Source organism: Mustela erminea, chromosome X, assembly GCF_009829155.1.
Source record: "Mustela erminea isolate mMusErm1 chromosome X, mMusErm1.Pri, whole genome shotgun sequence".
Taxonomy (NCBI): domain Eukaryota; kingdom Metazoa; phylum Chordata; class Mammalia; order Carnivora; family Mustelidae; genus Mustela; species Mustela erminea.
The window spans coordinates 45,940,162-46,084,014 of NC_045635.1; the positions used below are offsets into that span (position 1 = coordinate 45,940,162).

At 43.5% G+C, this 143,853-nt stretch overlaps 3 protein-coding genes and 2 pseudogenes across 7 annotated transcripts; 1 reads left to right on the top strand and 4 right to left on the bottom strand.

Annotated features, from left to right (window-relative positions):
* Positions 1–25,054: 25,054 nt before the first annotated feature.
* Positions 25,055–74,021, bottom strand: SMC1A (structural maintenance of chromosomes 1A). Of its 5 annotated transcripts, none has more exons than XR_004282822.1 (25): positions 73,817–74,021; positions 68,574–68,762; positions 68,355–68,467; positions 67,173–67,376; positions 66,842–67,080; positions 65,927–66,185; positions 65,705–65,845; positions 64,811–64,893; positions 64,453–64,660; positions 63,519–63,704; positions 63,247–63,426; positions 62,986–63,132; positions 62,753–62,890; positions 61,806–61,922; positions 61,594–61,700; positions 58,050–58,191; positions 55,829–55,974; positions 55,585–55,738; positions 54,427–54,537; positions 43,903–44,059; positions 43,264–43,418; positions 42,992–43,143; positions 29,139–29,695; positions 27,457–27,553; positions 25,055–25,267 (listed from the first exon to the last, which is right to left on the bottom strand). XR_004282822.1 is itself a non-coding variant. In XM_032331748.1 (25 exons), the coding sequence occupies exons 1-25, from the start codon at positions 73,923–73,925 to the stop codon at positions 40,879–40,881; spliced, it is 3,702 nt and encodes a 1,233-aa protein (XP_032187639.1). In that variant the 5' UTR covers positions 73,926–74,021; the 3' UTR covers positions 37,163–40,878. The 5 variants fall into 5 exon arrangements, 3 of the variants coding, with proteins under 3 accessions (XP_032187640.1, XP_032187639.1, XP_032187641.1); XR_004282821.1 differs by having other exon boundaries at positions 29,134–29,695; XM_032331748.1 differs by lacking the exons at positions 25,055–25,267; positions 27,457–27,553; positions 29,139–29,695 and adding exons at positions 37,163–40,962; positions 41,398–41,508; positions 41,794–41,863.
* A 76-nt stretch (positions 74,022–74,097) lies between these two features.
* On the top strand, positions 74,098–88,206 carry RIBC1 (RIB43A domain with coiled-coils 1). Its single transcript, XM_032331751.1, has 8 exons — positions 74,098–74,331; positions 74,677–74,768; positions 81,251–81,367; positions 82,702–82,783; positions 82,988–83,332; positions 86,704–86,822; positions 87,475–87,869; positions 87,985–88,206. Exons 3-8 carry the CDS (start codon positions 81,251–81,253, stop codon positions 88,064–88,066), a joined length of 1,140 nt encoding a protein of 379 aa, XP_032187642.1. The 5' UTR covers positions 74,098–74,331; positions 74,677–74,768; the 3' UTR covers positions 88,067–88,206.
* Positions 88,207–88,359: 153 nt separating this feature from the next.
* HSD17B10 (hydroxysteroid 17-beta dehydrogenase 10) lies at positions 88,360–90,711 on the bottom strand. The gene is made up of 6 exons (XM_032331752.1): positions 90,633–90,711; positions 90,099–90,263; positions 89,306–89,470; positions 89,066–89,194; positions 88,876–88,984; positions 88,360–88,689 (listed from the first exon to the last, which is right to left on the bottom strand). Exons 1-6 carry the CDS (start codon positions 90,657–90,659, stop codon positions 88,499–88,501), a joined length of 786 nt encoding a protein of 261 aa, XP_032187643.1. The 5' UTR covers positions 90,660–90,711; the 3' UTR covers positions 88,360–88,498.
* Positions 90,712–103,376: 12,665 nt separating this feature from the next.
* Positions 103,377–104,981, bottom strand: LOC116582260 (annotated as a pseudogene).
* Positions 104,982–106,434: 1,453 nt separating this feature from the next.
* Positions 106,435–111,456, bottom strand: LOC116582261 (annotated as a pseudogene).
* Positions 111,457–143,853: the final 32,397 nt, after the last annotated feature.

Consider the following 143,853-nt stretch of genomic DNA (forward strand, 5'->3'; position numbering starts at 1 on the left):
AAACTACAGTACATAAGGTAGTGGTATTAAAAGAAAGAACAGACACTTAGGTCAATGGAAAAAATGAAATATATATATAAAATGGAGCCCAAAAACTTGTTGATGGAGGTAGAGGATGAAGAAAAGTAGGGAATCAAGAAGGACTATCTGCATGAGATGAGAGGAAGATCAGGTTAGATCCTTTTAAAATTATCTTCCAAACTTTAAGTTTTATTTTTTTATTTTTTAAAGATTTAATTTATTTATCTGACAGAGAGAGATCACAAGTAGGCAGAGAGGCAAGCAGAGAGAGAGAGAGAGGAGGAAGCAGGCTCCCCACCGAGCAAAGAGCCTGATGCAGGACTTGATCCCAGGACCCTGAGATCATGACCTGAGCCAAAGACAGAGGCCCAACCCACTGAGCCACCCAGGTGCCCCCAAACTTTAAGTTTTAATAAAAAATTATAAGGTCCATGATTCCTTGGCCTGACCACATATTTCTCCTAAGCTACTACAGCTGTACTTGGGGCTGGTGTCTCACTACTTACAGACATCATACCTCAAGCTCAGTCTCCTTTCCTCTTCTTTGGAGGGGTTGCTGGGGGTTCTCTGCAAGTGGGAACCAACGAATAAGGTGAAGCCACCCAGGGGCTCCGATGCTTCACTTTCTGTCAAGTCACAGACCTCTATGAGAGTGTGATGAAAGCTATGGTCTGCACACTTTCCCAGAAAAATGTTAATATACATAATCATATCAAGTTTTGCTTACAACTCAGCATGTTCGTGTATTTTCTAAAACCCTCCAGAGCCTATGAACCTCTGTGTAGAATCTCTGAATAAGAGAATATTCAGGGGATGCCTGGGTGGCTCAGTGCCTTTGGCTCAGGTCATGGTCCCAGGGTCCTGGGATCGAGCCCCACATTGGGCTCTCTGCTGGGCAGGGAGCCTGCTTCCCTCTCTCTCTCTCTCCTGCCTGTTTCTCTGCCTACTTGTGATCTCTGTCTGTCAAATAAATAAATAAACTCTTTAAATAAAAGAGAATATTTAGGAGGTGAAAATCAGCACTATTAGTGAATGGATTGCATGTGATAGTTAACAGAGTGAGTCAAAGAAGCAGCCTAGATTTATGGCTGACATGACTGGAAGGATAGTGGAACAAATCACTGAGACAGAGAACAACCAAATAAGGACAGGTTTCAGAGAGAAAATACTGAATTCGATTTTGGTGTCTGGGGGATATCCAAGGAGAGATATTCAGGAGACAGTTTGATTTATGGATCTGGAGTTCAGGAAAGAAATGTAGTCAGGAGCTGGATAATTGGGAGCCATCAGCATGTAGATGGTTATTAGGGCCTTAGGAATGAATGAGATCACCCACCATGGTTGTACAGACTGAAGAAAGAAAAGGGTCTTGGACATAACCCTATCAGACACCAACATTTGAGGAAAGGAAGATGGAAAGGGGCCCACAAAAGAGAACAAGAAGTAGTGGCCAAAGAGTAAAGAATAGAAGCAAGAATGGGGTGTCACAGAAACCAAGGGCAAATTATCTTCCAAATGGAGGGAACAGGTCAACATTACAAATAGTACATGAAACAGTCTGAAAACCAGCCACTAGATTTACCAGCAAGGTCACTGGTTGTCTTGCAGAGAACAGGGAGTGATGGTGGTGGATGGCAAATTACAATCAGTTAAGAGGAAGGAGTGGAAGGCAAAATGCAATGGGTTAAGGGGAGATTGGAGGAATAAAAGATTAAAAGAGGAAAAAAGTGAACAGGAGGTGAGGAAATATGTACACGAGTACAAACATTTTCAAGCTTTTTGCCCATGCAGAGAAGTAGGGTAGGAGCTAGAGAAACTGTGTTGTTGTTGTTGTTGTTTATTTAATTTAATTTATTTATTACTTTTGGTGAGAACACTTAAGTTCTAATTTCTTAACTAATTTCAATTATACAGTACAGTGTTATCAACTCTAATCACCATGTTATACATTAGATCCTCAGACTTATTCTTCTTATAGCTGAACGTTCTTACCCTTTTACCAACCTCTCCCCATCTTCCCCACTCCCCTGCCCTTGGCAACCACTTTTCCCCTGTCTGTTTCTCTGGGTTTGATTGTTTTTTTCCTTTTAGATTCCACACATTGCATGGTACAATGTAATATTTATTTTTCTCTGTCTGACTTATTTCATTTAGCATAATGTCCTCTAGGTCCATTCATGTTGTTGAAAATGGCAGGATTTCCTTCTTTGGTGCAGCTGAATAATAGCCTGAGTATATATCTGAATATATAATATAATATAATATAATATAATATAATATAATATAATAATATATAATGGATGCATATCACATATATCACATATACTGTTAGGTTCTTTCCATATCTTAGCTATTGTGAATAATGCTGTAATGAACATGTGAATGCAGATATCTCTTTGAGGCTCTGTTTTTATTTCCTTTGGATATATAACCAGAAGTGGGATTGCTGGATCATATGGTAGTTCAAGTTTTTATTTTTTGAGGAACCTGCATGCTGTTTTCCGTAGTGGCTGCACCAATTTGCATTCCCACCAACAGTGCACAAGAGTTCCCTTTTCTCCATGTCTTTACCAACACTTATCTTTTGTCTTTTTAATAATAGCCATTCTAACAAGCGTGAAGCGATATTGTGATTTTGAGGTGCATTTCCCTGATGATTAGTGATGCTGAGCACCTTTCATGTACCTGTTGGTCATTTGTGTATCTTCTTTGGAAAAATGTCTATTCAGTTCCTCTGCCCATTTTTAATCTTATTGGGGTTTTTTGTTATTGAATTGTATGAGTTCTTTATATATTATGAATATTAACCCTTATCAGATATATGATTTGCAAATATCTTCACCCATTCCATAGGTTGCCTTTCCATTTCAAAAAGGTGTGCAGAATAACGACTTTCCTTTGCTGTGCAGATGCTTTTTAGTTTGATGTAGTTATACTTATTCATTTTTGCTTTTGCTGCCTTTGTTTTTGGTGTCAAATCCGAAAAATCATTGCTAAGACTACTGTCAAGGAGCTTACCCTGTATGTTTTCTACTACAATTTCAGGTCTTATATTCATGGTTTTAATCTATTTTGAGCTGATTTGGGGGTATGTTGTAAGATGGAGGTCCAGTTCATTATTTCGCATGTGTCTGTCCAGTTTTCCCAATACCATTTATTGAGGAGATTATCCTTTCCCCAAGTGTATGCCTGGCTCCTTTGTTGTAAGTTAATTGACTGTATATGCCTGGGTTTACTTCTGGGCTCTCTATTCTTTCCACTGATCAATGTGTCTCTTTTCATGCCAATGTCATACTGGTTTTTTTCCAGTTTTATTGAGATGTAATTGATATGCAGCACTGCATAAGTTTAAGGTGTATAGAATAGTGGCTTGACATACATATATTGCAAGATGATTAAGTTTAGTTAACATAAGTTTAGCTAACATCTATCTCTCATATAGTTATAGGTTTTTTTCCTTGTGATGAGAACTTTTAGGATTATGAGCGCATACTGCTTAGATGACTATAGTTTTGTAATATAGATCAAAATCAGGAAATATGATGCTTCCAGCTTTGTTCTTTCTCAAGATTGCTTTGGCTATTCAGGATCTTTCATGGTTCCAACAAATTTTAGGATTGTTTGTTCTATTTCTATGAAAAAATGCCATTGGAATTTTGGTAAGGATTTCACTGAATCTGTGGATTGCTTTGGGTAGTACAAACAGTTTAATAACAGTAATTCTTTCAATCCACAAGCATAGAATATCTTTCCAATTATCTGTGTCTTCTTTCATCAATGTATTATAGTTTTCAGTGTACAGATCTTTCACCACCTTGGTTGAATTTATTCCTAAGTATCTTACTCCTTTCAATGCCATTGTAAATGGATTGTTTTTTCTTTTCTTTTTAAGATTTTACCCACTTATTTGACAGAGAAAGACAGCGGGAGAGGGAACACAAACAGGGGGAGTGGAAGAAGGAGAAGCAGGTTTCTCACCGAGAAGGGAGCCCGATGCAGGGCTCAATCCCAGCACCCCAGGATGATGACGTGGGTCCAAGGCAGATGCTTAACCTCGGAGCCACCCAGGCACCCCCAGGATTGTTTTCTTAATTTCTCTAATAGTTCACTGTCAGCATTTATATCTTACATATAGAAAACATCTTATTTTTTTGCAACTTTTTTTTTGAAGATTTTATTTATTTATTTGACAGACAGAGATCACAAGTAGGCAGAGAGTCAGGCAGAGAGAGAGGAGGAAGCAGGCTCCCTGCTGAGCAGAGAACCCTATGCAGGGCTCGATCCCAGGACCCTGGGATCATGACCTGAGCCGAAGGCAGAGGCTTTAACCCACTGAGCCACCCAGGCACCCCTGCAACTTATTTTTTAAGATTGATTTTGTACTCTGCAAATATGCTGAATTAATTGTTTCTTTCCAACAGTTTTTTTGTGAATCCTTAGGGTTTTATATATATAATATTATATCATCTACAAATAGAAACAGTTTTACTTTTTCCTTTCTGATATGGCTGTCTTTTATTTCTCTTTCTTACCTAATTTCCCTGGCTAGGACTTGCAGTACTACGTTGAACAAGAGTGGCAAGAGTAGGCATCCTTTTCTTACTCCTGATCTTAGAGGAAAAATTTTCAGGTTCTCACCACTGAGTGGGGTATTGGCTGTAAGCTTGTTGTATATGGCCTTTATTATGTTGAAGTATCTTCCCTCTAAACCAGTTTGTTTAATTTTGTCAAATTTTTTTTCTGCATCCATTAGGAAAATCATATGATTTTTTTAAAATCATATGATTTTTATACTTCATTTTGTTAATGTGGTGTATCACATTGTTTGGTCAGTGGATGTTGAACCATCCTTGCATCCCCGGAATATATTCCACTCGATCATGGGCATGATTCTTTTAATGTATTTTCGAATTCAGGATCGGACATTGGCCTGTAATTTTTTTCTTGTAGTCTTCTTATCTGGTTTTGTTATTGGGGTAATGCCGGCCTCATAAAATGAGATTGAAAGTGTTTCCTTCTCCTATTTTTTTTGAAAATTTGAGAAGAATTGGTATTTATTTTTCTATAAATGTTTGATAGAATTCACCTGCGAAGCCATCTGGTCCTGGGCTTTTCTTTACTGGAGGTTCTTTTTTTTTTTTTTTTTAAGATTTTATTTATTTATTTGACAGACAGATCACAAGTGGGCAGAGAGACAGGCAGAGAGAGAGAGGAGGAAGCAGGTTCCCTGCTGAGCAGAGAGCCCGATGCGGGGCTCGATCCCAGGACCCTGGGATCATGACCTGAGCTGAAGGCAAAGACCTTAACCCACTGAGCCACCCAGGCGCCCCTATTGGAGGTTCTTGATTGCTAAATTAATCTCATTACTGGTAATTGTTCTGTTCAGATTTTCTATCTCTTCATGATTCAGTCTTGATAGGTTGTATGTTTCTAGGAATTTATCCATTCTTTTTAGGTTGTCCAATTTGTTGGCATAGAATTATTCACAGTCTGTTATGATCCTTTGTATTTGTTTGGTTTCAGTTGTAATGACTCCTCCATTTCTAATTTCATTTATTTGAGTTCTCTCTCTCCCTCTCATTCTCTATGTTAAGTCTAGCTAAAGGTTTGTCTACATTTTCAAAGCTTTTTTAAAAAATCTTTTCTATTGTCTTTTTAATCTCTATTTCATTTATTTCACTCTGATCTTTGTTATTTCCTTCCTTCTACTAACCTTGGGCTTGGCTTGTTTTTCTTTTTCTGGTTCCTTTCAGTGTAAAGTTAGGTTTGTTTATTTGAGATCTTTCTTATTTTTTTTAAGATTTTATTTATTTGTCAGAGAGAGAGAGAGAGAGAGGGAAAGAGCATGCACAAGCAAGCAGAGTGGCAGGCAGAGGCAGAGAGAGAAGCAGGTTCCCTGTGGAGCAAGGAGCCCGATGTGGGACTCGATCCCAGGATCCTGGGATCATGGCCTGAGCCGAAGGCAGTGGCTTAACTGACTGAGCCACCCAGGCATCCCAGAGATCTTTCCTTTTTCTTAATGTAGGTGTTTATTGCTATGAACTTGCTTGTTAAAACTGATTTTGCTGTATCCCATAAATTTTGGTATGTTGTATTTCCATTTTCATTGTATCAAAATATTTTTTCTCTTTTGATTTCTTCTTTGACCTGTTGGATATTCAGTAGCATGTTGTTTAATCTCCACATAACTGAATTTTCCAGTTTCCTTCTTATAATTGATTTTTAGTTTCATATCTTTGTGTTTGGAATAGATGCTTGATATTATTTCAATCTTCTTAAAATTATTAAGACTTTTTTTGTGACCTAACACATGATGCATCCAGGAAAATATTCCATGTGCACTTGAGAAGAATGTGTATTCTGCTCTTGATGGATTGCATGATCTGTGTTATTGTTCTTTTGAAAAAAATACAGTTTTATTGAGATATAATTAAATAGCATAAAATTTCCCTGCTTTACATATACAGTTTAATTAGTTGTAGCATATTTATAGTATTGTACATATACCATAACAATCCACTTTTAGAACATTTCCACCTCCCCAGAAAGATCGCTCATGCCCATTTGTAGTCACTCCCCATTCTCAGCCCTTGCCCCCAGCAACCAATAATCTAGTTTCTGTTTCTATAGACTTGTAATTTTTGGAAATTTCCTATAATCGGGCTTATAATATGTGGGTTGTGTGTGTGTGTGTCTGGCTTCTTTCATTGAGCAAAATGCTTTTGAGGTTCTTAGATGGTATGGCATGTATCAACACTCTGTTGCTTTTTATTAACAAACATATATGGATATATCACATTTTGTTTACACATTTACCACTTGGTGAACATTTGGACTGTTTCTACCTTTTAGCTATTATAAATAATGCTGCTATGAACATTCAAGTACAATTTTCTATGCAGACACATTTTCATTTCTCTTAGGTAGATACCTAACAGTGGAAATGCTGGGTCACATGGTAAATTTATGTTTAACATTTGAAGAAATGGAGGCAGTGACTTTTTTGAGGTAAAGTTCACAAAACATAAAAGTAGCTATTTTAAAGTATACAATCTGTGGCATTTAGTAAATATATAGTGTTGTGCAACCATCACTTCTACCTTTACAAAACATTTCAACACCCCCACATGAAATCCTGTACCCATTAACCAGTCATTTCCCATTCTTCCTCTCTTCCCAGCCCCAGGAAACAAACAATGTGCTTTCTGCCTGTATGAATTTACCTTTTCTGGACATTTCATGTAAGTGGGATTATATAATATGTGGTCTATCATGTGTGGCTTCTTTCACTTAGCATCATTTCTTCAAGATTCATCCATGTTGCAGCATGTATCAGTACTTTGCTTCTTTTAATGGCTAAATAATATTCCATAATATGGACACACCACCATTTTGCTTATCCATTCATCAGGTAATGAACACTTGGCTTGTTTATACCTTTTACCTATTGTGAATAGTGTTATTATAAACATTCATGTACAAGCATTTGTTTGAATACTCATTTTCAGTTCTTCTGAGTATATACCTAAGAGTGGGTCATATGGAAAATCTATACTTATCTTTTGGGAAAATCCCAAACTTATTTCCACATTACACAATACCACATTACATTCCCATGAGCAATATACAAAGGTTCCAACTTTTTCATATCCTTGCCAATACTTATTTTCTGTTTTTTAAGTTACAGCCATTCTAGTGGATGTGAAGTATTATCTCACTTGTTTGCATTTCCCTGATGGTGAATAATATTGAGCATTTTTTTCATGTGCTTCATGGTTATTTATATATTTTCTTTGGAGAAATTTCTATTCAACTTCTTTGTCTATTTTCTTTCCTTTTAAGATTTATTTATTTATTTGAGAGAGAGAGAGAGAGCGCATGAGCAGGAGGGGCAGAGGGAGAGAGAATCTCAAGCAGACTCCACACTGAACACAGAGCCTCATGAAGGGTTCAATCTCAGGGCCCTAAGATCACAACCTGAACCAAAACCAAGAGTTGGTTGCTTAACCAACTGTGCCACCTAGGTACCCCACTTTGCCCATTTTCAATTTCGTTGATTGCCTTTTTGTTACTGAGTTATACAAATTCTTGGTATATTCTAGATACAAGTCCCTTATCAGAGGTATGACTGACAAATGTTTTTTCTTTATTCTATAGGCTTTCTTTCCATTATCTTGATGGTGTCCTTTTATATACAAAAAGTTTTTCCTTTTGGGAAACCCTCCTACAATGTTTGTGGGAAGGCAAGCTAGTGCAACCACTCTGGAAAACAGTACGGAGGCTCCTCAAAAAGTTGAAAATAGAGCTACCCTATGACCCAGCAATTGTACTACTGGGTATTTACCCTAAAGATACAAATGTAGTGATCTGAAGGGGCACTATGGAAACTATGGAACGAACCTAGATGTCCATCAACAGATGAATGGATAAAGAAGATGTGGTATATATGTACAATGGAATACTATGCAGCCATCAAAAGAAATTAAATCTTGCCGTTTGCAATGATGTGGATGGAACTAGAGGTTATTATGCTTAATGAAATAAGTCAATTGGAGAAAGGCAACTATCATATGATCTCCCTGTTATGAAGAAGTGGAGATTCAACGTTGGGGGGTTGGGGGGTAGGAAAAGAATAAATGAAACAAGATGGGATCAGGGGGGAGACAAACCATAAGAGACTCTTAATCTCACAAAACAAACTGAGGGCTGCCGGGGGTAGGGGGGTAGGGGAGAGGGTGGTAGGGTTATGAACATTGGGGAGTGTATGTGCTATGGTGAGTGTTGTGAAGTGTGTAAACCTGACGATTCACAGACCTGTACCCTGGGGCTAATAATACATTATATGTTAATAAAAAAATAAAAAATAAAAAAATTTAAAAAGACCAAAAAAAGTTTTTCCTTTTAATTTTGATGATGTCCAATGTATCTGTTTTCTTTCATTGTCTGTGCTTTTGGTGTCATATATAAGAATCCATTGCCAAATCCAAGGTCATGAAGATTTATCCCTAGTTTTCTTCTAAAAGATTTACTGTATTATTTTAACTCTTACATTTAAGTCTTTGATCCATTTAAGTTTATTTTTGTGTATCATGTAAAGAAAAGTGCTCAACTTCATTCTTTTTGCATGTGGCTATCTGCTCATCCCAGCACCATCACTTAAAAAGCTATTCTTTCCCCCATTGAATGATCTTGGTATCTTTATTGAAAATCAATTGACCATAGATGTTTCAGCTTATTTTGGACACCAAGTTTTATTCCACAGATCTGTATGTCTATCATTATGCCAGTACCACATTGTTTGATTACTGTGGCTTTGTAGTAAGTTTTGAAGCTGGGAAGTGTGAGTCTTCCAACTTTCTTTTCTTTTTTCAAAATTGTCTATGTGGGGTCCCTTGCAATTCCATATCAATGATAGGTTTAACTTTTCCTTTTCTGCAAAAAAGATCATTAGGATTATTTTTGAAGCATAGTTGGCATGCAATGCTGTATTAGGATCATTAGGATGTTGATAGGGATTGCATTTTTTGGTAAATGGCTTGGGTGGTATCTCCATCTTAACAAGGTTAAATCTTACAATCCACGAATATGGGACCTTACCATTTATTTAGTTCCTATTTAATTTCATTCTGTAATTTTTTTAGTTTTTAGTGTACAACTCTTGCATATCCTTGGTTAAATTTATTCCTAAGAACGTTATTACTTTTGATGTTATTGTAAATAAGACAACCTTTCTTTAAGATGCAAGAAACTTGAACCTGTTTAACGGCTGACTCAGTAAAGAGGGAGGGACTGAAGATACAGGAGGGAGAGAGAAAACTGATAGATCAAGGTTCCTGAGGAAATAGTGGGGCATGGGGCACAGAACATCAGCAGAAGGATTAGTCAGCCTGAAAAAGGGCATCTCTTCCCTATGACAGAAAGGAAAGAGCAAGGACTGGTCAGATGTGGATGCTCATGAGTTTGCGGGTAGTTTGTGGCAAAAAGTTGAGAGCACTGCTGCCTGGGATATTCTATTTTAAGTTCAGTAGGAAGTGAAGTGAGGGGGAAGAGGAAACTGTAGGAGGGCTAAGGAAGTGGAGATTTGGCAAAGTTGCTATGGAGCCTTGGAGACAAGAGCAGGGAAACAGGATTCCCAGGGTGCAGTAGAGGTCGGGGACCATGACTTTTTATTGGCTTCCATTTAAGCAATTATATGAGCATAAGATTAATATAGAGAGGGTGGAGAGTTGTATTTATCTGGATTTGGGGCTGTGATAGAAGGACAATGAGGCATATGACTTAGGATATTATTGGCTATTACAGCAGATTGGGCAGATTTCCACTTTTCAGGGGAGAGAGGCAAGATTCACTTAAGTCAGGAGGTGAAATATGTGTTAGTGAAGGATATGAAGACTGGAGTGAACATAAGTATTTTGGATGCTTAGCATTCAAACACTCTTACTATTTGGGAGGAATCACATGACAGGTTTGGAAGCAGGGTGCTATCATGCACTACTGAAACCAAGGAGGGGCGCACGTATTTCTTCTCCCCATCCCCTCATGGCTAGTGCATGGGCATGTGACCTCAGGATAGCAAATCACATGATCTTGCCTGGAACCTTGAATGTTGAAGGAGTGACGCAAAAGTGTGCAGTCATTTAATGATTTTTCAACCAGCTACTGCAAAGTCAAAAATCTAATAGTACAGCAATGGTATCAAGAGACAACAGGGTCCAGCTGTAGGGGTAAGTATTAGTTGGCAATGGAGACAACAGCGTCATGCTATCAGACCATTCCTACAATAAAATCTTTGCTGTGTCATGTCATACCACCTTTGGTTCCTGACCTCATCTGGTTCTCCAGGCCTCTTATGGACCCCATGAAATATGTGACACCATTTTCTGTCAGGATGGGATGGTTTATGTTTTGATAATAAATGAATCCCAAATCTCAATAACAACACATACAAGTTTATTTTTTGCTCATGCAAAATCTATAGCAAGTTCAGTGGCTTTTCAAGACAGCTCCTTTCCAAATGGGAACTCAGGAATACAGCTGACATCTTGTGGCTGTCTCATCTAGAACTTGAGGCCTCCATGGTTGCCATAGCAGAACAGAGAGCAGAAGGATTGAGCATCAGTTAGTTCTTCAATGCACTATTGGCCAGAACTCTTCACATGGCCTCATCTAACTCTGAGAAGGCTGGGAAATATGGCGAGGCACATGGTTATCCAACAAACAGTAAATGACTTGAACACACAGGCCAGTAATTTCATTTTCTGCTACAGTTAACCAAAGTCACCAGTGATGCAATATATTATTTACAATCAAGAACCATGACTAATAAAGGATATAGGTGTTTAGAACATTTAAATATATAGAGATAGATCTTTTTTCTGGTTATGAAAGTGATACATGTTTTAAAATTTGAACATTACATAAACATTTGATGTAGAAAGCCTAAAATCCCTCATAATCTCACACCCTTGAGATAACTTAAGCTTGTTATATAGTCTTTATATATCTTTCCGATAGTAATGTTCTATCAAAAATAAGATAATACTATAGTTACTATTTTGCAAGTGCCTTCTTTGATTAACACTATATATTTGACATTGTTCTAACTTATATAGATCTATACTTTCTTGTTAGTTCCCCCCATTTTTAGTTTGTTTTTTTTTTTTTTAAAGATTTTATTTATTTATTTTACAGAGAGAAATCACAAGTAGATGGAGAGGCAGGCAGAGAGAGAGAGAGAGAGGAAAGCAGGCTCCCTGCTGAGCAGAGAGCCCGATGCGGGGCTCGATCCCAGGACCCTGAGATCATGACCTGAGCCGAAGGCAGCGGCTTAACCCACTGAGCCACCCAGGCGCCCCAAGTTTTAATAATTTTTAATTATGCAAGTCATATAGGAGTAAATGATCCTTTAAAAAATTTTAAAGTAGCAATGTAAGGCTAAAGTTATTTTTGACCATCATCCAATTCTAATTTCTTCCTTGACTTTACATGTATTTGAATGATTGCATAGTATTCCATTGTATGAATGCAATATAATTTACTTGAGTAATTCCCTATCAGTGGACAATCAGCTTTTTATTTTTACGTGGAGTACATGCAAATGTTTTCTCAAGGGTGTTGTTTGACTTTATGTAGAGTGTCACTCACTAAATTGAAGAGTACATTAGTATGCAGTTAAATTTACCTAGCCTTATATTGTTACTTGGGGAAAAAAGTGAAAGACATAAAAGTATATATAGTATACTTTTGTGTAAGTATACCATTTGTGTAAGAAAGGATGAAATAGGGATAAATATTCACATTTGCTCATACTGGCATAAAGGAACATTGGATGAATGAACAAGAAATTAATAAAACTAGTTATCTAAAGTTTTCAAGGGTAAACAAGTAGACAGGACAGGGTGCGAACACTGCATATCAGTGTACACCTATTTATATAGTTTTGATTTTTTTAACTATATACATCAGACTTCCTATTGCTGCTGTAACAAATTATCACAAACTTATTGGCTTAAAACAGTGCAAATTTATTATCTTGCAGTTCTGGAGACCAGAAGTCTGAAATGATCCTTTTGGGACTAAAATAAAAAACTGTGGTTTGTTTGTTTTTCTGGAGACTAAGAAAGAATTATTTCCTTGTTTTTTCCCCAGCTTTTACACTTTTATTCTTGGATTCCTTGGCTCATGGCCCCTTCTTCATCTTCAAAGCCAGCACTGAGGTATCTTCAAATCTCTCTTTGTGATCTCTGTATCTTATGTCGCATCTTCTCTGACCCTGGCTCTCCTCCCTCCCTTGTGATTACATTGATCCCCGCCAAATAATCCAGGATAATCTCTCCAAGTCAAGGTGAGTTTTAGTTCATTAATTTTTAGTATTGGCTAATACTCCATTGTATGGCTGTGCCACCATTTTGTTTATCCATTTACCTGTTAGTGGACATTTGGGTTGTTTTCAGTCTTTTTGTGTGGTTATGAATAATGTATTGCCAGGAATGAGGGCTGAATATTTATATTTTTAAGACATCTGAAACTTATTTTGGTGTAAGCAATGAAACAGAGATCTAACTTTATTTTTGTCAAATGACAGTTATCACAGTTTAAGCCAGTTATCCCAAAACCATCTATTGCATAATCTATCTTTTCACCAATGAATTAAAATATTATCTTTTAATATACTAAATTCTCCGCAGACCAAATGACTTTTTCCTGAGCTTTCTTTTTTTTTTTTAAATATTTTATTTATTTATTTGACAGAGATCACAAGTAGGCAGAGAGGCAGGCAGAGAGAGAGTAGGAAGCAGGCTCCCCGCTGAGCAGAGAGCCCATGTGGGGCTCGATCCCAGGACCCTGGGATCATGATCTGAGCTGAAGACAGAGGCTTAACCCACTGAGCCACCCAGGCGCCCCTTTCCTGAGCTTTCTATTGTGTCCCATTGATTGAACTGTTAGTTTTGAATCAGTACCAGTGTGTTTTAATTGCTGTAGCCTTACAATGTGTTTCAATAAGTGGTAACACTGATTGGTAGTCATTACTCTTCTTTTTCAGAATTTCCCTGGTTATTTCTGGATGTTTACTGTATAATTTAGAACTGTATATAATTTAGGACTGTAATGTGAATGAAAAATGATTTCGGTTGCATTCGATTTATAAGCTAACTTGAAGGAAATTCACATCTTTATAATACTGAGTATGCCCATGCAGGAACTAAATATGTCTCTCTGTTTATTCACATAATTCTTAACCTACAAGTTCCCAGAGGGTACAGTAGAAAGGTTTTGGAGGAAGAGAGGCATTTCAAGTTTGGCTAAAGAGAGGGAAAACACAGAGTTGTATGAAATACAGGAGAGAATAGATGATTAGAGCAGCTTATATAAATGATGGTTACTATAATTAGTTATCTATTACTAAGTAACGGATAACTATAAACTTGGTGGCTTAAAAAAACAACATTTATTCATCTCATAGTTTCTGTGGACTTAGTTGGGCCCAGGTTCTCTGCTGAGTTCTCTGTTTTGGGGTCTTTCATAAGGCTACAGTCAAGATGTCTGCCATGGGCGGGGTCTCATCTGAAAGCCTGACAGTGGAAGAATGCTCCTCTAAGATCACCTGATTGTTGGCAGATTTTCAGTTCCTCAAGGACTGCTAGACTGAGAGATTCAGTTCCTGGCTAGATGTTGGCCTTCACTTCCTTGGCACATGGACATCCCCAACAGAGCAACTTGTTTCATCGAAGCCAACAAGAAAGAGAGTCCAATAGCAAGATGGTAGTCACAGTCCTATGTGGCCAAATCCCTAAGTGACATTCCATCACCTTGGCCACATTCTATCAGTTAGAAGTAAGTCCCTATGTCAGCCCACACTCAAGGAAGGGATTGCCCAAGGATGTGAATACCAAGAGTCACAATTTGCCAAGGGACTGTCCTAGAAGTCCCCTGGAGCACGGGGATAAGAAGGAACATGGGTCTTCAAGGTTCTCCTATAACTTAGATCAACTGCATTTCCAAGAGAATTGTGGTCTCTGGTGGAAGAAGAGACTCCAGGCTCATTAGTCCAGGTAAATAACAACCATTTCCATGTGTGTAATGCTTCAGGGTTTACAAGTCTACTTTGGAGCCATCATTTCATTTGATTCTCATAACAATCCTGTCAGGTGGCCAAACAATGAAACTAAGGTTCAAAGAAGCTACAGGGCCACCTCAGATCTTACAAGGAGTGGCAGAGCTGAGATTGGAGTCTCAATCTTCAAATTCTTAGCCTATTACACCAGACTGCCTTCTCCAAAGCACAGAGATAAGCTGTTTTTTTTCTCTTTAATAGCATCTCCCCCCATCTTCCTCCCTCTCTGTGTTCTTATCATGGCTCAGTTATTACTAGCCAGTCAGTCAACTTCACCACATCTTCCATAATTACTGCAGGGGAGCAGAGATAATGTTTGTAAAGCTCCTAACCCACTTTCTGGTACACAGCAAGATCTCACCAAATAGAAGTTATTGGCTGTTATTCTTTCAACTCTTCCAGGCCAGTCTCATTGCTACTCATCTTTGGTTTTACTCCTTCCCATGAATCTCTGTGGTACTACAACCCGTTCTTTCAAAAAACACCAATACCAGGGCACCTGGGTGGCTCAGTGGGTTAAGCCTCTGCCTTCGGTTCAGGTCATGATTTCAGGGTCCTGGGATTGGGCCCCATGTTGGGCTCTCTGCTCAACGGGGAGCCTGCTTCCCCCGCCCCCCGCCTGCCTCTCTGCCTACTTGTGATTTCTTTCTGTGTGTAAAATAAATAAATAAAATCTTAAAAAAAACACCAATACCCAACAACTTCTATAGGCAGACAATGTCCACTTCCCAACACTTCCAACAAAGAGCATTTGGTTGTCAGTGGTGTGGCTTCTGCTTTCTTTTCCCCCAAAATAGAAAACCAAAATTCCAAAAGTGTAGCTATAATACCTAGTGCCCAAATTTGGTTCTAAATGCCATTCTCAACTAAAAAGAACTAGGACTCTTGAAAAATTGCTGATTCCAGGGCTGGGGAAGAGAAAGCACAAGATGGCCCTTGGGCATCTTGTAGTGTCAGAAAACAAAGAAGTTCTCAAAGATGGAGACCTGCCCAAAGGACACGGAAGCCAGCTTGGAGGGCCTCCTGGTGGCCAAATCTGGGGCATTTTGAATATCATAATAAAGAATGATACTAATATGATATTAATATGTTATAACCCATTGAATACAATAGACAACAATGAGTTCATGGAGATATAAACAAATACATGTAGAAGAAGGAAAAGCTCTCCCATATAGGGGAAAGTCAACTAATCCATGTCAAAAGAATGAAGGTCTTTGAAAATCACCATTCAGGGGCACTTGGTTAAGCCTCGGTCTTCAGCTCAGGTCATGATCTCAGGGTCCTGGGATCGAGTCCCCATCGGGTTCCCAGCTTAGCAGGGAGTCTGCTTCTCCCTCTCCCATTCCCCCTGCTTGTATTTCCTTTCTCTCTCCATCAAATAAATAAACAAAATATTTTTTAAAAAAAGAAAGAAAAAGAAAATCACCATTCAACAACCTTAAGAATCATCAGTGAATATTAAAACCTGTGGGTGAAAGTTTGAGGAAAATAGGATATTTACATAATCTCAGTATAGCTCTCCACAAAATACTCATTAATTACAAAGGGGAAAATAGTAACTTTATAGTGGAGAAACACAAATAGTCATTATGTGCCTTCTGATATGATGCACAGCATTACTTCTGTGATATTCCTACCAAAATGCATAGCATGAATTTCATCATAAGGAAATATATCAGACAAACCCAAATTAAGATACAGTCTAAAAATAGCCTGCACTCTTCAAAAATGTCAGTGGGGCGTCTGGGTGGCTCATACTGTTAAGCATCTGCCTTAGGCTCAGGTCATGATTCCAGGGTCCTGGGATGGAGCCCCACATCCTGTTCCTTGTTCCACAGGGAGCCTGCTTCTCCCTTTCCCTCTGCCTGCTGCTCACCCTGCTTGTGCTTTCTCTCTGTCTGATAAGTAAATAAAATCTTTTTTAAAAATGGGGGCGCCTGGGTGGCTCAGTGGGTTAAAGCCTCTGGCTTTGGCTCAGGTCATGATCCCAGGATCCTGGAATCAAGCCCACATCAGACTGTCTGCTCAGCAGGGAGCCTGCTTCCCCCACCCACCGCCTCTCTGCCTACCTGTGATCTCTCTCTCTCTCTGTCAAATAAATAATTTTAAAATCTTTTAAAAAATAAAAAAAATCTTAAAAATGTCAGTGTCAGAAGACACAAAAAAAGACCAAATAACTCTTGCCTATCAAAGGGGACTAAAGAGGTATGATGACTGAATGCACATGATTAAGAGTTTTCTTTTGCTATAAAGGACATTTTTGAGGATACTGGTCAGTTCTAAGTAAGTTCTGTAAATTATATTTATAATAGTATTGTATCACTGTGAATTTCCTGACTGATAATTACTTTGTGATCATGTAAGATAATTCTTTGTTTTAAGAAATACACATTGAGGGGCAACTGGGTGGCTCAGTCAGTTAAGCATCTGCCTTCGGCTCAAGTCATGATCCCAGGGTCCCAGACTGAGCCCCACGTTGGGCTCCCTGCTCAGTGGGAGTCTGCTTCTCCCTCTCCCTCTGCCCCTCTCCCTGCTCATGCTCTCTCACTCCCTCTCTTTCAAATAAATAAATAAAATCTTAAAAAAGAAATACACATTGGATTATTTATGGGTAAAATGGCATCATGTCTGCAACTGACTCTTAATTAGTTCAAAAGAAGAAAGAAATATATATATATATACAAAATATAGAAATTATATATATGAAATATAGAAATATATATATGAGAAATATAACACCAAAACACAATCCATGAAAGAAAAAATAATCAACAATTGGGGTGCCTAGGTGGATCAGTGGGTTAAAGCCTCTGCCTTGGGCTCAGGTCATGATCCCAGGGTCCTGGGATCGAGTCCTGCATCAGGCTCTCTGCTCAACAGGGAGCCTGCTTCCTCCTCTCTCTGCCTGACTCTCTGCCTGACTCTCTGCCTACTTGTGATCTCTGTCTGTCAAATAAATAAATAAAATCTTTAAAAAAAAAAAAGAAAAGAAAAAAAATCAACAAATCAATAGATTGGATTTTGTTATTGGCAGAAGACACTATTAAGAAGACAAAAAGAAAAGCCACAGAATGGTTAAAAGTATTTGCAAAACACATATCTGATAAAAGATTGGTGTCCAGAATATATAAAGAACTCTTAAAACCCCCAAATAAGAAAACAGGCAGTCCAATTTAAAAAAGGGCAAAAGACTCCAGAAGATACCTCACCAAAGAAGAGATGTAGATGGCAAGTAAACCTATGAAAAGATGTTCTAAGTCTACGTCATTAGAAAAATGCAGCTTAAAACATTGAGATACCATCACATGCTTATGAGAAGGGCTAAAATCCAAAACACTGACAACACCAAATGCTAACAAAGAGATGGAGCAACAGGAATTCTCATTCATTGCTGGTGGGAAAGGAATATGGTACAGCCATTTTGGAAAACAGTTTGGCAGTCTCTTACTTGTATACTCTTACAATACAGTCCAAAAATCATGCTTCTTGGTATTTACCCAAATGAGTTGAAAACTTATGTCTGCGCATAAACCTGCACATGAATGTTTAGAGCAGCTTTATTCACATTTGCCAAAACTTTTAAGCAACCAAAATGTCCTTTGGTATATGAGTGAATAAACTGTGGTACATCCAGGTAATGAAATACTACTCGGTGATAAAAAGAAGTGAGCTATCAAGCCATGAAAAGACGCAGAAGGACCTTAAATGCATCTTACTTAAGTGAAGGAAGCTAATGGGAAAAGACTATATACATTGTATGATTCCAACTATATGACATTCTCAAAAAGGCAAAACTATGGAGATAGTAAAAAGATTAGTGGTTACCAGGGGTCAAGGGAGGGAGGGCTGAATAAACAGAGCACAGAGGATTTTTAGGGTAGTGAAATTGCTCTATATGATATTGTTATGGCGGATACATGCCATTATACACTTGTCAAAACCCATAGAATATACAACACAGAGTGAACCCCGATGTAAACTATAGACTTTAGTTAATGTAGAAGTCAATCATATCTCAATAAAGCTGAAAAGAAGAAAAATAACTTTTATCATTATTGGATTATCAATTGTAATAAAGGCACCATACTAATGCACAGTGTTAATAATAGGGAAACTGGGTTTGGTCGGGGAGTATATGGAAAAACTCTGTACTTACCACCCAATTTTCATTTAAACCTAAAGCTGCTAAAAAAAATAAATAAATAAAATAAAGTTTAGGGGCCCCTGGCTGGCTCAGTCAGTATAGCTTGCTACTCTTGATCTCAGGGTTGTGAGTTCAAGCCCCACGTTGGAGATAGAGGTTATTAAAAAAATTTTTTAAATAAAAAATTTAAAAATAAAGTTTATATATAAAAAGCACAATGAAGTATTGATACACACTACAACCTTAAAACATGCTAAGAAGTGAAAGAAGTCATTTGTAGAAGGCTGCATATCATGATTTCATTTATATGAAACATCCAGAATAGGCAGATCTATAGAGACAGAATGGGGAGATGGGGGCTTTGGAGCAAAGGAGCACAGGATTTCTTTGGGGCGTAATAAAAATGTTCTAAAATTTACTGCAGTAATGATTGCATAACTCTGTGAATACACTATAAGCCACTGAATTACACACTCTAAGTGGGTGAATTAGATCTCAATACAGCTGTTAGAAAAATAAAAATACAGCTACACACACACTCGTATAGGCTTAGAATATCCACACACAAAAGACATTCAAAAAAGTGCTACCAGTTTATCCCCAGTAGAAGATGAGAGAACGAAGGTGGGCTGTGAGAAAGAGACATATTTTTCACCAAATATCTTCTTGTATCGTTTCAAAGTTTTATCCTGTGCATGTCTAACATACTCCAAAGTTTCCCTCAAATACTACTGCTTCCAACAAGCCTACCCTGCTTTTCCCAACTTCTTTCAAACAATGATCTGCTACCTCCCAAAATAAGACACAGAGGAAATCAAACCTAAAACCCAGCCTTGTACAGTTCGAAAGAAAGAAAGCCAAGTAACAAAAGGAATGCCAAACCCATGCAGAAAGGAATTCCATAAGCATCTCCACTCAATAGGATATTTTGCTCTATTTAAATAATGTTTATGAAAAATTTTAATGGGAAAATGTTTATGTGAAAAGGGCAGTATATATCTGAACCTAGAGCATGATCTCAAATAGGTTTTTAAGGACAAGAATAAAGCCCAAATACACTGAGATGCTAACATTGATTGTGTTTGGGCAGTAGGGTGTTTTTTCCCCTCAAAATTTTCATCAGTGAACATGTTTTACTTTTGGAAGGAGGGGCAATTACTTTGCTGTTTGGGGACTTCTTGTTAGTGGCTGAGGTTCCTCATGGCCTCAGACCAGGCTCATTATCATCATTGACTCCTTCCTGTCTCCTCTTGATTCCTTTCTTTGTTCTCTTTATTTATTTATTCTCTAGAATTCCTATGCCCCACACTCACTCCCATTCCCCCCTCAAAACAACACTTCGGTGTATTTAGTGAATTTTACTTCTAGCATCAGAAAACTTTCTCTTTAATATATATGAAATAGAAACATGTTTTAGTATATACATAAATAATATATAGATATATATTATAGTGTTCTCGCTCTATAAAGAGGATATGTTTATTTATACATAATATATAGATATTCTCTCTATATAATTATATATTATTACACTAATTACATAATATACATATATGTATACATAGTATACATTCATATACTATATATTTGTTATTACTTTTTAACAGAAAGTGCCCAGTCTGGGCTTTGAATTCTAGCTCTGGGCCTTCCAGAGCCAAACTCTACCCTTCCTTTTCAAAGTACCGTCCCCACCAGTCCCTCCTGTCTTCAGGCTGCTCTCAACCTGGCCACTCTTGTCCCAGTCCCTTGCAAAGCCATGATCTAATTTACTTTGGAGCCTTGCTCGTCCCCTTTCATTGTGGAGCCTGACATACCTATGCAAGTCCTGCGCTTGCTGCTTATTAGGTGGCTAAACTTATGTAAGTCACTTCCTCTCCAGGAGCCTCAGTTTTCCAGAGGTGAATCATGATCTTAATAATTTCCACACAAAGGAGCTACTTCAAGAGTTAAGAGGTTATGTACAGAGAGACCCAAGCAGATAACAAGCTCAAGAAATGTTCGAGCTCCATTTTTCACCCCATCCCCCCACTCTTCTAGATGTTCCCATAGCTTAAGGTCACAGCAGGTGTTTAGGATATGACTTCTTCCTTCTTTTCTGCCTTGCCAATTGTTTCTCTAAGACCCAGGTTGGAGGCACAACTCTACCGTTAACTAGTACAAACCTGTTTTCCAAGGTGAATCATGGGAGAATGGGGACAAGGTGAAAAATGACTTGGAGCTCAACAGAGTTGGAGTCCCAGCATGACCATATTTACCTGTGTGGCTTTGGCCAGTCACCTGAGACTCCATGTGTCTCAGTTTCCTTACCTGCAAGGAAGAGGGAAAATAAAACACCTACCTCAATGGCCACCCTCACTTTCTATCTCCGATCGCACCTCTTCTCTTCCAACATGCCTCACCTTCAGGCTCAGGACTTGGCTGGTTTGGCCTCACTCTGAAACATCTGACCCACTCCACGCCCTCTCCCAGAGAAACCATGCCTTGGAACTCAGAGGAACCTGCCAGGAACTAGTGACATCTCGCAGGCCCTTTGAGGCAAGAGTGTGCAACCACAGGGCTGAACCCAATTTCCATTCCTCATCCGACCATTCATGCACCTGAATGCATGCAATGACTAGTCACTGATACTCCCTAGGGAGCCAGGTGCTGGGCTTTGCTGGAGACAGAGTTCCTGCCTTCAGGGAACTTCTGAACTGCTAGGAGAACACATGGGGGCAGACGGGGTGGAGAGGGGGAGGTTCTGGGGACTGTGAGAGCCCAGAGGACAGGATCCAATTCCACTTGGGAATCAAGGTAGGGTTCTCGGAAGAAGTGACATTTGGGAGTTCATCCGGTTTGGGAATTCAGTATAAAGGCCTTCCATGGAAAGACACCTAGACAAGAGAAAGCCCAGTACCTTGTAGTAACCACTTGTCATTAGTTCAGTAGTCAGAGCAGAGCATGTGAGGCTAAATGTGGCAAAAGATGAGATTGGAGAGGTTTGGTGGGGCGTCAGAACTCTGGACGGCCTTAAGTGCCAAACAAGGAGCTAGAAATTTAATGCTACTTGGACTGGTAGGATGTAAAGGAAGAAAGCAATGTGTTGGTTTCTGCATCACTGCTCTCTCACTGCTGGTGTGCAAAATAGTAGGTTGAAGATGGCCAGTCTGGAAGCAGGAAGCCAGGAAATAGACTTGGGGTCACTCATATGAGGGATATTGAGGCTGAAGCAAGGCAGTGGCTGAAGATGAGAAAAGGTGGGTTTGAGAGACAGAAAGGAGAATCAGCTGGACTTGGTGAGGGGATTGGCTGTGAGGAGAAAAGGGGCGTTGGGATGCACATAGGCAGAGGACACAGGGGAAATGCATTGTGCAAGTGCCAAGGGGATGATTAAGGCAAAGATAATAGCAAGAGGAAGTCTGAGGGCTGAGAAGTTAGTATGGGATAGAAAGGCAGAAACACCTTTTTGGACAAGGAGGGATTCGGGCTAAGACTCACCATGTGACCTTGGGCCAGTCGTTTTATCTTCCTCTGGTTCTTTCGATTTCCATCTGCTGGGGCTGCCTATCTGGCTCAGTCAGTAGAGCATGGGATGCTTAATCTCAGGGTCATGAGTTCAAGCCCCACTTTGGGCATGGAGGAAAGAAAGAGAGAAAGAAAGAGTGAAAGAAAGAGAAAGAGAAAGAAAAGAGAAGAAAAGAAATATGGCTAGATGTCCACCTGCTAACTCAGGAGACAGAGAATAATTGTGAGGAATGAATCACATAAAAGAATGTTCAGGAAGTGCCTAGCCCTGTGGGAGATTTGGAGGGGGAGGTGTGTGGCAGCTGGGTTTGGTCCAGGGAGGGCTGAGGCTGGGCTGCCATTTGTGCAACAGCATTGCCATTGGCAGTGGCCACACTGCATACCTGCAGAAGAAGAAGGTGTGCAGGAAGGGGAAGTGTGATCTCAACACATGCATGTTGGCTTTGAGAGGGTCAAAGGCCAAGGCAGTCAAATGAATCTCACCCTGGGAGGCTGTATCTTGGCAGTCAGCACTGAAGAGCCTCTCTGAATCATGAACCCGAGAGAGCCACTTCCTCAGGAAGTATCCAGGCCTAGGAGGCCTGAGGCCTCTGGGTTCTGATATCAAGTCAGCGCCCAAGTTGCTGTGCGACCCTGAGTCATTTCTAACCCACTCTGGGTCCCAGGTTTCCCATATGAACAACAGTGAAAGCATGTGTGTGTTGGTGGAAAGGTGGATGAAATGTTCCCAAAGGTCCTCTCCAGGTGTGTTATGCTTTAGTTCCATGACCCTGAGTCCTTTTTTAAAAAGGTCAAATCCTGTTTCCATCCCTGACTTACTGTGTGGCATTGAGCCAGCTGCTGGAACTCTCTGGGTCTTTTTTCACATCTGGAATATCAGGAGATTGAGTAGGAGACCCTCCAATGTCCAGTGATTCTCCCTGGAGGACGTTCACCCTCATCTTCAGCAGAATGCTTCAGACAGATCAGAGGAAAGTGAGGCGCTGGTCACAGACGACCCCCCTTCCAAATCTTCCGACTTCTCCCACTGCCCTCCCCTCCCTACTGTCAGGAGCTCGCAGCACTGGCTCTCTTGCCAAACTTGTTGCCATGACAACGGGTTACAAATAACTCAGATGCAGACGAAGATTTTAACCCAAGAGCTGCTGGTCCAAGGGCTTCTAGCTCCCTCCCCACACCAGGCTGAGGAAACAATCTGACATATTCTTTGGGTTCAAGTGACTTCCCTGATCACAAGCCTGCTAGGGCTCCTCAGCGTCACAAAAATAAGTCCTGGTGTTTGAGGCGCTCCTAAAACCTAATTCAAATCTTTCCAATCACATTTCCCACTTTAAAGAGACATCACTCCTATTTTGAACACCTACAGTCTGCCAAGGCCTGTATTGGATGCTTTACACACAGTAGCTAAGAAATCTTCCCAGAACTCTCTCAGATAGGCATTATTATTCCCATTTTTTGTAGAAGAACAAGTTGAGGCCCAAGAATGTGACTTGAGTAAGGAGGTCAGAGAGTCAGAATTCAAACTCAAATGCATCAGATTCCCAAACCCAGACTTTTTCCACCACCAGTGGTTCACAAATGTTGGTCTACACACTTGGGGTATATCCAGATAATCTGGGGCAGCTAAAAATTCAGATTCTAACTTTCATTCAAGAAGGTGGAACACATCTGTCTCCTCTAATTCTTGAGGCCCTATAAAATAAGAGTAAAACAATCGTGTACAAACCCACACCTTAAAAACAAAAAAAAACCAAAAAACCTGGAGAAGGTCCCATTGATGGGGGTGAGATTTCAACTTTCTGACAAGCAGAAAGGGGATGGAGTAGTGGTAACTGAGAAAGCAGGGCCAGGAAGGGTAGAGGCACAGTCCACATGTGAAAGGGGGACCTGCAGAGAGCCCTGGTCTACCCTGCAAAATCCTGGTGAGACTCTGGCACAGGAGAGCTATCCTGATGGCAGGCATGAAATGTAGAGCCCCTGACAGGGGGAGTATTGAATGTATGTGTTGGAACAGTTGACTCCCCCACTCTCCCTCTGCCCTTTCCCGTGTTTGTCGGCAAAAATCAGAAGAGCCAAGCATCTGCACTTAAACAAAATACAGAGGGTTTCTTAAAGAAATCAAACAGTTGCAGAGCACAGCCTCCACTTTCCGGACTTAGGAGCCCTCCAGCAGAATATGCAGGTCCCTACCCAGTGATCTTAAAGGAATGCCTAGTAGTGGCCTTGACCAACCTCTATGTCTTATACAGTCTCCCAACCAACCAACTTTCTATTGGTTTCTTCTTAATTCAATAGGCTGGCAGGTTGGAACATCTGAAAAATATGCTAATAGCATTATGAACAAACTGATCAAGCAAAGGCGAAAAACTAAGGGTGTGCCCATCTCAAGTGAAAAAACAATACCAAGTAATTATTAAACTCAGGAACACAAAAAAAGGCAAAATAAAGCCAGGTCATTAAAGTACATTTCTTGGCTCTGTGGCAACTACTGATTTACTAGAAATTGGGATATAAACATATTGGAAGAGTGAAGGAGGGGGTGGATACAGGGGTATGTGCGTGTAGGGGCATAAAATCTTCTTCTACTATAAGGAGATGTTGAGATAATGTCTCAGATTGCTAAGTTAAGAAACAGTAGTCATATAATATTGCATGTCAACTATACTTCCATTAAAAAAAAGAAATAGTATAGATATATTATATAGAAACATGGTGGTCCTTCAGTAAAAATCCATCCAGCTACAAGCAACACCAAACCAAAATGACAGTGCCTTGAACACATATGGCTTTATTTATTCATTCATTTATTTTTCAGTAAGTTAATTTATTATTAACATCAGTGTGGCATGGGTTCAGCTGCTCAATGATGCCATCAGGGAACCAGGTTCTAACTTTTTCCTCCTTCATATGTTGCATCTTCACCCTCATATTCATCCCCTCTCTGTCACAAGATTGCTGTCACAGCTCTAGGCAGCACGACTCTAATCAAGGGAGAGAGGAGGAAAGGACAGTGTCAGCTCTGCATGTCTCAGAAAGCAAAAACCTTTTCAGAAGTGCCCCCCGCTTCCCAGCAAACCTCTCATGGCCATAACTGGGACACATAACCATCTCTAGCTGCAAGGAAGCTTAAGAAAGTATCTGGCTGTTCACCCTGACAAGGAGATGACAAAGGGGAAGGGGGCTGGGAGTGGTAAATGCCAGAAGAAACAGCCAAAGAACTGGAAAGATCATTCTACATAGTTGCCTCTAGGAAGCAGGGGCTTGCAGTGGGAGGGGACAGGGTATTGCTGGGTTTTCTTGTAAGCTCTTCAGCACTACTGTATTTTTTTTAAACATATGCAAGCATTACTTTGATGAAAAAATAAAATTTAGAAATAAAGTGTTAGGGTTTCTCTGAAAGAAACATTAAAAGAAAGAAAGAAAGAAAGAAAGAAAGAAAGAAAGAAAGAAAGAAAGAAAGAAAGAAAGAAAGAAAACAGAAAAAACCAGAAGCTCATAGCAGTTTTCTGTCTCCAGAGGAAAGGACATCAATTCGCCCTGGAAGCAAACTTACCAGAATGAGTTTGTTACTTAGACTAAGGCATCTCAGGTATCCGCGCCCTGATCTTACAGAGAATTGTGCTATCACCATTAACCGTAACATGACTGGTGGAAACCAGTACAGCACCATGTAGCGCTTACATGGGGTGACTGTGGTTAGATAGTCCTGGTGCAATTTCCTGTCTGCCATTTATTAGTTCTGTGATCCCGGGTGAGCGACACCTGGGAACCTCATTTTCCTTCTTCATGAAATGAAGGTAATTCAAGTGCCAGGTACAGAGTAAGCATTCAGCACATGTTATCCACTCTGATTCAAATGTTGAATGTTCTGAGCAGTGACGTGGTTTGGGTGTCCTTTAACAGCATTATGCTTCCACTGAGTTCATTTTTTGTCCCAAACATGGGTTTGGACTGGACTGTCCCTGAAAATTATTTGTTCCTAGAGATATGTGTGCATATTTTTGCCCAGGCCTTTGCTCACAGAAGATAACTCAGTAGGGACCACATCAAGAGAGATGCCAGCTTGGAGTGCTGTTGGCTCCTGTTGAAGCAAAGACTGTAAAAACAGAACTAGACAGGATTGTCACTTCCACCATACATATTCTTTAATGTCAAAAACAATCCACTCTTTGAGATGTGCTGCTGACTATTGTGACTGCCTCATGTAGGCCTGGGAGTAGGGAACAGAACAATGACTTCCTTTTTCTGGTGACAAGGTGAGAGCTGGAGATCTGAGCCCATGGCCAAAACCATACAGTTGTTGGATGATCATCTTGCCCACACATGGTATCAGTGCTGGGGGCTAAGAAGAGAGAGAGCCAGTAGGCAGCCCCATTCAGAGGGGCATGGGTGCCATTCTCTTGGAGAGGTTAATATTTGATATCCATTTACAATTTTCCTTCCTGGCTTGGTAATGATCATGTAATCTCCAAGACTCCAGTTAAGCTCTATTAAGCACACATACACAGAAGATATTGCATCCATTAAAGAAAAGGATGCTATGAAAAAGGCACCTTTGGAGAATAAGAAAGAGAGCTTAGAAATTTAAAATGACTTCCAAAAGAAAAAAAGTACAATAGAAGATAACTTCAAGAAAATGTCCCAGGTTGCAGAATTAAAAAAAAAAAAACAAAAACAAAACAAAGACATGGAAACTATGAGAGAAAATAAAAAGACAAAGACCATCATTCAGGAGATTCAACACTCAACTACTAAGAGGCCCAGAATGAGAGAACAGAGAAAATAAAGGAAAGAAAATTAAGAAAGAAAGCAAACTGTGATTTCTCAGAGGAGAGGAACGTGAGTCTTCAGATTGGAAAAGTCCAACGACTAGGTGCCCAGCAAAACAGATGGGGGAAAAACACACTCCTGTGCTCATCACTATATTTCAAAACACATGATGGGAGAAAACAGTAAGCTTCCAGAGGTGGGGAAAACAGGTCACCAAGAAAGGAATGAGAATAATATTAGCACACAACTTCTAATCAGCAGCACTACACGCTAAATGCAGTACCTCCAAAATGCATAAGATAAAATATTTTGAACATAGAATTCTAAAGCCAAACTGTCACCCACATATGAAGATAAAATAATGCTACATTTTCAGACATGCAAAGACCCCAAATTTTACCTTTCTTAGGAAGTTACTTGAAGATGTTCTCCAACGACATGCATGACATCTCAGTCAGGATTCTTGGAGGCCAGTAACAGAAACTGACTCTAGTTAACTTAAGCAGAAAAGGGACTTATTACAAGGTTATCATGTAGTTCACAGAAGTGTGGAGACATGGAAGCCATAGCTAAGGCACACTGTGGGAACAGCCAGGTTAGAATGCTGCTACCCCCACTGCTACAACACCCGGAGGTCATCCTACCACCACACACCACGACAGATGAACTCTAGCTATCCTCCTGTCTGGTCCCATTTATTTGTGGTCAACTTCAGCATTGTCTTACTCATGCTCTTCAATCCATGGCACATTATTTTCCTCAGTTCATTCAAGGCTCCTCTTCTGCTTTATTTCATTGAATTATTATTTTCTGCTCTCAGTTCCCATCTCTGCTCCCATTCTACTGCCCACCAGAGTGAGCAACTTGAGTGTATTTCACGTATATACACCTCCAATCCATCTTCCAAATATTTAGATATGTGCACACCCATTAAAATAGACAATGTTGTTTGACAATTACCTAAATGGTGTTATGCTGTCAATCTCATGCTGTTTTTAACTTTTCACTCAACACTGGGCTTTGGAGACCTATCTGTGTGGCTACAGTAAATTTAGCTCCTTTCTTTTTATTTGTATTTTCCATCCTATAAATATACCACAGTTCACTTATCTGGTCCCTTGGTGATGGACACCTAGATTGCTTCCAATTCCTCACTAAACACAAACAACGCTAGAACAAACCTCAATTATATTTCCTTAAGGAACTGTGTGAAAATTCCCCAGGAATATATTTCTCTGGAATATATATTCAGGAGTGCAGTTGCTATGTTGTAGGATCTGCACAGACTGAACCTCAGGAAGTACTGCCAAATTAATCTCTGGAATACCTTTATCACTCCCACCCACGATTTTCCTTTTCTTCACATCTTCACCAGTAATTGATAATATCTGACTTTCTGCATGTTGGTATTCTTATAGTGATTTGTTATTTTAATTTTCATTTTTCTAATTATTAGCAGAGTTGAAAATGTCTTCATATATTCAATTTTCCCCTTGTGTGAATTCAAGATTCTCCTTCTGTTAGTTACACTTCGTATCATTTGCCTATTTTCCTATTAGGTTTACTATCTTCTTTTCTAGTTATTAATCTTTTGCCACTTTTGCACATTGCAAATATATCCTCCTAATCTATCATCCATATGTTAATTTCGTATATTCCTGTCTCCCTTGTACTGCTGACTCTAGATTCAAGGCCATGAACAGAGTATATTCAACCCTTGTGCCCGGTGGGCAGAGAAAGAAAGTTTCTGACCTCCTTCAGTTTCCACTGTAGGAAGTGGAGCCCTGCCTCTCACCAAGACTCATGGGAGTTGGGGCTCTACCAAAAAGGATGAGGATTTAGATGCCAGGCAGCCACTAGAGTTCACTCTTTTGTTTGCCGGACATCCACATACACCCTTCTTCCCAATGTTACTCTACAAAAATGCTTCCACCTAACTTAGTGCCTCATATAACCAAAAACACACTCATTCCTCTCCAAAAGGAGACAGCAAAAAGTGTAAGAACACTTTCAGGTGCAAACAATATAAAACTCAACTCAAGCCGGCTTAAGTAACAAACGTAATTTATTAGCTCACTTAACTGAGAAGTTCGTAGGCAGGGCAGACTTCAGGCATGGTATGATCAGGAATATGGTTCCACTTCTCTGTGATTCTTTTGCCTTCTTCATTTGTCAGCTCCATCCTCAGGTAGGCCTTCTGCATGCTTCTTTGCTACATGCTTCTTTGTTCATATCCAAGGGAAGATAGGCCACCTCTTCCCTCAAAAACTGAAAAGTCCTAAATTTCAGTGTGACTGGATCATCCCTGAACCAATCATCACTGTAGCAAGGGGGCGTGATACTCAGATTGGTTTATACCAATAAAGGACTATACCTAGAGCTGGCAGGGGGGTCGACCCCACTCAAATTGTATAGTTGTCACACAGTGGGGGAGGAGAGGAATGGATGTTGGAAAATAACCACAAAGTCCACTACAAAGGAGTAAACTAAGAAAGAGGAAGATATGGGGTCCAGGAAAGATTGGGTCCAGCCCAGAAGAGTAATGAAGGGACGTCCCAGGATGACAGTTGTGCTGCAGGCCTACAGAGCAATCAGTCCAAATTGGAGCAGGAAGACGGAGGGCTCCAGGAGGAAGGTATCTGGGAAAAAAGGGGATTCAAATGATTTTATACTTTCCTTGAGAATTTGGAACAACTTAAGAAGAAGATAAAGTCAGACAATGCAAGGAAAAAAGAAAGGCAATTAGAAACTACCAGAAAAAAATGCATAAGAAAAGAAATGTAATCCTAGTACACTAATTGGAGCGGCAGGGAACAACATTTACATAATTATAATAACATCAACACTTTATTGACTTTAAACTTTTAGAGTGATCTGTCAGCTAAGTATGGATGACTTAATTATGGTTATAGACCCAGAATGTAAATGCTATTAATCTTATTAACATAAAAGTATAAATGACAGAAGTTGAGAGACTGAAAGGAGTATAAGTCCATTATTTAAAGGTACCAAGGTAAGGAATAGAGGCTTTATAATTAATAATAGAGCTATACTGGGTGCATGGGAGGAGGGTAGTTGGGTGATTTAAATAGCAGGAAGTCAACAGATAATGTCTAAAAGTGATAAATAGAAAAATCTGCATATTATTTAGAGATATTAAGATAATTATCAGAAAAATTAAAAACAAACCGTTATCGACCAGTAGATTCCCAGGTCAAGATGGCAGACTTACCATGTGTTTATCTCCACTCCCACCTGAGACCTTGTTAAAATGACAGTAAAGGAATTTAAAAAAAAGGTATAAAAACACAATGATGAAGAGAATGAGAGCAGGTCCATCAGCAAAAGAAAGATTTCAACACATTTCTGGAAGATAGAAGGTAATGGAGGAATGGTAACTGATGGAGCATGGTGGAGGAAGCCATAGCCTGGAGTATGCATGGAGATGATGCCACCGAGGAAGGAGTTGATCTTTCTCTGCAGAAGCCTGGAATGTCTTGGGTCTTAACAATGCCAGGTATGATATAAAGTGGGAGTGAGATATTGGCTGAAAACAGGGAGATTAATTGGAAGGCTGTATACCAAATCATTAACCCACCCCTTGTGTACAATTCACAGCAGCCAGGTGTCTACCCATTAGACAAAACCCAGAGGGTTCTGAACTAACAAAACTGAACCTCAGAGAAAAGATCTTTGCAGTCTGGCATTTGGGGACTCTGCAGCATAGCAGTCAGTTCTCCTCCAATCATCCTAAAGGGAAGCCACCAGTCACCTAGCACTGTCCCCCATACACAGAGCTTCCAATCAGGTATTTGTTGCTAAATTCCTAAGTATGAGTATACAACCATGGATTACCAGGCATTTGAGAAACGGCCACAAATTAAGAGAGACCAAAATAAGCAAACAGGGTAAAATGAACCACAAAGGAAACACATTTTTTTTAAAAAAGAAAAAAATATATATAAAAATACCTCTACTGTACCCAGAGAGTCAAGATACTAGTGCATCCACTAAACAAGAACTGGATGCTCTAAGAAAGGAAAAGGAACATGAATGGATATTTGGAAATTTTAAAATGTGATTGTCAAAAAGAAATGTGATAGAATAGTTGAAAGATACAAGTTCAATCTATTCCGGAAAGGAAGAGAGAGAAGGGAGGGAGTGAGGGAAAATGAGATTGAGGGAGAGAACAGATAAAAACTACAAAAGATCAATTCAGGAGTTCCCAGAGAGAACAAAGAAACTGGAAGGGAGGAATGTATTCAATAAAAAAGAGAATTCCCCAGAGTTAAAGTACTTCAAAATGAAGGGACCTAACCAGTGACCCAACACTACAAATGACAAATCCCCAAACCTAAACACAAAATTATAAAATTTCAGAACACCAAGAATATAATTTTTAAAAAATAACTAAAGTGGGGGTGGGTAGATGGGCAGAGAAGTACTTTTCCCTGTTTCTCTCCCCAACTACAGCTAAAATCCTGAGGCATTGTATATAAACCTAAGAAGGCTCTGAGAAGTGAAGAGAAGACAAACATGCTAGAGACCCTCGCAGCACAAAAGTGACATGGTGGTGAATTCCCTTGGTTTGCTTTTTGACTCAACACACCCCAGACCTGGTGCTAGAGAAAGTGGCAATGAGATAACTCCACTCCAGCACAACACAACAGAAAACACTGTGGTTCCATCAGCAAATGCCAAGTGTGGAGCTTAGACTTCCACCCTCACTAGCTGTAAAAAGTCACCCCTCTCCCTTCCTACTGGGGTGGTTATCAGAGAAGTTTGAGTAGGGAGCTGCAACTCCCATTTCCCCACCCAAGAACGAGGAAACCCTCCTTCTCGGTTGTCAACAGAAACTAGACTTCCATGCCCACCTGGCAGTAATGAGGCAGTGTCCCCTCTTTCACTGCTGGAACAGTGTCTGAGGAGGCAAGCTGAAACAAAATGCCCAGGTTTCAACAGAAAATTACTCATCATACCAAGAACCAAGAAAATTTCAACCTGAAATGAGAAGACACTCAATAGACTCCAACACTGATATGAGGTGTTAAAAATTATCTGACAAGGGAGGCATCATAAAAATGCCTCAATGTACAATTAGAAACATGCTTAAAGCAAATTAAAAAATAGAAACTATCAGTAAAGAAAAAAGATTAAAAAGAAGAATCAAATGGAAATTTTAAAGTGAAAACTATAATAACCAAAACAAAAACCTCAAAGGATTGGGCTAACATCAAAATGGAGAAAACAGAGTAAAGAATCAGTGAACTTGGAGAACGATAGAATCACCCAAACTGAAAAACAAAAAGACTGGAAAAAATAGTGAACAGAACCTTAGGGACCCGTGAAACTACAACAAAAGATCTAACATTTGTATCATTGAGATCCTGGAAGGAGAAAAAAAAAAAAAGGTGCGCGGAAAGCTACCTATAAAGCCATGAGGCTCAGACTGTTATCAGACTGCTTATCATCAAAATTTGATGCTAGAAGAAAGTTGAGCAATGCCTTCAAAGTTCTGTGGGAAAATGATGTTGAACCTCAAGCTTTATAGCTGAATATAAGGATGGAATAAAGATCTTTTCAGACATGCAAAGACAGGAAATCTAACTCCTACAAACTTTTCTGAGAAAGTTACTTGAGGATGCGCTCCATCAAAATAATGAGAAAAACAAACAAACCAAACCTGAGAACTAACAAATAGTGAATATGAACAAGCAAAGCAGAGAAGGAAGGTTCCAAAATGACAGCCCATGCATCAGACCTAGAGAGCAACTAGTTCAGATTTGAGGAAGAGTATAAGAGGGCTCCAGGAAGATGTCCTGGAGGGGGGGAAAAAGTAGGCTTGATGGAATATTTAATGTAATAGAGATTATTGAGAAGAAAAAAATTAGAATATATGATAAAGTAAAAACAGTGAAAGATAAAAAGAGAATTAGAAACTTGAGGGGAAAAATGAAAAACTATAAGGAAAAATTATAAAAAGTACATTAAATGGCTTCTTCAGTGAACAATATTTACAGTTATATTAATATAATCACTTACCGCTTTTCAACTTTCCAAATCAAATTATCAAGCTACAGACAACACGCATACCAAAAATCTTAATCACGATTACAGAATTCAACGTTATCAATTTTGACAATATAAAAGACCAGATGATATAAGTTAGGGAGGTTGACAGTGGAAGGTGTAAAAAAGAAAAGACATTCTCATCTAACAAAATTCTGGTTGTTAAGAAATACTGTCTCTAAGTCATGGAAAATGAAATAAAGGTGCTTTTTAAATTCAGAAAAGTAGTACAGAAACTAAATTATATGAGAAGCGGGTAAGACAAGAATTGAACTTGGTGTAATCTAAATCATTTGTCATAGCAGAACACCAATGGATTAATGTCTGAAATTGATAAAAGACAAATGCTCACATAACACAATACTTAGAAATGGAGGTCGCAATCAGAAGAAATAACTAAATAAAAGTGGTTGCTAATAACGAAAGGTGGTAGAGTGGGAGTGGGGCTGTAGAACTCACTTTTTGTAACTGATTTAAGTTTATTGATGTCTTCTAAATAATGTGCCTGCATTACTTCTATTTTAAAATGAACACATATTTAATTTTTAAAAACACAGAAAAAGGACACTCCTGCCCACTACTTCCTCCAAATTCCCTTGTTCCTGCAGACCTAATGGCGGCAGAATAGAAAAAAACTTCAACAAACTTGCAGTCTCCCTTCTGTGCAGCTTTCCTGCAGTCAAACTGCAAGCTTTGTTAGCCTGCAGTCATCCCATTTACACCCACCTCCTGGCTTGTTTTCATCTCCCAGGCCTGGAGAGCGCTTACTCCTCATGTCTACAAGTTGGGATCCTCTCTACTTCTTTTTCAAGGCTCAGCTCAAATTCTATCTCCAAAGTCTTCCTTGGTCCCCTGGTAGAACTTTTTCCTCGCTCCTCAGGGACTCCCAAGTCCTCATTTGTGCCTGCAATTTTAACACTTAGATGTTCTCTCTCCCAAGTATATTACTTGGGTCAGTATCTCATGCTTGCAACCATCTTTCACACTGGCTACCAGAGTGATCTTCCTAAAATACCAATCTGACTCCGCCACTCCCCTTCTACAGCTACACTCCGTCAAACCCTTCTACAGCTTCCCATTGCCCACAGGGTCAAACCTAAGCTCGACTACCTGGTTTTTACCACTTTTTCCAATATCCATTCCTCCCAAAATCCATGCACTTCCACACTCTTCATAGAACTTTACTTAGGCAGCTCTTCTGCTCGGAATATTCTACAGCTACCCTTTCTACATGGTAAATACCAACTCTTCCTTCAAGATTCAGTTCAAGCACCCCTTCTCTATAAAGCCTTGCCTGAGTACTCCCGCCATCCTACCCGATCCCAAAGAGGAATGGTCCTATATTCTCACCCTGCCTCATCTAGACTTCTGCTCTATAATCTCTCCCCTTTGGTGCACTCACCTGCGCCCCCAATTAAACTGTGAATTCCTAGACTCTGGGGAGTATATCTCATCCCCAGAACCTAGCACAAGGCCTGACATAATGCAGGAACTCAATGTGTGCTTGCTGACCAAATGGGTGCAAAAGTGATGACAAAGTGGATCCGAGAAAGAACAAAAGAGCCAACAAATGAGTGAATACTTACATCAATGCCTGAGTGCAGAATACGTGAAAATACCACTAATAGGTGAACAGATGAACAAGTGGCTGAACGAATGAGAAAAAGAAGCCAGTATGTAAATGAATGAGAAGTGCCTGTGCCAGTGAGGATGTGAAATAAAGAATGACTTCCCACCTGTGTCTGGTTTCAAACCCACGTGGAAGACCTTCTGCCCTGCTTTCCACCCATCTACAGTGCACACCAGTGTTAACTTCTTTTAGATTACAAGAACAGACACACTCAGGTTAGTGATGGAGATTTATTGAAGCATTCATAGGGAAATAAGGAAGACAAAAACAGCTACACAGGCAGCCTCATGGAGGAACAGAAACTCGAAAATGGTTCACGATCCAAAGCAGCTCTAGAGCCTGGCTTATCTTGTCACCCCCTCAGCTGCAGGCATCTGTTGCTCCCTTCTCTAGTGCTTCCCAAAATGGTGACTCAACTTCTTTCTGGCTGTATTTGTACTCTTCCTACTGCTACTTAGACTACCTTTCTTTCTTTTCTTTTTTTCCTGCTACCCTCCTTGCTAGTGCTTGGCCTTCGGGGGCCTCATTGTTTCTTGGCCTCCTGGCTCCTGCAGCTTCTTGGCTTCCAGGGCTTCGGTTCCAGTTCATCCAGGGCTTCTCTTGTGTTGAAGCTTCTGTTTGCCTGGTCATTCCTGCAGCCTCTTCGATTCCTGTTGCCTTGCTACCTTGTGGCTCTGAGAGTCTCATTGCTTCTGCTACCTCCTGGATCTTGTCATTCAAGCCTTCTGCTGCTTCATGGATCTCACATTCAGGGTTTTGTCTCATGGTTTCTGTTCCTCATGGCTCCTGCTACATTGTGGCTCCTATTGCTTCATGGCTTCTGTGTCCTTTTGGCCCAATGTTGTCTTGCTGCTTCATGGCTTCTGCTACCTTGTGGCCCCATGTTCTCATGATATAAATGTTTCATGGTCCCTGCAGCTTTCTCCATGCTTTTGTTAAGCTTCTAGCACCCCTCATCCATCACCACTTCTGTCTTGCTAAATGCTAATTAATAGTTCACTTCTGAATGCCTCACATTTAGCCTCCCTGGAGGCCATTTGATACAGGCCATCCCTATGAGGTGGAGTTCTTACACCCGTCCACCTAATAGGCTATGGCCTAGAGATTGGCTGTCCTTGAGTCAGATACTATCCCAAACCATTTGTGGCCAGGACTGTGAGGTCACATGGTACAGAGCATGGCAACTCATGCTTAAGAAACCCCTTAGAAGGGACTGTGGGCATGGCAGGTTTGCTGACGGTTTCCAGAAGGGGGCAGTGTAATTGGCAAGCTTCTTGTTTGGCCTGTTCAGTACACCAACCTTCAAGGCCAACCTAAGTCCCACCTTCTCCCTGGCCACCTCTGCCTGTCCTATCTGTGAAGGGAGAGATCAAGGCTCTAGTGGTGATGTGGAAAGGGAACTTAGGTTCCACTTCTGGCTCTGAAACTTTCTAGTAATGGGACCTTGGGCAAGTTCCTTCCCCTCCCAGGGCCTCAGGAGGGGGTTGGACAAAGTCTGTAAGTTCCCTTACAGGTCTGACATCTGGGCATCTCACTTTAGGTTACTGTCTAAGGAATGGGAGTCTTACCTGGGGAAGCCCTCAAAAACATCTCTTGAGGTAGGAAAGAGGGAGTCAGAGTCCTGGCTTGGAAGAGCCTCACTGCATACAGGAGGTGCTTAGCCAAGATTTATTGAACTGGATGAATGAATCAATGGCTTGGGGGAGAGGGGGAGGGAGGGGACCACACAACACACAGAAACTTTTAACTAACTTGAGGGAAGAATTCCAGTGGCTGAGGCTGGAAGGAGATTCTGACTTAGATGGATGAGGAAAGAGAATGACTGGAATAGGGTAGGAATCTAGGCTACTGATGCGCACTCATTCTATACTCTCAGTCACCCTCCACATCCAGTGATCCTCAGTCATCAAGTCTGGCTCACACTTTTATTGCCTCCAATCCATTCCACTGCCCTTGCCCTTGAGTAGGGCTCCTGGGCTTTTCAACAGCTTTCTAGCTGATCTCCCTGTCTCCATTCTCCATCACAAATGCATTCATTCACATTTTCATTCACTCAAAAACTATTTATTGGGTGCCTGTTTTGGGTCAGGCACTGTGCTTTTTGCTGGGGATATGCCAGTAGCAAGATAACCCCAGGCCCATCCCTGTGGTGCTTTCTGCTTACTCAGAGACAAAACAAGCAAACACACAGTGAGAAATTGAGCCAACGGGGAAACTACAGGTGTGGGAGCATATAGTATGCACATTTAACCTAATCCATTTCCAGTGGCTGACCAGAAAGAAGTTTATTAAATTCGCATCTGACCCAGCATCTTGCCTGCTTAAAACCATTCCATGGCTCCCACACTGCCTTCTGGCTACAGTTCCCAAAGCTGGCTATACCCTACAGTCATGTGCTCATTTTTCAAAGCACTCAAGATCTTGAGGCATCACCCCAGTTACAGAAATCAAACTTTTTGAGGATGGAGCCCAGAGTGCTCCACGTGGTTCTGGTGCATAGCCAGTTTGGGAACCACGCTGTCTCATGAAAGAAATCTGAACTCTGTTAAATCTTGTTTCAGTACTTCTCAACTGTTTTTGCTGTTTCTTGTCTTCAGGTTTTTGTGCATACTGTCCCCACTCCCTGAAAATTCCTTCCACTTCAACTAGGTAATTCCGACCAGGCTCTCAAGACTCAGCTCAGGTGTCACCTCCTAGACTAGAGGATGCCTTCCCTGAACCTCTGTATAAGCTACAGGCCCTTCCTTTTCCACACTCCTATCAGAGGGCTATCAGACTGCATGCTTAACGGCTGTTCTAGGAATTGCCTCCCCTAACTAGTGAGCTCCTCAAAGGTGGGGTAAAGATTTGACTCATGTTTATGTCCCTGGTGGGCAACACAGTGATTCCCAGAGTGAAGTGCCCAGTTAAAGGTAAACACGGTCATGGAGCACCCTTCAACTCCCCAGACCAAGGCTACTGGGTCCAGGGTATAAGGGAGTCAACCTAGCATCCTCCAACAAGTCCTAGGGATTCTATTTGGATCCAGCTTACTCCTGGAAACACACTGTGCCATAAGCTCTCACGTGAGCACAGCCTTCACTGAGCACATGCTCCTTTGTGATGATAGAAAGCAGGCGGCACAGTGGGAAAGCACTGGGCAAGCAGAGATCCCTCCTAGTTGAAGCCTAGATTCTACCAATGACCCACTGGGTTCTAGGACAAAGCCTTTCACCTCTCTGATCCTTAGGACCTAAGTGCTCTGCAGCACTTGTGCCCCTGTGGGCCAGGCTTTAGTCCAAGGCATCTCATCTAATCCTTTCTACCATGTGAGGTAAGAATTAGGTATCCAGATTATTATCCACACCTACTGAATTAGATTTCCAGGGGTGGGACCAGAGCAAGGAGCTCCACATCCTTTGGATGTGGGGGTGCAGCAGGGAACAGCTGCTTTGCATTGTAAGCCCTTCTGTACTATTTTACTTCCTACCTGGTGTATATATTGCTTTGATTTTTAAAAAAGAAAAAAGAAAAATCTTCACAAGTGATTCTGGTGCACAGCCAAGGTTGAAAACCACCCTTGTAGTGGAGAAAGCACAAGACTGAATTGGGGGGGGCCTGGGTTCAAATTCTTACTGTTACCTGGTAGCTGGGTCACTTAAACTTCCTGGGCCTCAGTTTCCTCATTTGTAAAGTGGGGCAAATAGCAATTGCTACCCTGAAAGGCCTGGGAGGATCTAGGTATCAGCCAAACTCCTTCCAGCACACTTCATCTTCCCTACATGGCTGCAAATAGGGCACAGATTAAGTCCTTTTCTATGTGAGGAAACTGAGATCCAGGGAGGTGAAGTAATGAGCTCAAGTTTCTACAGCTAGGATTTGAACCAGGGCGACTCCCAAATTGTGCTTTCAGATATGCCAGCATTTCCCAAACTACAGCACATGTACCACTGGTGGTATGTGACTTCTTTGGTTGAACAAAGACAAATTTATTTTGAGTTATGCCTTTCAATATGTATTAGAAAAATACATAATTAGCATATCAAATCCATGGTTTCATGGATATCACTACTTAGGATAAAACTCAAGTAGATAACAATGTTACACCTAAGACAACCTCAAGAAAAAGATTGAGTAAATAGTACAGGAGGGCAATTTGGAAGCCTCTATTTAAAACAAAAATATAAATAGTCTATGACTCTGCAATTCAACTTCTAGGAAGCAACCCTAGATAAACTCATATACACACGCACGCGCACACACACACACACACAAATGTTCCTGTGTTGTATTCTGTAATAGCAAAAAGAGAAAACAGTCTTAACTAGCTATCACAAAAGAAATGGGTACGATGTGATAGAGTCATATGATGGCACTCCATATGGCAATTACAATGGATGAATTGAATCTACATTTAGCAAAAACATGCATAGATCTCAAAAACTGTTAAACAAGGAAAGCAAACTGCAGAACGACTCAATATACCATTTGTATTAAATACACAATATTTTCAATGAGCTCATATATGTCAAAGTCTTAAAACTGTCTAGATGGATGTACAACAAACATAACAGCAGTTTAGAAGGGGACGGGCAATGGTAGTCAAACAAGGCTAGCTCTACTTATAAATCTGACATCTTAGAGAATGGATTCATGAGTCACTTGAGTAATCAGAACAAATTTAACTTTGAAGAAACAAGAATGTGGTATACAATCAGGACAAGGTGATGGTCTGACAGTGTATGAGAACGAGCATAGGCTGACCTCATGGCAGCAGGCTCTGCTGCCTCTGCACGGTCCCTGCAGCTGACACAGGTTAGTTCCCAGAAGGAACTTCACACATATTCGGCCGGGATGTGGCCCAGGCTACCTCTCCCCGACTTCCTCATGACCCGGGTTGGGGCCCAGGCACCTGGTTACCATACATGATTGAAGCTATAGGCTTCCTTAAGCCCTTCACTTACCGGGTAAACCCCATCAGTGCCCTGGAACTTTCTCAGTAACCAAGGCATTTAGCATCTCCCAGATCTGGAGAGTCTTTCCATCCCCAACAACTGGGATCAGACCCCTCAGGGGTCCAGGTATGAGAAGGCTTTTATTCTGAGGGGTTGGCACCTAGTGGGCTCCAAGCAGGGATAAGGCCCCCAGTGAGGAGCTTGACATCATTAAATCCTATGAGGTAGGTAATATTGTTAGCCCCATTTTACAGATGAGGAAACTGAGGCACAGAAAGGTCAAATGACTTGCCCAACATCAAACTAGTGATTTTAAAAAAAAGGACTAGAACCCACAAATGTCTGTCCCCAGAGCCCAGGTTCCACTCCTAGTGCCCAACCAAATCCTACCAATTGTCAAGGTTCAGCTCAAATGTGACCTTCTCCAGGAAGCCTGGAGGTGATCATCCTCTTCTCAAACTCTAAGTACCTATAAATATGATTCAGCTGACCACGAGAAACCATGAACCCACTGCATCTCCTTGGTAGGAGGGTAGAGACCATATCTGATTTAGCTCTGTATTTCTAGAATAGAGCCTGACAAATAGAAGGTGCTCAATATATGTCTGATGAATACACAAATGAACAAAAACACAAATGAGTGAATGAGGGCAATTTCATGTGACTGATTCCTATGAGGTCCTGAATACCTTTGCCCAGCTCTGGGGTGCTGTCATACTAAGCTCTCTTGGAATCAAATTCAGCCTAGGCTCCTTCTAAAATGGATCTCCAATATCTTTTATTATTTTGCAAGCACGCCCATATGCACACATGCGGACACATATATACACACATACATACCCACACACAAGCAAGATGCAAGGGGCCCAACCCATGATTATGGGTGATGGGAGGAGGGAGGAGGGGGGAGGTCTGGGAGAGGGGAAGATAGGGGATGGACAGATGGCCCTGTTCAGCTCAGTTCAGCTCAGCACCTCCTTCCAAAGGCCAGGATGCTCCCTGAAGCTCAGGAATTTTTGCTCCAGACCTAATATCACCTCTGTTCCTCTTCGTGCTTGACAGCAATGCCTAAATCCCATGACTATACCAAACAGGGACGGGAGGTAGGGGGAGGTTGGGAGCCAAATATCCAGAGATTGGGAGAGGGGAAGCTTAGGGATCCAGACAGGGCAGGAGGGCAGAACTACTGCTACTGCTCATTGGGGTTGGGGTTGGCATCTGGGTACTTGGTGAGGTCGAAGGTCAGGACTTTGCTGATCACACAGTCCCCTTGCTGAAGGAGGAGGGAGAAAAAGAAAAATGAAATTGTAAGGAGAGAATTAAGGGGGGGGGGTCTGGCGCCCCAGGACCGGGGGCCTCAAACCCTCCTCCCTACATACCTGCCCAAAGCCCAGGCAATGGTTCTCTCTGGGTGTGAGGATGTGCTCGGTCCCATGTGCCTTTTCTCCCTGCCTACCTCTGCATTCTCCTCCTTTTCTTTGCTGTCTGGCTCCTCTGCCTGGCCTTTCCACCTGTCCCCAGACGCAATAGCCCTGCCCAGCTGGGCCGGCTAAGCCTCTAGGGCAGGGCTCCAACAAGCCCAGATGGCTGTCAAGGTCCTGAGTCCCTATGCTCCCCCGCCCCCATGGCCCTCCACTGCAGCCTTCCCTTCCTGCCCTGGGGAGTCAGGCAGGGAGTGGGGCTGGCTCCTGAGCCAGGCCCGCCCTACCTCGGGGTAGACTCCAATGAGGCTCTCAGCCTTGGTGTAGAACTCCTCCTTGAGAGAGATGACGATGGCCTGGAAGTTGCAAGTCGACTGCTCCTTGATGTAATTTGCCACCTGTGGGAGGGGCCGCCAGGCACTTAGCAGGGCTGAAACCCTAACACTCCCTTGTGTTTTCCAGTCAGAACCAGAGGCAGAGGGTGGGGTAAGGGGTGGAGGGTAGGGGGAAGAGAGCCTGAGAGGCCACTGAATAGCACGGCGTGGATGGATGGCCCTGGGCCCAGCCTCCCGGGCACAGAGAGCAGGCAGCAGGAACGGCTAGAGCACACTCAGGAGTTGCTCCCTGAAACCCAGCCCCAACCTAGGGGCCTCCCTCCCGGGCCCCACTTTCCTTGCACCCACCTTGCCAATGTTGGTGTTATCCAGGGCAGCATCGATCTCATCCAGGACGAAGAAGGGGGCTGGCTTGTAGCTGGGAGGGAACCAGTAGGTGAGCTGACACTGATGGGGGCAGGGGTGAGGCAGGATAGCCCCAGGGCCCATCTCACAGGCCAGCATCACCCTCCACTTCTTCAGAGACTAAAAAACCCAGGTCTTAATGTTGCCTGAGCCCCAGAAGGCCAGTTTACCAACTGAACCCTCTTGTGCAACCAACCTTGTGCTCCAGGATTCTATAGAACCAGGAGAAGACATGGTTCTCTCCAGAGCTTCCAGACCGGCTGGGGAGATAGAGCTGTCCTAGGCTCTGACCACTCTGTCCAAGCTACCTGGAGGTCTACCCCACCCACCTGCACCATGCTGTTGTGGCTTCCTGCCTCTTGGCACATGAGGCACCCAGCTGCCTAGAACACCTCCTGGTGTCTTCAGCTAACTTCCACTCATCCTTTGCATTTCCTGCTCAAGTGTTACCTGCCCTCGAAAGCCTTTCCTGGCCACCCACACCCTCCCCCATGCTGGGTTGGTGTCCCTCCTCTGTGCATCCACAACATACACACTCACCCGGTTACAACACTTAGCTCACTGTTTACACATCTGGCTTTCATTAGACCATGAGCTCCTCAAGGATAGAGACCATGTCTGACACATCTGTGTCCCTAATCCCCCAAGAGTCTGGCACAGAGCAGCCTTCAAGAAATGCTCACTGAATGATGCTGTACAATCAAGTATTAAGTTGTGGGGGTCAGATTCAAGTATTACTGGCATTCAGGAGGGGGAGGTCAGGGTATGCCACAGTTGGTCAAAGCAGGCTTCCTAGAGGAACAGGAGGAGGAAAATGAGATGTGAAGGCATGGTGATGGTCAAGCTAGATTTGCATAGAAAGGGCTAATTAGCCAGCAACCATGTAAGCAAAAGCCTGGTGGTGGGACTGAATACATGCGGGGGCCAGTGAGGGCATGCTGAGTAGATGAGAGTGGATGGGAAAGACAGGTCCAGGAAACCAAGGCCAGATGTGCTGTAGTAGGTAGGGAAACAGGGACGCAATCCAGATTCCACCAGAACATCTTCACCTCTGCAGATCTCTGCATGTCCTTAGGCACCAGAGCCTCTGGTGGCCTCAGTTCAGTCTCTCCGTCAACTGCCCTGGGAAGAGCAGCCTTACCTGTGGATGGCAAAGAGCAAAGCCAGAGCCGCCACTGTTTTCTCCCCCCCTGACAAGTTGTCCATAGGCCGGAAGCGTTTGCCAGGAGCCACACAGTTATAGTTGATGCCATCCAGGTAGGGCTCCTCGGGGTTCTCGGGGCCCAGGAATGCCTAGGGAGAAGGCAGATGGGTCAGAATCTGGGTCTGGTCTAGATGAGGACAGGGACAGGAGGCCTAAAGGGCAGGGCAACGTGATGGTGGGGGCTAGCTGGGTAAGGGACTCCAGCCTACCTGGGCACTGCTGTTGCGGGATAGGGCCTTATAGATCTCATCGATGTTGGTGGCCACAGATTCAAAACAAGCATTGAAGCGGTCAAAGCGCTCCTTCTTGATCTGTTCGAATGCCTGCTTGGCTTTCTTGGCTCGCTTTCGGGCTGCCTCAAACTCTGCCACAAGAGAAAGACAGGTGACTCCTCAGTGCCCAGGCTCTGCCAAGGCTGAGGATCACGCCCTGGCAAGAATGACCTGTAAATGACAATTCACAGAGCAGGGACATCCCAAAGGGAGAGGAATATTTGGGAAGGGCCCCAGGAAAATGGCCCCACGACCACTTGTAACCATTGGGCCGGCCACACAGCACAAAGGAAGAAACATGGGCCCAGAGCCACACAAACATGAATTCTACCCTGGGCTCAACCAGCAACCAGCTGTGTGACCTTGGGTAGGCCAATGACCCTCTCTGAACCTCAGCAGTTTTCTGCTCTGTAAGACAAGTGTGGTAACTAACCCCTACTGTTTAAGGCTCTTGGGAGTTTCCAGAAAGCAGATAAAAATGGGAGCTGCTGTGATGTGTAACAGGCCCTTGCTGTAACTTCAGCCTTCTGTCTTCACCTTAGACAGTAAAAGTAAAAGGGGTAAAAAAAATCTTACCATCTGAGGTCTCCTGGAACTTGTCTCGGACACTTTCCAGCTTCTCCATGGCTTTCATGTTGGGGGCAGCAATACGCTGGAGTACACTTTGCTGCTCATTCAGCTTCTGCTGCAGTGTATTCATCTCCTGTTTGATCTCCTCCTCAGCCTGGGCATCCTGTAAACCCCAGGCCCAATGACATCAAGAGGGGCCAGGTCCCTGAGCTTAGGCCCCCACAAGAGATGCTCCACTAAGCAGGACCTGAGCACTTGCTCCATGCTGAAGGCAGGTTCTTCTTCCCTAGCACATCTCCTCCCACAAGGTCCTACCTACAGCAACCATTCCCACCATCCCTGGAAATTACAGGCTGATGCCACTTTCTCATCTCTAGCCCTTCCCCCAGGCCGTCAACCTCTCTGTCTCTCAGGAGGAGCAGCTGGTGGTGCCCCTTTCTGGCTCTCAGCCCAGGCCATGAGCCAGCACCATCCCAGGGTGACCTAGAGGCTCCCACACAGGCTGGTATGAACTCCACCTACAGCTCCACAATGAATAAGGCAACTCACGCTTTCTGCTCAGATCACCACATCTGAGCAAATTCCATTTGAGTTTGGTTTTAGGTCTTATGGATATTGCAATGCATGTCTGGGCTTGTGCCTTTCTGCCACTTTAAGTCAATAAATATTTACTGAATGCCTTCCAAATGCCAGGCACTGGGGCCCTCATATCCTGTGAGCCATGGTTCCTGTGCTTACAGAGCTCATGGACTAACAGAGGAAGGCATATACGTAAACAATCAAAACACTGCACAGTGAATACCAAAACAATGATAAACAGATGGTGTAGGGTCAGCACATAAGGGCACCTAACTCAGACTCTGGGACTAGGGAAGGCCTCCAGGAGTATGCTTAAGCTCAGGCCAACGGGATGAAAGTGAGGACAGAGAGAAAGAATAGCCTATGCAGACAGGAGCATCACATGCAAAATCAAGGATATGCTCATGGTTCATTCAAGGAAATCAAAGCAATTCAAAAAAGTAATCAGTTTTAATAAATTTCAAAAGCCAAAAAAGGGGCAATTCAGTACGGCAATAATAGCAACTGTGAGTGTGCATGTGCACACTCAGGCAAGGCTGGAGACCTGCAGAAGCCTGATGATAAAGGGCCTTTTAAGTCTTGTAAGAGGTCTCGACTTCATCTAAAGGGAGGTGAGGTACCACTGAATGACTTCAAGCACAGGAAGGACATGAATACACACAAATGTATACATAAATACATATATTTTAGAAAAGCCCTCCTATAGAGCTCTATATACTGTTAAGTAGTCTCTCGCATAGGTTATAATTAAAATATGCAAATATGCAAGGTACACAACAGACTGCTGCTTTTCATCTAAGAGAAGGAATATGAGTATATTTACATACAAATATATTTGTATTTTTAAAATACAACAGGGGCGCCTGGGTGGCTCAGTGGGTTAAGCCGCTGCCTTCGGCTCGGGTCATGATCTCAGGGTCCTGGGATCGAGTCCCACATCGGGCTCTCTGCTCGGCAGGGAGCCTGCTTCCTCCTCTCTCTCTCTGCCTGCCTCTCTTCCTACCTGTGATCTCTCTCTGTCAAATAAATAAATAAAATCTTTAAAAAAATTAAAAAAATAAAAATAAATAAAATAAAATACAACAAAAAAAGGATAATCCAAAAACTAATTAAAATGATTACACATAGCAGAAGGGAGGCAAAGGGGACAAGAAGGAAAGTGAAACTTCTCTTTATGTACCTTGTATTATACTTTCAGCTTTAGACCATAGGAAAATTTTGCAGAATTATGAAAAAAAAATTAAATCAAAATGTGAAAACCACAGGGCCAAAAAACTTTTGGGAACAAGATATTCACAAGATACCAGAGAATCCCCCTAAAGATTACTTACTACTTACAAAGGTATGAAATCTGGCAATCGATACCTTAACAGAGGATCAAGCTTAACATCATGAATAGGGGGACATCCTCACATTACATATCTCCTGGCATGATGCAATATAGAGTACACAGCATCACCAATGAAATATTCTGGCCAAAAAATTACTTAACCCAAATCCATCAAGTCTCCAGACTAGATCAAATTTCCAATTTATAAGAAACACAAGGATAGGTGGAACAAATTAAACAATAATGAAAGGAAACAGAGGCGCCTGGGTGGCTCAGTGGGTTAAGGCTCTTCCTTCGGCTCAGGTCATGATCTCAGGATCCTGGGATGGAGCCCTGCATCCAGCTCTCTGCTCAGCAGGGAGCCTGCTCCCCAACCCCCCAACCCTGCCTGTCCCTCTGCCTACCTGTGATCTCTCACTGTCATAAATAAATAAAATCTTTAAAAAATTTAAAAAAATAATGAAAGGAAACAAACATATCCATAACACAGCCATTCAAGACAACACATAGACTCTTCGAAAGATCAGTGTAACTTCCTTCAAATGGTTCAGCAAAAACAAAAGTGTAGTGTGGAAGGAGGGAATCAAGAGAGATGGAGAGAGAAAAAACCGGAAAAATGTTCATTGGTGAATCTACAGTGAAAGGTATATGGGTGTTCACTGCACTGTACTTTCAATTTTTCTGTAGGTTTGAAAATTTTCAAAATAAATTTGGAAAAAGAGGTCAAAATGCAAAAATGAGCAACCCCCTTAAAAATGAAAAGCTAAACAAAGAAACATGACAATATATTAAGCTGGTTAAACACTCAGAGAATTCTTTCAAATTACTTTAAAATATAGGAACATGGGGGCGCCTGGGTGGCTCAGTGAGTTAAAGCCTCTGCCTTCGGCTCAGGTCATGATCCCAGGGTCCTGGGATCGAGTCCCGCATCGGGCTCTCTGCTCAGTGGGGAGCCTGCTTCCTCCTCTCTCTCTGCCTACCTCTCTGCCTACTTGTGATCTCTGTCTGTCAAATAAAAAAATAAAATCTTTAAAAATATATATATATATAGGAACATGGCTGGCCATATACACCCAATAAGCTATTAGCTTAACGGCAAAAAGGACCTCAAGGAAATCTTCAACAGCATTCATACATAAGTTGTGACTAATAATACCTCATTGTGATTTTCAAACTATTATATACAGAATAGGATAAAGTAAAATATGTTAATTATGTTAATGTTGCTAGGAACCACGATTTTTAGCAAGAATAATTGGGGAGACTCAACCATAAAATCAATGATGTTACACTGTGAAAATTACAATTTCAATTGAAGTATCAACATAAACTCACATTTTTCCTCCAAAATAAAAAATGCACCTTGTAGCCCAGTCTACTGAAACATTCTAGAAGAACTGAGCAACCCAGCAGTCATGAGCACTCTGGTGTTCAGATGGTAGTTGCTAAACAGCATTTCCCACTACAAGAAGTCAGAACTTCTCAGAGAGAAATGGCTAATGCCAGATCTTACGGATGAGCCTGGACATACCAGAAAGCAGTGAAGACATAAAAGCCTGTAAGAGTTGTGTCAAAATGATTCAGAAGCCAATGGTTCCCACCGGCCTAAGATGCAACTTGATCAACAAGAATAAACAACCACAACAGAGTACAATACATCTCACGTGTTTAAATCCATTAAGTTCAAAATGACACAAAAACAATTCAGTGAATAAGGGCGCCTGGGTGGCTCAGTGGGTTAAGCCTCTGCCTTTGCTCAGGTCATGATCTCGGGGTCCTGGGATTGAGCCCCGCATCAGGCTCTCTGCTCAGCAGGGAGCCTGCTTCCCCTCCCCCTCTGCCTGCCTCTCTGACTACTTGGGATCTCTCTCACTCTCAAATAAATAAATAAAATCTTAAAAAACAACTCAATGAACAGATCTTGACAATGTCAGAAAACTAGCTCATTATTTTATAAGCTAGTAAAATAAGAGAATCAAGTGCATATATATCCACCTTTCCTATATAAACTGTACCCCAGGGTAACCTAATGACTAATAAGAGGAAATCTCTCTTCAGAGTATTCCAGTTAATAAAAATAAAGTAAGAAGATCACCATTTTGCAACGACAGACAAATTAATCAATTGAGGCAATAACCACAACTGCAAATCATACAAAAAGAACCATAACCAGACATCACCAACTTCCTGACAGGTGTTAACAACGTCACTTATGAGGCAGTCTTGACCAAAACAAACCCCCAAACTTGAATCTAATCAAACCTCTGGATCTGAGCTGTCTAATACGGTAGCCATAAGCCCACATGTGACTACTGACTTTAATGATTGTTGACTGATTTAAAAACTGATATTCAACTTAGTTTCTAGAAAACTTTTAAGTATATCTGTAACAAACTAGGTAGGGTATGTGGTTCTTTTTTTCTACTGTAAAGTTTAAGATAGCTAAATACATACCACTTCTTGGCTAAGATCAAATGTAAGATAGCTAATTACAGATCAAATGTATCTGAGGAAAATACAGCATCCAAATTGAGATATGCTAGAAGCATAAACAGATACTGTATTTTCTTAGTATCTGTTTCTAAGTTTCTTAGACTTAGTACAGAGAGACTGTCAAATAGCCTATCAATAATTTTTATGTGTTTTACACTGAAATAATTTCTGGATATACTGGGTTAAGCAAAAATACAGCATTAAAATAAATTTTACTTTTAAAAATAGGACACGTGGATCATATTATATCTCTATTTAACAGCACTGATCTAACTACCCATTTATAGGAACTACAGGGGATACCAGAACTACTTTTGTGCTTTGTTCTTGGAGAACATCAAAACAAATCATAGGATACAGGGGCGCCTGTGTGGTTCAGTTGAGTGTCTGACTCTTAGTTTCAGCTCAGGTCACGGACTCAGGGTCATGGGATCAAGCCCCATATCGGGCTCTGCACTCAGCACTGAGTCTGCCTGTCTCTCTCCTGCTCAAGTGCATGCACACTCTCTCTTAAATAAATAAATAATCTTTTTAAAAAAATCACAGGATACACTCAACAAAGTACAGAATGTGGAAAATCCTTCAGGAGAAATGAGCCAATTTCTTTTAAAACAAAAAATACTGCAAAGAAAAATAAAAACTGATGGAGGGGCATCTTATACAGTAGTCCCCCTTATCCACGGGGTACATTCTAAGACACCCCCCCCCAATAGATGTCTAAAACCATGAACAGTGCCAAAGCCTATATACTATGTTTTTTCCTATACATACATAGCTACAATAAAGCTTAATTTACAGATTAGGCACTGTAAAAAACTAACAGCAATAATGCAACAGAACAATTGTAACAATATACTATAATAAAAGTTACACGAATGGACTCTCACTCAAACTCTTACCGTGTAATCACCCTTCTTAGGAAAATGTGAGATGACAAAAAATGCCTACATGAGGAGATGGAAGTAAGCTGAATGACATAGTCACTGTGACATAGCACCAGGTAGGCTACTGACCTTCTGAAATAGGTCAGAAGGAGGATCATCTGCTTCCAGACTGTGGTTGACCATAGTAACTGAAACCATTGAAAGCAACGGCACAGACAAGGGGGATTACCATTCATTAAATGAGACTTAAAGGACATATCAACCAACTACCTCACACCAGTCATAATGGCTAAAATTAAGAAATCAGAAAATGACAGATATTACGAGGATAAGGAGAAAAGGGAACCCTCCTACACTGTTGGTGGGAATGTAGGTTGGTGCAGCCACTCTGAAAAACTGTATGGAGGTTCCTCAAAAAAGTTGACTATAGAGCTATCCTACAACCCAGCAACTGCACTACTGGGTATTTACCCCAAAGATACAAATGTAGTGATTGGAAGGGGCACGTGCACCCCAATGTTTATAGCAGTAATGTCCACAATAGCTAGAAAAACTACGGAAAGAACACAGATGTCTATCCATCAACTGATGAAAGGATAAAGAGAAGGTGGCGTGACACAGAATATTACACAGCCATCAAAAGTATAATCTTGCCACTTGCAATGACGTGGAGAGAACTAGATGGTATTATGCTAAGCGAAATAAGTCAATCAGAGGATGACAATTATACGATCTCTCTGGCATGTGTAATTTAAGAAACAAGGCAGAGGTTCCTAGAAGGGAGGAAAAAATTTTAAAAAACAGGGAGACAAACTGTAAGAGACTCTTCATAAGAAACAGGGGCACCTGGGTGGCTCAGTCAGTTAAGTGTCTGCCTTTGGGTCAGGTCATGATCCCAGGGTCCTGGGATCGAGCCCCACATCGGGCTCTCTGCTCAGCACAGAGCCTGCTTCTCCCTCTGCCTGCTGTTCCCTCTGCTTGCGCAAATAAATAAATAAATTACTTAGAAAAAAAATCATAAGAAACAAACTGAGGGTGGCTGGAGGGGAGGAGGGAGGAGGGATGGGGTAACTAGGTGACGGACTTTAAGGAGGGCACGTGATGTAATAAGCACTCGGTATTATATAAGACTGATGAATCACAGGCCTGTACCTCTGAAACCAATAATACATTATATGTTAATTAAAATTTTATAAATGTTTAAAAAAAGAGACATATCAACCAATCTCTGTATCAATCATCTATCTATCTATATCTGTCATCTTATTTGACTCCCAATTCAAGCAAGCAAACTGTGTGTGTGCATGACAATCAAGGAAATGTGAATATTAATTATAATACTAATAATAAGAAATTATTTTATAATATATAGCTCTAATATGAAGGAATTAATTGGGTTTTCGGTATGATAAAGATTCTAAGTAATTTTCAGAATTATCTCTTTTAGAGATACATGCTGAAATATTTACAAGTGAAATGGCATGATGTCCAGAATTTGTAGCTAACCCTTGAACAAGGGGTTGGGGAACCAGCCCCCCACACATTCAAAAATCTACTTACATATTAACTTATGACTCCCCCAAAACTCAATTACTAATAGCCTCCTATTGACTGGAAGCCTTACCAGTAACATAAACAGTGACTAACACACACTGTAAAGTAAGCTAGAGAAAAGAAAATGTTATTAAGAAAATCCATTTATAGTACTGTGCTATATTTGCCAAAGGAAATCTATGTATAAGTGGACCTATACAGTTCAAACCCATGTTATTCAAGGGTCGACTGTATTTTTAAATACAGGGGTGGGGAGAGAGGAGGAAGTGGATGGGGTGCACATAAAACAAGTTTGTCCATGAGATGATAACTGTTGAAACTAGTGATGACTACACAAGATAGCATTGTGCTATTTTACTTTTGCATGTGACATTTTCCATAATAAAAATCTAAAAATAAGAACAACAAAAAAAAAATCAACCTGAAGTGGCTCCTACTGGACAAGGACGGGACAATATGAACATCAAGAAGAAAAATGACTCTGACAGAGTTACCAAAATACATTTAAACAGTTACGTTTACAATAAATACAAATTAAAACCAGTAATACAAATTAAAACCTTACTGGTCATCTTTAAAGGTTACAAAGCAATTGATTCATTCTGAAAGCTGGTAAATAAAGGAAAAGAATGAAGCATTTATCCTATTTTTTCTGTACTGGCTGTATTTCAAAAGAAACGAATAGTTGATATGGGAAAATTCTTTTTAGAATTCCAATAAACAAATGGAGAAGGAATGGAAGAATTAGAAAATTAACATTTTGTAACCCTTGATAGAGCTAGGCAACGTGATTAAGAGCTGTTAAAACTGGGGTGCCTGTGTGGCTCAGACAGTTAAGTGTCTGACTCTTGATTTCGGCTCAGGTCATGATCTCAGGGTCCTAAGATCAAGCCCGACATGGGGCTCTGTGCTCAAGGAGGAGTCTTCTTGGGATTCTCTTCTCTCCCTGTCCTGCTGACCGTTCCCACCCACCCCCAACTCAGCTCACACATTCATGCCCTCAAAGAAAAAAAAAAAAAAGAACAACTGCTAAAACCAGCCTGTAAAAAAGCTGACAGGGAACTTCATAAAAATTGACGGGCTAGAGGCACCTGGCTGGCTCAGTGGGTTGGGCCTCTGCCTTAGGCTCAGGTCATGATCTCAGGGTCCTGGGATCGAGCCCCGCATCGGGCCCTCTGCTCAGCAGGGAGCCTGCTTCCTCCTCTCTCTCTGCCTACCTCTCTACCTACTTGTGATCTCTATCTGTCAAATAAATAAATTAAATATTTTTTAAAAAACTGACAGGCTAACAACACCTGAACCTGATCATTGATAATTTTTCTCTTAACTTTATATTATGTAAATTTTCAACAAACACAAAAAAGCAGAGAATACAATACCCACCCCATGTATGTACGTATTACCCAGCTTCAAAAATTATCAACTCATGGCCAATACTCTGCCATCTATACTCAATTCCTTTCTATCTTCAATTATCCTAAAGCAAATCTCAGACATACTACTACATCATCCACAAATACTTCAGTATGTATCTCTAAAATGGTTTCTGAATCTCAGCACTACTGACACTTTGGATCAGATGACTCATTGTTATGAGGGCTGTCCTTTGTGCACTATAAGATGTTTAGCAGCATCCCTTCAATCTACCTACGAGACACTGTCAGTTAACCGATTATGACAAGTGGATGTTCCAAGTGTCTACAGACATTACCAAATGTCCCCTGGGGAGGCAAAACCCATGCACCACTGAGAACCACTGTTATAAAAGATAATACTTAAAAAATAAAGCCACAATACCATCATCTCCCCTAAAAATATTAACAGCTATTTCTGAACATCATAAATTCTTTGGTCAGTGTTCAAATTTTCCTGATTGTTTTGTAAAAAAAAAAACCAAAACAAAACTTCACAAGTTTTTCAAAGCACGTTTCAAATAAGGTACACACATCACAACTGGCTGATCTATCTCTTAAGTCTCATTTAATGGATAAATTCCCCTTCCTCTTTGCAATGTATTCACAGAAATGCCACATATTCCAGTTGATTCATTTGGCTCTTACAGTCAATAAAAATTTTCCCTCTGTTTAATTTCTTTCCTCTGATTTATCCATGGAAGAGACCAGGCCCATAGTTTCCGTTTGGATTTAGCTAACTGCATGCATCCCTGTGTTTTAATTTAACACGTTCCTCTGGCACTGGTGTTTCATATAATTGGTGGCTATAAAAGCTTAATCAGATCCTTACTTGAGTTTTTGACAAGAATATTTCACAGGTAATGTTGAACACTGACCAAACTTAGTACAAAGATCATGAAATGATATTCAATGTCAACTTATGCAACACAAAAGAAAGTTCACAAGTAGACAGCACTACTTATGTATTCCTGCCAAGAATAAACAAAAAATGAACCAAATCCAATCACACCCTAGATTTAAGTACCAGTTCACAGGAAATACAGGGAATGGACGAACACGTTAAATAACATCATAGGACATAATCAAGCCAAATTCAGAATGTAGAAAATTATACACGACCAATGACCCAGTTTCTTCCATAAATAGGTATAAAAAAATAAAATGATATAAGAAAATGGTACAGACTAGAAGAAACCACTTTTAATACATGAACCTCCCTTGAATCCTGATTTAGATCCACAGACTATGTTTTTTTTTTTAATAGTATTTATGGGATATTTGTGCAAATCTAAACATTTACTGAGTATTAAGTGATATTGCAGTTAGTCTTCAAATTTTTTTGGTATCATATGGTTATGTTTTTTAAAATGTCCTTCTTTCTAGAGATATATGTGGAGGTAATTATGAATGAAATGTTACCCGGAATTTGATTTAAAATATGCCAATGTGAAAGGGAAGGGTATAGAAAACAAGATACCATGTGTTGCTAATTGTTGAAGCTGTATGATGGGTACTAAGGTCCATTATTCTATTTCTGTGTATGTTTGAAATTTTCCATGATAAAGATTTCTTTAAAAAATCAAGTCCCCCAGCTTTAAGGATGGATGGGAAAGCATCAGGACGTGTTTAGGAGTTCCTGCAGTAGGCTGTGTGAGAGGTGAAATGGCCTGTACTAGAGAGAGGAAACAAATAAAGTAGATGGATATTTCAACAGCTATTTAGGAGGTATAATGGATAGGGCTTGGTAATTCAACGAATATGCCAAGTGAGAGAGGGAGTCAAGGACAAGGCACAGATTTCTGGTTTGAGTATGTGGCTGGCACCAAGGACAAAGGGCAGATTTGCGGAAGGCTGGGGTTTGAGGTACCTGCGTAGCATAGCACACATGGCAGCTGAGGCCAAGGGGGTGAAAAAGATACCCCGGATGCGAGAATGCAAAAAGTGAGAAGGGAGGAGCACCTGGGACAGAGAGTGAGGAGTACCCAAGGCCCATCTGCTCACTGTGAAGGTCTTTTGTGTGTGTACCTGGGCTGAGATGTGTACATGCGTGGAAGGGGAAGACTGGCAGTAGGCAGGAACAGGGGCAACTGATGGTGGTGATGGAAGATGCACCTGTGTTTGTGTGCATAGTCGGGGAGACCCTAAACCACAAGTCCCTCCCTTCCTTGCCAGCCCGCCCTGCATTCCAGCCATGGTCACCACGGGGCACTCGGGTGGACTGACTCTCCCTTTGAATAGCTGGGAGGATGTCGCCGCCCTCATGGCTGATCCTCACCTTCAGATCTTCACACAGGTCACCGTAGTCAATCTCAATCAGGGCCTCTCGTGCATAGATGCTGGAAGTTCGCTGGGAACCACTCACAGAATCCTCTCCCTGGGAGCTACCCTGCAATGGTGAGAGGGAGAGTCCAATGAAGCACACTGGCCACAGAATGCCCCTCTAACGGGGTGGGAGGAGGGGAGGGACCCTTTCCAACCTTCAAAGTCTTTGCAAAACACCTTACTAGAGCACCTGTGGCAGGACAGCAGTTCAGAAGACACAAAGACCTCAGTTCAAAACTGGGCTCTACCACTAAAATTGTGATCCTTGGCAAATCATGCCATCAGATCCTGACACCAGAAGCCTGATTTAAATATATCAACCCTCAACTGTAACATGGGATACTACCTGCCTGGCACGGTTGTGTTTAGGATTAGGAGTAATTATGTCACATGTTACCATGGTGCCTGGCACATTTCTGGTGTTCAAAATATTTTGCTGAATTAAACTGAAATGCTGTTTGGAAAGAGGGAGGGAGAAAGACATGTGGGGCTGAGATACATACCCAGGTCTAAGCCAGATATATGCAAACCTCCCCTCAGTTAATGTTCCCATCGCTTCCTACCAATCTGCACCTTCAATGCATAAAATGCCTTGGTTTCTCCATTGGCTAATGTCCCTCTCTTTCCTGTGACTAAGCCTTGTCACCTCTTCATTGCTGATGTCCCTTATCCAACCCTCTCCTGGCCAACCTCCCTCACTGCAGCTCAGCCATTATCTCTCAGGTCCCCCAGCTTCCATCTCCCTTTGCTCTTTGCTAATGTCCCTCAACTGCCACTCGTAGCAATATCCAACATCTGCTGGAGCTTTTAGCTCAAGTCCCTAAGGTTACAGAATGATTCCATCTTTTCCGGGCTTCCCCCCCACACCACCTACCAATATCCAGCACCACCCCCAAGTCAACTTCCCTTTCATACCAAAGCCACTACCTTTCCCCTACCTGCCTTCATAGCCTCAACCTGCCTAATCACCCCTGCACCCCTCCTTGTGTCCCACCACTCCTGCCTACCATCCTTTTCTCTCCCTCTTTCCCTCCCTGGTTACTTTCACCCCCATCCCTGGTTAATGCTGTTTATTGCCCACTCCCACCACCAGCCCTAATCTGATACTCACCTCCTCCTGACTAATGTCATCCATGGTGCCCTTAGACAGTGGCAACTTGATATCCTGCATCTTGCAAGCCTGCAGCAGGTTGTGGCGGTCACTGCGTTTCTGCTCCAGCTTGGTCTCAATGGCTGTTACCTCCTTCTGTAAATGGGTCATTTCCCTAAAAGGTCCAGGTAGAGAGGTGAGATCCAAATCCAGCAGGCTGCCTGCTCTACCTAGGTCCCCCAAACCCAGGCCTGAACCCACTCACTTGTTGGCGCCCCCCAGTTTCTTACGAATCTCCTCCATCTCATGATTCTTGTCATTCACCTCCGACTTCTTGGCCAGGTGCTGATTCTTCAGGTCTTGTAGCTGGGCCATGGTCTCATCTATGATCTTCATGTGTCTTTGTTCCTCCTGGTCCCAGCAGGGGGAACAGGATAAGAAGTGAACGTTTTCCTCATCTCCTCTAAGGATCTTCTCCCCCTGCCCCCACCCTCTCCACCAGGCAGAAGGAGCCTCCAAGGCCTGTCAGAGCCTCTTCTCAGGAAGCTCTGCTTTCACATACCACCATCACCCTTTAGGTGTCTCTATCTTTTTTCAAATTTGGTTGCCCTCTCCCCAACACCCCATTATACAAGTTGCCTGATATAGAAAAGTACAAAGAACTGAAACAGTATCAAGCAGAAGAAAAAAAATCACTGGTAATCTCACCAGCCAGAGACAACCAATTAACATTTTAGCCTATTTCTTCTTAATACTACTTATATAGACAGCTCTACAGAGTTGAGACTAGACTGTGATTAAAACTGTATTTTCTGACTTAATGTTATATTTGAGCATCTTTTCCACATTAAAATTGCTGTCACAGGCAATATAACATTAGTGTTAAAAAAAAAACCCACACAAACAACACTAAGTATTTCTATGAGTACACTGACATGAATGTATAAACATTTAAGTAAATACCTATAAGGTCTGGAAGAATACCCTCCACATGGGATTAGCTCCAGGAAGAGGAAAGGGAGTGGCATTAAGAATGGCCAGTCAAGGGGAGTGCAGTCTTAGCACATCTGATTTTTTTAAAGGAAGAATATTTGGTTTTCACTTTGATCTTAAAGTCATTGAAGGGGACATATCTGCCACTTCCTCCCAAATGGCTCATAAAAATAATATGCATACACAGACAATGCAGAAGCAAATATGGCATGTTAGTGATTGATGAATCTCCAGTGGCAGGTAGGTGGGAGTTCTCGATAGGAGTCTTGCCACTTTCTGCTAAGTTTCAAATGATTTCAAAATAAAAAGTCAAAGTCATAGAAATGGTATTCTGGATCATCTAGCTGCCCACTTACTCCTGCCTGATCTACATTTGCATTTAAGATTCCAATGACAGCACAAAGGACTACTTTAAAATATCAGGGTTTAATGAAAACAAACACACACGCGTGCACACACACACACATATACACACCCACCCCACCCCCAAAAACAACAAACACAGGCAGACATAAAAATCAAATGATATGTTTAAGCCAAGTGAGGAGGATCAAATCACCTCTGGAGAGGATGCTGTAAGAAGAACAAAGGTTTCACAGTAATTTAAAGAGAAAGAATGTGGGAAAAGTGGGTCGTCAGACAATACCCAGTGACACAAGCAAGCTCAACTCAAACTGAGCCTTGGCTGTCACCAGCACAGGCAAAATGTGGAAAGGGACTCGGTTTCAGCAAAATATCATCATCTGTTGCACTAAAATTAATGTTGTTAATTATAACAATTAATTAGTACGTTTGTCCTGGCTTTTTGGTAAAGTGCTCTAAGTATGTATGTTTGTATGTATTTTAATGTCAAGGATTTTTTAGGCCAACACTGAAGAAGATCTTAGGTCTTTAAATAGGGTCTGTGTATTACTAAAATTTGAAGACCACTGAACTGCACAAATGCATACATGAATGTAGCACAATTTGCTAAACTCCTAATTCCCAGAGGACACTGGACAGTTTCCAATACGGAACTATAAATGTTTGTAATAAACATCAACCTCCATGCACGAAGCTGTGCCAGCATTTTGGATTTCCTCAGGTTTTACTAAGAGGGGATAAATATATCCTGAAGACTCCTGATGGATTGTGCCATATGGCATAAGAATGCTGGTCTTGTGCACCATGGCCAGTATTAATCATCTGGTTTTTTGTTTTGTGTTTTAAATCTTAGGTGATGTGACAGGAAACAAATTGTATCAGATTGTTGCTTTAATTTGCATTTCTTTGACTTCCAGTAAGGCTAAATTACATGTATGTGTTTATGGGCTATTTGAATCATCTTGAACTGTTTGTACCTCTTACTCAATTTTTTTTTTCCTATTTAGGTCTTCGTTTTCCTTATTTCAATGGGGCTTCATAAATTATGGATATTATCCCTCTGTCTATCGTATCCCTTCCAATTTTTCCACCCAGTTTTTGGTATGTCTTTTTATGCTCTCCTTCCTTACCTTCTTGAGCTTTTCTATCTCATTTTCATCCTTTTTCACTGTCTGCTCCCACATGTGTACTTTATCCTGGTCCTCTTTCAGTTGGTTCTTTTCAAAATCCAACTGGATGCCCAAGCGAGTCTTCTGATTCTCAAACTCCAAACTGTGGAGAGAAAGGAGAACTAGATCCAAGACCCAGGGATTCAGTTAACTACTGAATTTCAGTCACCATTCAGTTTATCCCTCCACAGCCACATAAAACTGTTCCCTGAAGTCGGAGAACTAAGTCCCTCAGCCTAGCCTTGCGGATATGGCACAAGGCAGAGAGATCGAGCCAAACTCCACTAATCCCCCTTTATAAACTGAAGACTGCAGCGCCCTGCCAAGTTCCTAGGAGGCACAAAAAGGTCCACCTGAACCCACCAGCTATGGTAATTCCTATTTATTAAGTTTCTGTGTATTTTACATAATTACCTCTAATCCTCTAATAGCTCCACAAGTAAGCATTATTATTCCAATTTTACAAATGAGGAAACATGGGCCAAGAGGTAAAAGACCTTGCCCAAGGGCACACAGCTAGTAAATGGGCACATGTGAGATTGGAAGCCAGGTCTAACACTAAAATCCACGCTCCTTCTCCCATGGCACCATTGCAATATAATGTGGTAGGAAAAGAGTTCTGGCATCCAAACCCTGCCATTTACTAGAAGTGTAATCTCAGGCAAGCTAGTTATACTCTCCACACCTCTATCTCCTCACGTGTAAAATGGAAATAAGAATAGTATTTACCTTGGGAGTTATCGGGAGATTTTTAAAGAATATGCATCAAATCCTTAGAAACATGCCAGACCACACTAAGTACTTAATAAATTTTAGTTACTATCATTACTGATGGGTATACTGGCTGCATTCTGCTCATATTTGCTCACGGGCTTTGACTCTTTCCAACTACCACCTCCCAACACACCCGTATTCCAGAACCTTCAAGGAGCAGAGCTTGGGTGGTTTTTTAAAAAAAAAAACAACCATGGAGAAAATACGAGATTCCTGCCACTGCCCTGCTCCCCGTCTCTTTAGAAAGTCAAAGAGTATGTAACCAGTATCCAGATACTAGCAGGCCAGGAAGGGCTAATTTCCAACTGCCTCCCCACTCCCCCAGTATGGTGTGACAGATGCTGCCAGATGTCATGCTAGCAGCTTAAACCCATTAGTCACTATAATCCAAATGGAATGTAATTAACTCTATTAATTCTGAGCTATGCAATTTTAAGTCCAATCTCCTAAGCATGACTCATAAAGCCCTTTGTGATCTGGCCCCTGCTGACCTGTCCACCAGCCCCGCCTTCCTCCTGACCCCATTTTTATGCACCGGACATTCATACTTAGTTTCCAGTACAAGGCACACTCTCTCACACCTCTGAGCATGCTACTCTCACTGCCTGAACTCCCTTCTGTCGGCTGCCCAGCTGGCTAAGTCCTACTCACTCTACAGGCATCTAGATCATCACTCCTTGTTCTATAAAAGCTTTCCTGACAGTTGTGAGCAGGTTCTCCATTCCTTTTTTTAAAAAAGATTTTATTTATTTATTTGACAGAGAGAGAGAGATCACAAGCAGGCAGAGAGGCAGGCAGAGACAGAGAGGGGGAAGCAGGCTCCCTGCCGAGCAGAGCAGAGAGCCCGATGTGGGGCTTGATCTCAAGACTGTGAGATCATGACCTGAGCCAAAGGCAGAGGCTTTAACCCACTGAACCACCCAGGTGCCCCAGGTTCTTCGTTTCTATTACACTTTTCTGGGCTTTCTCCCCTTTGGATGCAGTTAATTATATCCCACAGTTCATTACATGAAGATTCACTCTCTGTGTAAGACCCTTCTCTCCTGTGGCTCAATCCCTTATTTCCACGCCCATTATCTTCCCTATTTTGAGTATGTGCTCCAAAATGACAAATGTGTATACATACACACATATGTATATAGCCTTAAGAATGCATATCCCTGTAAAATATGCTTGTTTTTAAATTTACACAAATGCAGTGTTACACATTTACCCATGTAACTGCCTATAAATCCAGTTCCTGCTTTGAACTGCTACACAGTATTGTATATAGTCTGTATATATTCATCACATTTAACTTATATTTTCCCCAAGTGATGGCTGTCCACATTGCCACCAACATCCTATTACCATAAATGACGCCAAGACAGACAAGCCTGAATGTGTCTCTTTGTAACCCTGTGGCCAGACTCTCTCTGAGATATATACCCAGGAGTAGCTTTGCTAAGTCACAGAGCTTAAGTAGATTTATTTTCATGAAATACTGCTAGACTCTTTTAATTTGTAATTCTCTCATTAAAAACAGGACTGAACATCAATTTGTAGTTATCAGCCATGCATGCTTCTCTTTCTGTGAAGTGCTAACTACATCCTCTGTCCATTTCTCTACTGGGTCTCTTGGTTTTTATTTTTCCTCTTGATTTGGAGTTCTTTGAACATTTCCTCTGTACTTCCTATGTACCTCAAATACACCATCAAGGACACTATTCTGAAATTGCTGACCTACTTGTTTGTCTCCCCAATTATTTCATAACTCCCTGAGGACAGGGACAGTCTCCGATTCCATTCTATATCCCTTGAGCCTGGCTTAGGGGTAAAAAGGCAGTAAGTATTAACTATACGGGCCATGGGCTACATGAACTGCAGACTAAGGCCCAAGATCCAGGTGACCTCTTTAATAAGAGAGTGTGTCATGTTCATCTCCCCGCCAATACCTACCACAGGACAACTAGGTACAACATAGGTACTCAAGAAAAGTTTGCTAAATGAATGAATAAAATAAAGAGGGGAAGAGAAGATAAACTGTTGTTTTGTTCTTACTATCCTTCCAACCTAAACTTCATTCCTCTCTGACCTCTCCCCCTTGCCTATCAGGAAAATGACAATAGTAAAAGCTAACATTTACTACTCTTAGTAAGTGCTAAGTATTACGCTAAATGCTTTAGAAGGACTGGTTCATCTGATCTGCCCAATAATGCCACGAGCTAACCATCAGTATTAACCCACTTGACAGATAAAGAAATTGGGGCTCAGAGACAGAGGTCGAGTCACTCACTGCCCAAGATAACAAATTGGGGAGCTGAGATTCTAACCCAGGTAAACCACATTTGAAGCTGGCACTCTTGGGATGCCTGGGTGGCTCAGTCGGTTAAGCATCTGCCCATGGCTCAGGTCATGATCCTAGAGTCCTGGGATCGGGCTCCTTGCTCATCGAGGAGCCTGTTCCTCCTTCTGCGACTCCTCCTGGTTGTGTACATGCACATTCTCTCTCTCTGACATAATAAATTAATTAAATAAATAAATAAACAAACAAATAAAGCTGGCACTGTTAACCATGAGGCTATGACACACTGCCTCCCTGATGTCCCTGTTCTTTAAAGCTAACCTACAGTATACACCCATCGTTCTAAGAGCTGCTCCTTGTCTTATGATTCCATGTGACTTCCCAGGATATCAGGCTGGAGACTCAAGGGCACCTCCTGAGTCCTCCGGTACCCGTACTTCCACCTACCGCTTCTTGGCAATTTCATTCTGCCGCTTCACCTTCTCTTCCTCGAACTCCCGGATGTTGCGCACACCAATCTCCCGACAAAACTCTTCAAACACCTCATCCTCTACCTGAGGGGACAAGCGAGGGAGGGCAAAGGTCCTTTGGGTCAGAGTGCTGCTGCCAGCCCCGTCCTACCCCACTGCATATGCTGGCATGGTTCAGCCCCTACGAACCTGGTTCATCTTCTCCTTCAAGTCTTTCATTTCCCTCTCACGACTCTGGATAATCCTCTTGATATCATTAATGCGAGGCCCAAAGTTGGCTAGCTCACTCTCCAGTTTGGACTTCTCCTGCAGGGAACAGGGTTGAGGGGAAAAAAAAGAGACCAGGCTCCTTGAAGGAAAGAGCCACACTGAGCACACTGGGCCCTGGAGAGGAAGAGCCAGCTCTCCACATGCTGAGAAAACTTGGCTGAGAATTGCCCAGTAAATGTTCCACTACCTCCCACGTGAACCTTCGCACAGCTTCCTCCCTGGCCTCCCAGGCAGCCAGCTTCAATTCACAGTGCTGGGCACACAGTAAACATCGTCAATTATAGGTCCACACTCCATTATCTATAACCCTTGGAATTCAGACTTTTTGATTTTAGAAAAAGGTAAAAGGATATTTATACTACATTTTACATAATGCCTCCAGGTTGGTCTTGGGAAGCACCCCATGATCAAACACATTAATGCACCTAGAAGAACTACCCCCCACAGAGACTGAAATGCCTGTACTTACTTTCAGTTCACTTTTCGAACGAGCTCAAATATCTGTTGAATGAATGATGCTAATAATAGCATCTAACATTTACTGAGCACTTACTGGGTTCAAGGAATCAGTCTAAGTACTTTACATGTATGAATTCCTTCAATCTTTGTAAGAATGGTATGAAGCAGGTGGTAATTCTAACTCCCATTTTGCAAACAGATGAAAACAGTATCAACTGACACATTAAGTAAGTTGCCTCCCATCATACAGAGTCAAGATCTGAATCCTTGGTTGGCTGACTACTATGCTTGGTTCCCTGAAGCAGGCTGGGAGGAGGGAAATGGGACAAGTTCCCACTCCCCAGAGAAACCTTGGTGAGGAATGTGAGGGTAGCCTTTGGAGGACAGGGATGAAGGCCAGACCCCACCTGTAGATTCAGGGCTAGATGTCGTGTCTTGGTCTGTTCCAGGTCACTCTGCGAGTACTTGAGTCGCATCTGCAGTCCATGGGCCTGAGACTGCACCTGACGTAGCTCTGCCTCTTTCCGCTTTGCCTTCATCTGCTCCTGAAGTCGATGAGAGAAGGGGTAGGGGTAAGAAGGGGAATGGCCGGCCTGGCCTTAAGACTCCAACCCCTAGGGACAGTGAGCCTTTGACTTACTTTCAGCTCTTCTGTCAACCGCTCCTTCTTCTCTTTTAATTTATCCACTGCTTTCTCATCCCAGCGCCGAGCCTTGGCCTTCAAGTCACTGGCCCCACCAGAGATCACTCCTGACTTCTGGAACAGGGTCCCATCCAGTGCCACTGTCTACGCACAGTAGGGAAAAGAGAAAAGAAGACGGGGAGAAGATGAATAGGAGAATCTTCAACACTAATGTGGACAAAGACTCTCCAGCTCCATTGTGGACAAGGGAATCCATACCTTGTGACGCTGGTGGCCTCCAAAGGCAATGCGGCGAGCATCCTCCACATTGTCACAGACGAGGGCATTGCCACAAGCATACTGCAGGGCCTTTTTGATGTGGGGCGGCTCATAACGAATCACATCAATCACCAGCTTGGCCCCCTTCAGTTCCCGGAGCTTCTCATCTGTAGGTTTCACCTATGGGAAACAGCTCAGTAAGTGGCACAACATGGACGGCTAGGAAGAGGGGCCCTCTCACACTGTCCTGACCCCATCCCCAACAGCCTCACCTCCAGGTAATCAAGAGGCAAGAAGGTCTCAGGCTCCCCACGTTGTTCCTTGATGTACTGAATACAGTCCCGGCCTGTCTTCTCAGAGTCCACGATAATGGCATCCATGTTCTTGCCCAAAACTTTGGTTACAGCAATCTGATATTTCTTTTGTGTGGGTTGACAGAGGTCAATGAGGCGGCCATACTGAGGAAAGTCAGAAGAGAAAACTGAAGCATGAGTGAGGCTTTTGGGAACTGGATCAAGAACCCTAATTCTCAGCTCAGAAAAGGGCAGACCAAAATCTGTGAGGAATATAGCTTCCAGGCTATGGAGAAAAAGCCTACTCCGGCCCCATAAGCAACAATCACTTTGGTCATGCCTGAACCCCAAAAGCATCTTTCTAAACCTTACTTTTACCATTACAAATTAAGTTGAATCCAGGGATGGAATTAAAGCAATAGAGAGATAATATCCAGGGAACCTGGAAACTCAGTATTTGGCTCAAGAGACCAAGAGCTCTGATAAAGCCTAGGATGTCCCTATAAGCAAATAAATGGGTTGGTACATGCCAAGGAAGATTATATAGAAGCCCGCAGTTACTTCCTAGGAGACTAATCCCTATCCTGTAACCCCCCACCCCCTTTGAAAGGCCTGTCCAGTTTCCCCACCTTCCAGAGAGGAGTGGACACAGCAAGACAAAACTTTCAGGAAGATGCAAGTCATGTGATGAAAAGAACATGAGGTCAAGAGTTAGAACAAGCTGCGTTTGAACTGCAGTTCTTCCACTTATAAGCTGTGTTGTTTTGGGCAAGTCACTTAACCTCTCTGAGCCTGTTCCCCAAGCTATAAACAGGGGATTAGCAACCTTGTCCTCACAGGGCTGCTGTGAAAATTATCTGACAGTGAATGGGAGAGTAAGTGCTCAGGAAATGAGTTCCCTTTCCACTCTTACCACAGAGCCAGGGTACAGGCGCTTGATGCTTTCCATAATCTCTGCCTTTCGCTGTTGGCGGCTGCTCTCCTGTCGGTCAATACGAGCATCCCCCAGCTGTTCCATCACCTGGTTCAGCTCTTTATTGATCTCATCAATACGCCGCTTGGCCATCTCCACCTCCTCTGTCAGCTCCCCCTCTAACTTCTTCTGCTCCTCTAGGGACTGCCTATAAAGTGAGGGAACACAGGGGTCACCCTGGCTGATGAGAAAATACTTCTGGCTGAGAGGGACTCCAGAGATCCTGCTTGGGGAGAGGCAGGACATGATTCATAAGAACAGGCCTGGAAGTAAGAAGAAAGGCTGCAGAGCCACATACTTGCTAGTGGTGATGTATTCCTCTAGTTTCTCAATCCGTTTCTGATTCTCTTCAATCTCCCTGAGCTTTTGCTTAATCTTTGCCTGGAAGAAAGACAAATATTCACCATGACCAGGGGCTGAGCAAGTTAACTCCAAGACCAAGGGGCCCTGGCTTATACCAGCTATGTGCCCACTTATCCAAGAGCCCAACGGTTCAGGACAATCTATTACTAATGCGGGAAACCTACTAAAAAGCAGACACACAACAGTGTTCAGTGTGGCTCTGCTAATTGATGGGCCTCCAAGAGCCCTGAGACTCTGATGTTCTGCCTAGTACAGGCTATCTTCCTCACCAATCAGGGAGGCTCAAATCAAGGCAAAGTAAAGCTTTCCAGGCCTTTCTGCACCTGTTTTCTCCTCTGTAAAATGTAGGCGACCTCCACTTCAGAGAGCATACGTTAGATGCTTAACACAGTATAGCTATTAGTATTAATGCCTATCACTTTCTTTCAGATCTTCTAAGAAAGTGCTTAGCAGAATGCCTGAAACATTGTAGGCTCTTCTTACAGTACTATGACAACTATTAATTGTTATTATTTCACTACTATTGTTATTAGGAAGGCCGTGAGCAAAGTATACTTGGTTAAGAGTGTGAGTTTTAGAGCTAGACTACCCAGGTTCATATCCTGGTTCTGCCACTTCATAATGATATGACCTTAGGCAAATTACTTCAGGCCTGCACTATTGTTTCCTCATTTGGGAAATGAGGAATTAAATGAGTGGATACACGGAAAATATAGTGCCTATCACACAGTAAGTGCTCACTAGTCGTTAGCTATTGTCATTACTGTTAAGACTACCATCACTTCTTTTTCTCTGGCCCATTATCCCTCATCTTATAACCCATGCCCACCTCTGTCTCTACTTTCTTCCGCTCTTCCAGATCCAGCCGGTCCTGGTCAGCCTTCTGATCTCTATTGAACTTCTCCAGCTCCTGGGCCAAGGTAGCTGCTCTCTTGCTGGCTTCTTCTTTTAATCGGTGGTATTTCTTCACCTTTGTTAGGAACAACCAACCGAATCAGTCTCTGTCAGCAGAGCAATCCCCCATCCCAGCCCCAACCCTCCCAGAGCTTACCTGATTCTCCTCCAAGGTCAAGTCTCTGCCCTGACTCTGACTCTCCTCTTCCATCCGTTCCTCAAACTCCTGCCGGGCTTTCTCTACTGACAGCATCTCCTTTTCCAGCTCATCCATGTCACCTTTACGCTTCTTATAATGCTTCTGAGCATTCTGCAGGGACTTCTTGGCTGCTTCCAGCTTCTTGATTTTGTGGGAGGTATTCTCCTTAGCTTTGATGTACTGAGGCCGCTTCTGGTTCAGCTCTGAGTCCTTCTCCCTTTTGCCAGAGGGAAGAGGAATAAATCAGTTAGCAGTGTGGGAGAACGGATGATTCCCAGGCTTTTTACTCAAAGAGGGGCCTGAGGCCTCTAGCCAGCCTCGGGGAATTGCCTAAAGAACAAGGGCCTGATGCTGCCCAGAAAAGGGGCACTCTGACTACTCCCTGCAACTGATGGCTTCAGCCTGACATTCCAGCCACTCTATAAGGTAAAGCTACCACTCCTGCCTCAACTCTAGTCAGGCCATGCCCTTCAGGAACAACTACCAAGAATGACCTGTGTCCATTTAGTTGCCCCCATCTGATCTAACCTTTTCAAATTCCTGACCTTTAAACTTCTAGCTCCAGATTTCCTCTTCCAGGAAGGCATTCCCAACCACTTTAGTAGCCGGGCCTCCCATCGCTTCCTCTCACTTGCCAAGGTCACCACCCCTTTTAAGTCCTCTCTTTTAGGAGTACTCATCTACCCAGAGTCTGAGTATTTAAATGCTCTATTTGTCTAAAATGCAAGTTAAGAAATGTGCTTGGTTCTGGCCAAAGCAAGTCAAGAGGAAGAAAAACTACGGCGAGCACTGGACTCTAGGCTCAGAGGAGCCCTAAGAAACAGCACAGCCTCTTGGTTTCCCACAAGTTGCAGGCCCAGGCCTGCCTCTTACTTGATCTCCTTCTCAATCTGTTGCTGCTCCCGCATCATTTTGCCCAGCTCCTTCTTCTTCTCCTTCAGCTCATCCTCTACCTTGTCCATTCGCTTCTTGTCCTTCTCGATCTCCTTGTTCTTAGAGGCCAGTTCCTTATTGAGCTTCTCAATTTCCACTTCGTTGTGATAGAGCTTAAAGAGCTGCAGCTGCACCTGAGCTCGCACCACCTCATCCTTCAGGCGCTGGTAGCGGTCAGCCTGTGTGAACAAGGGCATAGAAGCAAGGGTGAGCAGTGAGGTACTGGCTCCACCCTGGCCCCTCAGAGACCACAGGCAGCCTGGCCACCTACCTCTTCTTTCTCCTGTTTGGCCTCCTTGCGTTCAGCGGCAATGTTTTTTTTGCGATGGTAATTAAACTGTGTGTCCTCTTCGGCCTTCACCATTTCCTTCTTTCGCTTATCATATTCCTGAGCCAGCTCCCCAGAGCGACTGATCTCTTCAAATAGAGCTGTCCTCTCTTTGGGGTTCTTCATGGCAATAGATTCCACAGCACCCTAGTAAAGGTTAAAACACTCTTCCCGTTTAGCGCCTACTCGGCCCAGTTCCCTCCGCCCATTTCCACTCAATCATTCAGAAAAAGGTCACTGACCCCCTCCCTGCACTAGGTGCCGTATTTCACACTGGGCTTTAAGGACATATTCCCTGCCTCTAGAGGTGCACAGGAAGCAAAACGGACAAAAGCGAAGACAACACCGTGTGTTACATGCAGCAACAGAAGTAGCACAGAAAAAGGACTAAAAGAAGCTCGTGGGTGGGAGACTGGTAGGGGTGTCTATCCAGAAAAGCTTCTCAAAGATGACATCTAAGCTGAGTTTGAAAGACGGAGAAGAACTAACCAAAAAAGTTAAGAGAGAAGGTTATTTCATGTAAAGGACAATTAATATGCAAAGCCCTGCTGGCCAAAGAAAGCAGGTGAATTGTGGGAACTATAATGGTTTAACTGGGCTGGAATGCAGGGTTGGAAGGGTAATGTACTGGCAGATGAGGGGCTAGTGAGGTGGGCAAGAACCAAAAAATGTGTCCTGAAATGACAGGAGTTTGGAGTTTATGCTAAAGCAATGGTTCTCCAACTTCAGCATGCATAATAACCTGCAAAGCTTGGCAAAACACCCACTGCTGGGCCCCACCCTATAGCATCTACGTCATAGGTCTGGGATGGAACCAGAAAATGTGCATTTCTAACATGTCCCCAGTTGATGCTGATCCAGAGACTACAATTTGACAACCACCTCATAAGGCAATGAGAAATCACTGAAATGCTTTAATGAGAAAAAGGAAAGAAACAGATCTGCCTTCATAAGATAGAGCCTAAGAGATGAACTGGAAGGGGCCAGAATGGAGTCAGTAAGCCCAGTGAGGAAGCTGCTACATTAGTTCAGGGAAGAGATGAAGCTCAAGATGGAGCAAGCCCGCTGAGAGTGGGACAAGGCTCAGCAAATATCAGATAGCCAATAACCACTAAAAATGCTCACCTGGAAGACAAGGAAGTTACGAGCTTTGATGAGAATGCCCAACTTCTCTAATTCCTCACTGTATTCGTGTAGCTGGACCACTTTGTTGTTGATCTTGTACTCAGAGGAACCCCCTACAAGACAGTGCATGAGTTGGCTGAAAGTCAGACCTCCCTCCTGTCCCAGCCAACTAGTCACCTCCCAGCGCCCAAGGGGAGCCTTCTGGCCAGCCTCACCCACCAACAATGACACGGGCAAAGGTGCGATCCTCAGCACCCTCCTCAGAGTAGACCATGCTGACAAAGGCCCGGTTGGCAGCTGGCTTGCCCACAGGAGCTCCATGGATCAGGTCCCTCAGCGTCTTTACTCGCAGGTTGCTGGTTTTCTCACCCAACACAAAGCTGATCGCATCCATGAGATTTGACTTACCTAAGGGAGTAAGGGGTAAAGCAAAGGAGGGGAAGTCAGGAAACACTGCTCTGCCCCACCAAAGCCTTGGTTCAACAGCTTAGAAAAACAGTCCCTATGCAGTTATTACCTAGAACAGTTAAAAACCAGAACCCCAACTAAGGAAACAGCATATTCACACAATGGATTGTTCTACAACTTTTAATGACATGGGGAAACGCCCACAATAGAAGAAATAAGCAGATATAAAAGTCAATATAGTCAATCTCAACCAAGTTTAAAAGTAAAAAACAACAAAACAAAACCAACCAAGAGCTGAGGGAAGGTAATAATGGGAAGTTGCTATTTATTGAATACAGTTTCAATTTTGCAAGATGAAAACATTAGGATCAGTTGAACAATGTGAAGATACTTAACACGAGATCTACCTTCTGGTTTACGGGAAATATAGCAGGTAGAGGAACACAGTAAAGGACACCATAAGGAAATCCTAAGACAGAGAATCTGGAATGCTCTCCAAGACAACTAGCCTGACCCTTTCAAAAAGCCAATGTTTAGGGGCACCTGGGTGGCTCAGTCAATTAAGCATCCAACTCTTGATTTCAGCTCAGGTCATGAACTTAGGGTTGTGAGATCAAGCCCCATGTCCCAGCCTGCCTTCCCACTTAGCGGGGAATCCACTTCTCTCCCTCTGCCCTGGCTCCCCTACACTCCCCCATGCACACATGCTCTTTCTCTCTCTCTCAAATAAATAAATAAATCTTAAAAAAAAAAAAAAAGTCAATGTCTAAAAAGAAAGGTTTGGAGAACCACTCCAGAAAGCAATTACTGAGAAACAAGCAAAGGCAGTGCACAAACTTTGACTAGATTCTGGTTTCCCTTCAACAACAACAGCAGCAGCAATAAAAGACATTTTGGGGAGCAATTAGGGAAGCTTGAAAATGAACTAGATAATTAGATAACAAGGAAATTAGTTTTCCCAGTTGTGATCATGGTCTAGTGGGGACACAGGAAAACAATGATTTTAGGAGTCAAATGCTGAGTCCCTAGAAGTGAAATGTCATTAAGTCTGCAACTTACTTTCAAATGATTAAACAAAAACACACATGTAGGTTTGAATATTTTCATAATAAAAACTTGGGGAAAGGCAAAGACATAGGAAAAAAATACGTGAAAATGTAAACAGTGTTACCAGGGGTTGCTTCCCAAATGGAAAATTTGGGGATTTTTTGGTAAAAGTCAGGGAAGGGAGTCTTTTTACTGTCTATCTTTTGGGATTCTTTTTAATTCTATATTGTGTGCATGTGTCAGCTATTCAAATAAATAGGATTTTTAACATTAAGAGAGGCTATCTTTGGGACACCTGGGTGGCTCAGTTGCTTAAGGGTCTGCCTTCAGCGCAGGTCACGATCCTGGGATCCCAGTAAGGGTCCTGGGATGGAGTACCGCATTGGGCTCCTTACTCAGTGGGGAACCTACTTCTCTCTGCCTGCTTCCGCTGCTTGTGCTGTCTCTCTCTCTGACAAATAAAATCTTAAAAAAAATAAATAAATAAAGAGCAGTTATCTTCTCAATAGTGGAGTCACAATTGTTACTGTCTTCATTTTAGGCTCAGGTAAAAATTTTTTAAATTCAGACTGGGGCTGGGGGGTGGGGAAAAAGCTAATCTCTATAAATTCTATCTCAAGATTCTCCCTTAACATGTTATATGACCTTGAACTGAGGACCTGATTTCCCACACCTTTCTACCCAGCTATACAAATGGCAGCCTGGCTCCTTCCACAGAGGCAGTACAAGACAGTGATTAAGAGTTCGGGTTCTGGGGCACCTGGGTGGCTCAGTGGGTTAAAGCCTCTGCCTTCGGCTCAGGTCATGATCTCAGGGGCCTGCAATAGAGCCCCGCATGGGGTTCTCTGCTCAGCAGAGAGCCTGCTTCCTCCTTTCTCTCTGCTTGCCTCTCTGTCTACTTGTGATCTCTGTCAAATAAATAAATAAAATCTTAAAAAAAAAAAAATAGAGAGCACTCGGATTCTGGGGCACCTGGGTGGCTCAGTGGGTTACACATCTGCCTTCAGCTCAGGTCATGATCCCAGGGTCCTGGGACTGAGACCCACATGGGGCTTCCCACTCGGCAGGGAGTCTGCTTCTCCTTCTCCCTCTGCCCCACCTCCAGCCCCTCCCTGCTTGTGCCCGCCCTCTCTCCCTCTCAAATAAATAAATAAAATCTTAAAAAAAAAAAAAAAAAAAAAGAGCTCACGTTCTACGGGCGCCTGGGCTCATTTGGTTGAGTGTCCCACTTTTGATTTAGGCTTAAGTTGTGATCTTGGAGTGGTGAGATCAAATCCCATGTCAGGGTCTGTGCTCAGTGGGGAATCGGCTTGTCCCTCTCCCTCTGCTCCCCACTCCCCCGCCCCCACTCTCTCTCTCTCTCAAATAAGCAAATAAAATCTTAAAAAAAAAAAAAAAAAAGCTCGGATTCTAGTCTAATAGATCAGGTTTTTAGTTTCACTAATTTTTAGCTACCTTCCATTCCCTCAACTGGAAAATCTAAAAAAACGACTGACAGAGCCTTTAAAAAAAAAAAAAATGCTTGGCACACAGTTCTCCATTGAAGTGGCAGAAGCACACGCTTTGAAGTATGACCCTGGCTCTGAGAATCAGTGTGCAAGTGATCGTAACTGTGCCTCAGTCTTCCCACATATAAAGCCAAGATAATTAAATTCTCATTTCAAGAATTTAAATGTAAAAGGTTCCAGTAAATAAAGTACCTGACACAGAGTGGTGCTCAATAAATGGCAGTCCTATCCTAACACAGGTCTGGACTCTTAGCTTCGCCTCCCTTATCAGAACAGTACTAACACAACAAGCAGACCAGGAGTCAGACTTTGAAGCATCCACTCCCAACCTCTGGGCTTTTCCCATGCTCTCCAGGATAGTAAGAACATCTCACAACCAAAGCCCTCCCTACTAGCAATCATTCAATACTGTAAACATTTTTTAATGTGCCTTATGAGCTGAACACTGATAAAATGTTTTAAGGAAAGTCTTCTTTGGGGGTCACTCATAAAACAGTGATGAAAATACAAAAACATATCCCATAAATACAGGGCAGAAAAAAATAAACTTTAACATGTACCAAGTGTCTACTGTGAGCCAGAGAAAAGTAATTCACTGAGGGTACCCAAGAAATGGCCTGTGGAGGTGGGCATTGAAGCTGGTGCGGGGGGGGGGGGGTCCAGACTAAGGGTCTTTTTGGAACAGCTGGGTATATAAATTTACCCATGCTGAGAGGAGTGGATGCCAAGAGATGTATTCTGGCTCTTTCCACAGAGGCCACCACAACAAAATCCTAAACTGGAGTAGAACCCCAAGCATTAGCCCTCGAGGTCAATGGTTCTCAAGCGTCTCAAGCGAGGTTGGGGGAAGCAGGGGTGATTTGCCCCACCTCCCAGGAAACACTGGCAATGTCTGGAGACACTTCTGGTTGTCACCTGAGGGACGAGGGTGCTACCAAAGCCAAGGATACTGCTAAACATCCTACAACACACAGGACCAACCCCACAGCAAAGAATTATCTTTCTAGAAATATCAACAGTGCTGCTATTGAGAAACCTAACTCTACAAAGAGCACCAAATTCCGGAGAAGGTTCATGAGTTGGAGATATGTTAGCAGGGCAGTCCCTCCTCTCATGCCAGGAAATGATTTAGCTAGAACATCTCTGGGGTAAGGGAACACAGCAGGATTCCAAACAGACTGCTTGTGGGGGTAGATGGGAAGAATACATAGTGTATTATTTACTTAAAAAAAAAAAAAACAACACAGGGGGCTTGAACTGACCACGCTGACATAAAGACCAGAGCTGACATCAAGAGTTTAACCGCTGCTTAACCGACTGAGTCATCCAGGCGCTCCAACAGCATATCATTTAGGAGAGTTAAGACAGGAAATAGGTTATTTGACCTATCCTGACCACCCTTCCCCCACCCCCCAGTTTTGCTGAGATAAAACTGACATACAACATTGTATTAGTTTCAGGTATACAACATAATGATTCCATATTTGCATATACCAAGAAATGTTTACCACTGTAAGTTAACATCCATCACCTCACATAAACAATTCTGTCCTTGTGATGAGAACTTTTAAGATCTATTCTCTCAGCAACTTTCAAATATACAATACAGTATCTACTGACCGCTTTTTCTAAAGACCTCACCCAAGTCACTGCATCCCATCAACCTAATTCCCTGTATAGCATTTATCACAGCCAAAAACCGTATTATTTTCTCCTTATTACTGTCTTTTCCTCTGGAATGCAAGTCCCCTGAGAGTAAGGCTTACTCTACTCTCCGCTGTTTCCAAAGCACTTTGAACAACTCCTTATAAAACGGTAAGCATTCAATATATTTAGCGAGCGAATGAGGTCTTTAAATGGTTTCAGTGGTAACAAAGGTGTTATTTCGAACCACCCCCACCTCTAAGATGGAGGTGGAGGGTGGATACCCCAAGCACTACCACTGGAGACGGGAGCTCTGGGTCAGAAATTCAAAAGTGCCGCCTCCGGAGAAAAGTTAAAAAAGGAGGAATTGGAGCATACCAATGCGAGGCGGGCGGGGGCGCTTAGCTGAGGGAAAAGTATACCGCTGGGGACCGGAGGCCTTGGGAGGGCTACCAGCAGTCCCACACTTTCCGGGGAGTTCAAACAAGGCAGGGGAAGTAGCCAGACCCAGTTGGTCCGGCTGGGAACTCCCCGGCCCGCGGCCGGCGGACAAACTCCGGACGCGCCACTTTTGGCGGGAGGGGGCAGTGGGCGGGGTAACGTACAGTTCGGCCCGTACCACTCGCTCAGGGGCGGGGGCCGCGCAAAGAGCAGACAAGTGACACTTGGGAAAGAGGTTCGAGTCAGAGCACCCGAGCGGGAAAAGCGGGGTCGTCCTGAACCCTCTCGGGAGGGAAAGGAACCTGTGGGGGTTCGCGACATTTCAGGTCGCACGGGCTGGGCCGTACTACTCTGCTACCGGATTAGGGGGTCCAGGCCGGGACGCGCGCAGGGCCGCAGCCTGGTTTATCTTACCAGAGCCATTGGGTCCAATGATGGCGGTGAACCTCTGAAAAGGTCCGATAATCTGCCGACCCTTGTACGACTTAAAGTTCTCGATCTCAATCAGTTTCAGGAAACCCATGACGGCGACGGCGCCGGCGGCGGTACAAAAGGCCGCGCCGTACGCCCGGGAACTGGGGTAGCCCGCGCGGGAAACGCCGCAGTGCAGGCCGGGCTTACGACAAAGCTCGCGAGAATAAGTCCAGGCCTAACGGGATTTCCGGCTTCCGGCGAGAGCGGAACCAGGGGCGTGTCGTGGAAGTTTTGTTGATCCGTTGCCCGGGCACGAGCTTAAAGCAGGCGTTTGGGTCCCGCCCCCCTTTCTTGTTGCGTGGCAACGCAAACCTCTGACCCTGCCTACCAACCCTTAGAGGAGGTAGCGACGGAGGATGCTGCCCCTTTTGGGATCGGATGAAGCAGGCGGGACCGGAGGCCACGCTTGCTGAGACAAGTCACAGCAGGGTTATGCCCTCCAGGGCAAGAGGAAGGTGGGAGCTTGGCTGTGGCTTTAGCCTGGCCGGCTGCAAGGTTCAAACAAGAACAGGGTCGGGGATTGGAAAGACCCCCGGGAGCGAGGGCTGTAAGGGAAGGAGGGGCCGGCGGGAGGATTTGGTGTTAGGGGAGCTAACACCAAGTTGAGGGTAAAATAGGGTTGGAAGTGCAGTGGAATGGGCGTAGGGATGGGGTGCGGTGGGAAAGGGGCTGGGGTGAAAAGGGGGATGGAGTGTGAAGGGAGTTGAGGGTACTCTGGAGCGGCAGGGTCACGGGCTGGGGAAAGCTATGGCCATAGGTAGAGCCTCTATCCCCTGCCTCCCTCCTTTTTCTCCAAGCAGAGTTCAGACACTGTTGCTGTAGCCTAACTATAGCCTTGGACCTGAGCCACCCAACCCAGGAGCTTCAAAATTGACAATCGTTGCTAAGCAAGGTATTTTGTGTGAACCCCGGCAGTCAGTGTCCCTAAGCCACTGCTCTCCACCTCCATTCTCCTACCTTTCTCACCATTTTATTTCTCTTTCCTCATGCTTCATCCCCACCCCACTTCCTCCTCTCCATCCCACTCTGGCCCCCTCCCTTGCTTTCCTCCTTCCCCTTTCCTTTTCTGCCTCTCTCCTGCCCACTCCCTCTCTGCCCCAGCAGTTCCCTTTCCCCTCTCTGTTCTCCGTATTTTCTATCCGTCTCCTTCATACTTTTATCCCCCTATTTCCTTCTACCACCTGCTTATTACAAGGTCATGGCCTTAGCAATCCAAGAAGCTTAAAATATCTGCCACATCTTTCCCATCATTGACCTTATATTGTGGTGACAAATGGAATGAATTGGCTGGAGTTGGTGCTTAGACTTAGATGTGGAAAGGATCTGGTGGTTGCCACAGCCATTCCTGAAACCAGGTTTAAAACGGTTTAAAATGGTTTAAAATAACATTTGGAGACTGGGGAGAGTCTAAAAGTCTAATGAGAAGTCCAGGAATGTAAGAAAGCTTGGTTGATGGTATCTAGTAGAGGAACCATAAATGAATTCAACTGGGAAAAAGTCACAATCAGGCTAGGGGGACAAAATGACCAAGGGACAGCAATCTCATATAATTGACAGGAACTAGTGTTCCACTTAAAAAGATGAGATGGAACTTGGAAAAAAATCAAATTGGATCCCTTCCTCTCACACTATATATAAAGTGCAATTCTAGATGGATTAAAAACTTAAATGAGAAAGGCCAAATTCTAGACATTTTCCAACATACAGTGGAATATGACCTCAGGGGATTTCTTAAATAATGAAAACTCCTAAGCTTAAAGGAAAGGATCACTGAATTTGACTACATTTAAATTCATCCAAATTACAGCATGAAGAAAGTGAAAAAATGGGTAGGTGCACACAGAAAACTTCTGGAGTATTGATAATGTTTTATTTTCTGGCTTCTGCAGAGGGTTCACAGGTGTTCATTTTGTTGTGCTTCATAACTTATGAGTAAGTTATGTCATGTAAGTTACTTCATAACTTACATGAGTATTAACCATACTTTTTCTGTATCGACTGTTACCATAAAATAATAATAAAGTGAGGGGGCATCTGGCTGGCTCAGTCAGTAGAGCATGTGACTCTTGATCTCAAAGTCATGAGTTCAGGCCCCACACTGGGCATAAAGCTTACTTTAAAATTAAGTAAATAGGGGCACTTGGGTGGCTCACTTGGTTAAGGGGCTGCCTTCAGCCAGGTTATGGTCCCAGGGTCCTGGGACAGAGCCCTGATTTAGGCTCCTTGCTCAGCAGAAGTATGCTGCTCCCTCTCCCTCTGCTTTCCACTCCCCCTGCTTGTTCTGTCTCTCTCCCTGTCAAATAAAAAAGTAAAATATTTAAAAATAACTAAATATTATTTTAAAGGCAATGAAATGAAAAGACAAATCACAAATTGGAGGTGTTTACCACATTTATTTTTTTGAGATTTTATTTATTTATGTATTTATTTGCCAGAGAGAGAGAGAGAGAGAGCATGTGCCCAAGAGCACAGGCATGGGGAGGGGCAGAGGGAGAGGAAAAGGGAGAAGCAGTGCTGAGCAGAGAGCCCGTCTTGGGGCTCAATCCCAGGCCCCTAGGATCACAACCTGAGTTGAAGGCAGGGACTTAACTGACTGAGCCACTAAGGTACCCCTGTTTGCCATATTTAAACTAAGAAATGATTAGTATGTAAAATACATAACTCCTAAAATTAATAAGAAAAGGACAAGCAACTTGATTTTAAAATAAAAAAAAGGTATCAATGAGCACTTCACAGAAGAGTAATAAAAAATGGTCAAAACACACATGTGCAATCTCACTAGCAATAATGATAATTCCAATAAAAATTGGTAATTATAATGTTAAACTCACCAATTGGCAAAAATTAAAATCTGCCATACCAAGTATTGCCGAGGATGTGGAGCTACTGGAGTTTTTATACACTATGGTGAAAGTGTAAATTGGTAAAATCTCCTTGGAAAACAACATTATCTTGTAAAGTCAAGTACGCTTACGCCCTGTGATTAGCACTTGCACTCCTAGGTTATCTGCTAGAGAAACTTTCCCACATGTATATATATTTCTTTAAATCTACAGGTTCTTTCTCCCTCTTTTGCGGTTAAAAAATAATAAACTGGGTTGTTTGTGCGGAGTCCTTGTCTCTCTTGAGCTTACTTCGGTCAGCTTTTCATCCCCACAACCCCACCAGAAATGTTTCTGTTAAGGTCATCAGCATCCCTCCCATTACTAAACCTGTCAGTTCTCAATCCTCATTTTAACATATCATCAGTTGCTCGCTCTCTCCCAAAAGCTTCTCAGACACCACACTCCTGGGTTTCCTCCCACCTCACCGACACTCCACCTGTGTCTCCAGTGCTGACTCCTCCTCCTCTCCCCATCTTCCCTGGGGCATTTTTATCCACCATCTATGCTTACTCCCTTACAGATCTCTTACAGCTTTATAGCTTTAAATTCCTTTGTATCAGTCAAAATAAATTATGCTCAGGTTACAGACAACCCCCAAATCTCAGCAGCTTAGAAAAACAAGGATTCTCACTCATGCTTCTTTTCTGATGTGGGTTGGCTACATCTCTGCTCTATGTCATCACCCCAGAACCAAGACTGAAGGAGCAGCCCTTAGCTGGGCACTGCCACTCTCATAGCAGAGAGTGAAGAGGGAAAAGGGGGTGAGGGGCAGTTACATCATGGCTCTTAGGTCTGTTTGGGAATGGCACATGTCAATTCTCCCACAGCAGAGGGCAAAACCAACCACGTGGCTAAGATTGAGGGCAATGAGATATGGATGTATAGCCTTCTGATGGGAGAAGCAGCAGATCTTTTGGACTAGCAATGAAATTCACTGTACCATATGTCTGTTATCAGTGGCTATGTAATAGACCTCTCCAACTCAACACTTCCCAAACTGACCTCTTAATCCTACCCTCCCCCCCATCCCATACTGTTGTCCCTACACAGACTATTCAGTTGATAGCAACTCCATCCCTCTGATTGCCCCAGCTCAAATCTTTGAAATCATTTTAATACTGTTTTCATACTGCACATCTGATCCTCAGGAAGTCCTATTGGCTCTATCTTCAAAATATATCCAGAATCTGACCACTTCTCATGATCTCTGCTTCTACTAACCTGGTATGATTCACCATCATCTCTTGCCTGGACAGCTGCAATAGCCTCCTGTCTGGTCTCCCTGCTGCTAGCCTTGCCTCTGGTCCCCTCAGTTTATTCACACAGTAGCCAGTCTATTAGACACCAGTCTATTCACATAGCAGCCATCATTCCCATGCTCAAAACCCTCCAGTGGCTGCCATTACTCTCAGAGTAAAAGCCACAGCCTTTAAAGTCCTACATGCTCTGTCCCCCCTATTATCTCTTTAATACCATTTCCTACCTACCTCTCCTCCACTCACTTGCCTCCCTGTTGTTCCCCTGAATGTGTGCTTTTTGTGTCCACCTTAAGGCCTTTGTACTTGTTCCTCTGCCTGGAGTGTTCTCTTCCGGGATATTTGCCTGGGTGACTCCTTCACCTTCAAGTATTTGCTCCAATATTACCTTTTCAATTATGCCTTCCCTGGTTTCCACATTGAAAATTTCAACCTTCCCCATTTCCTTGGTGCTTCCAAGTCCCTTTATTCTGCTCTATATTTTTCCCCATAGCACTTACTATCTTCTTACAAACTCTTTAATGTACTGTTTATTGTCTCTCTGACCCCGCTAAAAAGTAATCTCCACAAAGACTCAGATTCTCTTCAGTTTCATTCTTTGATGTCTCCCAGCTGCTTAAAGGAGTGTCTGACAGTAGGCACTCCATAAATATTTCCTAAATGATAGAATGAACATATGCGAAAAAAAGTAAGATGAAAAAAAATGCGTACTACATAATACATTATAAAGTTCCAAAACAAGAAAATGTTTCAAAATATTGTCCAGGGAGTCCTATACATACACAGTATATTTTCTTTGTTTTTTTTACATTTATTTATTTTTTTAATTTAAATTCAATTAACATATAATATATTATTGGTTTCAGAGGTAGACGTCAGTGATTCATCAGTCTTACATAATACCCAGTGCCCATTACATCATCCAGTTACCCCATCCCCCTACCTCCCTCCCTCCCAGTAAACCCTCAGTTCATAAATAGTATTTTTTTTAAAGATTTTATTTATTTGTCAGACAGAGAGAGGGAGAGAGCGAGCACAGGCAGACGGAATGGCAGGCAGAGGCAGAGGGAGAAGCAGGCTCCCTGCTGAGCAAGGAGCCCGATGCGGGACTCGATCCCAGGACGCTGGGATCATGACCTGAGCCGAAGGCAGCTGCTTAACCAACTGAGCCACCCAGGCGTCCCCATAAATAGTATATTAATGCCTATGAGTAAGCAAATGTGAACATTCACACAGTGGTTATCTCTTAGGGTAAGGATGAGGGAGAAAAGACATAAGACACTTGATAATATTGATCAAGTTCTATTTCTTTTTTAAGATTTTATTTATTTATTTGACAGAGATCACAAGTAGGCAGAGAGAGGAAGGGAAGCAGGCTCCCTGCTGAGCAGAGAGTCCGATGCGGGGGCTGGATCCCAGGACCTTGGGATCATGATCTGAGCCGAAGGCAAAGGCTGTAACTCACTGAGCCACCCAGGCGCCCTGATCAAGTTCTATTTAAGTTGGGGAGTTGGTTCATGGGTGTCCTATCATGCTTCTTAACTTGCATATGGGTTATATATATTTTGCTCTATACATCAAATATTTCAGTCACAAAATTTTTTTTTAAAGGATCAGGGGGTTAGGGGTACGGTAACTGGATGATGGACATTAAAGAGGGCACCTGATGTAATGAGCACTGAGTGTTATATATGACTGACGAATCACTGACCTTTACCTCTGAAACCAATAATACATTATATGTTCATTGAATTTAAATTTTAAAAAACAATAAATAGTGGGCGCCTGGGTGGCTCAGTTGGTTGAGCAACTGCCTTCAGCTAGGGTCATGGTCCTGGAGTCCCGGGATCAGGTCCGCATCGGGCTCCCTACTTGGCGGGAAGTCTGCTTCTCCCTCTGACCCTCCCCTTCTCATGCTCTCTCTCTCTCTGAAATAAATAAATAAATAAATAATCTTTTTAAAAAACGATAAAGGACTGAAACTAGCTATAGGAGGAGTTGAGGAATGGTATTCCGAACAAAGAAACACCATGTACAAAGGCCCTGAGATGGGAACAGTTGTTGTGTTGGAGGACTTGATAGGAGGCCAGTGTGCCTGGAGGACTGTAAGTGAGGGAGACTGTGATGTAGGATGAATTGGAAAGGTGTGCAGGAGCCGGATCTCGAAACCCATGGTAAGGAGTTTGGATCGGATTCTAAGTGCAGTGGGAAGCCAGTGGAGGATTTTAAGCAGGTGAGAGACATGATCAGATTTATGTTTGCAAAAGTGTTTTTGGCTGTGGTTTTGGCTGGCTCACATTGCCAAAAGTGGGCTTTTCCCAAAATGTGAAAGAACGCAGGCAAATGTAAGCCCTCTAGCCTTTCACGTGATTAGAGAATAAGACAAATAAAGGGGAAGAAGTGGTGCCATCTACTGGAATGGGGAAAACCGAACAGAGCATTACATGAACAGGGGGGAGTTGTAAATGAGCTTGAGACTTGGAAAGATGAGCAAGGGGTAGATCATAAATCTGCCAAAGGGGTTAGACTTTATCTTATAAACACTGGGGAGCCATTTGCTTTAAACCTTTTATTTACTTTTTAAAGATTTTATGTATTTATTAGAGAAAGCATGACCGGGGCTGGGAGGGCAGAGGAAGAGGGAGAAGCAGACTCCCTGCTGAGCAGGGAGCAGACACTGGCAGGATCTCAGGACCCTAAGATCATGACCTTAGTTGAAGGCAGACACTTAACCAACTGAGCCACCCAGACACCCTTAATGCTGCTTTTAAATGTTTTTGGTTTTGTTTTTAAGATTTTTTATTTTTGAGTGATCTCTATACCCAACATGGAGCTTGAACTTAAAACTGTGAGATCGAGAGTCGCAGGCCCCACTGACTGAGCCAGCCAGGTGCCCTGTTACTTTTAAAGTTTTTAAGTTGTGGTGTGCCATGGCCAAATTGGCTTTCAGAAAGATCACTGTCGTTGCTAGTGCAGATAAAAGAGTAGAGAGGGTAAAACTGGAGCAAGGGAAGCCACTGAGGCTCCTGAAAATACTGTCTGGCACCTGATTTTGAGGCCTGAATTAGGGTGGTGACAGCAAACATGTAGGACAGAGATAGATCAGGAAGTAAAATCAGTAGGAATCAATAACTGGTGTTACTGGTGCTGTAGGAAGAAAGGAATAGGAGTGGGAGTGTAGTCAAGTATGGTGATCAGCACTGATTGGCTATTCCACCCCACCCTTGCTCCAGATGTACAAGGTAGACCTGTCCCCAGATCCCAAGGAGGTGGCAGCCATCGAGGCTAGAAGAAATCGAGAAAAAGAGCGACAGAGCCGATTCTTCAATGTACGGACCCGAGTCATGGGGGTGAGTAGGCAATGGGGGCTTTCTTAGGACCAGCGGCCATCTCACTCCTGCACCCAGAGAGGAATGTAGCAGTGTCTGTTATAGCCCTCATTGATTTAAGCAGGCCCTCCAACTGGAAAGGAAGGAGACAGAGAGAAGGCATCCACTCCCAGGTGAGGGAAGGAAGGGACCTGGGGATGCAGGCGAAGAGAGTGGGGAAGAGCAGCCAGTGACAGCTGACTCTCTGCCAGTCAGCTCTGGGCTGAGTGGCCTGGTTCACGAGAGACAGGTAACATGAAGCCCAAAGAAGTCTAAAGAATATTTGGTATTGTGTATGCCTACATGCTGTCTGGAAGGCCACATAAGAAACTCTTAACTAGGCTGAGCATCTGAGATGGGAGGGACTTACTCTTCACTAAACTGCATTCCCTATTACACTATCTTGAAATGTTTTAAAGGAATTACAATAAAAATAAAAGAAAATATTGATAGTTTAAGAAAAAAATAGATTGCCGGGTAGGTGGATGGTGGAGGGGGGAGATGTAGCTCAGTATTCTGGAAAAGACCTCATACCTATGTTCAAGGGCCAGGTCTGCTGTTTACTAGATTTGTGGCCTTTGAATGAGTCACCTATCTTCTCTGAGCTCCAGGCTCCTTCTCAGTAAAATGAAGCTAAATATAGGAAGTATGAAAGTGAATATTAACATATGGTGGTGGCTCAGTGCCTGACACAAACAAGTAGTTGACTGAGAGATGTGTGGTGTGATTGAGATCCGGTTGGCGAGCATTTCCTCAGGGTCCACTCTGGGTAGAGAACTGGGTTGGGCAGTAGGGCACCAAGGTGACTAAGGCCCAGGCTCTGCCCTTAATGCGCTCACAGTCTGGTGGAGGAGATCATTGACAGAGGCAAACCTCAATATAATGTGAACAGTGGGTCCTAGATTCTATGGGAGTAGTACCTGCCTAAGGAATCAGTAAGGTGAGACCTGAGGTGGGGTGGTGAAGGATGAATAGGAGTTTGGATTAAGAGAGGAAGAAAGAGAGTTCCAAGTGGAGGGAGCAGCTGGAGCAAAGGCTATTTGTTCCAAACAATGTCAGATGCACAGGAAACTGTGAGCCCGGAGCTCTGAGGGTGGGCAGAGGAAGAAGGTACTGAGATAAGGCTGGAGACTGAGGCAGAGGCTAGACCAGTGAGGGGCTTACAAAACATGTTCAGGTGGTAGAACGTTATCCAGTAGGTACTGAGGATCTGTAGGAGGATTCTGAAGCAGGTAAGTTCTGAGCAGTTTGTGTTTGAGTATTCAAGGCCCACTGTTGGTCCCCTACCCTGATTTAGCTTGTTTCTTTGGGATCAGGTGGATGTCAAAGCCCTCAACAGCCAAGTGGAAGAGCGAAAGCTTCGAGAGGCAACAGAGCAGAGCAAAGAGGCAGCTTATGGTAAAATCTCAAAGCTAAGGGCAAGCCAAGAAGGATAGTGTAAGGGCCTGAGTGGGCTGAGGTAGGGCAGTTCTGCCCTGGAGTGGGGCCTGAGGCCTGGGATGTCGTGGGATAAACCAGATGGGCCTTGGGAGCAGAGGCCATGCTGAGTGGGCTTGGTCTCTCTGGTGGGGCCTTCTCCATGATCCTGCCTACCACCCCCAGGTACCTACCAGGAACAGTATGATCTAGTAGCCCAGATGCTAGAGAAGGAAGAGGCAGAACGGACACGTCGGCTGAACAAGAAAGTCCAGGAATTTCGGGAGCAAAAGCAGCAGCTCAAGAATCGGCAGGAATTTGACCTTTGGGATCCTGGCCGACTTTGGATGGAGTTTCCAGCCTATCTTGGCCCCAGCGATCCCCCCTGTGGCCCAGCCAGCTTGCAGTGCTTTGCTGGGGAGGACCTGGAGAGGGCCATGTGCCTGAAAATGCAGCAGGAGCAGTTCAGATACAGCCTGGAGAGGCAGCTGCAGGAGCAACAGCAAGTCCAGGATGATGAGAAGTGTGCGGGTAAGTAGCTGTGCCCTCCACACTGAGACCTAAGGCCTGGTAGGGTGTTGTTCTCAGCCAGGATCAGGGCCCAGGGAGTGGGGAGGTCCAGTTACCCACAGAGCTGATGCCAAAAGGTTAGACCGAGCAGACGCCAAACTCCCCAACCTCCTTCAGTAACCGACAGTGTATCCATTGGTACCCAGTCAGCCTGGAACTCCATTATGTGGAGGCAGCATAGTGAAAACAGACCTATCAGCTCTGCCACTTACCACTGGGTTTAGGCAAATGAATTTTCTTCTCAGTGCTTTAGCTTCCTCATCTTTAAGATGGGGATAATAATCCATGCCACGCAGAGCTCATATGAGAATCAAATGAGACACTGTATGCAAAGCACAAACATCAGTACTCAGTAACCAGGAGCTAACTCAGTAACCAGTGGTTAACCATTTAAGGGTTTAAAGCAGAGTGACAAGACCATTTCAATATTCAGTATATATTTAGCTACCTATTTTGTGCCTGGCACAGTGAACAAAACAGAAAAATCCTTGCTGTTGTGGAGTTCATACTCTCCTGGGGACAGACAATAAACAAGGTGAAATAGTAAAATACACAGTGAACGCTTGAACAACACAGGTTTGAACTGCACAGGTCCACTTATATGTGGATTTAAAAACATAAATATAATACTATAAACATATTTTCTCTCCCCTATGGTTTTCTTTTTTTCTTTTCTTCTTCTTTTTAAGATTTGGTAGGCTAAGCCCCGCATTGTTCAAGGGTCAACTGTATAAGGTGGTTAAGATAGTTGCTCAGAAGAAAAATAAAGCATGAAACAGGGTACATGGGGACTTTGGAAGAGGGATGCACAACTGCCATTTTCAATAAGGAAAACCTCACTGAGGTAACCTTTGAATACAGATCTGAAGACAAGGGAGTGAGCAATGTGAACAATCAAGAGAAGAACTGTCCAAGTAGAAGAAGTAGCTAGTACAAAGTCCCACAGGAGGGAGAGAGGGTGTCTGGAATGTTTGGGGAATGGCAGTGGGGCTGCCATTCCCCACTGAGTAGCTGAAGTAGACCAACTGAGGGGAAGAGTGATAGGAAATGAGGTCAGAGAGGTGAAGGGGCCAGATCCAGTAGGCCTTCCAGGCCATGGTGCAGACTTTGGCTTCTACTGAGTGAGGTAGGAGCCGTGGGACAGAGAGGGTGTTGTCCATTGGGGCCACATGATTTGTGTTTTAGACACGAAACTTTGCCAGCTGTTGTGGGGACTGGATTAGAGGGGAAGACCAAAGACAAGGAGGTAAGATAGAAGACTGTTATAGCCAGGAGGAGGCGGCCAGCAGGCAGCCATGTTATCTCTATGATCCTAGGGGGTACATAGCCAGTCTGGGATACAGGGAGAGATCTGGAGGCCCGAGGCAGGAGAACAGTTTGCAAAGGAACAGAATGCTAAGCCTGGATGGAATGTGGGAAAGGGTGAGCAAATAATGCACTCAGTGAGGACCCCCATGATCCCTGCCACTCCCTCCACCCGCCCCCAGGCTGTGCTCTCTCAGGTGTCCCCTGCCTTGTGTTTTCAACATTTCCCCTTCCCCTGGTCCCTTCTGTGTCTGCTGTAAACATGCTTACGTCTAACCCCTCTTTAAAAAAATTAAAGCCTCCTTGCACCCCATGACTCCTCTAGGTGCTGTGCGATAGCTGTCTTACTTTACAGCATACTTGTTGAAAAATCTGCTTCTGTTTGCTGTCTTGTCTTCCTTTCCAGTCACACCTCAACCCCCTGGGAGATCTCCTTTCTCCCCACCCAACTTCACTGACACTATTCTTTGTGTTATCCAGTATAAGAGGCTTTTTTCCTAGTCTTTACTCCTTGCCTGGACCTTTCTTGCTACACTTGACTCTGATCACATCCTTCTTGAGCCTCTCTCTTCCTTGGCTTCAGTACTAGTCCATTCTGCTCTTAGCTCTCTGACCATTCCCTCCGTGTCTGCCCTTTGTGGGCTTTTCCTTTACACCCTTCTTCTTGAGACTTGGTCCCTGGCACACTGCTTTCCCTCCCCTGCACACTCACCTCAGGTGCCCTTGGCCCTCGTTCTGGTTTCAGCTGCTATGTCACCACCTCTGCCTGCTGACCACCTTCAATTCAGCCTTCCTAAACAATTCATCCATGCTTCCTAGCCTGCTCTTCATTCTGGATCTTCTATTTCCAGTGGTGGCCACACCATGTACCCAGCCACCTGAGCCAGGACCCTAGGAAGCATCCAAATCTCTCTCTTCTTTACTCTCATCACATACTGCTAATGCAACCTTCTATATACTGGGCTTGCTTTGAGCCCTCCAAGATGCCTTCCCTACCTCCCACCAGCCTGAATGCATTCTATACTGGTCCCTGGGAGGAGCTTTCTAATATACAAATCTAATTGTGTTGCCCCCTTGCTTAAAATCCTTCCATGTTCCCCCACCACCTTTGGGGCAAGTTTCTGGCCCTTAGTCTGGTCCCTGCAGAGCTCCCTAGCCACTTACATTTTATCCTCCAGCAAGAGCAGACTATTTGTAGTTTCAGATACAGACCATACTGTTTCTTGGTTTCCCTTGTTCATTTGACAAATATTTATTGAGCATCTACTATGTGCCAGGCTCTGATCTAGGTTCTGGGCATGGGAGTGAATAAAACAAACAAAATCCCTGGACCAAGGCTAATTCCTAGTGAGGAGAGAGAAAGGCAAGAGACAACATCAGTGAAATGTAGAGTATACTGGATGGTGACAGACGGTAGGGAGAAAAATAAATCAGGTAAGGGGGATAAATGTTGGGAACAGGAAGGTTGCAATTTTAGGTAGGAGAGACAGCAAAGGCCTCACCAAGGTGGCAATATCTGAGCAAGACCTGGGGGAAGCGAGAGCAGGAGCCAGGAATAGTGTTCATTACAAATCCCTGAGGCAGGAGTATTTGACATGATCTACAAACAGCAAGGACACTGGTGTGGCTAGATGAAAACGTGGCTTGGCATGCCCTTTCCTCTTCCTTTCTATATGCAATGCACATTTCAAGGATCACCTCCTCCTGGAAGCCTTCCTCTCACCCACCACTGAAAGCTCTCATAATGCCTGTATACACCTGTCATTGCCCTTCCCACACGGTGGTACAATCTTGCTTGGTCCATCTCCCTGCATCTTTCACTTAGGCACCTGAGAAATCCTTGTTGCTGCTACTCTGGCTATCCCTAAGCCCAAAGAGTAACTCCTTCCACATCCCTACAATTAAGACATTCCCCTCCCAAGCATACACATACACACATCCTCCAAGCTTGTTGAACAAATGGCTGAATGAGTGAACCAGGAATAGAGCAGGCAAGTATAGTGCCCTGGCCATATTTCTCTGTGTAGATATGCTTAATGACCAACTGCGCCTTGCCGTGGACATGCGGGCTGCCCAGCTGGCCAAGCTAGAGGAGTCCTGTCGCGTCGCCATGATGTCTGCTATGGCCAATGCCAACAAAGCCCAGGTATGGCCTGGGCCATTCAGTGTACCGGGCTTTCCCCAACCCCTTGAACAAAGTCATGGGGAACTTAGCCATGCCTTTGCCCACACCACCTTTCCTTTTTTTTTTTTTTAAAAAAAAGATTTTTATTTATTTATTTGACAGACAGGATCATAAGTAGGCAGAGAGGCAGGCAGAGACAGAGGGAGGAAGCAGTCTCCCTGCCGAGCAGAGAGCCCGATGCAGGGCTCGATCCCAGGACCCTGAGATCATGACCTGAGCAGAAGGCAGAGGCTTTAACCCACTGAGCCACCCAGGTGCCCCCACACCACCTTTCTTGAATCAACACCAGCCCTCTCATCTACCTGAGGACATCCCTTTTCACCTAAGGACCCTCTTAGTGGAGAAGATGCTCTTCCCCACATCCAGACTCAGGATGACCTCAGAACAGAACATCACCCTCCCTTCCCCAGCCCCTCCGTCTAAGAGTTTCCAGAGGGCAAGAAGTTCCCTGTCCATTCCACCCCTCCCCCAGTCAGGTCATTTAAAGGCCAGGCAAGAGCTATTCCTTTTCTCCCAGAGATGGAGAAGAGTAGGGCAATGTCTTCCCCTCCCCTGTGACTTGAGAGTTCCCTGAAGTTGTGTACCCTAATGCTCATATTTGGGGCCCCACCAGGCAGCCGAACTGGCTGAGCGGCAGCGCCGTGAGCGTCAGCACGAACAGGAGGCCAACCTCATGGAAATCCAGAACCAGATCACCAGTGACCTACTGACCGAGAACCCCCAGGTTGCCCAGAACCCTGTGGCTCCCCACCGGGTCCTGCCCTATTGTTGGAAGGGCATGACTCCAGAGCAGAGAGCTGCCATCAGGAAAGTCCAGGAGGTGCAACGCCATGAAAAGGAGGCACAGCATCAAGCCGACCAAGCACTGGATGCCAAATGGGAGAGCCAGGCCTTGCACCTGGCCCAGGCAGCAATGGAGCTAGAGGAGCAGGAGAGGGAACTTTGTGCTGAATTTCGAAGGGGGCTGGGCTCCTTCAATCAGCAGCTGGCTAAGGAGCAAAACGCCCAGTGAGTTCTAGGGAGTGGCAATGTGGATGAATGCCAAGGGAGGGATGGGAAGGCTTAGGGAGAGAGGGAGAGCTCAACAGCTGATGCCTCTGACGCCTCTGTACTTCTTTCACAGGCAGAATTATCTGAATTCTATAATCTACACCAATCAACCTACGGCCCAGTACCACCTACAGTTCAACACCAGCAGCCGCTGAACCCAAGATGCTCATCTCTCTTCTCCCTCATCAAGCTCATGAAGGCTGGGAGTCAGGAGAATGCTGCAGGCCCCCTCCCCCAAACCCTTCTCCCACTATCCCTACACCTTTGACCCTAGGTAATAAAGTTATTCACTAAAATCAAGGCCATGTGCTGTCATGGGACACAAAAAGTATGAGGTACTGCCTTTCCCACACCACCCCGGGCTTGGAGCATCTTACTCTGTCAGTCTTCACCCATTCACCTTTCTTCTCGATGCCGGTTTCCCCAGCACACAGTGTTATGCCCTCCATGTGAGAAATAGAGACTTTATTAGGCACGGGGTGTGATAGGCAGTTACAAGATGGCTGTGGGACTTCCTCCCAGGTTGCTGTAAAGTACTCCAAGGGAAGCAAGGAATGAAGAGCGTGGGTTTTCTCTGCCCTCTCCCTTCAAGGCTGCATGCGAATGGCCCCATCCAGCCGGATGACCTCTCCGTTGATGAATGGGTTCTCAATGATAGCTTGTACCAGATGAGCATACTCAGCGGGATCACCCAGTCGACTGGGGAAGGGCACCTGGCTGGCTAAGAAGTTGCGTACTTTTTCTGGGAGGGTGGTGAGCAGCGAGGTGCCAAACAGGCCTAGACAAGACAGTCAGAGTCAGAGGCCCACCCTTCCTGGTCCCTCTTCACCTCAGCTCTACCTATGGTACTTCCCGATGCCCAGAAATGGAAGGCTGCTGCTGCTGAGGTAGTAGATAGTCTCCCCTCTCAATTGCCCATAAATCCTACCCAATCCCAGGTGTGGCAGGGAGGGAAAACCTCTACCTGGAGCAATGGTCATCACTCGGATGCCCATGGGAGCCAGATCCCGAGCAATGGGCAGGGTCATGCCCACTATGCCCCCCTTGGAAGCAGAGTATGCAGCTTGTCCAACCTGGAGAAGGAGTAGAAGTCATACATGGAAGGGCCCTAGTAAGTCACCAAGGAGGCACAAATCTTGCCCTTGCCCACACACCTGGCCCTCAAAGGCAGCCACGCTGGCAGTGTTGATGATGACCCCACGTTGGCCTCCCTGGTCTGGTTCGTTCTGGCTCATCTCACTGGCCACCAGGCGGATCACATTGAAGGTGCCTAGGAGATTCACCTGAAAGACCAGCAGAGACATGCTGTAGGACCTTGTGTCCCCTAAAAGCTTTGGAGGCACCCATAGCCAAATACCTTTTACTCACACCCCTGGGGAAACTCGAGACCTTACATTAAGAACTCGCTGAAAATCCTCCAAGGAATGGGCCTGATTCTTCTTTAAGTTGTATGTCTTCATGGCCACTGCAATGCCTGCACAGTTGACTGCCACATCCACACGGCCAAATTTTTCTTTTGCTAGAGTCAGGGCTGCTTGCACGTCCTTCTCTGAGGTCACCTTCAAAGGGAGAGGTGGAGAAGGTATTCATCTCCCAGCACACACGCACACCACTAAACCTGGGCAAGGGAAAAACAGGTCTAGTCTCTGAGTAACTCGTGTAAGCAAGGAGGAGGCCAAAAGAAAACATGAGAGTGGGGCAAAATCGAAAATGTTAGATGCCATAGTGCTCAAAACTGTTTTCAAACCTATACCCTCTTTTGATAAATTCACATACCCCTGGAGATTTCTGTGGACCAGAGCAGTTTCAAGAATTACTGATATGATGATAAACTAGCTTTTTTATACCTCTACCTGCTAAGGTGATTTCATCCAGTTTTTACTTTCTGTAGTTTGTTTTGTGAAAAGTTTTTCAACTTTGTAAATATAAAATTACAGGGCACAATATGCATTTTCAAACTATCCATACCCCCTCCGGGAGATTCTGATTTATCCAATTCCCATCCCCACTGCTGTGGATCCAGGCTTTGTACATTCCTTATTGTAGGTGCTCCCACAGTGCTGGACGGATGGCTCAGGCCAAAAGGGACAAGGAGATAGGTCCATCAACCACAAAGATAGCACCCTTAGGGAAGGAAGACCCCACGGATTCCCAGGTCGGTTTTGGTGACCTCATACCCACACTTACATCAGCTGGGGCAAAGGCGCAGCTCTTCCCTAACTTCTTGGCTTGGACCTCCCCATCTGAGTTGGGCAGGTCTACAAGCACAGCAGTGGCCCCTTGCCCCACCAGTCGCTCTGCTGTGGCCAGACCTAGACCAGAGGCTCCTCCGGTTATTAGAGCAACCAGGCCCTGTGAAGAAAGATCAGTCAACGGTACACCGTGGAGACCACCCCCACCCTTTCATCTGCCTGTTCTCCAGGCTTCTGCGACGGAAGTTCCTGTGTTCTCCAGGCTTCGGCGACGGCGGTGTGACCCAGTTGTGTTTCCTCTCCTTCAGGACAGGGCCTCTGGTGTCTCACCCCCAGAAAGCCCACCCAGTCACCCCACACACATGTGCCGCGGAGAGTTGACCTTCACCTCCCGAGGCCAACCGCCGCACTACCAGGCCTACATAAATGTGACCCTTTCGCCCGGCACCGAGCTCTTCCCCCCAGATCCATGGCCGCGTGGTCCCAGTTGGCGTGGCGGAGCAGCCAGGAGGAGCGAAGACCCCACTACCTTGACGCCCCGACATGCCGCAGCCATCTTGCTCCGAACTCTCCGGGGGCGGGACGGGCAGGCGGGCGCTGATTGGCTGAGGCGGAGGAGGGCGGAGGGGAGGGCGAGGGGGCGGGCCGCGGAGCAAGTCTTCGGGGCGTGGCGTCGGCTGCAAGCGTCCCCAGCCGAGAGGGCGAGGCCTCCTCACTGTGTCTCCCGAGTTATTTCACCTGGAGAAAGAACCGGATTGCCGCATCTCAGTACCAACCACACACTCCGCTTAACTCTCTAGCTGTTGTCTGGGCAGGCGGCCAACTCCGCGGGGGAGTAGGTGGACAGGAAATTGAGAGTTTTCCTTAATCCGCAGAAAAAGACTTCATTCAAGCATAAACATATGAGAGTCATATTCCAGGCTGTGTGCGGGTCACTGGGGATACCAAGGGGAATACTAAAAGGTTCATGTTTTCCAGCAGGACACAGTTCAGTTAGAGGAAAAGATAATTACAGTATAGACACAGAGAAAGAAAGGGACAGAGAACAAGATTCTGAGACATAGACAGACATAGGTATCCAAAGATGGAGATTCTGAGAGCCACCAAAGGGAACTATGTTTTTTTTTAATTTATTTTTTATTTTCAGCATAACAGTATTCATTATTTTTGCACCACACCCAGTGCTCCATGCAATCCGTGCCCTCTATAATACCCACCACCTGGTACCCCGACCTCCCACCCCCTGCCCCTTCAAAACCCTCAGATTGTTTTTCAGAGTCCATAGTCTCTCATGGTTCACCTCCCCTTCCAATTTCCCTCAACTCCCTTCTCCTCTCTATCTCCCCATGTCCTCCATGCTATTTGTTATGCTCCACAAATAAGTGAAACCATATGATAATTGACTCTCTCTGCTTGACTTATTTCACTCAGCATAATCTCTTCCAGTCCCGTCCATGTTGCTACAAAAGTTGGGTATTCCTCAAAGGGAACTATGTTAAGGAAGAGATTGAAAGGAGCAGAGATGCCAGGCAGGATCACAGAGATGGGGGTGTGGAGCGCCACTAAAAGACAGAGAAGCTGGGGCGCCTGGGTGGCTCAGTGGGTTAAGCCTATGCCTTGTGCTCAGGTCATGATCTCAGGGTCCTGGGATAGAGCCCCACTCCTGGTTCTCTGCTCAGCAGGGAGCCTGCTTTCCCCCCTTTCTCTCTCTGCCTCAGCCTCTCTGCCTACTTGTGACTTCTCTGTCAAATAAATAAATAAAATCTTTTAAAAAGAGAGAGAGAGAGAAAGAGACAGAGACAGAGACAGAGAAGCTAGGAGACATACACTCTGAGACAGACATTCTTAAGAAGCACAAGCCCAGAGAGGCATAAACAGAGAAGCAAAAACATCTTTCATCAGCTCAGTCTCTTCTATTGTCCTCTATCTGTGTCAAACGTATTTTAAATTCCAGAGCCCAAATCACACATTGCTGAGTGGACCTCAGCCAGACACTGTCATGTTAGACCCAGGTCTTTAGTCATCCTAGAACATCTTTCAGCCAGCATCCCAATTAGAATCTTGAGCCCACCTAATCTACCTAATCTGACTTTCTTTTACTCTTCCGCAAACCAAGGTCTTCAAGCCATAAACCTTAGTCTACATTTTCAGCCCCATTCAGCTTTACGTTTCCTCTCTCTGAAGTATCTCCCCACATGCTTTCCCAGCCAGAAAGATTTCCTTCTTGGCCTCCTAGTTGTTGATAACCATCATGCTCATGGTCACTATACCATATTCCCCAAAGGGTTTAGAACAAGATTCACAATCTTTCTGACTACATGAGGTCCTCCCAGCAATTTACAGCACCCTTCACTGGGCCCAATATACTCCAACCACGTGGCTTCTTTATGTTCATCTTTGCATTAGCTGTTCCCTCTGCTTGGAGTTCTCTCTCCCTGATGTTCGCATGATTGTCTTTTTCTTCTTCTTTTGATCAGAGAACTAAGCTTAAATGTCACCTCCTCTCCCTGACCACTCAAGTGTAGAGACCTAGTTATTACCCTGTTGTGTTGGAGGAATTTATCGAGGAGGTGACCACTGGCTGACCTGAGAGCTGGAGCCTGCAATGGGTATCTCTGCACCCCTTCCCTGTCTTCGGAATGTATACTCTGCCCAATGTTCCCACGGCCGGAGCCATTTCAGGGACATAGCCTTGAGAGAGTAAGATGTTGTTGAAACCATCTGGACTGAACACACGGCTAAACCCAGCTAAAGCCTCTATATAGAATTTTAAGATTCCAGTTGGTGGGTGCAGAGATCTACTCATCTTTCAGCTGTCCAAGACAAGCCTTGTATGTAAATTCTCTTGCTTGTTAAATCTGCCACCTACCAATCTGGAACAGTCTGCCTCTATCTTTGGTCTCTCCATGCTCTCATGTACAGGGGCCAATTTGTGAGCCAACACATTGCATATCTGAATTCTCTGCATAGCACTTACCGGCCCGTAATCTTTTTTCTAATCTCAGAGCCAGGTGTGTTTTAGAATTCAGATTTTTATTTTTTTCAATTTTACAAAGGAATACCTACTCTATATTACATAACTGTATATACTCGATGATATGTAACTACTGAGAAAGATCTAGAGCATCACTTATAATTAAACATTAGTATTTCTAGAGTGAAAAGCATGAACATTAACACTAAGGGTTAATCAAGACTATAGATAGCTTTGCATTACTTCAGGTCAGGTTTTGTCACCTAATGGGTTTGGGTTCCAACGTATGAAAACACAACCTTGTGTTTTTCAGAAATTTTGGGGTCATGGAATTGTGCCTAAAGACTTTTGAGCCTTGTCTAACCCTGTCTTATTTGTGTGTCTGTGTGTGTTGTATAGTTCTCTCCCTGCTAGAAGGTAAGCCCCATAGCAGCAGGGTCTTGTCCTATTGGTTCACCTCTTGGCTACCCAATCCCCAGAGCACTACTTGGCATGTACTAGCCACTCAATACCAATGAATGAATTGATCAATCAATCAATCAATCTTGGGAGAATTTTGGGCCCAGCTTCATGATTCCTCCATCCAACTCCAGGGGCCTTCACCTCCTCTTATTTTTAACCACTTCTATCTAGGCAACATTATTAACCTTGCCATGCCCTGAATGACTCCCCTAATTCCCTGGCATCTACACACCACCATCTCTCATTCTGAACATGTTCCAGTCAATTTTGGCTCTACTCCCTTCCACCACTTCTTTTATCTCCTTGAACTCTGTTATTCAATGGGTCTTTCCATTTTCTTTCAACCTAGCAGCCTCTTCCTACTTTTCTTCTGGCCAGTGTAAACCCTCTGTCATTTCCCCCTCTAACTTTAACCACCCTTGATGGCACCCTCCACCCATTTTTCCCTTGACATCTTACTAATTCAATTTCTTGGCTTTTCAGGACAGACTCTGAAGCCAGAAGGCCTGGGTTTGAATCTCAATTGCATCATTTACTAGTGAATGACCTTGGGTAAGTTACTTAACTGTTGCATCTCAGGCTCCTCTTCCATAAAATGGGCATAATCAAAGCACCTATCTTGTAGAGTTGTTAGGAATAAAAGAGTGAATAACTATATAAGAAAAAAGGGTACTCAGAACAGTACCTGGCCTTTAGCAAGATCTATGTAAATATTAGCTATTGTTACTCCTCAGAGTAGTGTCTCTTAGCCCTTTTTAGGCTGTGAAAACCTCTGGCAGTCCAGCAAAGTCTAAGGAATCCCTTCCTAGAATAATACATGCATGAGATAGAATATAAGAATAGGATTACAAAAGAAATATAATTATCAAGATAAAAAGAAACACATCTGTAATGTAGTAACATATGTGCTTCTTTTTTTTTTTTTTTTTTTTTTAAAGATTTTATCCATTTATTTGACAGAGATCACAAGTAGGCAGAGAGGCAGGCAGAGAGAGAGAGGAGGAAGCAGGCTCCCTGCCGAGCAGAGAGCCCGATGCGGGGCTCGATCCCAGGACCCTGAGATCATGACCTGAGCCGAAGGCAGCGGCTTAACCCACTGAGCCACCCAGGCGCCCATTTATACATTAAATCCCAAGCCCTATCAACAGATCTCATGGCTGCCATGATTTCAAAATAGTGACATTATTTCGAGAGATCTGTAACAACACTGATATGCTATGAAAATCTGATTTCCACTGGTAACAAAGCCACAGGTACTGCTAATACTACTATAGTTTGTTACTCACATCCTCTGGAAGGACATATCACACTCGTGTTGGTGGTAGTGAAAGTAAAGATGCAATTTCGCCCCATCCAAGTCCGTGGGCTACTTGAATTCTCCCTACAGTCTCTGAAGGGGCTGTGGACCCCAGGTTAAGAACTCCTGTGTTTAGAGCAAATGTGATGAAGTTCTTGAACCTAGGTGAGGTTCAATAGGATGAGGTTCAGAGCCGACGGCTAAGAAAGAATTCTTTAGACGTCTTTGGTGCGAAAAGGTGGTTTATTAGAGCACGGGGACAGGACCCGTGGGCAGACGGAGATGCTGCTACGCTGGGCATGTGAGGAGTGGCTGGTTATATACACAGGAGTTGGGTAGGTGAGGACAAAGGGTTGTTCAGAAGGGCTATTGGGGTAAAGAAGACTGTCAGGATATTGAAGGCCTGGTTACTATCAAGCCAAGGCCACTTTCCCTCTAATGAGGCACCAACATAAAGACAATTGGGAGTCTCCTGGTGGAATGTTACATTCCTGCTATCAAACGTCCTTGTTAGTGAGATTTAGGTTTAGAAGAAATTTAACTTTATTTACTTTTCTTTTTTTTATTTATTTTTTTTTTAAGATTTTATTTATTTATTTGACAGACAGAGATCACAAGCAGGCAGAGAGGCAGGCAGAGAGAGAGGGGAGGAAGCAGGCTCCCTGCGGAGCAGAGAGCCCGATGCGGGGTTCGATACCAGGACCCTGGGATCATGACCTGAGCCGAAGGCAGAGGCTTTAACCCACTGAGCCACCCAGGCGCCCCTTTATTTACTTTTCTTTCTACCTTCGCCTCCTTCGGTTTTTTATGGAGGGGAGGGTGATGTTAGGGTTTGAGAAACTGAGTTATGTGTCTTTGGAAATTGGGCTACTGATAAGGTAACTTCTTTGTTGTAAATCTCAAGGACATTTGTAAACCAAGAGAGACTCCTGCTTTGCAGGACTGTGATCTCTGCAAGATAACCATTTGTTCTTCTTTTAGGGCAGTCAGGGGTGCCTGTGGAATGTCACACATATTACCAAGGGGAGGGGGTGGAGAGGGGGTGCAAGGCGCCAGCCCCTGCTCCATCCTCAGCCAGTCTCCTACTCCCTCATCAAATGGAGGCCATTATGTGAACAGTTCCTCTGTCTTCACCTCCAATATTGTCTCTACCCACACTGTCCTTTCCTTGAGTCTCAGAGAAGAGAGGTCCTGCTTGGGGCTTGCCATTCCCACTGGGCTCTGGGTCCCAGCCCCTCCCATTTGCTTGTGCGTTTGTGCCATTGAGCATCTTCTCTCTTTATAGTACACACCTCTGTCTCAAGATCATTAGAAAATAGGGAACTGAGCAAACCCAACTTTTGCACACAACAGATAATCATCACTTTGGGTGTATGTAGGCGAGAAGTGAGCAAAGGAGCATGTCACCAGAACCAGCAACATTCAGCATTACGTCACAATCCCCAGGGGGTATTAGCCTTACCAGGAGGTGGGAGAAAAACAAAGGTGGTTTCACCCCTGGGAGATAAAAATCACAAGATAACCCATTTAACCCTTGAGGGTGCCTGCCATTTCCCCTGCAAAAACAGAGCTGCACTGGATCCAGCTGACTCCAAGGTAGCATTGGCAAATATAAAGGACCCCAAATGATGAGGGCGGGAAGCATCCAAATGTGTGCTTGTTGGGGCACAATCTGAATGAATGGTTTAAATTCTAAAGGCGTGTGTGGAATATGAGAATGTGGCCAGCATCTGAGAGCGTGCTGAGGATGCATGCTAGCTGAGTGTTTACCATTTGAATAAATGCGACTGTGTCTGAATGAACTTGTGTGATTCCAGCCTAAGTTCATCATGACTTTACCATTGCCCAAATGAACAGCCATTGTTTAGTCTTGGTATAATCAGAACTTTCTGACTGCATTTTGCCATGTTTGATCATTTCCTCTTCCTAGAACCCCCACCTCCTTGGTTTCCATGACACCTAACTCTCCTGGTTCTTCTTACTTCCCTGACTGTTCCTTTTGGTCTTCTCCCTGCACCCCTTTTTCTTCTGCACCCCCTGTCTCTGGGGAGCTTAGCCATCTTAGTTTTAATACTGCCTCTCTGCTAAGGACTTCCCAATCTCTACCTCTAGCTCACCTTCTCCACTGAACTTCAGAATGAGGTAGCCAGTCATATGCCGGCCCCCTACACCGGATGTCCCTCTGGCATCTACAACACATATCTTAAACTAAACTCAATCATTGCCCCTTAAACCTTCTTTATCTCAGTTGATAGTAATATTGTTTCCCTGGGCATACAAACTGGATCTTGGGACTGATGCCCTCTTTGTTCTTTCTAATCAATTGCCAGATCCTGTTGATTTAACTCCTACATACTTCTTGAATCTGGCTCCTCCTTTTTCCTAGCTTCCAATTATCACCACCCCAAGTCTCTTGTCTGTATTATTGCAACTGGTCAGATCCCACAATTATCCCACTTAAAGGATCTTTCAAGAAGCCAGAAGAAGACTTTTTCTAAAACTCAAATTTTCTTATGTTATCATCCTTGTTTTAAACCCTTTCAGTGGTTCCCCCTTGCTTTCAGTGCTCTCCATAGTCTGCTGCCTGCTGCCTGACTTCACTCTAAAACTATACTTTCCAAAAGCAATGCACTACTTGATACTGATGAAATTTGGATGCTTTTGGGTTTGTGAGCCCAAAATGGCCAAGAAAGAATTCTTGAGACATTCTTGGTGCAAAAAGATGATTTTATTATAGCATGGGGACAGGATGCGTGGGGGAGAAAGAGCTGCACTGGGATTGTGAGGAGTGACTGATTATATAGTTTTTAATTAGTGGGGGTTATGGATAGCATAGGTCTCCAAGGAATTTGGAAGCAAGGCTTTCAGGACCTTGAGGGGCTAGCTGCTGTTAAGGTAAGGTTACTTTTAGAAGACATACAAATGGCCAACAGACATATGAAAAAATGCTCAGCATCGCTCAGCATGAGGGAAATACAAATCAAAACCACAATGATATACCACCTCACACCTGTCAGAAGAGCCAAAATTAACAAGACAGTAAACAACAAATGTTGGCAAGAATGTGGAGAAAGGGGAACCCTCCTACACTGTTGGTGGGAATGCAAACTGGTACAGCCACTCTGGAAAACATAGGGAGGTTCCTCAAAAAGTTAAAAATAGAGCTACCCTATGACCCAGTAAATGCACTGCTAGGTAACTACCCAAAGGATACAAACATAGTGATCAGGAGGGGCACCTGCACCCCAATGTCTATAGCAGCAATGTCCACAATATCTAAATTCTGGAAAGAGTCCAGATGTTCATTGACAGATGAATGGATAAAGAAGACATGGTATGTGCACACACACACACCCCATAATAAAAAAGAACCCTTGCCATTTACAACAATGTGGATGGAACTAGAGGGTATTATGCTAAGCCAAATAAGTCAATCAGAGAAAGACAATTATCATATGATTTCACTCATATGTGGAAATTAAGAAACAACATGGAAGATCATAGGGGAAAGGAGATAAAATAAAATAAGGCAAAATCAGAGAAGGAGACAAACCATAAGAGACTCTTAACTCTAGGAAACACATTGAGGTTTGCTGAAGGGGAGGTGGGTGGTGGGATAGGGTAATGGGTGATGGGCATTAAGGATGTAGTGAGCACTGCATGTTATCTGCAACTGATGACTCACTGAACTCTACCTCTGAAACTAATAATACACTATATGCTAATTAGTTGATTTTAAATAAAGTAAAATTTAAAAAAGATAAAGTTATTTTAGTCTTTAATAAAACAAAAACATTAAAGCATTAAGGAGGCCATGAGTTCCTTGAGGAAGATCACACTCTGTATGTTTCAAGTATCTATCAGTGGGTTGTAAGCTGTAAGGAGACTTAATTTAAGCTACATTTCTCTTATCTTTGTTTCCCTCATTGATCCCACCCACAGTAGCGCTGCCAGATGAGATAGAGGGTGCTCAGTAATTCAATTTTAATTCAGATGAACAAATAATTTTTAGTATAAGCATCTCCCGTGCAATATTTGGGATATACTTATATATCAAAATTATTTGTTCTTTATCTGAAATTCGTATCTGAGTGAGTATTATGTATTTTTATTTGCTAAATCTGGCAACCCTACCCCACAGATAACACCCAGGATACCACTGGTGAGATGGCCCTCATCAGGCTCCCATAGTTCTGTATGTCCACCTCTGAATCAATACTTACCCTCCTGAGAGATCAGGGATCTCTTCCTCTTCTTTTAAAGATTTATCTATAAATAGAGAGAGAGAGAGAGAGCTCACACACAAGTGGGGGAGGGTCAGTGGGGGGAAAGAGAAAGAAGCAGACTCCCTGCTGAGCGTGGAGCCTGACACTGGGCTCAGTCTTATGACTTGAGCTGAAATCAAGAATCTGATGCTTAACTGACTGAGCTACCCAGGTGCCCCAGGGATCTCTTCTGATCTCTGTATCCTTGGTACAAGATACAGGGCCTGGTGCAGAACAGGTAGCAGTGTTTGATAACTGAATAAACACATATGTGTGACATAGCAATAAACCTTGCATCATTTGGTGGAATTGTTAACCTTAAAAACAAAAGTACCGGTTACTTTTCCAGCAAAAAAGAGGGGAGGTTATTTGGTAATAGCTTAGAATTGCAATCTAGCACAAGCAAACTATGGCAAAACTATAGGAAAGTCCAGAGAACAAAGGAGATGATCTCTTTTATATAGGAAGGGGGGGGTGTTTGGAGAAGACGACACAAACTAAATGTCCATTGGAGTAAACTGGGAGTTTGAAGTATAGTGGCATCTCACTGGCTAAGCTGTGATGGTCTCTCGTTGGCTGGGCTGTTGCCAAGGGAGGAAGAAATCTTCACTCCCCCTGTTGGGTTAGTCTATTAGTTTCCACATGCAAGGCCCATCCACTCCTGTTGAGTCTGCAATGGATAACTAGTGGGGTTATGAGAGTTCCCCCTGCATGTCTCCCAAACCCCCCATTCCATTCTAAATGAGATTTTCTTTTTTTTAAGATTTTATTTATTTATTTGACAGACAGAAATCACAAGTAAGCAGAGAGACAGGCAGAGAGAGAGGAGGAAGCAGGCTCCCCGCCAAGGAGAGAGCCCGATGCCGGCTCCATCCCAGGACACTGGGACCATGACCTGAGCCGAAGGCCGAGGCTTTAACCCACTGAGCCACCCAGGCGCCCAAGATTTTCTTTTATTAGTTTTATTATTTCCCCCTTTTGATGAAGATCTTTCTTTGAAAGCATCCCTGATCAAAACTCAGGTTTTTTATATTTAGTGGTTTTGTCCCTCAGTTCTAGGAAGTACCTTTCCTGGCTGTCATGTCCTACATTGGAGGGAAAATGCATAGCAGGTGGAAATCACTTAAAGCCATATTTGAGCAACCAAGAAGGTTAGGAGGAAGAAACCTTAGGTACTTCCCATCTAAAGTCTATATCTTCTCAAGGTGATACGTGTTAGAAATCATCTTGAAAGGTTGAGCCAGATAGCCTTACTGGGTACATCAAGTTTTTCTTTTAAGTTTGATAGGCAACAAAATACGAAATTTAAAATAATTACACAAAACAGAAGTAACATAATCTCAGACTGTATGACAGTTCTAAATCAAGAGGCTAGGTCTGAAAGTGGCCAGCTGAAATATTTATTGGCACTTATTCCAGCCTAGGGGAGAAAGTTTCTCCTTATGAAGGCAAACCCAAAGTCATATATGCCTTCTGGAGGTCTCTGGTTAAAGTGGCCATGAAATCAGAATAGTGAATACTGCAAGAGCACACTGAAAGTGTGTTTGGGAAGATACGGTGAAAGAACAAACATGAAGTAACACCTGATTAACTTTCTGCAAAACAGCAAAACTTCAAAGACATTTTAAAACAATATTGTTGGGGGGGGGGAAAAAACAGTATTCTTAGGGGCGCCTGGGTGGCTCCGTCAGTTAAGCGTCTGCCTTCAGCTCAGGTCCTGGGATTGAGCCCAAGCCCCAAGCCCAGAGTTGGGACTCCCTACTCAGCGGGGAGCCTGCTTCTCCTTCTGCCATTCTCCCCTGCTCGTGCTCTTTCTCTCCCTCTCAAATAAATAAATAAATAAAATCTTTTCTAATTAAAAAAATAAAAATAAAACAATATTGTTATCTCAAAGAACTGTTTGGAACCAAAGTGTTATTGATAATACAGTGCATAAGTTTGCAAATTCAGAGGCCATGATTTGGATAAGAATCCAAAGTCAGTGAATAGTTCAGATGAAAGAAAAGACTTTTGTGAATTCTGAACCCCCTAACCCTTTAGAAAAAGCAAGCGAAAATTAACTTGTCCTGGGATCATAACAAGGCTGTTTCTGAAAGGCCATAATCGAAAGAAGAGGTTTCCTCCTTCCATGAGGGCTTGGGAAATGCAGACAAGGGCTTTGTCTTTGCACAGAAAAGAGAAAAGCAACAGTGAGAAAAAGGTTTACAGGTGTGATCTGGACATCTTGGGAAAGCTGTCTCATCAGATGTCATTTCCTTCAATTCCAGGAAATCTTTACTTTCAGGTCACCAGGTGGTGTGCAGGTCAGGGTTTAGTCCTTTCTTCAGATGCATCACATGAATCTAAATGTCTGATCCCTGGAGTTTGGCATCATAAGGGTTGGTTTGCAGTTCTCAATAAGGGCCTTTTCAGCTAGGCTGAAGGGTTTTTCCAGAGGTGTCTTTTCCAACATATGAAATCTCCAGGTTGCAAAGTATGATGCTTAAGGTTATCATCACCCAAGAGTGCACTGTAAAAAGATTGCTCTACCAAAGCACAGCTATTTTTATTTTTTTTTATTTATTTATTTATTTGACAGAGAGAGAGAGAGAGAGAGAGAGAGATCACAAGCAGGCAGAGAGGCAGGCAGAGAGAGAGGAGGAAGCAGGCTCCCCGCTGAGCAGAGAGCCCGATGCGGGGCTCGATCCCAGGACCCTGAGATCATGACCTGAGCCGAAGGCAGAGGCTTTAACCCACTGAACCACCCAGGCGCCCCCTAAAGCACAGCTATTTTTTAATAGAAGCAATTAGGCCGTCACCAAATTGAAATACCAATAACAGTGCTTTTGGCCAAAGTATTTGGAGGGTCATGCCAATTGAGTCTTAATAGTGACACTAGTTCATGTGACTAACTGAAGGCCAGGGATGATAATGCACAATAAAAGCAAACAGCACACGCTTGTTGAAGCACCTGACCAGTAGAATGGGTTCCCTGACCACTCTGAAGTTAGAGATGCCTGCCTTTCAAGGACGGAACAGGACCACAGCAGGGTCTCATAGGGAAAACACATGGTCGCCAAGCCTTAACAAGTGACTGGATTTTTCAGCTGGTATTTGCTCCTGTCAACCTTACCCTTCAACCTCTACCACAAAGGCTGTGTCCTTGAAGGCCTCATCCTAATTGGCAATAAGGCAAGGAAGGGGGCACAGGTGCTGTCCCGACAGCCCCCTTCCCTCCTTTGCCTTCCCCCAGCTGCTCACACTGCAGCACTGGTCTGGACCAGCCAAGGGTGAGGCACAGCCTCAGGCACACACACCACTCCCTAAGCCCTCTTCCCCACCGCCTGCTCCACCGGTGCACACTGGCCACTAAAGAATATGATCTCCAAAAAAAAAAAAAAAAAAAAAAAAAAAAAGAACATGATCTCCAAGCAACTTTGCATCCAGTTTATAATGAACCTCACTCTGAGAGACCAAAAAAGAAAAACCCAGCTCGGGACCTCTCGGCATTATCGGCAACGAGCGGCGCAGAGGTCCAGGTTCGAACCTGCAATAAACAACGCTTGCTGATTGGCTTTGACTCACGTCTCTGGTGGTCTTTTAAGGTGGGGGTAATATTCAATTGGCATTTCAACTCCTGTGTGGGTCAATAACAGCATTCTCATGACACTTTCTCAGCACTCAAGGATATGAGCTGGTCAGGAGGTGGGGGAGATGGGCTCCATCCCCAGGAATGTGGGTCCAAGGCCAGCTCTTCCGCCAGCTTTACCCCCAGAAATTCTAAATACTGTCTGAGCACTCACTCTGCAGAACTCAGCTCAGAAACGTGCATTCAGAAATCCTCAGTTCCATTCAACGAAAAAGCAACATCATGACTAGGCAGATATGCTCCAGGGGAAAACGCAAAACAGAAGGGGCTTGAAAAGGGGAAAAGACCGAGAAGACACTGAGAAGAATCGGGCCAAAGGGCAGGGCAGACAGGGACAAAAAACCTGGGCCACAATGCAAAACACCAACCAGCTCCCACCTTCTCTCCCTTCTCTGTTCATTCCAGAAAAATTAGCCTGGAGCAAGAGGGTGGGGAGGAGTAGGAGCACAGCATTCGGTAACAAAAATAGAAGGTCGGGTGAGAAAGCAGGAGACAAAGAGATGGCATTCTGATCAGGGTGAAGTGACCGGGGCGATGACCACCAGCAAGATAGGAGGCACCTAGAGAATCTGTGAGGCACCAACTATGCAACCACGTGTTTCTAACGGAGAACCCAGGGTCTGACCACGTGACACCCACTTTGGCCTTCACCTGCCCTGTGTCTGCAGCAGCTCCTCTGGCTCTGACATTGAGCAATAAAGAGTATTTTCTAATTCATCTATTTCTTCAGAAGTAGGCTCTGCAAGTAAGTTCACCTTGGGGTGTAGGGCAATAGGGAGGACTCCGGCCTCTAAGTAGCTGATGAGACCCCTCAGGGCCTGTAAGAATCAGTTGTCCAGCATATCTGAAGACCAGTCAGCCTTCTCCTGGGCCAAATGGAGGATGACGTTGGTGAGCTGGCTGGCAGTGAGGTGGCCCAGAGCCGGAGTGGACTTGCATATGGCCTTGAGGATCCTGAGGCACTGAGATCGGCAGCCCAAGTCGACCTGGTCCAAAGCCCACAGGCTCGGCCACCATAGGTTGTCATACTTTGCCAGGCGGTGTGGTCTGGCTATGAAGACGGTGTTGCCAAGTGTCCCTGATGGCAGGAAATCAATGACAAGATGCTTGTTGCATTCATACTGCACTTCCAAAGTCAGGGTTTCTGGGGGTGGTGCTGGTCGGATCACAGTCCAAGAGGGACCCTATGGCTGGCCAGTTGATGGAGCCAGCCACTACCTTCTCAAATGTGTCTGCCACTGTCTTTGGGGAGAGGTAGCCCCCAATACACCACAGTCCCAGTAACTGCTACCATGAGGAAAATACTCTGGGTTCTCATGATGAACCAGGTAGAAGACAGGGACATTCATGATGGTGTCCTCACCAGGAATACATGACCATAGATAGGTTCTACTCCAGCACGAGGGGCACAATGATTTGGATGTTGTCAGCTGTCACCCCTGCAGGTCATCCTAGAGGCTGCCACTCAGGTACATGTCCCGAAGTGGCATGTCAGGCATCATGGCCCAAAGGAAGCTCCGGAGCTCAGCACATATGTCCACAGAAGCTTGCTTGGCCTGAGCCTGCTCACCAGCAGGGATAGTTGCCCAGTTCCAGTAGTAAGTAAGAAGTTTCTCCTGCCGGGACGCGAGGAGTAGTGACTTCTTCAAGTCTTCCTGGCCCTTCCTGGCTAATGGCTTGGGTCAGGGTGGGCAGAATGTATCCGTGTCAAAGGCCAAGGAGTCTGTGGGAAGGGTCTGCAGGGACAGGCTCAAGCCTGTCTTCATGTCCTTATTTAGCAAATTGGTGTGGGGGGGGGGAGGAGCCCAAACAGTTCTGTTCTTCCCAGCTCCTTATCTCTGAATGGCTCAGGCGGTTGGATGGGGCTGGTACCGGCACTAATTGCCTCATCATACATCCGCTTAATGCCCAACATGGCCGCTCTACCCACCCTCAGCATGAACGAGGCATTGGAGAGCACAAAATCAACGGCTGTGCCGATGCTATTGTCATCCTTCTTGCCTTTGCGCTCACCAGAGCTTGCCGTCGCTCACGGTGGAGGGAGACCAGGTAGGAGTCTTGATCAGTGTAGCAAAGCTCTGGACCAGGTGCAGCAGGGCCCGGTAGAGACTAAGCACCGCCTCTGGCCTCCATGGGGCCATGGAGGACCGACAGGGGCTAGGCGTCAAGCCACAGACTGCACAGGTGCTACCACTCCTCGCTAGGGATTCACCTCTCGCCAGGTTCCTCTCCCGGAGGTCACCAACCAACATGTCCCCTTCACCTCCGTGATACAATCTTGCCTGTGGAGTTGAGGGAAAGGACTCAACTTTTCCTGAATTATACTTTGGACAGGTGGGATAAGTGAAAGAGGCAGTTTTGCAGACTTATTCACCTTTCCCACCAATACTGATTCATGAATGCCATCATTTCCTCAATAGACCAATGGTTTGATGCATATGCAGTGGAAATTTTAGAATTTCTGGGAGGGCTGTATTGTTATTTGACCCAAACCAGAGCTCTCTCTTTTTTATCAAGCCAACAATTATTAGACATCTAATGTTGCTAATGTTCCTTTTTCCTCTGAGGTAAATTCTTGGCTAGCTCTTAGTTAATTTTTCCAAAATCACATGGCAGAAGATCCCCTTAGACCAGAGGTTTGGTTACTGGTTTCCTCAAGAGTAGCAATTTTGGAGGAAATGTCAGTGAAATGGTTGACTTTGGCTTCCAGAGAGTCAAGTCTGGAATGCCCAGAAACCTTAGCGAGAGCTAAAGCTGCCAGCAAAAGTATGGCAATCCAATAAATTTGGGGCATAGAAGTCATTTTTAAGTTTACCCCCATTGGAGGCAAGGCAGTCTCATTGTTTCCATAGTCACGAGCTACTCCAAAGGCATACCTGTATAAATGTTTGCAGTTTTACCTTTGGCTAAGGAACAAACTCATGTGACGGCGTATAATTCAGCCTTTTGGGCTTAAGTAACCAAAAGGTTAAAGGTGCTATTTCAATGGCTTTGAAAATGAAATATGCAATAGCATTCCTAGCATAATATTTACCATTTTTATCTTTTAAGTAAGAAGCATCAGTAAAACATGAAAAATCTGTATTGGTCACAAGTTTCCTGCAGTGTCATGGAGAGTCAAAAGGTAATCTGTTCATGTCAAGCAGTCATGAGGGGTTTCACTTGGTTCCAAATGTAGCCATAATTCTGAGATCAGATGCCCTATCTAACCTGAGCTTGAACAAACTGATTTTTCTTTGGCAACTTTATGTCCCTTTAAGGCCAAAAGTTGTTTTTTTTTACCCTGGAATTTTAATTATGTACATAAATAGCAACAGGAGAAGGCAGGGTTCTAAGGCATTATCTGTAGGTGAAAGGATTACTGATTAGTCCACCTGCAGTGTGGCATCACCCAAAATAACAAAGAAGCCTCGTATAGTTTTTCCCGAAGAAGAAAGCCAATTTACTATATTCAGTACTGACTTCTCTGACATTTTTCTAAAGAAATATTGGTTTACTGCATGTAGTTTCCAGTATTTACCTTTAACTGATTAAAATGGGCAGAGCAGGGACGCCTGGGTGTCTCAGTCAGTTAGGCATTTGACTCTTGATTTCAGCTCAGATCTTGATCTCAGGGTTGTGAGTCCAGGCCCCGCATTCAGCTCCACGCTGGGCATGGAGCCTACTGTAAAAAAAAAAAAAAAAAAAGGCAGAGCATGGAGCATTCTACTGATTTCCAGGTGAATTCTTCACATTTCTTGGCTTTTGAAAGTTCTCCTTCTACAAATCTTGTACGACTATGTATCCTTGTAAACCCCAGTCATATAATCTCGTGCTACTGACCTGGACAAATATGATGGCTTGTTGTGGATAATAAACAGAAGCAGTTACTCCCATGAACCCAGGTGGATACACCAGCTTCCTTATTTTTGAACCTCTAGCCAAAAGAAGTCCAACAATGCCAGCAAAACCAGCAAAACACCAAGTTTTGAGGGGAAAAGTCCTGGAGGTACATTTTGGAGATATTCATAGCTGTCTAACCCCTATTGAACCAAGCTCAGCATCTTGGGCTTAGTGTGTGAGTACATTTCCTGACACCAACTTGCATTTGGCTCACAATAATTTTGGAGATGTGAGATGCTTTCATCAAGTTGGGCCCTTGGCTCCCCCATATATTTAGTTTGACCTTCAGGAATGGAGTAGAGCAAAAGCTCATTAACCTTCACGGTGGTTGTGTGAGGTGAGTCTATTTTAGATGATGCATAGACTCAAGTTGAGCAGACTCAGACTGGCTGGCCCCACAGACCTGAATGGCCTTAAACATGTTGCTAGCAGTGGTGGCTCTGGTGGGGCCCAAGGTGGATGCTATTTCCTGTGAAGAGGTTTGAGTGGGGTGCCTGGGTGGCTTAGTCATTAAGCATCTGCCTTTGGCTCTGGTCATGATCCCAGGATCCTGGGGTCATCATCCCAGGATCCTGGAATCAAGCCCCACATCAGGCTCCCTGCTCAACAGGAAGCCTGCTTCTTCCTTCCCACTCACCCTGCTTGTGTTCCCTCTCTTGCTGTGTCTCTCTCCGTCAAATAAATAAATAAAATCTTTTTTAAAAATTTGACTAAAGGAGCAGAGAGGCAAATCATCTATGTATTATAACAAGGTACACCTCGTAGAAAACTTTATATCATCCAAATGACCTTTTAAGGTTTGTGAAAAGTAAAATTCTGGGAGAGCTGTACACCTGTCAGGGTGTATTGCCATTCCTCCTGAGTGAAAGCAAAAAGATATCGGCTATCCTTATCATCTGGAATACTAAAAATGCACTACATAGATCATTTACAGTGAAAAATTTGCTTTCAGTGGGAATGGGTGTTAGCAGCATATGGGGGTTAGGAACAACAAGGTGCTGAGGGGCAACAGTATTATTTATTGTTCAGAATTTCTGAACAAACCTCTATACTTGGCCATTGGGTTTTGCGCAGGGGATAATGAGGCCCTGAAAGTTGTAATCTTCTATTATGAGCTTGATGCCCTGAAGGGCTTCTTTATTTATAGGGCATGAATTATGGGATGAGGTTTTGAGGGATTTATTTGAATCTTGATGGGAGATGCAGTGTGGATTCTGCCAACATCAGTTGAGAATTTCACCCATAAATGGATGGTAGCTGATCCAATAGGAACAAATGATCCATGTCCCTGGGCTCAGCTATAGTGGCATCAGAGATAGAACAAATAAAAGATGTCAAACAGTCATTTAATTCCACAAGTTGGCTATTTTGATTACTACTGTCAGATTCTAGAATTATTTCCCCCCATTTGGGAGAAATTCTGGTGTGATACTTTTCTAAGAAATATCAGCCCAAGAAGACATGAACAGACAGTTCTCCAAAGAAGACATACAAATGGCTAAGAGACACATGAAAAAATGTTCATCATCATTAGCCATCAGGGAGATTCAAATCAAAACCACATCGAGATACCACCTTACACCAGTCAGAATGGCCAAAATTAACAAGACAGTAAACAATGAGTGTTGGAGAGGATGAGGAGATAGGGGAACCCTCTTACACTGTCAGTGGGAATGCAAGTTGGTGCAGCCACTTTTGAAATCAGTGTGGAGATTCCTTAAGAAATTAAAAATAGAGCTTCCCTATGACCCTGCAATTGCACTACTAGGTATTTACCCCCAAAATACAGCTGTAATGAAAAGAAGGGCCATTTGTACCCCAATGTTCACAGCAGCAATGGCCACAGTTGCCAAAATGTGGAAAGAGCCAAGATGCCCTTCAACAGACGAATGGATAAAGAAGCTATGGTCCATATATACAATGGAATATTATACCTCCATCAGAAAAAAGGAATTCCCAACTTTTGTATCAACATGGACAGGACTGGAGGACATTATGCTGAGTGAAATAAGTCAATTATCATATTGTTTCACTTACTTGTGGAGCTTAAGGAATAACACGGAGGACATTGTGAGAAGGAGAGGAGAAGTGAGTTGGAGGAAATCGGAGGGGGAGACGAACCATGAGAGACTGTGGACTCTGAGAAACAAACTGAGGGTTTTGAAAGGGAGGGGGTGGGGGCATGGGTGAGCCTGGTGGTGGGTATTAAGGAGGGCACATATTGCATGGAGCACTGGGTGTGGTGCATAAACAATGAATCTTGGGACATTGAAAAAACAAATAAAATAAAATAAAAATAAATATCAGCCCAATAAATGAATAGGGGCAGAGTAACGAGGGGGGGGCGGAGATGAATAGCTCTCAAAGGGCCTAGACAAAAGGGAATAGGTTCAGAGACAGGAACTTGTTAAAGTTTATTAGCTATATCCACTATTTGAACTGTTTTAGGACTCCAAGGCAGAGGCTGCTTTTATAACAGTGGGATTAATCACCGAGGGTATAGCTCTGGTGTCAATAAGGACAAAGATTCAGCCCCAATCTAGAGAATGGTTTCTCTAGGCCAATTAAGAGGGAAGATTGAGATGAGCCTTTGTAGTTCCTCAGAGCCCCAGTCACTGGAATTAGGAAGATATTGGAAAAAATGACTAGAGGACAGAAGGTGCCTGGAGCACTTAAAGTTGCAACAATCTTTCTTTTTAATAAGAACATTATCTTGAAGTTTTAGATCTTAGCAATAATAGCAGAAACTTGAAGGGTTTTGGTTTTGTTTAGGGGCCCTCATTTGCCAGAGTTGAAAATTGAGAATCGTAGCAGTCTTTCTTTTAGGTAACTCACCTAGGATGCAAGCAAGCTGGTTTCCCATATTAACTAAATCTGGAGGAGGCAGCTTCCCATTCTGTCCTGGTCCTTTTATTTTTTTTTTAGTGATTTTATTTATTTATTTGACAGAGATCATAAGTAGGCAGAGAGGCAAGCAGAGAGAGAGAAAGAGAGAGAGCGAGAAACAGGGTCCCTGGTGAGCAGAAAGCCCAATGTGGGGCTGGATCCAGGACCCTGAGATCATGACCTGGGCTGAAGGCAGAGCCACCCAGGCACCCCTGTCCTGGTCCTTTTAACTAAAAGAGAAATATCCCAGTTCAGCCTGTTAATAAACATAGAGTTAAATGCCACTCAGTGAATTCAGCATCTAAAGGAAGACCAGAATATTCTTTTAAAAAATTATTTATTTGAGAGAGTGAGTGAGCGAGAGAACAAGTAGGGGGAGGAGCAGAGGGAGAAGCAGACTCCTGGTGGAGCAGGGAGCTGGACTCTGGATTTGATCCCAGGCCCCTGGGATCATGATCTGAGCCAAAGGCAGACACTTAACTGACTAAGCCTCCCACATGCCCAGACCAGAATTTTTTTTTTTAAGATTTTATTTATTTGTCAGAGAGAGAGAGGGAGAACACAAGCAGGCAGAGCAGCAGGCAGAGGCAGAGAGAGCAGGCTCCCTGCTGAGCAAGGAGCCCAATGTGGGACTCGATTCCAGGACCCTGGGATCATGTCCTGAGCTGAAGGCAGCAGCTCAACCAACTGAGCCACCCAGGTGTCCCCAGACCAGAATATTCTTAAAAGACAATTTGGTGTTGATTATAATAGTCATGAACAGTTTCATCCACCTTTTGCGTACAAGCCTGAATTTTGTTCCAATCAGCAGGCTTGGGAAAAGTTACTGTAATTGCTTTGTGTAAATTTCCCGGTGGAGATTTCCAAAGAGTGTTCTAGCATCTTGACAAAAGTTAGGTGTTTGTGGGGCGCCTGGGTGGCTCAGTTGTCAAGTGTCTCCCAGGGTCCTGGGATCGAGCCCCGCATCGAGCCCTGCATTGTGCTCCCTGCTCACCGGGGAGCCTGCTTCTCCCTCTCCCACTCCCCTTGCTTGTGTTCCCTCTCTTGCTGTGTCTCTTTCCGTCAAAGAAATTAATAAAAATCTTTTTTTTAAAAGTTCAGTATTTGTTTCTCTAAATCCCCTTCAAGATGATCCATTGTGGCTAGTTTCATCCAATGTTTGGCTTGGTCCTCACCAACAAACATGTGAACTATTGATAGAAATCTGACAAACCAGGTTGATTAAGTTTGAATAACTATGTTAAATTCTTTGACAAACTTATGGGCTTCCTCAGTCACTTTAGGAAACTCTTTAATTATGGCTCACAATTTGGCCTTAATCCAGGCAACGTAGATTAGATCCTCAGAGGACTTAACCTTGAAAAGGCAGGTTTCAGTAGGTTCAAAAGAGGAACAAGAGGGAAGAGGGGGAGAGTCAGAGGAAAAGGAAAGTTCAGCAGACAGAATAGAGGAAAATGGAGCCAGATGCAGGGCCTGAGCATAAGGTGGCCACCACATATCTGCAGCTATCAAAGAAAATGGAGGAGGGGGAAAAGAGACCTTGCAAGCCATTTTGGCTTCTTTCAATAGTTTTCCTCAGTTAATTTAGAAATAGTCTTTTTCAGAGACAAACTTAGAACCCTGAAAACATCTGGAAGCCTCAGGTACCACTTAAAATAGGCATTCAGCTGCTTCTTTTCCTCCTTTTTGCCCTTTAAAAAAGTTATTTTTTTTTTTTAGGTACTGCAGCTTTCCAACTTAATTGAGCGTCGCTCTCGCCAGCAAGAACTACCGGAGACACGGAGTGACAAGCTTGTGAATCTTTATTGTTCTCTATTGTTCTCCCCTTACCCGGATCTTTACCCCTATTTGTATCCCCTCTCCTCCCATCAGCAGACTGTACGTGTGAAAGGAAGCCTGATAGCATGATAAAAAGCACGCAGTGTCCTCGGGCTACCTGTTCTGGGCATAGCCAATCATCTTTCAGGTGGTGCCAGGTCCTCTGTCTGGCCGCAGGCGCAAGCGCCATGTTGTCTGCTATGTACATAGCTGCCCCGACAATTGAGTAAACAAGTTTGGGGAGATCAAAAGCTCAAGATTATGTTCATTAACGTTTTAAATTTCTTTGGTTAAGTCAGTCCACTGACATGAATGTGCATGTGGAGGACCCATAGTTTTTAAACATAAAACTGGCCAGAGTCCCAATACGGAGGAGTGCTCTCAAAGTATTTTGATAACTGAAATCCCATCACTTACAGGTTTTTTCCCTAGAGCAAAGAGACAATTCCTCAACAGCACTCTTTTGAGAGGTACAGCCTGGTTCCAGAAGGATCAGACCAAAGGTCACCACAATTCCAGTAGGAAAGGCCCAGTTCCAGAGGAATGGGACCAAAGGCCAGCACAGTTCCAACCAGAACAGTGCCATCCCAAAATACAGTTGGTTCAAAGTCCTACACATTTTATACTGGCACCAGTTCCAACAGTAACAGCAGTCTGGTTCCAAACAGGACTGAAACTAAAGGTCAGCACAGTTCCACCAGGCCAAACAAGTACCGGAAGAGATTTTAAAAAACAACAAACACCAAGGCCTTAAATGGATCCTGAATACATTCTGGAGAGCTCAGACACAAAGCATCCAGCTAGAAAACCAAGAGAAAACTTACTTTCAAAAACCTCTGGATCTGCAAGAAAGCAGTGAGCCCAATGGGCTCTGTGCATATAGATAAAAATTTGCTCACCAGCCTTGGTATTGTTGGGGGCCCTCCCATTCCTTGTTCTCTTTCTCTAAAATAAGAATAAATAAAATCTTTAAACAAATAAAACTCTCAGTTATTTTACCAGCAAAAATGGATTTCTTAAAGAATAGCCAAGAATTACAATCTAAAACAATCAAGCTAAGACAAAACCATAAGTAAGTCCAGTAAATGAGAAAGGAACTCTCTTTTATAGAGGAAAGTTGGGTTGGGGGAGAGTGTTGGGAGAAGCTGTTATAAATTAAGAGCCTATTAGAGTAAACTGAGAGTTAGAAGTACAGTGGCTTCTCATTTGCTGAGTTGTCACTGTCTCTCATTGGCTGGGCTGTTGGTACAGTAGAAAGCAAGCTTCGTTCCTTCTGCTGGGTTAGTAGAGTAGGATGGACTTGCGATATATTTCCTCCTTTTGGTTCTGCAATTGATAAGTAGTGCTGGGGTGAAAGTTCCCCCTGCCAGCTTATGAATTCCATTCTAAATGGGGTTTCCTTTTATTAATTTTTACAGAATCAGTACAGAGTATCAGTTCCACTCATATCCACCTTCCCTTCACAGCTTTGGAAGCATTATCTCCCAGAAGTCATCCGTGGGCTTAGAGAAGTCATTATAGCCATTATAGGGTTCTTTTGGAGGGAGAAAAGGAGTGGGAGGAAGACTCCTATTCTGACTATACTGTGCTAGGAAGGCAAAGAGGATGAGAGCAAGGGAGGAAGTGAGGGAAGAAGCAAAGAGGATGTGGACAGCTTGAAGGAAAGGCAGAAAAGAAAGCAGGTAAGAATGAAGGCTAGAAGCAAGGAGTCAGCTGGCACCAGAGAAAGAGTAGAGCCAGGAGGCAGGGAGCAGGAGCCAGAGAATGGAAGCTCTGAAGTTGTGGATGGGACCATTCTTCTCCCCCAAGGGAGGACACAGTATCTCTCCTCCTAATGGAGGCAGCGCAAAAGCCCCCCACCCTCTTCATGGTCAGAGGCACACATGCAGGGCTTGGCCCTCTCTGGGCCACCTATCTCTCCAGGCTGGGAGTTCTGATGTGGGAAACAAAAACAGAAGAAAAATGATTAAATTTCCTTACTACCTACAGCCCACTGAAACAGGTAGAGTGACATTCCTCTAGGGACTTAACTGCCTCAATGTTGACCCTTTGCTAAGGGCAAGAGGCAATCCTACCCCCACCCCACCCCCAGGATCCTGTAAGCCTGCTTTAATATATAAAAATTCTTTTGGAAACTTCTTTTATCTCTAACACCTGTCCCTGGCCAAGATACATGTTGGCAATCATCCCCTAAGCACATGGCCCACTGATATACATCTGAATGGTTTCATGATTAAGGTTTTATTAGACCGTAATAAATGACAATTTCCCAACAATAGCTACCACCCTTCAAGATCCTGGAAACCTTGCTGCCAAAATTCCTTAGAGACTTACATGTTCCCAAACCCCGTGCCAACTTGAAAGTATATAATGGGCCACTCTTCATGATGCCAGTGCAGCTATTTTTGCCCATGAGACCTTTCCCCCATGCTTTAATAAAACCACCTTTTGCATCAAAAACGTCTCAAGAATTCTTTCTTGGCTGTAGGCTTCGAACTCTAACGTCTTTCCTACATCAGTTTGACTAGTTTCTCCAATTCCCCCAGCCCCCAAATCTGGTGGATTAGGGAAAGATTCTGATAATCCCCTCCCCTCCATGCTGGGTGGGGTTTAATGAAGACTTGGAACAGAATAAACAACTGGGGGAGATGGAGGGTGCAGCAGCACCCAGAAGTGGGGGCCCATTGTGTGGAGGTGCCCATTCATGGTGGGAGGCTTTAGAGGAAATGTCTGTAATATGTCTTGACCGTGCACCCACTGAAGGGGCACACGTGGGGCACTGGTCATCTTTGTCTCTCAGCCTCATTTTCCTCTTCTGTGAAATGGGAATAGGCATACTCATTCGCTTTCTCTGAGCATACTGTGTCTGCCATAAAATGCGGTCAGTGAGTAGTAACGATTATCCTTAGTGCTGTGCCTTCTTAGTCCACTTGTGCCGTGTGAGACTGTCCCAGTGGTGTGAGTGTGGGGCACGGTGAGGAAACCCTGATCCGCCATCACTGGAAGCCCAAAGGTGGCTCAGGCCCTCAAAAGGCCTGAGAGAAACTGAAAGTTCCGGTGAAGGTGCTTGGACAGGCAGCAAATTCCTTTTTTACTTCTGCAACTTCCAGGTGGGGAAGACACCCGCTCTGGGACCAAAGATTGGACCTATAGGCTGCACCCTCTCTAAGCAAAGTCACCTTAGATTGACTATCCTTGTCACTCATTTTATTAGAGGGACTGCTAGCTAAACGGAAGGATTCACACCAAGACTCTAATACAGGGCCGTTCTATAGACCTGAATTAGTGTGGGAAGACAAGACCCAGGGAGATGAAGGAGAGCGGCAGGGAGCTTGGAGATGCACCGGTTCTGCCACCCTCTCGAAGCGCCTTGCCTGCTGGAGGGATGCCCGGCATTCGCGCATGAGCTTTCCGTTGGGGCTTGGGAGGGGTCGGGCTGTACTCGGTGGGGGTGCTGTCCGCGCATGTGTATCCGGCTCTCGTCAAGTTCTCAGCGGCGTTGGGGGAGGCCCCTGTGGAGCCCGAGGGGCGATTGAGTAGGACAGTAGCCCCGCCCATAGGGGCGGCTGTTAGGGAATTTGGACGAAGCGGTGTGTGACAGCGACAAGTCACAGACGGTGGAAGAGTCTAAGAGCGGCCGCCAAAGGCGGTTTAGGAGGGCACTGAGTCCTCAGAGGTAGAAGGGCGGCTGGGGGAGCTCTTTTCGCTGGATTGCAATTTGCAGTCCCCTGGAGGTGGCCGGAAACCAGAGGACTGAAGAGAGCGGGTGTGTTAAGCCTGGAGGAAACACCCCTCGTTCCAGTTCTTAGGCCCTAGAAGGGACTCAATCAAGTCTTATCGCCCCCAAGTCATTCCCCCCTGCCCCCACGACAGAAAATATAAATTTGGACAGTAACTGCTCTGCACCCGCCCCCAGTCTTCCAGGCAGTTCCAGCCGCGCCTCTCCCCCCACATTCTGGCGGACTCTTAAGTCAAAAAGGGGCTTCCGTGAGGGCGAGGCAGGGTTGAAAGACCTGCGATGGAGCCGCCTCTGTGGCCTGGGAAGAACCGCTGCTTCCTCATCTGCCACTGGACCTGAGGAAGACGCCAGACCGGCCTGGCAAGGGCCCAGAGAGGGACTTTAGACCACTAATCAGGAAGTGAAGCCTGAAGGAGGTGCGCAGAAGCCCAGTGTGAGACTAAATTAATTACTGTGACGCCAGACACTTGTAGGAAAAGGGAAAAGAGCCATTGGCTTCTCCACCTGCAGGTGCAAAGTGACAGAAGCTTCAGGGGCCTGAAAGCCTAACGTTTTTTATGAATGGAAAATCCCGAGGCCCAATCATACCATCTAACACTTGTATATGCTGGGTCAGGCTCTGTTGTGAGTGTATTTACTCTGTTAATCCTCACAATAGCCCTATGAGGTAGGCGTTACAATCATCCCCAGTCTACAGATGAAGAAAGTTAAGTCCTGGAAAGTTAAGCCACTTTGCAAAGTCACGTGGCTAGTAAAGCGCAAAGCAGGATCTCACAGTCAGGCAGTCTGGTTCCAGAGTCTGCACTCCTAGGAGCACAAGCTTATATGGCTCTGGGTAAGAGATCACATAAGAGAAACCCAATAGAAGGCGAAGATTGGAACTCATTTTCTGAGCACCTGCTTTCATACTATTGTGTTTCTCTCACGTTATTTCAATCTTTCCAACAACTCTGGAAGGAAGGACGTGGAGGAAACCGAGACAGAGAGGTTCTGTAACCTGCCCAGGTCACCTAGATAGTAGTTGAATCAAGCTGAGGAAGCAACTTGACTCAGGTAACAAATGAGTTAACCAAGACAAATGATGAGACTAAAATCTAGTTTTCCTATCTCTCTGTCTTGGGGCATTTTTACTACATGCATTTTAACAAACATTTATTTGTTCATTCAGCCAATGTTTGTCATGCCAGGTGTTCTTGCAGGCACTGAGGATTCAGCAGTGACCAAAACGGACATGGTCCCTGTCCTCCAGTCTCTGAGGGAGGTTGAAGGTGGAGGGTGTCAAAGATAAGCAAAACTGGGCATATTTAAGCAGTATAGATAGATTTTATTCAGTTATTACTGTAAGTAGGGGAAAGAGCTGGGCTTCGTTCCGATTTGTGCGGAAGTGACCGGGTATTTTATTTCATTTTTTAAAGATGTATGTATTTATTTCAAAGACAGAGCGGGAGCGGGAGCGATGGGGTGGACGGACAGAGGGAGAAGGAAAACAGACTCCCCGCTGAGCGGAGAGCCCTACACAGGGCTCTGTCTCAGGACCCTGAGATCATGGCCTGAGCCAAAACCAAGAGTTGGACGCTCAACTGACTATGCCACCCAGGTGCCCCATGACTGGGTATTTTAAAGGGAGGATGAGAGAGGAGGGAGCAGGGGCTTAAGTAGAGTCAGGGAGGAGGTGAAAAATGACAAAAAGCCGGTAAGAAGTTTAGTCACTGGAAAAGCAGTTAGGCCTGCTGCGTAGTTAGGATGCTATCCTCCCACAGAGACTGGGAGATAGAGGCCCTAGCTGTTCTTATGATTACATTTCAAAGGAATGGCTCTCAGGTCCTTAAGAAATCACTTTCTGAGTTGTAGGAGATACATATACATCTCAAAGGAGCAGGAAGAATTCACAGTTGAAAGCCCTTTTTAGCAAATGCTCTAAGAAAGAGGGGTCGCGGGCTTACCATCAGGCTCTGGCTAGAACAAATGGTAAATTCTTTTGACAGTTCCAAGCTTTTTCAGACAGGAACTCAAAAGAGGGCTGGGCCAGCTCAGCTTGCAGCCTTAGGCTGCTAGAAGCCAAGCCAAAGTTTGGTCAAATCCTTTGGTACGGGGTTGGGGGAGGGGGAGTGTTTGAATGGAGGGTTTGTGCAGAGAGATTTTGCAGTTCTCAAGGGAGATGGAACTGATACACGCACAGAAGACTTCCAGATAGTGATGATATTGAAGACCTGGGAGACCTGGAGAAGGAATTTTCTATAATGGTGAACTGAGAACCCAGATATGCAAAGGTCTGTGAAGGAAAGCAACCTGGGGGGAAGATCAAGTGAAACGACCTGGGGCGCAGGTAACACACAGTGAACGCAACAAATCAGGGCAGGGCTTGGGAGAGTTGGACAGTTGAAGTCTGAGGTCTTGGGGACAGACAGTTGGGGGCCAAGTCACTAGTATTTATGTGCCAGCAGGGCCACCCAGTGAGGTCACACAAATATTTACTGTACAGGACACCTTGTGCTGAGGGAATGAGGACAGGGATCTAAAAGTGAACCTTTTTCTGTGGTCACCCATCTGTGCAGGGCTGCATCGGCCAGGAGAGAGGGGTGCCTTTTTCTAATAACCACAAGCTGGCCACATTGTCAGCAGAAGGGGCAGTCTACGCAGAAGGGCGCCTTTGTCTAAACAGAATGAAGGTGCTAGACTGGCAAGCTGTGGCTTGAGTGCCAGGCACTGAGCTAGTAGCTGCCAGGGTAGCAGACCAGCTGTAAGGCTATTGAAAAAGCTGAAGCATCTAAGCAGCTGTCTTAAAAAAGCAAAAAACAAAACAGTGCCATGAACAATGAATGTATGTTATTTATTGCAGGGCCCATAGCAGTAGTCCAACGGGCATGTTTAACCCCTCCATGGAGAAACAGCAGTGAGGACTGAACAACGGAGAGTGTGATAGATCTGGGTACTCACTGATACTTTAGCAAGACTTCATTCAGGTGATTGAACCCCTCTCTTGCCCCATCCTGCATCCCCTCCCCTCTCCCCTTTCAGGCTCTTTCTGGGTCTCTCTTTCCTATTCCTTTTTTTTTTTTCCCCCAACAGAACTGAGCATTCATTACGTGGTACAGTGCATGTAAACAATGTCCTCACTGATGTCCCCAAAATCAGGTAGAGGAAACAGACACATTTTCCTAAATATATTGGGTTACTGATTTATACATTTCTATCTTATGTAAAGGATTTGAAGCGGCTGTCAATTCCAAGATTTATCTTTTCCTGCCACTATGCTAAGGTGGACAATAAAATGAACCTAGGGCAAGATGATAAAAATCCCTTTTTACTTATTTCTCTTTATTTAATTTTTTGAAGATTTTATTATTAAGTAATCTCTACACCCAACATGTGGCTCGAAATCACAACCCCAGGATCAAGAGTTGCAGACTTCCGACTGAGCCAGCCAGGCACCTTTATATATTTTGCTTTAAAATGTTTATATTGGATACTTATTTATTTTGTTATCTTCTTTTCAAGTGTGCAGAAAGGCCGGTGTTAATATAAAACATCCCCAGTTTCATCAGATCTTCATGTTTTGGCATATTTACTTCAGATTTTATTTTTTAACAAATTTTAAAGATTTTATTTATTTATTTTAGAGACAGAAAGAGACAGCACGAGCAGGAGGGGGAGAGGGAGAGAGAGAACTTTAAGCAGACTCCACGCTGAGCATGGAGCCCAACATGGGGCTCGATCCCAGGATCCTGAGATCAGGACCTGAGCTAAAACCAAAAGTCGGAAGCTCAACCACCTGTGCCACCCAGGTGCCCCCAGATTTGATTTTTTAAAAAGGTTTTTTATTTATTTGGCACAGAATGGCGGGGTTGGGGAGAGAAGAGAGCAAGCGCAAGCAAGGGGAGGGGTACAGGGAGAGGGACACTCAGGCTCCCCACTGAGCAAGGAACCCCCTCCTCCTTTGCAGGACTCAATCCCAGGACTCTGGGATCATGACCCAAGCCAAAGGCAACTGCTTAACTGACTGGACACCCAGGGACCCTCAGATTTGATTTTTTTTTTTTTAAAGAGAGCATTAATGAAGCAGTTGAATTCCCCTCTGCAATTCCCTCAGGTGCATCCCCTTTCCCTCTCTAGTTACCATTATCCTGAATCTGCAGTTCATCATGCTCATGCATGTTTTGTTCTCCAACTTGCTATGAATGCATCCATAAATGTTTCATAGCATTTTGTAAACATGATATAGTCTTGTTTAGTGCCAGCTGTGTAAACACTGTACGGCCCCCATGTTGGTAGCAAAGTTCTAGAATTCTCTCTCCAGCACCCAAAGGACTTTAGGGTCCATTATTTCCTGTGGTCCTCACATACACCTCCTCAGGAGGCAGATCAGGTGTTATGATCCCCATTTGACTCGAGAAGAAACGGAGATGGAGAGAGTGAAGGGCCTTGCCCCAGGACCACAAAGGGGCAGAGGCCCAGGCTTACTAATTCCTAGCTGAGGGCAGTTTCCATTACTCGGTTGCCATCTGGCTGATAATGTGACTTGTGTCAGCAAGACAGGTTTGAGTGACCAGAGAGCTGCAAATGGGAGGGGGAGGAGAGGAGGGTGGAGATGAGGATAGGAAGGAAGGGTAGACAGGGGAAGAAGAAATAAAAGAGCAGAGCCAACGGAAGGAGCTGCATGGCTTTAAATCTACCAGTGATTCTCACTGTTGGCCAGTCCTTGGGATCACCTGGGAGCTTCAGAAAACACTGATGCCTGGGACCCACCCCTAGAGACCTAATGTAACAGGCCTATAGGGTGGCCAGAGAAGCAGGTTCTTGAAGCTTCCCAGCTGGTTTTGAATCTCTGGCTGAGCCTGGGAACCATTGCCTAGGCAAAGCAATTTATCAGGCAGTGAGTCGGTTGAGGAGGCAGTGCTCCAAGCCTGGCTTATTAACATTAATAAGATCTAAGACCTCAAAGCCTGGCTTGATAATGGAATGTAAATAAGGTATTGAGATCTTAGCCCTAAATTCTATGGAAAGAAATGGACTAAAATGAAAGAGGTGATAATCCAGTTTCCTCAGTGCTGTTCATACTAGGCTTAGACTATTGTGTTCAGTTATTGGGCTTTAACTTGAAGGGGAGACCAGCAATTTTCACACTGAATACCAGTAACCCCCTACAGAGTAATAGCATTCAGCAAACATTCACTGAGTACTTCCTTTGTGCAAGGTCTGTGCTGCAGGGAAGTGAGAGAAATGGAAAAATCACAATTCTTGTTCTCAAGAAATAGACTCACAGGCAATCCAGGCAAATACAAGACAATTAACACAATGTGCTGAGTGTCAGTGATGAATCTAAAGTGCTAGGGAACAGAGGGCAGAGAGAGGAGTCTTGGGGAGACTCGCAGAGGGGATCAGAGTGAGCTCGGTAGGAGTGCTGCCCGAGCTGAGTCTTGAAGGGTGAGTAGGAGTTGGTTGAGGGCATTGTTGGGGGTGGGGGCTGGGGAGAGCACATGCGAAGGCTTAGGCATAAGTGTGGCTGTGGAAGGGCAAACTGGTATTGTAGGAGCACCGGGAATAAATATGCGGTGGAACTGAAGCAGGGGATGAGGCTGGCAAAGTGGGCCTGTTCAGGTTTCACCCTGAAGGCATCAGGGAATCATCAAAGAGAAGAGTGTGGGGGAGAACAACGAGGTCCTTATGGAGGAGAGGGCACCTAAATTAAGGCTTGAAAATGATAGAAACTCAACAGGCAGAGATGTGGGGTGGAGACTTCCCAAGCAGGGGTAGAGAGGAAGTGTGGAGGCAGGAATGAGCCTGATGTGTGTCAGGGCAGCAAGGGGACCAATAATCTGATACAAATGAATGAAACCATCTGGAGTGCTTTTTAAAAATATCCATGCCTGGGCACTGGAGCCCAGAACCCCCCAGAACCCCAGAGATTCTGATTTATGTGGTCTGGGGGTGGGACCCAGGCATCAGGCTTTTGTTCGGTTTTGTTTTTGAGATTTGTGTGGCTGTTTATTACACGGCAATGTTCACCAATACGCTAGTTGTGTGAGCCAGTAGATGACCCCCTTTCATTTTTTTAAAGCTTTTAATTTTAATTCCAGTATAGTTAACATACAGTGCTATATTAGTTTCAGGTGTACAATACAGTGATTCCGCAATTCTATACGCGGCTCAGTGCTCATCGTGGTAAGTGTGCTCTTTAATCCCTATCACCTATTTCCCTCCTCCCCCCATCCAGCTCCCCTCTGGTAACCATCAGTTTGTTCTCTGTAGTTAAGAGTCTGTTTCTTGGTCTCTCTCTCTATATCTCTCTCTTCCCTTTGTTCATTTGTTTTGTTTCTTAAATTCCACATAGAATTGAAATAATAGGGTATTTGTCTTTCTTTGACTTATTTCACTTAGTATTATACTCTCTAAATCCATCCATGTTGCAATGGCAAGGTTTCATTCTTTCTGCTGGCTGAATAATACATTCCATTATGTGTGGGGGGTGGGGGGTATATATACCATTTCCTTATCCATTCGTCTATTGATGGACACTTGGGCTGCTTCCAGAATTTGACTATTGTAAATAATGCTGCTATAAACGTAGGGGGTACATGTATCCCTTTGCATTAGTGTTTTTGTATTCTTTGGGTAAATACCCAGTAGTGCAATTACTGGATTGTAGGGTACTTCTATTTTTAACTTTTGAGGAACCTCCATACTCCATATTTCCACAGTGGGTGCACCAGTTTGCACTCCCACCCACAGTGCACAAGGGTTCCTTGTTCTCCACACTTCGCCAACACCTGTTGTTTTTGTGTTTTTGATTTTAGCCATTCTGACATGTGTGAAGCGATAGCTCACTGTAGTTTTGATTTGCATTTTCCTGATGATAGGTGATGATGAGCATTTGTTCACGTGTCTGTTGGCCATCTGGATGTCTTCTTTGGGAAATGTCTGTTCCTGTCCTCTGCCCATTTTTCAGTTGAATTATTTGTTTTTTTGGGTGTTGAGTTGTGTAAGTTCTTTATATTTTTGGATACTATCGTTTACTGGATATGTCATTTGCAAATATCTTCTCCCATTCGGTAAGTTGTCTTTTAGTTTTGTTGATTGTTTCCTTTGTTGTGCAGAAGTTTTTTATTTTGGTGTAGTCCCAATAGTTTATTTTTGCTTTTGTTTCCTTGCCTAAGGAGACATTTCTAGAAAGATGGTGCTATGGCTGATGTCAGAGAAACTACTGCCTATGTTCTCTTCCAGGATTTTTACGGTTTCAGGTCTCCCATTTAGGTCTTTAATCCATTTTGAATTTATTTTTGTGTATAGTGTAAGAAAGTGGTCCAGTATCATTCTTTTGCATGTTGCTGTCCAGTTTTCCCAACACCATTTATTGAAGACACTGTCTTTTTCCCATCGTATATTCTTGCCTCCTTTGTCAAAGATTAATGGACCATATAATTGTAGGTTTATTTTTGGGTTTTCCATTCTGTTCTACCGATCTATGTGTCTATTTTTGTGTCAGCACCATACTGTTTTCATTACTACAGCTTTGTAATAGAGCTTGAAGTCTGAAATTGTGATGCCTCCAGCTTTGTGTTTTTTTTTGTTTTTTTGTTTTTTTTCCCAAAATTGCTTTGGCTCTTGAGGGTGTCTTCTATATTGCCATACAAATGTGAGGATTGTTTGTTTTGGTCCTGTAAAAAATGCTGTTGGTATTTTGATAGGGATTGCTTTGGGTAGTACGGACATTTTTTTTTTAAAGATTTATTTATTTATTTATTTGGCAGAGAGATCACAAGTAGGCAGAGAGGCATGCAGAGAGAGAGGAGGAAGCAGGCTCCCCGCCGAGGAGAGAGCCTGATGCCGGCTCAATCCCAGGACACTGGGACCACGACCTGAGCCAAAGGCAGAGGCTTTAACCCACTGAGCCACCCAGGCGCCCTTAGTATGGACATTTTAACAGTGTTTGTTCTTCCAAGCCATGAGCATGGAATGTCTTTTCATTTCTTTGTGTTGTCTTCGGTTTCTCTTACAGTTTTCAGAATATAGGTCTTTCACCACTTTGGTTAAGTATATTGCTGGGTATTTTATTACTTTTGGTGTAATTGTAACTGGGATTGCTTTCTTAATTTCTCTTTCTACTGCTTCATTTTGGTGTGTAGAAATTGGACATATTTCTGTGCCTTGGTCTTGTATCCTGTGACTTTACTTAATTCATTTATCAGTTCTAATAGTTTTTTCATGGAGTTTCTAGGGTTTTCTATATATAGTACCATGTCATCTGCAAAGGTGGTTGTTTTTTTTTTTTTTTTTTCAGTATTTGTTAAAAGGTCTTTTAGGTGATCCTACTATACAGCTGGGCTTCAGAACCGTAAGGGAGCTGTTCAATACACGAATGGAAAGTGGGCTAGAGCCAGATAACAGAGACGATAAATAAGCTAATGTTTATTGAATGGTAACTGTGTGCAGGCACTTTATGTGTATTAATCTACTAAATCCTTAGTAGAGCCCAAGAAACCTGGGTGGCTCTCAGCTTTGCCACGTCTACCTGCATGGCCTTGGACAAATTATTTAACCTCAACTGCCTGGTCCGTAAAACATCGTGAAGATGAATGTAAAGCTCTTAATACACTAAATAGGATTTCAACAAATTTCAGTTTTCCCCTTCTCTTCTGCAAAAAAAAAAAGTATAGGTACTATTGTCCTTATGCTGCAGATGAGGAAACATTACTCTGACCAAAGTCTTATATACTAAAAGAAGTGTCAGTGTCAGGCAGTCTGCCTTCAAAGCATATCTTAGAAGGATTTGAATTTCAGGCCAAAGAACTTGGGTTTTCTTGTATAATCACCTTTATTAGTTTAGTGTATATCTGTCCAGAATATCTTTATGTATATACAAGCAAGTACAAATGCATATTCCCCCCACTCTTATGAAAAAGGTAGCACACTAGATATTCAACATTGCATCTTGCTTTATTAACAAAATATCTTAGAAATCTTTACATATCACTACACAGACAGTTTCCTCATTCTTTTTTTGCAGGTTCTTAGCATTTGTGTGTGTTCATATACTATAATTTACTTAATCTTGTGTTGTTTCCAGTTTCTAACTATAAAAATGCTTTAATAAATAATCTTGTATGTGCATCATTTTGCATAGCCACGGAAATGGAATTACTGGGTCAAGGGGTATATGTGCATTTGTAATTTCAATAGATATTGCCAAATTGTCCTCCATAGGTCTTGTACTACTTAGCATTCCTACCTGCAGCATATGACAGTATGTTGGCACTTTTTTTATGAAATGAGTTTTACTAATTATTTTATTTTATTTTTTATTTTTTGGTGTTTTTTGCCAATTTTATATTTTTATTGTGTTATTTAAGTCACCATACAATACATCATTAGTTTTTGATGTAGTGTTCCAAGATTCATTGTTTACGTGTAACACCCAGTGCTCCATGCAATAGGTGACCTCCTTAGTACCCACCACCAGGCTCACCTATCCCCCCACCCCTCCCCTCTCCCCTCTAAAATGCTCACTTTGTTTCTTGGAGTCCATAGTCTCTCATGGTTCATCTCTCCCACCAATTTCCCCTCCCCTTTCACTTTTCCTTTCCTTCTTCTAATGTCCTCCACGTTATTCCTTATGTTCTACAAGTAAGTGAAACCATATGATAATTGACTTTCTCTGCTTGACTTATTTCACTCAACATAATCTCCTCCAGTCCCACCCATGTTGATGTAAAACCTGGGTATTCATCCTTTCTGATGGCAGAGTAATATTCCATTGTATATATGGACCACATCTTCTTTATCATTTTGCCTATTGAAAGGTATCTCGGCTCTTTCCAATTTCACTATTGTGGGTCTTGCTGCTATGAACATTGGGGTACATATGGCCCTTCTTTTCCCTACATCTCTATCTTTGGGGTAAATACCCAGGAGTGGAATTGCCAGGTCATAGGGAGGGTAGCTCTATTTTTAATTTTTTGAGGAATCTCCACACTGTTCTCCAAAGTGGCTGCACCAACTTGCATTCCCACTGAGAGTGTAAAAGGGTTCCCCTTTCTCCACATTGTCTCCAACATTGGTGTTTCTTGCCTTGTTGATTTTTGCCATTCTAACTGGTGTAAGGTGGTATCTCAATGTGGTTTTGATTTGAATCTCCCTGATGGCTAATAATGATGAAGATTTTTTCATGTGTCTGTTAGTCCATTTGTATGTCTTCATTAGGAGAAGTGTCTGTTCATTTCTTCTGCCCATTTTTTGACATGATTATCTGTTTTGTGGGTCTTGAGTTTGAGAAGGTTTTTAATAGATCTTCGATATCAGCCCTTTGTCTATAGTGTCATTTGTGAATATCTTCTCCCATTCCATGTGTTGTTGCTTTGTTTTGTTGCCTGTTTCCTTTGCTGTGTAGAAACTTTTTATCTTGATGAAGTCAAAAGTTCATTTTCATTGTTGTTTCCCTTGCCTTTGCCTTTGGAGATGTGTCTTTAAAGGAGTTGCTATGGCTGATGTCAAAGAGGTTACTGCCTATGTTCTCCTCTAGGATTTTGATAGCTTCCTGCCTCACATTGAGGTCATTTATTCATTTCAAGTTTATCTTTGTATATGGTGTAGGAGAATGGTTGAGTTTCATTCTTCTGTACATAGCTGTTCAATTTTCCCAGAACCATTTATTGAAGAGACTATCTTTTTTTCCACTGGATATTTTTTCCTGATTTGTTGAAGATTATTTGACCATGGAGTTGAGGGTTCATATCTGGACTCTCTACTCTGTTCCATTGGTCCATGTGTCTGTTTTTGTGCCAGTACCATGCTGTCTTGGAGATCATGGCTTTGTAATAGAGCTTGAAATCAGGCAATGTGATGCCCCCAGTTTTGTTTTTTCTTTTTCAACATTTTCTTGGCTATTTGGGGTCTTTTCTGGTTCCATACAGATTTTAGGATTGTTTGTTCCAGCACTTTGAAAAATGCTGATGGTATTTTGATCAGGATGATGTTGAATGTATAGATTGCTCTGGGCAGCACAGACATTTTAACAATGTTTATTTTATTTTATTTTAGAGAGAGAGCATGGGGGAGGGAGAGGGAGAGAGAAAATCTTAAGCAGGCTCCACACCCAGCCCAGAGCCCAAGGCAGGGTTTAATCCACGACCCTGAGATCATGACCTGAGCTGAAATCAAGAGTTGGACTTTTAACTGACTGAGCCACCCAGGCACCCCTTATTTTATTGTCTAAAATATCAAAATTATTAATGCATTTTAACTTATTTTTTACCAAGTAACTTTTTTTTGAAGATTTTATTTATTCATTTGACAGATGGAGATCACAAGTAGGCAGAGAAGCAGGCAGAGAGAGGAGGAGGAAACATGCTCCCCGCCGAGCACAGAGCCCGATGCGGGGCTTGATCCCAGGACCCTGGGATCATGACCTGAGCCGAAGGCAGAGGCTTTAACCCACTGAGCCACCCAGGCGCCCCTTACCAAGTAACTTTTAAAAAAGATTTTATTTATTTACTTATTTATTTATTTGAGAGAAAATAAGAGAGAGAATGAGAGGGGAGAAGTCAAAGGGAGAAGCAGACTCCCCGCTGAGCAGGGAGCCTGATGAGGGACTCAGTCCTGGGACTCCAGGATCATGACCTGATCTGCAGGCAGCTGCTTAACCAATTGAGCTACCCAGGCATCCCTACCAAGTAACTTTTTGAATCCTATTTCTTTTTTCTTCTTTCTTGTCTCTTCTTCTTCTTTTTTTTAAAGATTTTATTCATTTATTTGATACAGAGATAGAGATCACAAGCAGGCAGAGAGGCAAGCAGAGAAAAAGGGGGGAAGCAGGCTCCCCACCAAGCAGAGAGCCCCATGTGGGGCTCGATCCCAGGACCCTGAGATCATGACCCGAGCCGAAGGCAGAGGGCTTAACCCACTGAGCCACCATGACCCGAGCCGAAGGCAGAGGGCTTAACCCACTGAGCCACCCTGGGGCGCCTGGGTGGCTCAGTGGGTTAAGCCCTCTGCCTTCGGCTCGGGTCATGATCTCAGGGTCCTGGGATCGAGTGGGATTGAGCTCCACATCGGGCTCTCTGCTTAGCGGGGAGCATGCTTCCCTCTCACTCTCTGCCTGCCTCCCTGCCTACTTGTGATCTCTTGCTCTCTGTCAAATAAATAAATAAAATATTTTTTAAAAATCCTTTAAAAAAGGATTTTAATTTTAAGTAATCTCTACATCGAACGTGGGGCTCATACTTACAACCCCGAGATCAAGAGTTGCATGCTCTGTGGGCCAAGCCCATAGACAGACGCCCCTTAAAGGTCAATGAAATAGGAAAACTCCCAGTAGGACTGATCAAGGGGGGAGTGAAAACTCAAATTACTAACACCAGGAGTAGAAATTACGAGTAAAGGAAAAAAGAGTCTCCAGGTAAAAGTGAGGGAGAACAGAAGCCCTGATACCTCCAAAAGCCAGCTCTCGTAGTTTTGAGCTCTTTACAAAAACAGAAGAGGGAGCTATAGAGCCATAAAGTTAAAAATTTATCTTGAACCATGCTTCCCTTCTAAACATTCAAGAAATTAATTCCATTTAAGAGAATGGAGGTCAAATCCCATTTAAAGTTATTGTAAGAAGAAAGAGGATGAGGAGCAGATTAACATCCCTATAGGCAATAAGAGAATGTTAGAAAGACATACCTATAAAGCAAACGAAAACTCCATCTTAGTATTTATAAATGAGCCAAGAGATTAAGAAACGATACAAGATATGAAAGAATATCATAAATAAGAATGAGAAAGGGGCGCCTGGGTGGCTCAGTGGGTTAAAGCCTCTGCCTTCTGCTCAGGTCATGGTCCCAGGGTCCTGGGATCGAGCCCCACATCGGGCTTTCTGCTCGGCAGGGAGCCTGCTTCCTCCTCTCTCTCTCTCTCTCTCTCTCTCTCTCTGCCTACCTGTGATCTCTATCTGTCAAAACAAATAAATTAAAAAATCTTAAAAAAAAAGAATGAGAAAAATCCAGAAATGAGGAATTGAATTCAAGAAAGAATTAGAAACAAAATAAAATTATTTTTTAAAAAAGATTGTATTTATTCATTTGAGGAAGACAGACAGAGGGAGCACAAGCAGGGGGAGAGGCAGGAGGGAGAGGGAGAAGCAGACTCCCCCCTGAGCTGGGAGCCCAATGAGGGGCTCAATCCCAATACCCTGAGATCATGACCTGAACCGAAGGCAGATACTTACCCATCTGAACCACCCAGGTGCTCCAACAAAACAAATTTATTTCAGAAATGACTAAACCAAAAGTTCCATCAGAGGAAAGAAACACAACAGATAATGGCTTAAGAGAAATACATGAAAAGGAGGAAAGTTTTATTTTGTTTTATTTTTAAGTAATCTCTTACACCAAACTGGGGCTCAAACCCACAACCCTAAAATCAAGAGTCACATGCTCCACTAACTGAGCCAGCAGGCTCTCCCCCACCCCACCTTCTTTTTAAAATTGAAAATGAGGAGTGCCACTTGGGTGGCTCTGTTGATTAAGGGTCTGACTTGGGCTCAGGTCATAATCCTTGGGTCTTGGGATCAAGCCCTGCATGAGGCTTCATGCTTAGTGGGGCATCTGCTTTAGATTCTCTTTCTCGTTCTCTGCTCCTCTCCCAGCTTGTGCGTGATCTTTCTCTCAAATAAATACATCTTTGAAAAAATAAATTGAAAAGGAGACAAGTTTTTAAGATAAAAAATAAATTGAAAAGATGTTTGGTTTCAAGTTGGACATGTCAAGAACTGCAGGAAAAAAAAAAAAAGCATCCTTACAAGAAGTATAGGAACAAACTGATGAATGTGCAAACTCATCAGAGAACTGAGGTCACAGGACAGATGGCTGTCCTGAAATCTGAAGAGAAACAAGTTGCCTGCAGGGAGACATAGGACCAGAGCTTTTGCTTACCTGACTAAGAAGCCACTAGATGCTGTATGAGCTAAAAGGAACATGAAGCTATAAATTTAAAATTTTTTTTTCTTTTTAAAGATTTTATTTATTTAGTTGACACAGAGATCACAAGTAGGCAGAGAAGCAGGCAGAGAGGAGGAAGCAGGCTCCCTGCTGAGCAGAGAGCCCGACTCAAGGCTCGATCCCAGGACCCTGAGATCATGACCCGCACCAAAGGCAGAGGCTTACCCCACTGAGCCACCCAGGTGCCCCTGAAGCTAGAAATTTTGACAAATTGCTGGAGATCAGTTGGAAGAAGAATGTGAAGCTTGTGGGGTGAGTATGGGTTTTTACTTCAGGAGCTCCACTAGGGTCTCACAGGAAGGATATAACGCAGAATTCAAAGGAATCTCCCTACCCCCAGAGCGGGAGGAGGGAGACAACAGCCACAAGACCAGACCACCTAGACTGTGTCCCTCATCTGTGGGGGGCAGTGTGAGGCTTCTAGGCTATTTGAGGATCCAAATAGCCTGGTATGAGAGCTTGTATTTCTTTGGGGGATCTTTGTCCTAGAGTTTGCGGTCTGTGAACTCTTTGGGGTTCTATTTCCCAGTATGTGAAGGCTTTGAGTACTTTGGGTCTACGTTTCTAGAGTATGAGCTCTCTGAGATATTGGGGGTTGCTGACCCACGGCATGAGGTTCTGGAGGTGTTTGGGAGTCTGTGTCATGAATGGAAGGTCACTGAGATGTTTGTACTTCTTTGTCACAGACTGTGAACTCCTGGGTATGTTTGGGGATCTGAGTTTCAGAATGTAAAGTCTCTAGGCTGTAGGTCAGGCTATGAGGCTTCTGAAACCTTTGGGGACTTGACCTCTCAATGTGTGACATCCCACACTTCCTAGTATGTGCAATCTCTGAGCTGGTTTACTTTTAACTGTAGCATGAATTCTGTGAGATCTTTGAGTCCATTTCCATTTTTGTGAGGTATTTGATACTGAGGATCAGCATCCCTCATTGTAAACATCTTTGAATGTTCTGTCCTTGAATTTAAGGCCATGTTGCTATTCCAAGGTGTGTGACAGGTTTCTGAGCTGATTTAGCAACTATGTCCAAAATGCAAGATCATTGAGGTTTTTAGTGTCTGCAGGATAGTAAATGTACAAGTAACTTTGGGAATCTTTCTTACAAGTTCTGAAATCTCAAAGGCTGATGGAGGCATTTTATCATATGGTGATAGCTGTTTGGGTGTTCTGTGCATGAGGTTACGAGGTATCTGAGCTGCTTGTTGAGGGACTTTGTCCAAGTTGTGACAGCTTTAATCTATAGTCTAATCTGTAGAGTCTTTATACCATGGTGTGTGCTATCTGGGTTATTTGAGTCTTTGTTTCACAGAGTGGAATCTCTGACTCTTCTGTGGCCTGTGTCCCAGATGTGAGGTCTCTAAGTTGTTTGGTGCCCTGTTTTCTAGGTTGTGAATTCTTCAAGATGATTTGTTTATTTTCTGACTGGATACAAGGCCTCTGAGCTCCTTATGTTTCTACTATCCAGGATGTGGGGACTCTCAACCTTTGTGAGACTCTCCTTGATGGTAAGGATTTAATATGCTGTGGGTCTGTGTCCCTGAGTGTGGAGGCTCTGGCATTTTAAGGTTTTCATTCCTGATTACTGTTCAGAGGCATGTTTCAGGCCTCTGAGTTGATTTAATACATATATCCAGAATGTGAGGTCACTCAGCCTGTCTGGGTTTCTGTCTGAGATGATAGCACCCATGACAGTTTGTGGGTCTCTATCTCTACATGTGTGGTATCTCATGCTGTTTGGGTGGTTTTATCATGGACTGAGATGTCTCTTCTGTAGGATCTTTTCCCAGGATGTATGGTCTCTGAACTCTTTGTAGGGTGGTGTCCCTAGGTGTTAAATTCTCTATTATGTCTTTGTGGATATGGGCCATGTACTGATAATCTTTGAGCTGATTTAAAGTTTCTTGTGTGCATTCTTTCAGGGTTTCTGTGTCCCAAGGTGTAAAGTCTTAAATTTGTTTGGGATCTGTGTCCATAGCATGAGTTGTATAGGCTTTTGGGGGTCTGTGCCCACCATAATGTGATGTATGAGCTCTTTGTGGGTCTGTGTTTTGGAGTATGTAGTTTTTAAGATGTTTAGGATCTGGTGTGTGGTGCCTCTGAGCTCTTTGAGGATTCATGCCTGGTGTGTGAGGAGTCTGAGAAGATTAGGTAGTCTCCTTCTAGGTTTTGAGGTCTCTGAGGTTTGGGCAGGTTTGTGTCAGGGTTTGAAGTCTCAAAACTTTTAGCGGGTATGTATCTAATGTATGAGATATCTACATTGTTTGCAGATATGTTACAGAGGATGAGATCTGTGCTATTGTGGGGTCTGTGTCCCAGGTTGTGAAATCCTTGTACTTTAGTGGGTGGTCTGTGTCCCAGGGTGTGAAGTCCCTGATTCTTTTGGAGATATGTGTCCAATCTATGACGTACCTGAGTTTTGGGAGTTCTGTCCATGGTGGGAGGTTTCTGAGATTTTCACAGATCTGTGTCAGGATTTGAAGTCAGAATGAACTGGGGTGATGTGTCCATGGCAAGTTGTATCTCATATGCCTAGGTGTCTGTTTCATGGGTGCAAAGTCTCTAGAGTGTTTCACTCTCTGTTTTCTAGGGTATAGTGATTATTATAGTTGGGGTACTAGAGAGAATGAGCTGAAACAACAGGAAGACATCTGAGAGTGAGACGCATGAACTTAATATTGTACTCATTTCAGCCTGGGTAACAATGTCAAAGTTATTTCTATGGATGTGAATGGATGGGAAGATCACTGGAGGAAAGGTCAGGAAAGTGAGAGACCAGGTCTCTATGTGAAGATGGAAGGTCACTTAAGGAGAAATGAAATCATCAATGTTCAAGGGAGAGTTGGCATTGGAGCTGAAATTCTAGAGATGTGAGGGTTGGTAGGTGACTTTGATAAATCAGGACTCTCATAACATGTGCATTAAAACTGAGGGGTTTTGGGGAGCACCTGGTTGGCTCAAGTTGGAAGACCATGGGACTCTTGATCTTGGGGTCATGAGTTCAAGCCCCACCTTGGGAGTAGAGATTTCTTAAATAAATATTTTTAAAAACTGAGGGGTTTGTGAGAAATTTTCCCCTATGGTGAAGAACAAGACAAAGATGTCCACTCTCACCACTTTTATTCAACATAGTACTGGAAGTCCTAGCCACCACAATCAGACAAGAAAAAGGAATAAAAGGTGTCAAAATTGGTTAGGAAGAAATAAAACTTTAATTATATTCAGATGACACGATACTATATATAGAAAACCCTAAAGACTCCACCAAAAAACTATTAGAACTGATAAATGAATTCAGTGAAGTCACAGGATACAAGACCAATGCACAGAAATCTGTTACATTTCTTCATGCTAATAATGAAGCAACAGAAAGAGAAAATAAGGGGCACCTTGCTGGCTTATCAGTAGAGCATGTGACTCTTGATCTCAGGGTTGTGAGTTTGAGCCCCACATTCGATGTAGATATTGCTTGAAAATTAAAGAAAAATATTTTTAAAGATTTTATTTATTTATTTGATGGAGATCACAAGTAGGCAGAGAGGCAGGCAGAGAGAGAAAGGGAGAAACAGACTCCCCACCCAGCAGAGAGCCCAATGCGGGGCTCAATCCCAGGACCCCAAGATCATGACCTGAGCCGAAGGCAGAGTCTTAACCCTTTGAGCCACCCAGGCACCCTGAAAATAAAAAAATCTTTAAAAAGGGGAAATTAAGGAAACAATTCCATTTCCAATTATACCAAAAATAATAAAATATCCAAGAATAAACTTAACCAAAGAGTTGGAAGACCTGTATTCTGAAAACTATAAGCACTGGAAGAACTAAAATCAGAATTAAGTCAAAGAGGTAAAAGTGGTTGTCTATAGGGCTTCAGTATGGGGTGGGGAGGGGCAGGCAGAAGTCTTGCTTTTCACTCAAAGCCCCTTGGGATCATGGGACTTATTCCCATGCTTGTGAATTACTGTGATAAAAATGTTTAAGTGTCAAAGGGTACAATCTTTCAGTTATAAGGTCAATAAGTTCCTGGGATCTAATGTACAGTGTGGTGACTATAGTTAACAATATTGTATTGTATACTGGAAAGTTGCTATGAGAATAGTGTCTTTTAAAAAAAATTTTTATTTATTTATTTGACAGAGATAGAGATCACAAATAGGCAGAAAGGCCAGCAGAGGGAGAGGGGGAAGTAGTTTCCCCACTGAGCAGAGAGCCTAATGCGGGGCTTGATCCCAGGACCCTGAGATCATGACCTGAGCTGAAGGCAGAGGCCCAACCCACTGAGCCACCCAGGTGCCCCGAGTATAGTGTCTTAATATCCTCACCATAACAACACAAGGACAACAGCAACAACAAAAAACGTGGTAATTATGTGAGGTAAAAGAAGCATTAACTAACCTTATTGTGATAAGGTATATATGAATCAAACAGTACATATGTATCAAATCAATACATTGTATACTTTAAACTTATACAGTGTTACATGTCAATTATATCTCAATAAAGCTGGAAAAGGGGCGCCTGGGTGACTCTTGGTTTCAGCTCAGATTGTGATCTCAGGGTCTTGAGATCCAGTCCTGTGTCATTTTCCTGCTCTGCATGGAGTTTGCTTGAGTTTCTCTCCCCTCCCTCTGTTCCTCCCCCTGCACTCATTCTCTCTCTCTTTCTCTCTCAAATGAACAAATAAGCCTTTAAAAAAATAAAGCCGGAAAAAATGTCTGAAGGAAAACCCACTCTCCCAGGCCCCACCAGAGTGTTGGATCCACCCCCCATCCTTCCCTTTCTTCTTCTTTTTCTCCTCCTCCTTCTTCCTTTTTGCTTTTTTTAAAGTTTGTAATAAAATTATCATAAAGTGAGCAACTCAGGGGCAATTAGTACCTGATATTATATAGTCACTACCTCTATCTAGCTCCAAAACGTTTCCTTCATCCTCAAAAGTAAATCCTGTACCCATTAAGCAGTTTCTCCCTTATCCATCCCCTTGCTGCTCCCAGACTCTGATAACCACTCATCTGTGTTCTATCTCGATGGATTTACCTGTTCTAGATTTCTATACAGTATGTGACCTTTTGTGTCAGGCTTCTTTCACATAATATAATGTTTTCAAGATTCATCCCCATTGTAGCATGTATCATGTACTTCATACCTTCTTATGACTGAATCATATTCCATTGTCTATTTATACCACATTTTGTTTATCCATTTATCTGTTGATGGACATCTGGGCTGTTTTCCACCTTTTGGTGATTGTCAATAGTAATGCCGTGAACGTGTGTGTACATCTATTTGTTGAGTACCAGTTTTCAGTCCTTTTTTGGGTGTCTACCTAGGAGTGAAATTGCTGGAATTGTGGTAATTCTGTTTAGCTTTTTGAGGAACTTCCACACGGTTTCCACAGTGGTTGAACCATTTTTTATTTCTGTCAGCAGTGCACAAGGGTTCCAATTTCTCCACATCCTTGCCTTCACTTATTTTACTTGTTTGTATTATAGCCATCCTAGTGGGGATGGTACCTCACTGTGGGTTTGACTTGTATTTACTTAAAGATGAATGCTGTTAAGGATCTTTTCATGTGCTTCCTGGCCATTTGTATACCTTCGGAGGAATATTTATTTAAGCTCTTTGCCCATTTTAACCAACTGAGCCACCCAGGCATCCCTCTCTTTGCCCATTTAAAAAATCAAATTGTTTTTGCTTTTGAGTTGTAAGAGTTATTTACATATTCTGAGTATATATTAGATATATGGTTAACAAATACTTTGCCCTGTTCTGTAGGTTGTCTTTTCATTGTCTTGTTAATGTCATTTGATGCACTCAAGTTTTTAATTTTGATGAACTACAATTTATCTATTTTGTCTTTTGTTTTCTGTACTTTTGGTATCATACCTAACACTTCTTTGTCAAACCTGAGATCATAAAAATTTCTAGAGCCTCTTCTTGGGGTGAGGTTTGGCTCATGGCTTTCAGGACCTAGAAAAGCTCGACTTTGAGATGGACCTTGCTCCCCCCTTTTCTTCACTTTCTGACTCCTGCCTCACCCTGGCTCTGGGCCCCTGGAAGGAAGCCACTCTGCTGCCTGGGATCCTTGCCTGTATGCCCAATTGCCAACTAAACAAGACAACTCATGCCTGGGGACAACTTTCCACTGCCAAGATTTGGTTTGTGATCATCCATGCTGCTGCCTCTGGCTGAAGAACAGCTGCAGTGGATTGACCTAGAGTTGGTTGAAGGTATTTGCCTGTTAACACCCAGGACTAGTGTGAAACTCAAATTTTCCCAAATTCTCAAGAGCTCAGCACATTGGTTTTTCAGTAAATTAGTTCTCATCAGTTTGGTTCTAAGAGACTTGATGGTTTGGTGAATTGGCCACTTCATCTAGTTTTTTTTTTTTTTTAAGTGTTGGGGCGCCTGGGTGACTCAGTCAAGTGTCTGCTTTGGGCTCAGGTCCCTTTCTCAGGGTCCTGGGATGGAGCCTCTTGTCAGGTTCCCTGCTCAGCAGGGAATCTGCTGCTTCTTCTACCTCTGCACCACCCCCATGCTCGTGCACTCTCTCTCTCAAATAAATAAATAAAAATCTTTAAAAAAAGTAAAAATAAGGATACTTGGGTGGATCAGTCAGTTAAGCATCTGACTTCTGTTCAAGTCATGATCCCAGGGCCCTGGGATCAAGTCCCACACTGGGCTTCTTGCAGGGAGCCTGCTTCTCCCTCTGCCTGCCACTCACCCTGCTCATGCTCTCTCTCTGACAAATAAATAAATAAAATCTAAAAAAATAAAATAAAAATAAAGTGTTATTTTTTGATAATAAAGAAGAAATAAGAATATAGACATGTATCGGGGCACCTGGTTGGCTCAGTTGGTTAAGTAACTGACTCTTCGTTTCCCCTTAGCTCATGATCTCAGGGTTTTGAGATTGAGCCCCTTGTTGGGCTCCATGGTCAGTGTGGAGTGGTCAGGGGGAGATTCTCTCCCTCTCCCCCTGCTCACATTCTGTCTCTCAAATAAATAAATAAATTTTTTTTAAAAAAGAAGGGAATATAGACATTTATCTGCTTATTTTTGCAAAGAAGAAACCCAGGAAGAATGAACCATAAATGAATGCAATTGTTCATCCCAGAGCCAGGATGGGCATCTGGGCACTCTGAGAGGCCGTCCATTTTGGCCACTTTCAGGGCCAGGGGGAAGGAGAGATTGCAGAGCAACCCTCCCTAGAGGGATTCTGGGCCTGTCCCCCAACCCAGGCCACCAGAGCCTTCTCAGCTGGACAAAACCTCCATGTTGCTGATCTGAGCTGGCATGGTTAAGGCACCAGCTCCCCAGGTGTGAGGTCCCTAGGAACCAAGGCTGGGTGCAGGGAGTGCATCCAGCATGGAACTGCCAGGTACAGGCTGGCCTGGGGCCCTGGACCTAACTGGTTCTGCAACTTCACCTTCAGTCAACTCTGTCCTGCCCTCTGTTAGGGCCATTAGCAGTGAGGCCCACAGTTGGGGACTGGGGGAGATTAGGGCCCACATCTAACACCAGGAGATCTTTTAATTCATCCAGTCAATTCCTTATTGAGCACCTTTATGTTCTAAGTGCTGGGGAAACCATGGGGAATAAAATAGGCCTAAACCTTTGCCCCAGGGAAGCTGCCATTTTGGCAGAGACAGCAAACAGTAAACAAGTCAGTACATTATGTCCCGTGGTGATGAATGCCCTGGAGGAAATGAAGCAGGGAGGGTACTTATCAGTGGTGATCAGAGAAGGCCTTTCTGAGGTGACCCATGAACTTAGACTGGAATTGTGACCTGAAGGAACCAGTTGTGCACTGATCTGGGGGAATGGGTATTCTAGGCACAGGGCAATGTAAAGGTTTTGAGTTGGAAATAAGCTTGGTTAGTGACTAGGATCCAGTAAGGGCAGAAATGCTTGGGGCTCAGGTTTTTGCCAGGCACACACTCCAGCTTGGCTCAATCGGTAGCACAGAGGGAGAGGGAGAGGAGAGGCTCTCCTGAAGCTGGGCAGGTACAGATGGTGGTGGGAAGGGTCATGGGCATAGGAAGTAGGTATGGGCGTATGGCATTTCAGTGACTCTGCTGGGGATGGGGTCAGCATAGAATTAAGACTGAAGATGAATCAGGATTAGAATGGGGGCAGTCAGGGAGGGAATGTAGACAGGGAGGTAGAGTATTCCTAGACCCTTTGGGGGATACCTCACCTTCCTCACCTTTTCTTTCCTTCTTTCCTTCCCTGGGAGAAAGCCACCCCCTGCATCTGGGGAGAGCCTTGGGTACAGATGGCAGGTGCTTTTCACCCAGTGGATCACCTGTCTCCTGTAGTATGTCCTGAGGCTGCAAGATGGTGGCCTTGGTCTATGAGAGTGGGAGTGGAAAAAATTTTCGATCAGAGTCTTTTTGCTTGCTCTCTCCCTCTCTCCCGACCCTCTCTTTTCAATCAGAGGCCCAGACACATAGAAAGGAGACAGCACAGGCACAGCCCCTGAATCACCCAGAGACATCCATCTAGAGTAACCATGCATTACTCATACACACACATACACACAGCATGAACACAAATGTAAGCACACATACTCTGACATATAGCAACTGTAAAAACAGAGACACATGCAGACACAGTCACCCAGAGACACTGAGTATAGCGACTGTCAGTCACTCACAAAGAGACACGTCACATAGAGACGCACATGCCATGCATAGACACAGTCCATGAACACAGACATGAGCAGAACCTACACAGGCTAACATACAATGATACCAAACCTGCCCTGTACAGACAGTCACACAGGTACACATTCACAAACAAAGGTACTGAGAAACAGAGGAGCATGCAGACTGAGGTCATACATACTGAGTCAGCCATAGAAATTCCCTTAAAACACACTGTCAGACACCGGCACACAGAAGAAGACATCATCATGCATAACCAATCATATCCAGTGTGTTTCTTATTGAGATATAGCAACCATCAGTGATCACTTCTTGGGTCTGTGATTTCATTAGGAGCTGGGCTGGAATGAATTAAATGAAGTAAGAGGGGGACACAGTTATGGAGCATAGAATTTATGGGTAAGTTGGGAAGTGAGGACAGAGAGAGGTGTGGAGCAGTGAAAAGGTAATAGATAGAAGCAATAAATTCAAGGTGCTCATGGGGCTGAAGGGGGTCACGGTTAATTTTATAAGTCAGTTTGACTGGGCCACTGGTTGCTTCCTATTCCCATAACCTTATGCTCTGAAGGTCTAGAGGTCTTATTTCCAAAAGGCAGAATGCTTCCACCAGGAGGCACAATAATGAGTCCATTGAACCAGAAGTTGAGTCTGCCACCTGGACACTTTGGGCTTCTCATGCCTCTGAATCAACTGGTAAAGAAGGGAGTTACTGTGCTGGCTGGGATAACTGATCCTGACTACTCAGGGGAAACTGGACTGCTACTCCATGACAGAGATAAGGAAGAGTATGTCTGCAATACAGAGATCCCTTAGGGCAGCTCTTAGTGTTACAGTGCCCTGATGATTAAGGTCAATGGAATAACTGCAACAACCCAATCAAGGTACGACTACTAATGGCCCAGACCCTTCAGGAATGAAGGTTTGGGCCACCCCACCAGCAAAGGAGCACAACCAGCTGAGGTGCTTTCTGAGGGTAAGGGGAGGGAATATGGAATAGGTAGGTGAAGAAGGTGGTTATAAATACCAGCTACAAGCATGTGGCCAGTTACAGAAATGAGGACTGTAAGTTTGAGTATTTCCTCCTTATTTTGTGCTATGGACTGAATTTCTGTATCCCCTCAAATTACATATGTTGAAGTCTGTGAGATAGTAGAAAATATATACTGGTTTCTGTCCCTGGCTCCTGACACAGGCCTCCTGAAACCCTTGTAATTTCTTGGGTGATAGGAGGAGTGTCTTTTATTCCAATGAAGTGACTCTGGGTGGGGTCCTGATGGCTCCTGGATGAGGGCTGGTCACCAGAAAATCCAAACCATGATTAGAAACTTGGAATTTTCAGCCCCACCCCTTCGTTCACTTGAGAAGGGAAAAGGGATGAAAATGGAGTTAATGACCAACTGCGCCTACATGATGAAGCCCCCATAAAATCCCCAAAGTACAAGGTCTGGAGAGCTTCTGGATTGATGGACAAGGTGTGGAAGTATTGAGAGAGCGGCATATCTGTAGAGGACATGGAAGGTCAGTGCCTCTTCCCACCTACCTTGCTCTACACATCTCACCCATCTGGTAAATATAAGTAAATATTTCCCTGAGTTCTGTGAGCTACTCTAGCAAATCGAGCAGGTTGAGGATGTAGGTATTCTGGTGATGACCAAATGTGAGTTGCAGAAGACAATGTCTCAGATGGGTCAGAAAAGAAAGTTTGGGGACCTCTGTTTCAGCCATGATAAAGTAACAGGGATTAAATTTACTCTCCTGCCTTAAACAACTGAAAAACCAGATAAGTTGTATGAAACAATAGTCTCTAGACATTAGACCATGATCCCTGAGAGAAGGTAAACGATGAGTGAACCCTATGACTGCCTGGAGAGAATTTCCACGTGTTTTGTGTGGCATGGTGGGGGAACTCAAAAGGAGTCTGGTGGTCTCTTTTAGTTTAGAAGACCTAGTAAGAGTTTGTGGAGATCACAACAGCTAGAATTCTCAGAACAGAGCCGAGTACTATGGAGAAGGAAGCTTCACAGAGAGAGAAAGCTCTGGAGATCTACAGAGGGCTCCCTTCAAGTCGTCAACCAAGTACTGATCAGCAAACCTATGTGAGGAAACTTCCTGAGGCCAGGAAAAGTCCACTGAAAAGGATCAGGAGGAACAATCCTCAGAGGTGGTAGTTCATCACCACACCAGTCTGAGTGGAAAAACCTATGAGGCACTGAATAGAGAACTTAAAAGGGTATTGCCTCAGTAGCAGATTAGCTCTAGACTATCAAATTAGCTCTGAAATAAAGACCATTCAGGCCTAGCTTTAAAAACTTAAAAGCAAACCTCAAAAGGATAACATTGATAACTGTGCCCCAGAACACTCCCCTACCATCCCCCCCCCCAGTGTTTTAAGTACCCTCCCAAAAAAGTCAACATTCAACAAGGTAAAATTTACAATGTCTGGCATCCAAAAAAAGATTATCAGGCATGCAAAGAAGCCAGAAAATACAACCCCTAATGAGAAGAAAAATAATCCCTAAAAAATGACAGATGATAGAACCAATAGACAAATAACATTAAAACAGCCATTATAAATATAATCCATATGCTCAAGAAGGTAGCAGAAAGCATGAACATGGCCAAAATACCACACCCAGAAAGCATGAACATGGCCAAAATACCACACCCAAGGAAGGTCCTCCCCGACTCCCCAAAACTCAGAGCTGAGATCCAATCCTTGTTGGAGAGAATATGGCTGTGGCTCATTGAGTGGTGGAACTTGCTCAAAATCTACTTTTTGGAACTTGCCAGAAATCCACCCTCTAGGATGCCAAAGAAAGCTGTTCATGGGGAGCTGTACCATCAGAGGCACACTGCCACAAAACTACCTGAGGGAAGGTGCCAGGGGAGGTCGTTGGCCACTGGGCACTGCTGGCTGCTGTGCATTGCAGGAACTGGAAAAAATGAGGAAGTTGTGAGTGCTTCAGAAGCCAGAAGCAAACTGCTGTTAACCCATCTGATGGTGGGTTAAAGATAGAAGCTGCTGGCCACTGGGTGCTTATGGTCACCACGCACTGCAGGAGCCAGGCACTGGAGAATCTAGGGATACCCTGGTGCTGGAGAAAGCTGTGTATGCTGCAGGAACCTGCTGAGTGGGCACAACAGTCAGGAAGCAGAACCATTTTCCTTCTTGCAATGTCTCCAGTGCCCTCTACTGGCAAAACTTCAGTGCTAGCTGGCAAAGGAAAACTATTTAAACGGGCCAGATCCATTTTCACAGAGCAGGCCTAGAGTGAATTTGAAGCCAAGAGGAACAATCAGTAAGTGGCAATCAGGGGTGGATTAACAGTCCACCCCTTTGACTACTCAGCTGACATGTGTACCCCTCTACACGTATTTGAATTCTGATACAACAAAGCAATTTTATTTCTACCTATATATGGCTATCCTTCTCTTAAAGAGGAAGTTACCATTCTTTCCCCAAAATGAGACACACAGTCCCAAGGGTCACTGTATCCGTTGTTGCCTATATTAATTATCCCTCAAATTTGGTCACAGTCCCACTGCTATTCTAATACTGGTAGACTAAATTGTAAGATTAACTTCCAACAACTATTTGTATATAAAATAAAAAAGGGAAGGAGAGAGAAAAAGAAAATAGCTAGCATATAGAGATAAACACATAAATATAACAAGCAAAAAGAAAATAGGCAAAGCTAAAATAGCACTCATTTCTATAATTGATCATGAAGCTGTAATTCCCATCTGTGGCTCTCCTCTTCTGCTATCAATTCCATATTTCCTCTGCCTTCTTCCAGCACCTCAGGTGATCTTTTTTTAATCATTTCTAAAGGGTCTGAGTTCTCCATCATCCTGTCTATTGTGAGTTGCTTTACTTCTCCATGAACTTTTACTATTGGGCATGGTAGTACTAAGAGGCACCCCAGATAATCCTTTGAGTTGCAAGTATAGTCTTCCTTGCTTCCATTGTATAAGCAACCTGATTTCCCCTTGGTAATGAAAATCAATCATTCCAGCCAATGAATTAACTCTACCTCCACCCCCGCCCCGTGTTTATTTGCCTGTAGTTTCACTGGCATAGGAGTCCAAAATGTCTCAGCTTCCAATTCAGTAGAACTATTGTTGTGCCCCCTGGTAGAGGCTCCTTTCATTGGCAAAGAATCATCAAAATTTAGGGGACAGTGTCTCCAGCTTCATTAGGTTCTTCCCACATGCACCCATGCCAATTTACAGAACCTTAGTCCTTTCCCATCAATGCCCTCACTTTAACAGTAGACATCCTGCAAGGCTGCAATTTCAATTTGCATTGTAATTTGGCCAATTGCATGAGACTCTGCAGTTGATTTTCAGTAATCTCAGCTCTCTGGCTACAGAAGATTAGGGTCTCCTTCAGGACACACCTAGATCTTAGGTCATTTATGTGGTGCTTGAGCTGGGAATTCAAATCTCTGAGCTCATCCTTTTCTTCCTCTACTTTGTCCAGCAATATTAGGAGCAACTGGCCAATACCATTATATTTGTTTGTTCTCTAAAAATGTTTGAATGTATCATATACACTGTCATTGAGCTCTTTCTTATAAGAACTTGATTAGAAGTATCCAATGGATATATTTTCTGTATCTCTATTACCAGATCAGGCCATGTTCTATTAGTACTCTCTTTACACTGGAAATGGAGTCATTAGCATCTTTAAATTTAATCAGATTAGAGAGCCAACTCCAGAAACTCCAGAACCAATTTAGAAAACTCATCCTTAACATTCTGTTCATCTAACTCCAGTCCTGGCACCAAAATAGGTATTAGTCAGTGTTCTTCAGAGAGAACCAATAAGATATTCTTATATATAAAGAGATTTATTACAAGGAGTTGGCTCATGAGATTACAGAGGGTAAGAAGTCCCAAGATCTGCAGCCAGCAGAGATGGTGTAGCATATAGTATACAGTAGTATACTGTATACTGGTGTAGTATATAGTATAAAGTAACAGTACATAGTATAAAGAGTGAATGGTATAGTTCTAGTCCCAGTCCAAAGGCCTGAGAACCAGGAGAGCAAATGGTGTAGTTCGAGTCTGAGGCTGAGACTGAGGCTGAGGCTGAAGCAGGAGAAGACTGATGTCCTGGTTTAAAGACAGCCAGTCAGGCAGAGGAAGAGTGAATTCTCTCTCTCTCTCTCTCTCTCTCTCTCTCTCTCTTTTTTTTTGCAAGAATAAGTGTTTAATGGATGAGACAGGAGAGATAAATAAGGAATCATGTTTCAAGCTTTTAAAGACCACCAAATAGTTCTTTACCTCTCTGCAATTAAACCCAAGATTTGACATTTAGACAACAGTGACCATGCAGACCTACAGTCTATTAGAAACAATCAAATCTTTCAAAGAGTTTCTAGATATAGTACTACTTGGGCCTAGACTTGATTTCCCAAGTCTCTCCAAAACAGTTCTTTATGTCAGTAGATAACAAATCCCAGAGTACAAAAGCATTCTGCACATACATATAATGCACAATTTTATACATAGAAAACTAAGACATCTCGCTTGGTAAAGTTAGAACTAACTTTCAAGATGACTTTGTGAATAAGTAATTACATTAAGAAAGCAAGTGAATTCTCTTTTACTCGGCCTTTTTGTTCTGTTCAGGCCTTTAAAGGACTGGATGAAGCCCACTCACACTGGGGAGGCAATCTACTTTACTCAGTCTACCAATTCAAATCTTAATCTCATCCAGAAATACTTTCACAGGCACGCCCAGAATAATATTTAATCAAATATCTGGGCATACCATGCCTCAGTCAGGTTGACAAATAAAATTAACCATCACAGCAACACAGATTTCCAAACTAGGAGAACTCAAAATTGCCATGATGGGAAGCAAAAATTCTGAGAGTGGGTTATTTGGTGTAATAGTGAGAGGTGCCATTCCTACTCTTCCTCCTTGATTTCAGGACCCATTTATACTGGTTATCGGAGATATTATATGGTGCTATCATATAATGGTCTCTGATTCAAAGTATATGCTCTATCCTATAAAACAGAATCTCACCTTTTCAGGGTGTTGTTTCTTAACTAGCATCATAACTGAGTCTTCAAAGGCATTCCACCTTTCAATTAGGCCAGCTGTTTCCAGATGATGTGGTATGTGGTAAGACCAGTTAATTCCATAGCCATG

Bases quoted from the DNA above. Each gene is read 5' to 3' on its own strand.
- SMC1A (XM_032331749.1), bottom strand. From the start codon at position 73,925: ATGGGTTTCCTGAAACTGATTGAGATCGAGAACTTTAAGTCGTACAAG. The intron at 67,377-68,354 runs GTGAGCATTTTT...AACCTTTACTAG, and splicing joins GTAACTTCCTTGTCTTCCAG to GGTGCTGTGGAATCTATTGC. The intron at 58,192-61,593 runs GTAGGTGGAAGT...TTCTCTCCACAG, and splicing joins AATGAAATTGCCAAGAAGCG to TTTGGAGTTTGAGAATCAGA.
- RIBC1 (XM_032331751.1), top strand. From the start codon at position 81,251: ATGTACAAGGTAGACCTGTCCCCAGATCCCAAGGAGGTGGCAGCCATC. The intron at 81,368-82,701 runs GTGAGTAGGCAA...CTTTGGGATCAG, and splicing joins TACGGACCCGAGTCATGGGG to GTGGATGTCAAAGCCCTCAA. The intron at 83,333-86,703 runs GTAAGTAGCTGT...TTCTCTGTGTAG, and splicing joins GGATGATGAGAAGTGTGCGG to ATATGCTTAATGACCAACTG.
- HSD17B10 (XM_032331752.1), bottom strand. From the start codon at position 90,659: ATGGCTGCGGCATGTCGGGGCGTCAAG. The intron at 89,195-89,305 runs GTAAGGTCTCGA...CTGGTCTTTCAG, and splicing joins ATTTTCAGCGAGTTCTTAAT to GTGAATCTCCTAGGCACCTT. The intron at 88,985-89,065 runs GTGTGTGGGCAA...CTCCTTCTCCAG, and splicing joins TGGCTGCCTTTGAGGGCCAG to GTTGGACAAGCTGCATACTC.